Genomic DNA, 132,882 nt, shown 5'->3' with positions numbered 1-132,882 from the left:
AGCAAGTGATATTTTAACTGATTAAAACGCACATGACTAAGAAAAGTTAGAGGTGCGGTACGATGACGCGTAAAATGGCTACGTAGGAGTACGAGTTTAATGCCCCCCGACAAACCCTTTAGGCCTCCCACCAGACCAGACCAGAGAAAACCCAAATACCACCTGCCGAGGATCTGTGCCTAGAGACCTACTTTAAAGGAGTAATAGACTTGCATAGTAAGGTTATTTAATGGAGAGGGGAAGTTTAGACGTTCCACCATGCAAAAAAAAAGAAAAAAAAAGGCGTTTAGGTGTAATATAACTGCCATAACTGCTAACATTAGGTAAGCCCGTTTCCATATTAGACTGCCTCTTTACTTACCGCCAAGTAAAATTGCTGTCGATGGTTAACTTGTAGCGGAAAAAATAAACATCAATCGTGGCCATACTGTTAAAAAAACAACCAAGTTGTAAGAAGAATAATTCAACTCCCAAGCTTTTTACATTCATTATATCCATAATATTAATGTCTAAATATTTTACTTTAATCTGGAGTTTGATAAAAACTTTTAACTTATCGAGGATGTAATTAGGTATTATTGCACAAAAAGGAACGTACCATATTACACGTCAAAAGAAGAACATATTTTATTCCACTACAAGTTAGCCCTAGACTGCAATCACTCCTGCTGATCATTGATGACATGGTAACGGGCTAACCTATTAGGGGTATGGCAGTTATGTTAAACCTTTACGCCATATAACCTTACTATGCAAGTCTCCTTTAAAGTATGTCTTTTGACAACCACCTTGGCACAGATCCCCGGCACGGGAAATTTGGGAGTTTTCTCTGGTCTGGTCTGGAGGCAGGCTTCGGCCGTGGCTAGTTACCCCGCGATTTCTGACGTCATCCGGACGTGGATCCTTACCACGGTCACGGGGGCGATCGGACTAAACAATGATTAGTCCAAAAGTCCACCAACAGTCAGATTAACGTCGAACCGAGCCGAGGTCCGAGTCCTCGCAGGAGGCACCCTCGGGTCGACGTCTCCCACTCTCCCCCCCGATGTCGTCGAGCCCTGGGGCTCTTCTCATGGCGAGCTTTCGCGCTCGCCCCACTCCCCCGGTGACGCCGTAGCAACCCCTCAGGTGGTTATCGGCAAGTGTCCTTCCGAAAAATGAAAAATGATACGCACGCCCCACTGACTCGTGCGCTACGCTTGCTCAATGACCTAACTCATAGTAATTCGGAACTGGACATATTTCACACCCCACCGCTTCAGCTCCAAAAGCAAATTACAATGTTATTAGAGAGTAGGTAATCTAATATATTAATAATATGTTTGAATATATTGTTTTTATTATTATTTTGAATTTGAATTCTTGGTTATTTTTTTTTTTAATTCTTAATGTTATATAGCTTATTTTTATGTTTTAATTTATTTCATACATTCTTTTAATAGCCCCGGGGAGACGAATTGGGCAAATGTAACGTCTTCACGGGGTGCGTTGCTAAATAAATAAATAACGAGATTGCAGTCTATCATTTCAAAAAGCCAAACAAGGGCTATATAAAAAAATATGAAAATCAGCTTTCCCCACTACAACGAAATAATGTACTGTAGGTAGACATCAAAAGTGCCTTCTAAAGGTCTATTTGAATAAAGCTTTGACTTTGACTTCCGGGCCTTGACCTCCCCCGCCGTCTCCTACCGGGTTATTATACTCCACCCGATGATGTATTATAAACTAGCGGTCTCAGGCGGTCTCAGGTCTAAGTCAACCTTAAAAGATAAATAAATAAAATAAATAAATATACTTCGACTACGATACACACATCGCCATCTAGCCCCAAAGTAAGCGTAGCTTGTTTTATGGGTACAAAGATGAATGATATATATTTTTATGAATAACTAGCTGTCCCGGCGAACTTCGTACCGCGGATATTTTTTTTTTATTAATGTTATATTTTAATACTTATTATCCTATTCCAGTATAAGAGGAATCAAAAAAACAACTTTCTTTTATACATATAGATATACATAAATACTTATAAAATACAGATATACACCCAGACACTGGATAACATTCATGTTCATCACACAAACATTTTCCAGTCGTGGACATCGAACCCACGGTCTTGGACTCAGAAAGCACTGCGCCAATCGGCCGTCAAAAGATAGACATATATCGCGGTTTTTTTTAGAACTTTTAAAGGGGAACAACTTTGTGATGTACATGATTTTATCGAAAGCTCTCGAAAGGAGAAAAAAACCCCATTTTGAAGCATTCATGAGTGCTCTGCTCCTTTTAGTCTTAGCGTGATAATATGTAGCCTTGCTCGATAAATGGGCTATCCAACACTGAAAGAATTTTTCAAATCGGACCAGTAGTTCTAGATCTTCGCGTTCAAGTAAACAAACCAAAAAACAAACTATACAACTTTATATATTAGTATAAGACAAGATAACCATTAATAACCATTGTTATGATATTTTATTTATTTATTTTGACGTGACAACGTCTTATAAATTGGTTTGCCGGGTGACACTTCAAGAAACTGCGTTACGCTCCGCTCACGTTATGCGCTCACAATGAGAGCGAGTGAGAGGCACGCGTCCCTTCCACTCGGGCATGGTTAGCCCGCCTAAGAGCGAGAGAGACAGACATAAAAAGTGAAAGGCACGCGTCCCTTTGTAGTAAACGCTGTTTCATTGTACGCAAATGTATTGCAAGTTATTGTATGTATATTTGTATATAAATACGTATGTATGTGTAAAGGTAAAAATAAAATTTTGTTAATATGAAATTCAGTGCGAGATTCTTTGTATAAATTAATGTTTTAAATATAATTCTTTGTATAAATAAATGTTTTAAATTGTTACTATTATTTCATCCTTCTTCCTACTATACGAATGAATATTCACATTAAAATTATTTTACCACTCAAAGTCGTTGTCACGTAAAACTTTCGCCCGTATACCGACTTTACAGGCAACCAATTTTTTTTTTATTCCACTGCAAGTTGACTGCAATCTCACTTTGTTGGTAAGTGACGATGTAGTCTAAGATGGTAGCGGGCCAACCTGTTAGGCAGTATGGCAGTTATGTTAAGCCCATTCTTCGTGACAACCCATCGGTTTCTACGTGTCATCGTACCGGAACGCTTAATCCCTCCAGCGGCACGTGTTTGAAGGTAAGGTAGCCACAGCCGAAGCCTCCCACCAGACCAGACCAAGAAGATTCCGAAATAATAAATTCCTAAATTGTCCCGGCGGGGAATCGAACCCGAGCCCTGCGACTTAAAGCTAAGCTAGCTACCGGAGGTCGTCAAACAACAGATTTTTTATAATGTATGTAAGGAAGGATTCCATTCTAAGCGAATTGTAAAGAATGCAATAGAATACTTACTCTTCACAAAGAATATCGTCTTGTTCTCAGGTCACGTGTGACGTCACAGCTTTGTAAAAAAATGATCTAAAGCCATTGACAAAAGTTCGCGAGAATTAACAGTGCTTTTTAGTATGCCTTTTATCGTTTTGTTATGCCGATGACCTCAGAGAACAAAAACAAAGAAACAGAATCAATGTGATTGAAAAAAAAACTTTACTTTATAAGCCTTATTTCATACTCAAATACTAGTACAAATATTTTGGAATTAGACAGGCACACAACGTACAACGTACAACCTGTGTAAGAAAATACTAAATTCTGGTTTTTAATTTCGTGGATTTTTCACGTTTCTCGGTGATACCAGAAATAAAAATTATCTCACAAAATAAGGTGACATATTTAAATAAAATAAAGAATTAGTCATGAGTTTTAAGAACTAAATTCATATATGCGTCATAACTAATATAACATCATTTAATTTTAAATGAAATCCCTATCCCTATCCCTACTAATACATACATATTGTTGGAAGTGTTAGAAGTAATTAGGATACTTTTTATCCCGACATTAAGCTCGGTTCCTTTGGGAGAGGGGATGAGTGTTTGACGATTTTACACCATAACTCCGACAAATTATAACAGATGTAAATAATTATTTTTGTACTATTTATATATAGGTTATAATATGTATTTCATTTGGCCAAAGCTTTGTGTAGATCTGATGAATGTGGTTGGAGATAGAGGACAGAACTCCTCAGCGGACAGCAGCAAACCCCTCATTTAATTTAAGGCTTAGCGATACTGAATACTTTAATTTTTTTTAGATCTACAATTAAATTTAATGACACATAAAAAACAAAATAAAACGCAGGCGAAGTCGCGGGCAACAGCTAGTATTTAATAAAATATGAATTTCAAAACTATTCATGTGGGTAGAAAAAAAATTAACAGGTCAGACCAGGGCAAAACGCATATTTAACAAAACCTTTGGTCTAAAAGTTGAATATCTATTTATCTATAATAAAACTGTATCGGGATATTTATAATGAGAGAAGTTAAAATATAGGTATGACTTCAAAATAAGAGTACGAACAACATTTTTTAATTTAATTTTAGTAATAGGTTGGGCTTTTTGTTACAGAACTCGTCCGGGGGGGACTACCGCCATGCTTATTTCTGCCGCTAAACAGCATTTCTGTTCCAGTCTAAGGCTGCCAGTCCACCGGAGTGGAGCCGAGAAACGGAGAAATATTAACCAATAGGATTGCACAAAATCTCCGCTACTCTCACTCGTAAGTGAACCAGACAAAGTACGCAACTGCGCTTCGCATTAGTCCGTTTCTCGGCTCCGCTGCCTCGCTCCGTTCCGGTGGACTGGCAGCCTAAAGGGCGTGCTTGCCAGTGTAATAACGTGCACATGAGATATTAGATAGAAGCAGGCGTTACTTTGCGAAAATCCATAATATATTATGAAAATTAATCTTAATTTGCTATGCTCCGGGAACAGCAGGAGAATCTGTATGGTGTAATTTAAAATTACTTTATAATCACCCGAGGATCTGTTTGGTGTGGAGTATACGGATTGAAGTAATTATAAATTACACCATACAGATTCTCCTGCTGTTCGCGGAGTATAGCAAATTAAGCTTAATTTTCATAAGTGCACGGGAGAGTTGACCTTGTGAATGAATTAATGAGGGATGCCGTATCTGTGACTTGGCTTGGTGTTGTTGCTCAAAAAAGATCCCGAAGGGTTCATCTGCCATATTTGCGGCCGTAAATGACGCTCGCGTGTCGGCTTTTTCTTACGACCCGGCCCGGCCCGACCCGGCCATACAAAGAAGTGTCGCTTCGACCGTGTTTGAACCGTCTCTCAAGACAGGCCGTTGATTGAGAGGTCACTACTACGTTTCAGGTTGATGGACACAGGCTGGCATTTTATGGGATGTGTTCCTTAGATGCTTTGTGAAGTATTGCTCTCTTAATAAAATGGTTTTCCCTTTAGGTTATATTATAATGATATATTTTCCCCATAATGTTGACCATTTGCTTAATCCGTCAATTATAAATATTAAAAAAGACATCCTGTGTGTCGAAGTTATCAATATCGACCCATTAGCGGCACACGCACAGGTGTACGGTTAACTTTTCTCTTGCTTAATAGTACCTATATACGTGTATTTTGCCTTAAAAGTCATGAGAGTTATGCATGCCGTTCTCAACGGCTTGTAAAGTCTATTAATCCGCACTGGGCTAGCGTATTGGATTACGTCCTTATCTCATCTCACTGTGAGGGGAGACCCGTGCCCTGTGGGCCGATGATATTGATATGATGATATTTATATGACGTCATGGTATAATACGATCGACCCCGCACTGGTGAACGCAGCGTTGGTCGGTTCCTAACGAGGTGGACAGACGACATCAAACGAGTCGCTGGGAGCCGCTGGAAACAAGCGGCCCAGAACCGTGGATTTTGGAACTCCTTATCCAGCAGTGGACTTTAATTGGTTGAAGTGATTATGATGATGATACGATAGATAAATTGGTATTTTAAAATTGTCCTAATCTTGCGATTACCCCCCGGAAGGGGTAATGTTTATTAAATTCATACCCCTGATCGTTTTTGTAGCGCTTGGCGGCACGTCATCAACAACCGTACAGTTAATATACCAAAACATATTATTGTCATCAACTGAACTCGAGCGAATTCACGCAAAAAGTTGCGCCGACGGACGCTCAGATAAACAGAACCTAATGACAGGTGGGGAAAAAAAGTGCCCAAATCGCATTGCGTCAATTCAGTCATTCAGAAGAAGTCTTGGAATAAGTACATTACGTCTAGATGGGTTAAGGGGCAGCTCTCAATTAGAATTAAGAATTTACTTGTAGTGTCTACATAAAACACCAGGGCTAAGTTTGTTTTGGGCTCTTCTTAGACCTTTTTCTTAGAATTTTAAGCATCTCAAGATTCTTCTGCAAGAATTCGAACATCCTTCTTCAAACACTAACATTAATTCTTAGCACCCTACATATATAACAAGATCAATATAAAAATAAATATCATTATATATATCTTTGTGTTTCTTGTGTGTGTGTGTATGTCACTGAGCTCCTAAACGGCTGGACCGATTTGAATGAATTTATTGGTATGCGTTTGGGTGGATAGTTTAGATTCACAAATCAGCCCGACAGATTGCGCTGAGGTCCGCTAATATTTAAATATATATCCCTACTAATATTATAAATGTCAATGTAAGTCTGTTTGTTACGCTTTAACACAAAAACTACTCTACTGATCCTCATGAAACTTTGTACACATATTCTTGGAAGTGTTAGGAGTAATATAGGTTACTTTTTATCCCGGCTTTAAGCTCGGTTCCTTTGGGAGAGGGGATGAGTGTTTGACGATTTTACAACATAACTCCGACCAATTATAACCGATTTAAATAATTTTTTTTGTACTATAGAGGTTATAATATGTGTTTAATTTTGCCCAAATGCTTTAAATTTTTTAGATCTACAACTAAATTTAATGCCACATCAAAAAACAAAATCAAACGCAGAATAAGTCGCGGGCAACAGCTAGTATAATATAAATGTAACCATAACCACACACACACACACACACACACACACACACACTCCCACACACACACACTCCCACACACACACACTCCCACACACACACACGCGTGCGCACAACATATAAAATACACGAAATCTTCAGTGCCATTGTAACTGTTCCATATAAAGATTTATTATTATTTATTTATTTTTATACAGGCACGGACATGTTGGTGTTTTAAATTTATCAAAATAGGGCTTACATGAGTCTATCGGTTTCAAGGTTTAATTTGAATGCGGCTGTTGTTCGGTTGCCCCTTAAGAGAAGTCTTTGTCATTAGAACATGGAAAACAACAGAAATTCATCTTTTACTTTTTTGCAGCGACAAATAAGTTTTTTGGCCTTAATGTTTATTTCATAAACAGCCATTTAAACACAAAAGGCTTTCGGTTCGGTCGGGCGAATCGACGCGTAGGTTCGGAATATTTTGTGTAGAATAGCAGATAAAAGTTTGTAGGGGAAAAAATTGTTAGAAAGAAAAGAAGGAGAAATGGCTGGGAACCACTGATCCTTACTTCCTTATTAATATTACAAATACGAATGTCGGTGTGTTCTTTTATTATGCTTAGGGGAGACTGGGTACGGTTGAAACATTTTGACGTTTAACTTCTAATTGAAGATCTGTTACTAATTGAAGATGTTATTAAATATCTGTGTGTTGTACTTTATGAGTAAAATCAAATTTAAAAAGATAAAGGAATTCGTTTCAACTGTCCCCATAAACAGGGTCGAACCCGGGACCTCCTATTTAAATTCACAGCGCTTTCTTAACCGACTTCAAAAAGGAGGAGGTTCTCAATTCGTCGGAATCGTTTTTTTCATGTATGTTACCCGATTACTCGAAGACGCTTAAGCATCTGTAGCAGTAAAATTATTTATATAGTATTATAGTAAGCAGAAAAAATATTTTTTTTTTTTAAAGGTGGTCCCATTTAAGTTTTATCGAAATCGGTCGAGCTATTTAATTAAACAATCAACAAAAATGTAACCCAAAGTAGCAATTTTTTTTTGCTTTTTAGTTCCTAGGTGTAGTGAAGAAAATGTAGTAGGTTTTTTAATTTAAGAATAATTTATTAATTGTAATTCAGTATACGCAAGCGCTGATGGAATAGTGGTAAGGACTTCAGCTTAACTTCCGGGGTGCCGAGTTCGATGCATGCACCTCAAATTTTCAAGTTATGTGTTAACTAATTAAAATATCACTTGCTTTGACGGTGAAGGAAAACATCGTGAGGTTTCCTGCATGCCTTAGAGTTCCCATAGGCGTGTGGAGTCCACAGAACCGTACGAGGTCAGCGTGGACTTCCGCCTAGACCCTCCTCATTGTGGGAGGAGACCCGTGCCATATAGTGGGTTGATGTAAACTAGTATACAAACTTATTCAACCGGTAACAAGTGGGCGCAGCTAGTTCAAAATAGATATCAGCTAAGAACGTGGAGACTTAGTTTTTTTTGAAGTTATACTTCTTTTGGTGCGTTAGGAAAAATGATGATAGTAAATTTTTACGCGCCCACACCGTCACAAAAACCGACACTCTGAAGTTAGCTATAAGGTTTGACAGTGAAGCTACGAGTCGAAGTCGGCGGGCGCATTGCGGTGATTCAATTGTTTCAATTGTACATAAACCTCAAATTTTATTGTTGGTTAATGAGTCTAATTATATTCCAAATTTAACTATGTTTATTATGGCCTTTAATTATATAGAAATGTTTTTTTTGTGATATTTAAATAAACTTTATTTAACTACCTGATATTGCGTTATATACTTTCAATGTTTTAAATAACAACAAACATAGAATAAGGCGAAAGATGAAATTTTTGAAAAGATTTTAAATTTTTATCTCGTTACGGCAAATGAGTATAACTTCTTACACGTATACATAAGTACACAGACGTTTTTTTTAAAGTTATTTAGCTCATTGACATTGGCGTTATGATCAATGTGATTGGTGCCATTAGCTTATTACATGGAGTAATTATTGTCGTTACGGTTAAGCAACGAGTCATTGGATATATTGCTAAGACATTTCATATAATCACTACCGCACCGAGGCAGTGTATCGGTTTTTTTTTCCTTGTTATAGTGAAGCGGTGGTAGCTCTGTGGGTAGGAGCTCGGCTCCACTTTCGGGGGCTGAGTTCGAATCCCAGCATGCTGTAACTTTTCAAAGTTATGTGCGTTTTATGTAATTAAAATATCACACGCTTACACAACGCTGGTCCAGTGCGGATTGGTGGACTCCACACACCTTTGAGAACATTATGCAGAACTCTCAGACATGTAGGTTTCCTCACGGTGTTTTCCTTCACCGTTGAAGCAAGTGATATTTTGATTACTTACTACGAACAGTTACAGATGTACTGGGATTCGAACTCGGCGCCCCGAAAGTGAAGTCGAGCTCCTACCCACTGTGCTATCACCTCTCACGACTTATCTTAGGTCTTCTTAATACTGGAAATAGATAGCCAATCAGAATCACCGGATTGGTGACTAACCGATTGTATGTCATTCTATAACATAGGTAAAATTTGTTAGTCTCTCAACAGAGTTCCTGAATGAGTTTTTGACGACCTCTTTGGCGCAACGGTGACTACTGTGGTTTAAGTTGGGGGCAATTTAGGATTACACAATTTCAAATTCTTTGGTATTAACAAAAAAAATTTAGTAGTTCTATACTAATCAGTTGGTATGCGGTTAGCCTGGCAATAGAGTTCCTGAAAACGGATGCAGTGTTTTTAGCCTGTAAGGTTGCTAAATCATGGACTTCTAGAGGTCATTGACATTACATTTGACGGCTCATTGCTGCAGTTTGCAGCGACCCTGCTTTCTGAGTCAAAGGACGTGGGTTCGATTCCTACGACTGGAAAATGTTTGTGTGATGAACATGAATGTTTTTCAGTGTCTGGGTGTTTATATGTATATTATAAGTATTTTATGTATATTATTCATAAAAATATTCATCACTCATCGTAGTACGCATAACACAAGCTACGCTTACTTTGGGGTTAGATGGCGATGTGTGTATTGTCGTAGTAAATTTATTTATTTATTTATTATTTATTTATTGATATTCTATAACAGTCCAGAGCTGGACTACAGGCGTCTTCCAAGGTGAAGGTTTGTCCACAGTCACCACGCTGGGCTGACAGGCGTAATGGATGGTAATAGTAGCTCAAAGAACGCCGCTGCCCCGTCTCCGTTATATTCCCTTAGTCTCCTCGTACGACACCCGCGGTAAGAGGAGGAATGGTGCCGATTGTTTTCTTTTTTATCCACTATTTTCCACTATTATTATGTAATTGAGTGTTATGTAAGTTTATAATAGCATAAATATATATCATATATGTATATCTATTATAGTATATATAAATTTATATCGGTATTTGTGTAGTTAATATGTGAATGTAGTATGTTCATGTAAGTTTTTTTTTTTTGTAACATACTTTATGCACCATCCACTTTCCACTTTTTTATCGGCTTCGTACGCTCAGGTTGCCTTTAAAAGATATTACTTATAAGGCCGTATTTGCACCCTAGCACTAAGTAGTATTACTGTTGTGTCTTTGTATTCTTCCTATTGTGTTGTGTTGCAATAAAGTTTTTCTATTCTATTCTATTAATTTGCCCTTGACTGTACTCTCACCTGATAATAAGTGAATGATGCAGTCCAAGATGGTAGCGCGCTAATCTGCTAAGGGTCACCGTCATCATACAACACCTAGCTCACCATCACTAGCTCACTATAGGGCACGGGTCTACTTCCACAATGAGAAGGGGTTGAGGCCGTAGTCCACCACGCTGGCCCAGTGCGGAATGGTTGACTGGCGGTGGAAGGGTATAGCAGTTAATTTTAAACCCTACTGGGCTTCTACGCGACATCGAACCGGAACCGGGATTTGTAAACCAGCAGAACTTCAAAAATTATAAAATCCTAAAATCCCCCTGCTGATTGAACCCGGCCCGGCTTCCACTTAAAACAGCGCTTACCGCTGCGCCAGTAAGGTTGTCTTTGGTTCTGATTTGCCGTCATCGCGGCTAGAGGTCATCAAAGCGCAATATTAAAGGTCAGACCACCAAGAAGGTAACTCCTGTTGAGGTCACGTCAACGCAGTCATGCAGGCTTCTGTAACTGATCATAAGATAAACTTCGCGATTGCGAACGGCGACAAAACTACTCATGTGGAATTCCAGCTGTCAGCCGCAATGTTGTTGTTTGTAAACCTGCAGCGGTCTCCACAATACCAAACTAGATGGCGCCTACAATGATACTGCATCGCGCTAACGAAGTGTTCACAAAAATTTACCTTATATACAGCTTCCAAAGATGAATGGTTGGACCTCGGTCCCCGAGCACAAACACCCGCTCCGAGGAAGAGTAACGGTTGCCAGTGACTTTGTACGTGTAAAAGTCAGACGGTTTTGACGACCTCCCTGGAGCATCGGCGAGCGTTGTGGTATCAAGTGGGAGGTTCCGGTTTCGATCCCCAGCAGGAGAAATTCGGGAATTTATAAATTTCTGAATTTTCTATGATCTGGTCTGGCAGGAGGCTTCGGCGGTGGCTGATTACCAACCTACTGTGCCACATGTGATTTAGCGTTCCGGTACGGAACCGACAAAGAAAACCTAAGCAGGTTAGCTCGTTACCATCTAGGACTGTATAATTACTTACCTTTAGAAGTTTAGGTGACATTGCAGTCAAGAGCTAACTTATGTGGATAAAAGAGAACATTTGGCACTACCCATGTACTAAGCGACTAATTGAATACCCTACCGACGAAGACGTGGCGCTAAGCAATTTAGCGTTCCGGTACGATGTCGCGTAGAAACCCATTAGGGGAATGTTTTCCTTTATCGTTGAAGCAAGTGATATTTTAATTGCTTAATACGCACATAAGTCAGAAAAGTTAAAGTGAAGTTGAACTGCTACTCAGTGGGCTATCCCTGCTTCATAAACAACTATACATACCACAATAATAAATAAAATTCGAATCATAAATCAATAAAATACAATTAATCAAAACAACTGGAAAAAATATGCCATCCATCCATAAATTAATAGATTGCATTATTACCAATTAAATTGATATTATGTTTTTTGAACTGACTTCAAAATAGAAGGAGGTTATTAGATGCATTTTTTTATGTTTGTGACCTCAGAACTTTGTCATTTATAGACCGACTAGCTGTTGCCCGCTTTTTTGTCCTCATTTAATACAGTCCGTATGTAAAAATATGTAAAAATATCCCGTGGGAACTTTTTGGGTTCCTGGGACAAAAAGTAGCCAATGTTACTATCCGTTTTCAACTAACTTTATGCAAAAAATCAAGTTAATTGATTGATTAGCTAGGGCTTGAAGTAAAAACATACAAATAAACACACTTTCATATTTATAATATTCCTAACAAATGATTCCGAGATTCCAATATAAATGAATCCTAGCTTGATCAATTTATCGCCCCCGAAACCCCTTGTATACTAATTGCATGAAAATCGTTGGAGCCGATTCCGAGATTCTAATTATATATATATATTTCCGAGATTCCACTTATACATATATATATATATATATATATATAAGTGGAATCGGCTATATATATATATATATATATATATTTATCGATAAAACACGAATCAAATGACATTTTCTAAAAATTAATCCTAGCTAGATAGATTTATCGTTTAATACTAAATTTCATGAAAATCGTTGGAGCCGATTCCGAGATTCCATTTATAAATTATACAAGAATTGATCGTTTAAAGATATAAGATAAGGATTTGAAAAATAAATGTTATTTAAAACGGTTTCGTTTGTACTTTCTAAGTGGTCCAATTTTCTTTAGGTCAAAATCTATTGGAGGGATCCTGGAGAAATCTTGGGAACGCAAAAAAAATCACGCTTTTTAGTGGCTAGGTTAGCAATTATATCTTAGTTATAATAGTTAAATGTCAACTGCTCATAACCTTCTACAAAATATAATTTTCCTAAAGCTACTTAAGTTAATGGTTGAGGAGTTCTCCTGGTACTTCACCATCAGCTCCTTTATTGTCAATAGCATCAATTTCTTACCGGAAAGTACTGTACAACGTGTTAATGAAAACCGAAATAATACTTCACAGGCTTTAGAGGTACTTTATGTTTTGTCTGTGAGACTTATCTGTAAAACCGAAAACCTAATAGTTTTTGAGTAAAACAATGCCATAGTTTTTACTAAAATAAATCAGATACAGCCCTAGCATCACATGCAAAATAAAATTCACGTGACTCCTGTCACTTTATTAGGTACGCGTCGCGTAGCGTAGGTACTATGTGCGTGTCGGACGTCGGTCTGTTATCTGCAATAGGGTTGTCATAACTAACTTAGAAAGTTTTGAATTCGTTTGTATGGAAAAATAAATATGCTTCTTTTGATTTAATATTTTAACAGGGCGATTCCTTATGCAATATACTTATGATTTCTTCAACATTATTTCGTAATTATGTAACACGTTGTATGCCTAAATCGCAAGCGCAACTAGTGTATTACTTAGCATTGTATAGTTTCGGTGGCCATCCACCATCTTGTCTTCATCATCAGTTTGACGCGACTAAATGGTACCTTCGAAAGAAGTGCAAGTTACATTAAAAATACTAAATCGCTACAGGCGTCCAGGATCATTCCAATAAATCTTCACCAAACTAAAATTGGACCACAGCTGAGGTATGACATACAAAACAAAAAAAAATCATTAAAATCGGTGTATAATTAGCGGAGTAATCTCGTAACAAATACATAAACAAAACTCACAGTCAAATTCAGAACCTCCTCTTTCCAATTAAGTCGGTTTAATGTCATTATCAAAAAAACATTTTTAGGTACTATTAATTTTATAACTATCAAAAGGCGTGCTTGTAACTTTGTTCTTCTTTCACGCAGCAACATTCACATATATAACACGCGAATATTAAATGCAGGTGAACTGAGAACAGAACTAGCTATGAATGAATGAATGAATGAATACACTTTTATTGTACACCAAAGAAACAAAAGGTAGTTACAAAGATATAAATACAAATCAAGAGAGTACAATTTGGTGGCCTTATCGCTACATAGCGATTTCTTCCAGGCAACCAATGGCGTAAAAGGAAAAAACATAGAAAAGAGGTAGGTGGTGCAATAAATAAGATTTAAAAATTATACAAATATATAATTATATATATATATATATATATAAATATATTACATATAAATACAAATAAAACATATAACATATAGCTATCTAAAATTCTAGGGCACATTGTGTAAGTCCGCCTCTCCGCGCTGTGATTGCGTGGCATTTGTAATCTCCATATCCTTTCCAACAAGAGCGAACGTTATTAACAGGTTCCTAATTTACTTTTTATATTTGGTAAGTATTAGTAAATACTCTTTCGTAAACACCTAGGCATTATAAGATTATCGTGAGTGAGGACGTAGACACAAGGCACCTATTTTAACCCCCGCGAAACAAAAACTACTGAGTATGTGTGTGTGTGTGTGTGTGTGTGTGTGTGTGTGTGTGTGTGTGTGTGTGTGTGTGTGTGTGTGTGTGTGTGTGTGTTTGCTCATTTTCTCGCTCATTAAAGACGACTATTATTTATCTACCCCAACTCATATTTAAGTATTTATGGTATGTTAAAGTATGTATTAGTTTATTTATTTGTTATATTTATCAATAGTATTGTTGTATTTGTGTAGTCTGGTTTATGTATTAGTATGAAGTTATTCGTTTGTATATGTTTTAAACAGTGTCTTTTCGTTTTTCTTTTTAGTTTTCCTAATCCTAAGGTTGCCTGGCAGAGATCGCTACTTAGCGATAAAGCCGCCATTTGTATCCTACTACATTCTTTCAATGTTTTTCTTTTTTTTTCTGAATGATGTGGTGTAGAAATAAAGAGTATAAATAAAATAAAAATTAAAAATATGTGGCATCGTTCCGTCAATTGGTTAGATACTTTGAGAATATTGAAGGGCTTTTCTTCAATATCAGCAGAGTATCACTATAGTACACTATATTAATATAATATATTTTAAATATTTATTGTCATCTTTCATTCATTTGTCTTATACTTATCCACATATTATGTAGCTCAATCTAGTTAGTGTGCTAACAAGGCGTAAAATTAAACAAAAAAAATCGTATCTCACGAATGGATGAACTGATTTTGATTTAGCTTTCTTGTTTCGAAAGTGAATTAGTCGGGAGTGTTTGATGAAAATTGTTCCAATATGGCCGCCGCCACAAAAGGCGGATCATATATTTTTCACAACTCCCTCAATATAGGTACCAAATAAAAGGACTTGACTAGTAGAATTCTATACACTATGATAAATTTTAAATCCAAGATGGCTTCTACCACAAAATGGCGAATTGCATTTTTTTTTACAACTCTCTCAATATGGGTATCAAATTAAAGGCTCGACTACTAGAACAATTTATCACACTACAAAGAAAGGAAATAAATGATTTTGATTCGGGGGTTTTTATTTTGTTTTTATTAATTTTTCTGTAGAATATCTATCTTATCATATACTAATAATAACTACTATAATTACTTTGTTATTTTTATATTTATTTTTTGTGTATTTTTTGTTTGTTTTCGTATGTAGTTATTTGAATGTAGATTTATGATAATTTTACACCAACAATTTGTTCTCGCTCTTGTTTTCTTAATCCTAAGGTTGCCTGACAGATTTCACTACTAAGCGATAAGGCCGCCTTTTGTATTCTACTCCAGTCTTTGTGTTTCTCTCTACTCGTTTTTATATTTCTAACTGTGTTGTTGTGTACAAAATATAAAGAGTTGAAATAAATATTTATTTATTTAGCGATTCCTGCCTGGCAAACTTAGTAATAGGAGAAAAATTCGGTGTAAAATAAACCTAATAATAAATAATAAACCTTTATTCAAATAACTACATACGAATAAATATAAGATAGAAGCAGGCGTTGCTTTGCGGAGCTCCATGATATATGGTGAAAATTAAGCTAAATTTGCTATAGTCCGTGAATTAATTTATCTTATAAAATTCATTGTAAAGACAACATCTCCTGAGGATGCTCCGGTTTCTGAGCGAAACGTGCGTAGAGGGTACATTGCCAAAGATCTGTTTTGTGTGGAATATAAAGATTCAAGACATTATATATTACACCATACAGTCTTACAGATTCTGCTTTACGCGGACCTGTAGCAAATTAAGCTTAATTTTTATAATAAGTACATATGAATTTATAAACACTCTCTTGGATGGTCGGTAGCCTCACCGCCGCACCAAACCCATCGTTCGCTATAAAATAGTTCTACAGGGTACCTAATTGTTTACCAAGTGTTAAGAGTGATATCTCTGTTAATCGCTGTGCATTCATAATTCATTTATTGTTAACTGTGTAGGTATATGTAATGGTCTTATGAGCTAAAAAGCTAAAAGGCTTACAGTTTGCCATTTCATGCGTGCAATATTATTCAAACAGTGAGCTTACAAATAGTTGCAGTTGCAAAAAATAGTTTTAAAGCATATCGCACATGTCATATTTTAACTATGATAAAAAAAAAAACAAAAATTATATAATTTAAATAATGATGTCAATTGTTATAATAAATGTAAATTTAAACATTTATTTTCATTTTCATTTTAAAATGCTTTAAAATGAAATAAATTTTGTTAGTTATTGTGAAATACAAACTGTAACTGTTTCTGTGAAATAGAAACTAGAAGCATCTAGTGCAATAAGTTAGTAGTAATAAGTCAGTTTCTCCTGTTTTATTTGCCCGAGTACCCGCATCCATATCATCAGCTCATGATGAAGAAAATGCCCACAATATTGAGGCACCTCGGCCTCCGACATATTTATGTATGGTAGAACTCTTGAAACAATAAATAAATATAGTACGCCAATACACACATCGCCATCTAGCCACAAAGTAAGCGTAGCTTGTGTTATGGGTACTAAGATAACACAGATGAATAACTTTATGAATAATATACATAATAACTTATAATATAAATATGAACGCCCAGACACTGAAAAACATTCATGTTCATCACACAAACATTTTCCAGTTGTGGGTATCTAACCCACGGCCTTGGACTCAGAAACTAAGGACTTCTCTGACTAAGTTATACGATTGTTAATAAAAAAATCAAGAATTAACACGTTCATGAACTAGTTAACTAGCTTAAAAGAACCCAGACGAAGACGCGAAGGACGCGCTAATAAATAAATATATCTAAACACATTGAATTAAGAATATACAGAATCCGCATTAAGCCATTATTGTATAGTGTCCAAAAACAGTGAAAACGCCCCGCGCACGTTTCACTCTACAACCACCGAATGTTGCTAGCTCAAAAACTGTTTCCCATATTCCCATTTAATGGTGAACGTTTAGAAAGTTAGAGGTAAAATAATTACTATCAACGGCTAAATGGTATGAAGTGTCTGACCGTTTGTTCAGGAAACCATACTAAAGAGGAATGGTTTTTGATGCTTCAATACTGATATTAAAGCATCAAAAACCATTCCTCTTGTACCGTTGTCTTCCGTGTACACGACTGATCGTGTACACGGTTTCTGTGTGTTATTAATTCTGGGTCTTAACACAATAATTGTGCATTGCTTAACACAAATGTCCCATTATTTGTTTTACAGATGCCCATTTTAGTAGCTGCCGCGCATGTTAGGTTATTTTGCGGGCAGGTGTTAACAACCCATCGCTGTCGTAACTGGCTCGCAGGTTACAACTAACAACGACTATAAAAAAAAAACTTCAACAGCCTACTACAGTCCACTGCTGGGCTAAAGGTGGAGGATTTGCCCATAATCACCACGCTGGGCAGGCGGGTTGGTGATCGCAGTACATGGTAGTAGTAGCATAGAGGACGCTGCTGCCCGCTCTCCGTTATATTCCCTTAGTCGCCTCGTACGACACCCGCGGGAAGAAGAGAGGTGGTGACAACTGTATTCTGATCTGCCCTCACAACAACTGGAAAATGTTTGTGTGTCCGGGTGTTTATATGTATATTATAAGTATTTATGTATATGTGTATTCATCAGTCGTCTTAGTACCCATAACACAAGCTACGCTTACTTTGAGGCTAGATGGCGGTGTGTGTATTATCGTAGTATATTTATTTATTTATTAAATACACGGATTAAATCTGTATATAAAATAAAATAACTAAATACACTCATACATATCGATGTATACCGGCAAACCCTGCGTTTAACCCTTACATATGGACGTTATGCCTTAATTAACTCGTTGGCAATGAATGTGATACATTCGTAACATAATATCACGTTTAATACGTATCTTAAGGAATTTAGATTGGTTTTTAGGGTTCCGTTCTTAAAGGGCAAAAGATGGGCAAAACAATTGCAAGAATTTCATATTTAACGGCCGATTGGCGCAGTGGGCAGCGACCCTGCTTTCTGAGTCCAAGGCCTTGGGTTCGATTCCCACAACTGGACAATATTTGTGTGATGAACATAATTGTTTTTCAGTGTCTGGGTGTTTATCTATATATTATAAGTATTTATGTATATTATTCATAAAAATGATTCATCAGTTATCTTAGTACCCATAACACAAGCTACGCTTACTTTGGGTCTAGATGGCGATGTGTGTATTGTCGTAGTATATTTATTTATTTTATTATTTATTTATATTTCACTGGGAGGTTATTTTTACTCGACTTCAAAAAAGGAGGAAGTAATTAATTAGGATGTTCTTTTTTATGTAAGTTCAGGCATAACTCCATCATAATTTATAAAGATAGATTTTCAATATTCTTTTTTTTTCAAAAGGTGTTTGTTGTTGTGGTCTGATTGTCTGTCAGTTTCTTCACGGATTTTCAGGTTTCTGGCAATTCATTTTATCCTTCTATCCTATTAAAATAAGAACGGTGAATTCAATATATTATTTATATACATACTAGATGTGCCCTGCGGCTTCGCCCGCGTAATTTTGGGAGGCAGCGTACATAGTCACACCTATATTTTTATCTTACGTATTTTTTTAAAATTGAATGTTACTATATTATTTCTAATACCTACAACAATATGTGTACAAAGTTTCATGAAGATCGGTTCAGTAGTTTTCGCGTGAAAGCGTAACAAACAAACTTACATTCATATTTATAATATTAGTAGGGATATATATCCCTACTAATATTATAAATGTGTATACTGTATATATAGATATATATATATATCTATATATATATATACACATTTATAATATTAATATAGATAAATAAATATCTAAATATATATATATATAAATATATATATATATATTTATATATATTTCTTGGATATATATGTATATAAATACTTTGATTGCTCACCAAGAAATATGAATAGAGCCATTTAAATAAAGGTATAGGTCAATGACCTTATCGCAACATGGCGATTTGATCCAGGCAACTTAAGGCGTAAACGGAAATAGCTATATTAGGTGGTGCAACTTACATCTTAAATATCTCACATGCCTTGCATGTATACACATTTAATTAATTAATAATGTATATGCATATTTACATGCAATATAGAAGTGGAAAGCGTACATGCAATCCTTACTTCTTTAATAATATAACATTAGTTCTAGAGTGGTTTCTGCAGGCAAATTTCCTAGTCTCACTGCATAGCACAAACTTTACGCATACGAAATTGGTGGCGTCCGCTAGTATAAGAACTGTAGTAGGATAGCGATGAGGCAAATAAACGTATCATAAAAATATCACTTTATTAATCAACGACATCATCCGACGATCTCTTGCTACCGCTCACGTACCAGCTGTATTAGAACCTATTGGTTTGGCGCGGAGCGATGGAAAGAGACCTGATGGTATGACGCTAATACCTTGGAGGCTGGGAAGGTCACTTGTGTGGGATGCAACTTGTGTTGATACCCTAGCTGCATCACAACTCCAGGCCACCTCGTCAATGGTGGGTGCGGCTGCTACCAGTGCCGAGCAAGCCAAGAGGCGTAAATATGAAAACCTGGATAGCAGCTTCATTTATGTGCATTTTGGAGTAGAGACTTTGGGACCGTGGGGTCCGGAGGCAAGAGCTCTTTTCAAAGAATTATCGAAAAGGGTTATCGAGTCTACCGGTGATCCTAGAGCGGGCAGTTGCCTTGGCCAACGAATTAGTTTGGCCATACAAAGGGGCAATGCTCAAATGAATCTTAGGAACTTTGCCTCGCTGCGGTGGTTATGAGGACGTTTTAGATTTTATTTAGTTTTAAATAGTTTATTTTAGGTTATATTTATAAAACAATTATTTTAAAGAATAAATAAATGGTTTCCTTTATTAATTTACTTTATATACTAGGACAATATGAACTTATTCTTCAAAACCAGGCATTTCACTCCTTGACCCTTCCGCCACGCAAAAAAAAACCAAAGTCCCCCGCCAAAATTCACAGCCGTCCAGGTAGGATCCAAACAATTTGATTGGTTCCCGCTGTTATGCGTCTACCAGCGTTAACCAATCGGAGAATCACAACCGATGGTCTCGTTAAAAATAAGATTAAATTAAAAAAAAACAAAGAAGTTGAAATTACTTCGTTAGTTAAATTAAAATCCTAACACTAGTTAGTGTAAAATAAAATAACTGTTGCATTGATGCACCCGAAAGACGCTTGACCGATAGATAAAAAATCAGCAGATGGTGCGTTCAAGATAAATGCCAAGGTTTTCTACACTGTCATTTTTAGATGTAAGTTTTCAAATGGTTTATAATTTTAACTATATATTTGCTATACTTCGCAAAATCAGGAGAATCAGTATGGTGTAATTTATAATTTCTTCAGTCTTTAATACCCCTCACCAAACAGATATTCGGCAATCTACCTCTACGCATATTTCGCTCCGACACCGGAGTATCCTCAGAAGCTGTTGTTTGACTTTACAATGAATAACTGTTAATAAAAATAAAATAAAATTAATAAATATCCTACGCCAAAACACTAATACGCCATCTAGCCCCAAAGTAAGCGTAGCTTGTGTTATGGGTACTAAGATAAGTGATGAATATTTTTTTTTATGAATATTATACATATATACTTATAATATACAGATAAACACCCAGATACTAAAAAACATTCATGTTCATCACATAAACATTTTCCAGTTGTGGGATTCGAAACCACGGCCTTGACTCAGAAAGCAGGGTCGCTGCCCACTGCGCCAATCGGCCGTCAAATGTAACACCGTACAGCTCCTGCTCTTCGCGGAGTAATGGCAAATTGAGCTTAATTTTTATTTTTAATCATGGAATTCCAGAAAGTTACTACTTTTCCTATCCAATACATAAATGATTATGCGTTATTTGCACGGAACCCTCAGTAATCACTGCTGCATCTCACTTGGGTGGTTTTCTTTTTAACGAATATTGGTTTAACCTCTTGATTTTGGTGCCACAACACCACTAACTTATAACGTTTGATTTAATTATTTTTATTAGAGCAAAATTAATCGGTGACCCATTCACCATTAAACTTGTTTATAAAAAATAAATTGGCTAAAAAAATTAAAATTAACATCGTTTCCGCCTTATCTACTTAAGGTAGATGAAAACTATAATAACAAAAATCGTATTTTGCAAATTGAAAAATAGAATTATCTTATCAATATATCTACGAACGAAATCAGACCGTTTGGTTCAAAATCCAGTCCAAAGGAGATGGTTACAAATATACAATCAACATACAGATCACTACTAAGCTATAAGGCCGCCTTTTGTATTCTACTTCTGTCTTTGTATTTCTATTGTTTTTTTTTCCTAACTTCATAGTGGTGTACAAAAGAGTTAAATAAATAAAAAAAAAATACAGGTGAAGCTAATACCTATGCATAAAAGCGTGTAAAACCGGCTTAATTTGTTGAGGGCTTATACCAGGGAACATTTGTTAACCTCGTTACATTATAGTTGTTTAATGTCAATTATAAAAATAAATTTTATAAAAGCTTCATAAAGTGCCTGTGATAGGTCTAGGTACATGATTTTTGAATTTTTGGATTTGAATTTAAATTTATTTATATTATTAAGAATAACTTGAACTGATTTGATCTGGTTTTGGGAGGTCAACAGCCTTTTTTCCTCATTCAGTAAAAATGTGATCCGACTACTAAATACCTACCTACTTAGGTACATAATTCGTTAAATCTGACTAGGTGGTTGTGTGATTTTGCTGCGACACTGCCCATTACGGATTAAATTGGTTAAACAACGTTGACCCAAGTCGGTAACTGAATGGGACACTCGCTTATTCCTGGTACCTGTGCTTCGAAAGTCAACATTCCATATTCAAAAGTTGAAAAGTACAAAACTTTATTTTAAACTGACGTCCCATTTTACCCTGCGTGTGTGAAGTGGTGATAGCGCAGTGGGTAGGAGCTCGACTTCACTTTCGGGGACCACGTTCAAATCCTCAATTATATTATATTGGACTCAAATAGAAATAAGGTTTAGCATCTCTGACTACCACCATTTAGTTTGTGGCCTTGAACTGTGCAGCTAGACAGGGCGATCAAAATTCCTCGCCTAGCAAATTCTTAATCGGAAGTCGTAACACGTCAATGTCAATGTGAGACGTATTTTTTACCAAAAAAACATCCTAAAAGCCTTCATCGTTAAGATAAAGTTTCGTGAATAATTAAAATTATAAGATTTATTCATGATAAAAATCTGGTGTATGCGAGAACACTTATACGAATCGATCTAAATGAAAACATATTTTCCCGCGAACAAACATTTTACACTAATTATATGAATAAATAAATAAAAAAGGTTACAAAAATTAATCAGCGCCATCTCTTGGAATACTCATGAACTAAGTACGTCGAATTTTGTCAATTGATATAACCTTGTAAGAACGTCTATTTTTACGAAAATATGTACTTAAAAACTGGTTGGCTTGCTGTATTCATTAAATCTGATAAAACATGGTGCCAACGCTTTAAAAAAGGTTATCTGGAGGAGAGCGTAGCTTTAAACGATAAAAGTTGCCTTTTCACCCACTTTTATTGCAGCGAAATACTTACTAGCTTGCTTGGAAGCATTCGGCTCTTCTCACAACTCCCATAAAATAGTAAAACGATACTTAAATTGCAGGTGATGGAAAAGAGGAACTGCTGAGTTTCTTACGGCTTCTTCTCAGTCAAAAGCAATACCGAACCGACAAACTTGACATTGCAAAAGTGATTATAAAGATGGCCTAATTACTTAAAATAAATAAATTTCAAATTGAATTTGATATTACTTATACTCCATTCCATTTCTCCATTTCCAGGAAAACTCGTCCAGGTCCATTCCCTAATTTTGCAACCTTGAGAATAATGTACTAACTATTTGTTTGTACTCTTGCGAACGTTGCTCCTTAAAAAAGTAAGCGCGTCATGGATGCACATTTAGACAATACCTACTTGGCGAAGTAATACTGGCAGTTGACAGCAAGTTTTTTACATCTCAGCAACTTTTGAGTACCTTAGGCGTATCGCCTGTTCATGTGTTTAAAAAACCAGACGTCATCGAGTGTTTGAATGACGTCATGACATTCTAAACTGTCGCGTTTTTTTACCGCTCGGATTTGTTCGGATAAGGTTTAAAACTAAAACCCAAAAATGTTACATTTCCCTGGTTAGATATGTGACTGGCGGGTGGCTTTTACCTGGAACGTCGAATAGCTGTGCGGTCTTTATCAATTGATTGATTGTTATTATGCCTCTACCTATATAAGGTTAGCACGTAACAATCTTAGACTGCGTCGTGACGTACCATGAGATTAAAGTCAAGGGCTAACTTTTTTTAACTCTTTATTGCACATTCAAAAACAGTTTACAGAAGGCGGACTAATGCTATGCATTTTCTACCAGCCAACCTTCGGATGAAGACAAACGAGTGGGCGTGTGACAAAACAAAACCTATCCTTAAATGTCAATGTAAGTTTGTTGGTTACGCTTTCACGCAAAAACTACTTAACCGATCCTCATGAAACTTTGTTCACATATTCTTGGAAGTGTTACAAGTAATATAGGATACTTTTTATCCCGACATTAAGCTCGGTTCCTTTGGGAGAGGGGATGAAAATGTTGACGATTTTACACCATAACTCCGACAAATTATAACCGATTTAAATAATTATTTTTGGGCTATAGAGGTTGAAATATGTGTTTAATTTTGCCCAAACTTTGTGTAGATCTGATGAATGTGGTAGGAGATAGAGGACAGAACTCCTACGCGGACAGCAGCAAACCCATCATTAAAGACTTAGCGATATTGAATATTTTAAATTATGTTAGAACTACAACTAAATTGAATGCCACATCAAAAAACAAAATCAAACGCAGACGTAGTCGCGGGCAACAGCTAGTGATATTATAAAGTATAACATGATATATATCACCAGAAGCGGTGATAGTTGGAAACCTAGCACGCACCTCTAACTTTTCCAAGTTTTATGCGTATTAAGCAATGATATCACTTGCTTCAACGGTAAAAAAAAACATCTTGAGGAAACCTGCTTACCTGAGATTTCTCCATAATGTTTTCAAAGGTGTGTGAAGTCCACCAATCCGCACTGGGTCAGCTTGGTGGACTACGAGCGCTTCCCAATGTAATGGGTTGATATGATGATGATGATGATCACATGATACATATAGAGATATTGTTTTAAGATACATAATACAAATATATACATATATATATATGTTAAAAATAAAAAATATATGTGTATAACATACTCACCAATAAAGTACGCATTTGGTTGTATCTTATATCTTTAAACGAACAATTCTTGTATATATATAATACTAGCTGTTGCCCGCGACTTCGTCTGCGTTTGATTTTGTTTTTAAAGTATTCAGTATCGCTAAGCCTTAAATGAGTATAGTTGTATATACATATAACATGTGACTGTCAATTAATTATAGACAAATAATTTACAATAAAATAAAATTGTGACTTTACTTAAAGATCTAAGCTACCCTATCTCTTAAGTCGGCCCAGACTGCTAACGGTGTGCCAATTTAATTTAAAATCGGTTCAGTAGTTTAGGAGTCCATCGCGGACAAACATCGTGACAGGAGATTTATATATATTAAGATATATATGTATATATATATATATATATAATTGGAATCTCGGAATCGGCTCCAACGATTTTCATGAAATTTAGTATACAGGGGGTTTCGGGGGCGATACATCGATCTAGCTAGGATTAATTTATATTGGAATCTAGGAATCATTTATATTGGACATGCGACTACTTTCTTTAAGTCGACTCTTTTGCGGACGAAGTCGCGCGAGTCCGGTAGTATGATGACCTATGATAAATAAATAAACAGTTTTATTTTTATTTTTATATACAAATGATATGTACTCTTGTAAACTTGTAGTATAAAAAAGCTTCAAATATGTTAATTAATGGTTCAGCAAATACCTACGCTCGCTTCTGTGCAATAGGTATGTAACGGTAGTCCTCGGGAGTTAGTAGCGATTAATATTTATTTCCCTTTAAATACACGTGTATTATTTATTGTTAATGGTACGTAAACACAACCTTATTAGGGTTCCGACACCAAATGATAAAAGCAAACGCTTATGGTGCGACTCTGTTAAATATTTCTTTGAAAAATACTATTATAATGTTAAGGATTACTTAAACTATAAAAAAGCTTGGGTGTGTATTGCTCTAACTTCATAGCTTAATATTATTTTACTGTGAGATGGTGATAACAAAAAAAATACCCGGCTAAGTTTGTTGTGGGCTCTTCTTAGACCAGGGCGCATTTGGAACCCGCGTAGCTTTAGGTTTAAGTTGGCGAACTAAATTTTCACCATGCCCTTGAAATTATGTTAACAAATATATATGAACGCGTCATAAGTGCCTCTGATAGGCCTACATGAATAAAGAAAATTTGAATTTAGAATTACAATTCGAATTTTACACACAACACAAGTTACCTCATTGCGAGTTTTTAAGTACTCGTTTGTGCACAAATCCATAGTATCACTGTGTCTAGTCCATAAGGAGAATCCTGCTGTACACCGTACACTGCTGTCACTGTTTTTGTTCTATATGAAACAAAAAAAAAATACTATTACTAAAAAGAAAAAAAAATTACATCTTTTAGTTACTAGTAACGAGTACGAAAAATCTTGATTTATTAGAATAGTAATAAAAAACAAATATACAGTTTTGAGGCGGTGATAAATAAAGTAATTTTTGAGTGCCGTTTAGCGAATTAGCGTTCTTACTTGTTATATTATGTATAACAAGAAAAAAAAAATTTTGCTAAAATAAAAAAAAAACAAATGATACAATGAGAGATTATGTCTGTTAAAAATTTTAATAAAACATAGTTATATATGCTCATAAATCCTAATACTACACAAATGTTATACATAATATATGTAAATTAATTAAAGTTATCTTAAGCTACATTATATTTGTAATATAAACATAACAAAGGTATGTTATGTTATAGTATGGTTTAACAAAACCTATTACTAATGGGTCTAGCATTTTAGGATGCTAAACTACGGCAGTGAAGGCAAAAAAAAACTTCTTTAATATATTAAAACATCCTGTAAAAAAAAAATAACAGTAGGTACCACTCAGGAGGGAGGAAATAAAATCGATAGGTTTTATTCAGACCGAAAAAGGTCAGTCAGCCCTGGCGTTAGGAAAATAAATGATATTTAGGTACAGATTGTTTTACAAGAGCTACAAGAGTATTTTGGTTAGAACGGACAATTACTAGGTACTTATGTTAGAGATCGACCCCAGTCCCCAAGACATCACAGGGGATTCCCCCGGTCTCTAAACATTGAAATCTGTATCTTGTTCCCACTAGTTAAGTTTGAATTTTGATTGGGTAAATAATAAAGCCAGGCGCCTCCGGTGTGCTTAAACCCTAAGAGGTCGTTTACACCATTCCAGTAACGTTTGGTACGTTACTGGAGTTGTGTAATTACTTACTAATATTATAAATGCGAAAATATGTTTGTTTGACAGTCCTTTCTTGCCAGAGAAAAACATAGGGTACCTTTTATCAAGCTGTTTAGGAAATAAAAGTTTCCTACGGGATTTGTGTAAACCGTAATAAACTCGGACGGAGAACGCAAGCAACAGGTTATAAAAATATAAAAGTGGATTAAAGTTGTGCTCGACTAGAACTTTCGATCAATTATTTTTTAATAATTCATCCTTCCTCGATTTATGACATCGGAAGTTACGGTTTAAATTATACCTATATCAGTTTATAATCATTTTCACTTTCTTCCTGAACAGGTTACTGCATAAGGGCTAGTGTAATTAACATAATGTCAACCACATAACGGCCAGACCTCACTTAAGTGTAACCACTATAATTAGGACTTCAGTGCTAGGACTAAATAAAAATATTAGGAATTTTCTTAGTTAAACTTTACCAACTAACAATGCGATTTCGATTCTTAAACGACAACTATTCTTTGTTAGTAATAGCAGCTAAGATGTATACCAAAATATCTTCCAAACTTCCAATGATGGTCTCCCATCTATTTACTGACTTGGGTCAACGTTGCTTACCCAGCGCTATCTATATATCACACATTATTTATGCAGTTTATTGTTTACAAGGAATTAAAAGTATTTTAATTAAGGCAAACCGTATTTTAAGAGCCGGGCATTTGCGATTGGCAATGTTTACGTGATTAAAGAACTTTCGACTCATTGGCAATCGAGGTCTGAGCGATTTCCCTACTAAGCTACGGCTCTCCTACCGTCGATGCCGAAATTATTATATGGCTTTTACAGCAGTTTTATAGCACACATATATTATTCGCCCATACTTCAGTCATTTGTTTGAGTATTTTGAAATTATTATTTGTTCATATTTGGCACTACCAGTAAGATTGAAAAAAACTTTACGTTTGGTATGTGATTATTAAGGTCGGAGTAGACTATCTAGCAGTACGCTACATCCCGTAATTTACGCGGAAAAAACCGTAGGGCATATCTAGTTATAACTATTTAAAATTAAACAGAGAGAAGGCAATTCAAAAAGCCTCTGTGCTATTCTGTCTAGGTATAATTAAAAATCATTATCATAATTTTCCAAATTATAATCGACCGGAACAGCCGTTAATAATAAAAATCGAAGGATATTGTCTACATATTACAGCCATAAAGTTATTAATGACATTCATAATTACAATTTATTTATTAATGTATTCAAAACTCTCCTGTTAATCGAATAACATGTTAGTCTATACCTGTCTGGTACTGAAGAGGTATATCTTTCTAACTTTGCACCAATCTCAACGTCTAGGACTAACTTGTAGTGAATTAAAAAAAAAGTTATCAACGCAAAAATGGCGGGGCGGCGGCAGTGTGCCCTTCGCTTTACATGCAGCGGAATGTCAAGTAAAAAAGTTGTCGCATTCAAACAGACATCGCGAATAAAAGGTATGTTTGTTTCGACAAAGTGTCTATGATGGAGCCAATATTTTTTTTTCAATTCCAATAAGTAATTTTTTTGACTTAAGCCTTTGTCTGCAATCTAACCTGTTAGGGTAGTAGGCAGTTATATTCATATTTCTTATATGCTAAGATCTTGCGTATCATTCAACAAACTAAGTAATAAAAATGATAAAATGGATCTTTATTGTACCAATGCAACCTCTGCGCGTAAAATTATGGCTAATGGATTTTTATTAATTATAAAAATATATTTTATTAATTATAAATATATAATTTTTATTAATTATAAATATATATTTAATCTTTTAACTTGAGTTAGTAAATCTGCTGTTCAGGACTTAATTTAAAGTACTTTCACAATATTTTAAGTAGCTTTAACTTCTCAGTGTTGGACATTCCTATTTTTACACATTCACTATTAATAAATCTTTTAACTATGTACTATACCGTGTGAGCATTTTCCTTTCTTACTATGTAAATTCTATCTGTGAAAACTTGTAATTGGCTAAACTTACTTGATTACTTCACTTTCATTTTTTATTTTCTGTTATTAGCTGTAAGTTTTCCTGTACAATTAAATAAATAAAATAAATATATTAAACCCCTAATATAGTTTGGCTAAGATTAGTTTAGGAGTTGGTTTATGATTATTTTTTTTTCCGCGTTTACGATACAAGGATCTCGTACCGCTAAAACCTACTGACATCAATCTGCCAATAAAGAATTGTGTGCGCGATCTTGAAAAAAAATTCCATAGAACACGGGAAATACTTGGGCATAATACAAAATCGCAGAGGTCATTTTGTGCATATCTTTATTAATTAGTTTGTTAGAAGCGCAGAAAACTATGTGAGGAAGGAATTTAAATTATTTTATGATTTACAAATAAATTATTAAAAAAATAAATTATTAAATTATTTGTTGAATGTATATATTTTTTTAAATTTATTGAAATTATTATTACGTATTTTATTACCTATTTATATTTACGTAATTTTTTTTTATATTTTTTTACTGGGCAAACAAATAATAAAATCCAACAAAGAAATTTTCTGAACGGGGGCTTTCATACTTTCTAGATGAATCGTAAAGTGTCTCAATTTCCCACATAACTGTTTAGTTCATTGACATTCATGTCAGCTTTTTCTCAAGGATGAAGTCAGATTATGTTTTTTCCCACTTACAAATCCTATTGCAAGTATGCGTAATTACACCTTTTATGATATGTAAACTGCATCTAATTATGAATGTAACATCTATAAATATACAAATACACTTCCGGGGGGCTGAGTTTGAATCCTAACACGCCTTTTACTTTTCTAAGTTATGTCCGTTTTAAGCAATTAAAATATCACTTGCTTCAACGGGGAAGAAAACAGCGTGAGGAAACCTGCATGCTCCTGAGTACTCCGTAATGTTATCAAAGGCATGTTGAGTCCACCAATCAGCGCTGGACCAGCGTGGTGGACTACGGCGTTAGCCCCTTCTCATTGTGGGAGGAGACCCGTGCCCTGTAGTGGGACGGTGATGGGTAGAAGATATGATGATTATGCCAGTACTGCGTTGTGACATCAGATCAGAATACAGTTGTCACCCCACCTCTTCCCGCGGTTTTCATACGAGGCGACTAAGGAACTATACCGGAGAACGGGCAGCACACTCTACTATGCTACTACTACAATTTACTGCTATCACCTGTCTGCCCAGCTTAGCTGCCCTCCACTCGGAGAGGCCTTTAGCCCAGCAGTGGACTATAATATAGACCCGCGACTTCGTCTGCGTGGACTTAGGAATTGGGTCTAAAGCTTTGCTCGTTAACACTTTTTAATCTGCCCACGGAAACTATTTGAGAGATTTATATAGAAAGTACATTTCCTTTTCATAGCATAGGTGAAATGCATACCAAATTTCAAAGCTGTCCGCGGCTTAGCTCGTAAACAATTATCAAATTTCCCTCGGAAACTACTTAAGGAATCGGGATTAAAGGTAGCCTATGTTCTTTTCCATGTCAAAGGACATGCATACATGCATGCCAAATTTTAACCAAATCAGTTCAGCCTTTTTTGCGTGATTGAGTAACAAACATTCACACTTTCACGTTTATAATATTAATAGAAAGGATATTAGTGATATCTGCATATCGTCTGAGAAAAGTACAGGAATCCTTTGTGGGGATGGGTATATGCTTTTATAACATGATACCGAAGGTAATATTAGATCTACCTTTAACTAAGTTTAAACAATATTAAAACTATATTATATTAAAACACAGTGATGAATTCCTTAATGACAAGGCTGCTTGGAAGCAGGCCACTCTGCTCTCATCTCTCAGAAAACAGAAAAAATCTAAAGATTGTTAAACTTTAAAATGATGTTGGAAAAGAGCAATCTGATGAGTTTCTTGCCGGCTTTTCTAAATGGAATCTGCCTTGCGAACCGGTGGTAGATTCACTACAAACAGACTGACTGCATTTTTTTTTTGTAGGATTGACGGTTGGTGATGCACTTACAACTTGGATAATCTCATAAAGCCATCAAGTCACCTACGCTTGTTATTTATACGTCCAAGGTAATCGTCTGATGATATTTACCTGCTATTTTTACATAACCTATCGAATTAGCACATCGTATTGTGTTTAATTATAAACCTGCGAATTTTAGACCATAACATCGTGTTTAAGCAACGGGACATGCGAAGTGCTAATAAGACTTTAAATAACCTATTCATGAACTAACTATAGGCTAAACAAAAGCTAGCTGTAACTTAAAACTAGTAAACACGTAATTGGAACTCAATAACGGTTGCCCGGGATTTCGTCTGCTTTATATATATAATAACGTTTATGAAATTCCCTTCAATGGGGAGCTGAAATAAAGACGAAATTGCGTTTCTGTGAAAATACAATTAAAGCCCATTTAAAACCCTTACTTCAGGTCATTAAAAATCAAATAATTTCTTCTTAAAATAAACTCTTAAATATCTTTTCAAAGGTCACTAATCACTGTAGAAAACATTGGTGACTTTAAAAAAAGGTTCGATATATGAACTCGAGAAATGAGTTCTTTACATCTTCGGAGAATAACAATTTCATTTGACGATGTATGTTATTGTTCATTCATTGATTAAGACTGGATATAGTTGTGTTATGTGGTTGAAATTGGATTCCGTTTTGCTGCGTCCGGTATCATCTTCATAAATTGAGTTAGAAATCTTCTACAGAATTTTCAACAGGTTCTAGAACTGGATTCATGCTTAAACAGTCTGCTTCTGGATTTGATTTTCCAGGATTATATTTTATTTTAATATTGTATTGAGATAAATAATATGTCAAATCGCCTAGTTCTTCATCAGTTCTAGCCTTAATGTTCATATTTTCTGATAGATTTTGATATATGAACTCGAGAAGAGAGTTCTTTACATACTCGTATATTTGTGCCCAAATATAGGTTGCAAGCTGTACAGTGTACTTTACAAAACCCAGAGAGAGAAATGTTGAATCACATAAGACTGAATACTAAATACGTGACAAAGAGACATAGGTACATAATATACAAACGTACAACTTACAAGTCTTCTTTCATACTTTCAGCTAACACACTTACAAACATTCGACGGCCGATTGACGCAGTTTGCAGCGACCCTGTGTGTGGATTCGAAATGTTAGTAGCTGTGAACCTTACGGGTTTCAACAGCGTCACCGGTGGGTCGGGGCGAGCGCGTAGCGTCGCCTGATGAAGGGTTTTGAGCCCTAGGGCTCGAGGAAAATCGGGGTGACGTCTACCTAGGGGCGTCTCCTGCGAGACTCGGACCTCGGCTTAGGCGGACGTCGGAATTTGGTGGACTGATCGGACGGTGATTAGTCCGTACGTCCCCGTGGCCGTGGGTTGAGTCCACGTCCGGGTGACGTAAGAAATCGGGGACCTCGTCTTCGCCGGCGAAGACGCTGTGTCGTGGTAACTATGTCGTCGGTGTGTAGCCCTAAAGCCCTAGCATAGGGAGCGTTGTCCGTCGTTATGTCGTCGTCGGGGTCGTCAAGGACGTGTCTCGGTCGCCTCCTATTAGGATCGACGTTTGGATTGGGCGTGTATGAACACGCCTTCACCACTAACGGGTTGGGATGAGACTCGGTTCTCTTAAAGTAACTTTTAGAGAGCCGTTTAAAATAACTAGCTATCGTAGGGAGGTCTAGGTCCCTATGAAGGTCAGAGTTGCGCACGAACCACGGGCAGTTGGTGGCCATGCGCATGAATTTGTTTTGCAGCTTTTGCAAGCTGCTAAACGATCTGTGCGGGAGATGTGCAAACACGGGACTCGCGTAGGTCATTATAGGGCGAATACAGATTTTATACAAGGTGACCTTGTGTCTGAGGGACATTTTACTTTTGCCGCTAATCATGGGGTAGAGACGACTTAGCACAAACGCGGCCTTTTTACGGACCCTGCGAATGTGCGCTGCGAAGCTCATACGCTTATCGAAGGTGACTCCTAGGTACTTGACTTTATCTTGCCAAGGGACGGGGCGCCCGTAGAGGGTTAACTGTTTGCGATTCCATCGGGGATACCTTCTGAAACCAGAGAAGAGCACCGCTGCGCTCTTCTCCGGGTTCACCTCGATCCTCCAACGCTGGAACCAATCGCCTAGGCGGTCGACCGCGTTCTGGAGGCGAGCCCTAATGGTGTTGGGATTAATGTCGGTGGCGTAGACGGCGGTGTCATCCGCGAATTGAGCGATGTGGACTTTATGAAAGTCCTGTGGGATGTCGCTAGTGAAGAGCGCATAGAGCAAAGGGGAGAGCGAGGAGCCCTGAGGGACTCCCGCTCTTATCGGCCTGGCAGTGGATAGCGTACCGTCTATACGGTAACGGAAAGTGCGGTTCGTGAGATAGTTCCTCAACAGGTGCACTAACCTGTTGGGAACTCCTAAATGGTGGAGCTTGTAAAGCAAGCCTTCGTGCCATACTCTGTCGAACGCTTTAGCCACGTCGAAGAATATAGCGCCGGTCGGAATGTAGCTCGTTAGGCTATGGAACCCGTGTAGGACGTGTTCCGTGAATCGGTGCGCCTGATGGACGCAAGAGTGTTTGGCTCTGAAGCCGAATTGCTGGTCGTTGAGGAGCTTTCGCTCCTCTACGACTGCCTTTAATCTATTCAGAATTACCCGCTCAAACACCTTTGCCAGTGAGTTGAGTAGGCTTATGGGGCGATAGCTAGTGGGAAGATTGCGGGGTTTGCCCGGCTTCGGGATACCTATTACGTTTGCTTCTTTCCACGAGTCGGGAAAGTAGCAGTGTGCCAGGAATGTGTTGAAAATAACAACCAGTAGGTTTATTATTTCACCGGGGAGTAATTTGAGCGTTTTGTTGTTGATGGAATCGGGACCGGGGGCTTTTTTACTGTGAAAGCCCTTGATAATCGTATGAACCTCCTCGCAGGTCGTGGGTGGAAGAGGGTCACCATCGGGGGGCAGGGAGAAGAGTGTTTCGAGTTCGCTTTCGACTTTCAACACTTGGGTCCTATCTATTGATATTGTGCTAGGGGAGCATTGTGCTTCTAAACTATCGGCCAAGCACTCGGCCTTATCGATATCGTCAAAGGCGGGCGGTTGGTCGGGTCTAAGTAACGGTGGGGTTGCTGCGACTCTATTACTTCGTGAGAGAGAACGGGCCAGCTTGTAGTACTCTACATGCGATGGCCTGAGCTCTCCCAAAAAGCGGTCCCATTTATCGTCGCGTAGTAACTTGAGGTTATCCAAAAGTTCCCTTTGGGCCTTCCAGAGAAGTCTCCGGTTACGTCTGTTTGGACATTTGTCATGGGCTCTTTGAAGGCGGTTCTTATTAGTGATCAACTGTCTAGCTTCGTCCGGGAGAGGCCTACGGACGGGTCCGATCGGCATTACCCGGGAGGAGATGCTGACAGAGTGACCGATGTGGTTAACCAGGTGCTGTGAGGCAACACGGGCGTCTTCTAATGAATCTATGGTGTCAGGGATTCGAGAGAGATGCTCCGATTCTTTCGACTTTAGATGCTCTGCGAGCGTCTTGTAGTCGATGATCGTTCGGGACGGGGGCGCCTCTGTAGGCAGGGGACCTAGCTGGAGCTGAACGGGACGGTGGTCTGAACATAGTTCGGATAACACTTCCAAAGAGTATACTTCCAGAGCGATATTCTTGAGAAGTGCTATGTCTAGTATGTCCGGTCGGTCGTTGAGTCTGTCGCTGTTAGGGAAGCGGGTCGGACTGTCAGGGGCGACTATAACGAAATTGAATTCGGGTCGCATGAACAGTTTGTCGAGTTTGATACCTCGATTGTTATTTACACTACTGTTCCAGTTAGTGTGTTTGGCATTGAAGTCTCCGGCCAAAATGACCGAGTCTCCTAGGGAGAGGAGTGCGCTAAGATCGCTCTCTAAGAGCGTCTTTGTCGGGGGGTGATACACTGATGCTAGTATGATCGGCGGATGGCCGGTCATACCCACCTGACATACTGAGACTTCCATGTTGGTAAGACTGGGAGGATCGAGGGGAGTGCAGTGAAGAGCCCTTCTGTAGTAAATGGCAGTACCACCAAGCCTACTGGTGGTTCTGTCATTTCGGACTAGATTATAATTAGCGATTCGCGGATCGTTATTGCACGGTTTTAAAAAGGTCTCTTGCACTAAGAGGATATCGGGTTGGTGTCTAACTACAAAATCGCGGACAAGCGCCATTTGATCGATAAGGCCGTTTGCGTTAAAGAAAGTAACGGCCAGGGAATGGGGTTTGAGTCTACCGTTAATTGTACTAGGCATTGTTGATGATTTCTTGGACTCGCCTTATGGTACTAAGTAAGCCTTGATATTTTTCATAGGCTCCTAATAGGTTAATCTTAGCCTCCGCATAGCAGGCTTTGATTTGTTCACCGTCGATTGAGTCGACGATGAACTGAGTTCCCTGCATTGCCGAGGCTCCGACAGGGAGAGAGTTCTGGGGACCGGCGGCGCACTTGGCCGCCGACGTCTGGGAGAGCAGTGAGGCTGCAGACGGAGGGGCTGACGAGGCCCCGGATGCCTGGGTGGCGGTGGTGAGGGGAGCGTTGTTCGCTCTGTAAAGAGGTCTGTTCCATGCACTGGTAGCTGGTACCGGTGCCGGAACGAAAACCTGTTCGGGCTGAGGCCGAGCTGCGGCGGGTCTACGACCGTTCGAGTGACCCCTTCGCCTGGTCGTCCGAGGTGCCTTCGGGCAGCCGCGATAATTCGCGGGGTGCCCTTGGGTCCTGCAGAGTACGCAGCTAGGGGGCTCTTCGACGGTCCTATCCCGCCGGGAGCAGTCGGAGGTGCCGTGGTCGTCCAGGCACTTTACGCAGCGGGGGCGGGCGAAGCAGTTCCTTGCGGAATGCCCGTAGAGCTGGCAACGATGGCATTGGCCGATCTTGCCGCGGTTGTTTGGCCGTTCGACATTAATGCCGGATAGCCTGCAGACTGTAGACAAGTTGTAAACTTGTTTACCTTCCGGTGTCAATTCGATTATGGCCAGCACCATATCGTAGGGAGCCCTGTTGCGGGCGTTGTACAGCCTGTGTACTTCAAGGATGGGGATTTTCTGGGACAGAAGGTCCTCTTTGATGTGTTCCGTGTTAATCTCCTTGGGAATTCCACGGATGATAACACGGAGAAGTCTCTCCTCTTGGAGAGCGTAGGTGTGATAACCTACTGCTTGCTCTCTGAGGAGAGTGGTTAGCTTCCGATGGTCGTCGGAAGACGGGCATTGCACCTTGATGCCAATGGCCGTGGAGCGGGCGGAGGAGAAACTAATTTCTCGCTCAGTGAGTTTCGGGAGGAGGTTAATCCACGCGAGTTTTTCCCTAATGAAGAGAGGTGGGACTTTTTCCCTAGCGGGTTCCTCCATGGGGGAGTCTTCGGACTCCTCCTCGGGGGTTGCCTGGGAGTTCGTGTCGGGGTTGCGCGCACGTTTGTTCGGTACGGGTGTCGGGACGGGGTCGATGGTGACCTTCTTCGCGGGGTTACCTTTAGATTTAGAGGGTTTTAGTTTCCTCTTCTTGTGGGAGACGGTGGTGAAGCCATCGTCTACCTCAGAAGAGGCTGGGGAGGTCGAATCAAAGGTGGTTAGTTTTGGAGTTTCCTCCACATGCATTAGTTGCCCTGAAGGGGCTGGGGCCGCGGTTAAAACGGGTCGGGCTAGTCGGGGATCCCGGGGGGACTCCTGCGAGCTAATCAGACTGGGCGTCTGATCGAGGGGGTTAGGGGCGATCTGGAACCCACGCATGTAGTCTGCGTGGTTCCTCTCTAGGTCGGCTAGTAGGGCTGCCAGGTTCAGGTTGAGGATCCTTGCGGGATCCACAACTGCCCCGGGCAGTAAATAGGGTGGCCTCCCCGCCATTGCAGGGAGGTGAGTACCTAAGGTGTGGCCCTAGGGGCCCTCACCCTTCGGGGGTGAGGGTTGAGTACCTAACGACTTACAACCTTCACTGCACAGCACTGACACAAACACAACCGAAAGTGAACCAACAAAAAGGCCACCAAAACACTGCACTGAAGTGAGAGTCTCAAGCCGCATGTGTGTTGAACAAGTCGATTGGAGCATCGACTGCGTACTCAAAAGTACGCGAGTTCAGGCAACCGTCTGCAACGGATGCCAGAAGCGAAGTGGGCAGCGACCCTGCTTTCTGAGTCCAAGGCCGTATGTTTGATTCCCACAACTGGAAAATGTTTGATGAGCATTTATATTTTCAGTGTCTGGGTGTTTTTATGTTTATTCTAAGTATTTATGTATATTATTCTTAAAAATATTCATCAGTCATCTTAGTACCCATATCACAAGCTACGCTTACTTCGGGGCTAGATGGCGATGTGTGTTCTTATATTTATCACACAAGCATAGCTATCCCAATTAAATAATGTGGAATAGTAATAACTAGTCGCAATGAAACCTAGAGAAAGTGCAGACGTATTTTTTTTTTAATTATCCACAACCTACAAGATAAAAACAACCTTATTACAAGCAACAGAAAGTATTTCTGAAGATGGACATAGGCTTGTTTATATCATAATCATTACCTTAACAATCTTCTTAAGTTCATGTACTTTGGTAGGTTGCCTGGTAGAGATTGCTTTTAAGCGATAAAGCAGCCTATACACAGGCATCGCTAAACGCCCTACGAGTTCAGTATAATAGTGGTTTCAGAATGCTGTTGGGCTTACCACGTTATTGTAGTGCAATGTTCGCGAGGGCTCATACTGATGTCTTTTTTGCCATCGGAAGAAAACGAATAGCATCCTCGATGAAAAGAACGTGGTAAAGCAGAAGGTAACGGCAATCTAAAAGCATTAATAAATAGATACGACTCTCCAATTTACAAGCTATATATTAAACTCCATGTAAAACTCCAGAAATTGTAATTTGTAACTTATTATATTATTACTATCATCTCATATAAGTTTTTTTTTTATTTAGTTTAGTTTTAATTATTCTATTATATAATAATGTAGATGGGTCATAGTTACCTACTTAAAATAAATTGTACCTTTTTTTTCTTTCTTTCGATTGTTTTGTCAAAAGTACAATAAAGTGTATTTGATTTGATAACTTAATATCAACTGATCGAGATTATCTATCTTAGATAGATTAGCTATCCATACAAGTTTCCTCACGATGAACCAAGTTATATTTTATTTGCATAAAACGCACATAACTTAGAAAAGTTAGAAGTGCTGTGCTGGGATTCGAACTCCGCCCCTTTAAAGAGCAGCCGAACCACTAGGTTATCACCGCTGTCAAATATATCCTAGCCATTTTTCAAATATATTTCTGTGAGCCTAACCCAATATTTCAACAACATATTTACATACTTCATGAGGTATGTTCATACCCAAAACTAAGGTTTGTATTTAAAAGTTTTCTATTATTACTTTCACCAAGGGTTGTCTGTAAGAGATTGCTTTTGCAATAAGACCGTCTTTGCACACAACTGCATTTAACTTTTTTCTTTTTTTTTCTGCTCTTGTGTTCTTTTGTGTTTCTTGTATTGTTTCTAAGTGTGCAATAAAGTATTTATTAATAATATAAGGCAACTGCTTATACCAAGAAATGTAATATATCAGATAAATGTGTATGCGGATATGAAATCCTTTGCACCTCCGCGTTCAATAACTAGTGATAAGTTCATCACCTTATGAACTTGAACTGGAACGAGAACATGATATTGTTTTATTAATAAAACAATACGCTGTGATAAATAGGTAACTAAGTTTGGAGTAAGCACAATTTACATTTACTTAAACAACTTTATTGCATAACTAGCTGACCCACGCAACTTCGTCTGCACCAAATCGGTTATCATTTAACATCTTTAAAAAGCATAGAAACTAATTGCAGCGCCGCCAGGTCCAGTTTTATTTCCAAATAAAACTGATAAAATATTGTTTGTCGGAATAAAAAGTATCCTATATGTTGACCCGGAATATCAGCTTCCACTATACCAAATTTTATTTGGTATGATGCCCGGACAGACAAACATACAGACAGACAGACAGACGAAAATTAAATAAAAATCGGTGAAAAAACTGCTGGTGGAACAAATTTTAAAATACATCCATGCAAATAACTACATACTAATACATAAACTAGTGTACACAAGTAGATTAAAAGTACATAATATAATAAATAAATAAATATAATAATAGACTAATATATAATAACAACACTTACATATTTAAATACAGCTCATATTGGCATACAATTCTTTAGTTCGGGCTTTTGAAAAAACTTTTGTAAAGCAAAACTCAGAAATAGAGGATTTGCGTCTCTAAAAAATGTCTCATTAAGTTAATTCAAAATTGAAGATACAGGATGAAACTGTGATAGTTCAGTGGGTAGGACTTCGACTGCACTTTCGGGGGGTGGAGTTCGAATCCCAGCACGCATCTTTAACTTTTCTAAGTTATGTGCGTTTTAAGTAATTAAAATATCACTTGCTACAACGGTGAAGGAAAACATCGTGAGGAAACCTGCATGCCTGAGCGTTCTCCATAATGTTCTCAGAGGTGTGTAGAGTCCACCAATCCGCACTGGGCCAACGTCGTGGCCTTAACGCCTTCTCATTGTGGGAGAAGAACCGTGCCTCGGCGCCTATGGTATATGGGTTATGGGTATGCATACACCAGAAAAATTGCATAAAACGGCACAAACTTTCCTCCTATTAGAGCTATATATCAATGTTTGGGGTATGCAGTGCTTTTGTGCAAGCCACTGGGTTATTGGCTGATGATACAGGGTTGGATAAGCGAAGACGTCTCTTGCTCACTATTTATTTATAAAAAAAATATGCCATAATCGTTATATTAGTGTGATTAATTGACTGTTGACAAAATCTCTTGCGGTAAACGTTCCGAAACCCGAACTGGTCTTCGAGATAAAAAAGTTAGTAGCGATTTCTTCTTATTCTGAATCATCACTTACCATCATGTGAGATCATAGGTTAGTGCGTCAACAACAAAACTTAATTATTAGGTAAATATAATCTGCGAGTTTAATATTCCACTCAAATTGTTTGTTTCACTTGTATGTTAAATGAACCTGCATAAATTTTTTTGATTTTTATGCGACTTTTTTCTGATGTCATGAAGTTTTTTTAGATATTAACACCTTTAACACCCATGTTTAAAAACACGTGTGTAGGATATGTATATTATGATTAATTATATTTTTATTAACAATTTAACGTATTAAACTTTATATTTTTCTAAGGCATTATCCTTATACAAAGGGATATATATCCCCGATATGTTTTGGCGTAAACGCCCCTAGGGCATCTATCCCTCCATTACTATAAATATATATTACAATATTATAAATATTTATGTATATTAATCATAAAAATATTCATCAGTTATCTTAGTACCCGTAACACGGATACGCTTACTTTGAGGCTAGATGGCGATGTGTGTACTGTCAAAGTATATTTTATTGTAAATATTTACTTGGATATACTCCGGTTTAAGGCCCGTCTATTCCTTGACGAATGTTAATATAAATTTGATTCGTTTAGAATTCTATAGCAAATTTACACGGAATACCATGTCAAACCTTTCATCACTGTTTTGTATACCTACTTACAAAAATATGTTGATTATGTATCATTTTCAAAAATATATGTCTGGGTCACATATACCACATGCGAGGCATCTATCCAGTTATATCTATCTTTCTATATATATAAAAGAGAAAATGTGTGGGTATGTTCCGTATAGGCTCCGAAACGGCTGGACCGATTTCAATGAAACTTTCAGGGAATCTCCGGATTGACCTGGCGAATAATCCTGTAAAGTTTGGTGACGATCAGAGCACTCCTATTTTCGATGTCAAACTGTCAAATACAGCTTTTATTTACTATGATGATATTCTATTGTTGTGTGTACATGGGTTTAGATAATGATCTTCATCCGCTCGAGACGAGAATAGAAGAGGATGAATACGGAGAGAAATAAATGATTTAATAAATTATGAGACTTAAATTAAAAATTTAATAATGTAAGTTTATTGTTTAAATAAAATAAAGCAAAATCTAGCCCGCCGAAGCGGGCTGGGTACGCTAGTAAAATATATAATTTATTTAACAACTCGTCTCCCACTCTAAAAGCAGAAAGAAGTGAATGAATAAACGGCGAAAGTTTACGCACCTAAGATAATCATGTACGTATTAAATGTATGTTAATGAGTCAATTAAAAAAGTTTAGGCATATGACCCGGATTTACGAATTATTTATAAATGGAGTAACATTTTGCAGGGCGTTCAAGGACCCTCCTACAAAGTGCCGCCTTGTGTCCATCAACCTCAGGTAGGTGTTAAGCCTCGTGTGCTAATAATCCGAACCAATTGCCGGCACATTTCACTAATGCAGATGCTATAAATGCACATTTTCTTAATGTCCCAGGATCGTATCACGTCTCTTTCTCTCAATTAACTTTTTATGAGTTCAATAAACTATATGAGGACACTTTTTCTCTTAACTCAGTCTCTGATACCGTAACCTTTAAAATACTTAAGCCATTCACTTACCACTTACTTACATTCTTATGCTGAGGGTATAGATAAAATAACATTATATATGATTTTTATGTCACTACCTCAAAGCTTAGACAGCATTCGATCCATTGTTAACGCGTCTATAACTACTTCTGTTTTTCCGAATGAATGATGTATTTTGCCTTGCTTATCAAAGGTATTAGAAAAAGTTGTGTGTTCTCAGGTGTCGGCTTATATTGAGAAGCATGAAATTTTGCCAGATTATCAATCAGGTTTTAGGGCTGGTCGTGGTACTGTTACGGCGCTGTTGGATGTGACTGACAACTTTCTTAGGGCACAGGATTTGAGTATGTGCACACTGTTGGTGCTTCTTGATTTCTCTCGGGCATTTGACAGTATCAATACAGCACTTTTATTATCAAAGTTATCGCATTATGGCTTTACTGTTAATACTGTAAAGTGGTTTGAGAGTTATCTTAGCAAAGGAGCACAAATTGTGGAAATTGTACTCGAGGATGGTAAGGTGCATCGTTCGGCGCCTGTGCCAGTCAATAGAGGCGTGCTACAGGGCTCAGTCCTTGGTCCTCTTGTTTTAATATTGTATTCTGCTGAAGTTGCTAAGCAGATAATACACTGTGAATATCATATGTATGCAGATGATTTGCAACTCTACAACCATTTCAAGGCAGAAAACCTCGATGACGCTGTTCGCTTTGTTAATGCAGACTTGGGCCGAATAGGGGCTTGGTCAGACCGTAACTCTCTTGTACTTAATCCATCAAAGTCGAAGTATATACTGTTCGGTTCTGCAAAGCAACTATATAAGCTTCGTTCCAGTGTTAGTATAGATATTGAGGGCTGCGCCATAGAGAGAGTCTACAAAGCTCGGAATTTGGGATTGCTCATGGATGCAGATTTGAGGTTCGAGGAACACTTAGCAGAAGTAGTTCGCAATTGTTTCTACAGACTAAAGATCCTCTACAAGGTCCGTCAGTATCTTTCAGTAGAAGTGCGCTTACAGCTAGTAGAGGCTTTGGTGCTGTCTACACTAAACTACACGGATGTTGTGTTCGGTCCTCGGTTGCTGTGCCGTACGATACGTCTCATCCAGAGAGTGCAAAATGCATGTGCGAGGTTTTGTTTCAACATACATCCTAGAACCCATGTAACTCCTTTCTTAAACAATCATCACTTGTTAAAAATGGGTTCTAGAAGGAAGTTGCATCTTGCAGGTCTTCTCTATGGCAATAAAGCAAGGTAAGCCTTTGTATTTAATTAATAAACTGAATTGGGTTAGTGACGATGAAAGGAAGCTTCGGAGCAGTCGAAACCAGCTTCGCATCCCACTTCATCGTACTGCTGCGTTTAGGGGCTCGTTCACGTACTCCGCCACGAAGTGTTGGAATAATATTCCTCCGCCAATCAAAAACTTTAGAAGTAAGTTTGGGTTTAAGAACCAAATTAAACAATATTTATTGGCCAAACAGGTGGAATTCCAAGAACATGTGGCGGAGTCATCTTTTCTCTAGAGACAGTCTGTAAACTTTACGATACTTTACTTCACCACTTACTAATTTTATTATAATATATACCTAGCTGTAGTACGTTTAAATTATGTAACCACATTTTACATTGTGTATCTTAATTAGTTATTGATATATGTACGTTTAATTATATATGTTAGTTTAATTTATTATTATTAAAGTTGTGGATTTATTTAGTTAGTTTAGTAGTATTCGTTTTATTGTTGTATTTTTTTTTCGACTGATTTTTGTAAAACTAAGCATTTAAATTAAAATATTAAAATGTGGTCAGTGGATGGCTTCGTATTTCCGTGGTGTTACCTGGTACAAGGTGCCAACTGAAAATCAGCGCTGTATGCTCACTGGCGCATGCAGCACAATGCTGAGCTGGCACCTTTTTCTAGGTTGTGCCACACATAACATGTTTGTATTGTAATGTGTGGCGCAATGTAAAAAATATTTTTTTCTTTCTTTGATTTCTTTCTTCAATGGGCGTCCACTGGTGGACATAGGTCTTAAGGGAGTTCCACAATCCACGCTCCTGAGCCGCTTGCCTCCAGCGGTTCCCAGCGACTCGCCTGATGTCATCTGTCGCGTTGGGGCCAACCTACGCTGCGTTTACCGGTGCGGGGTCGCCATTCCAGCACCTTAGGCTGCCAGTCCACCAGAGCGGAGCGAGGCAGCGGAGCCGAGAAATGCGGAGCGCAGTTGCGTACTGTGTCTGGTTCACTTAAGAGCAGAGGAGATTTTGTGCAACCCTATTGGTTAATATTTCTCCGTTTCTCGGCTCCGTTGCCTCGCTCCGCTCCGGTGGACTGGCAGCCTTAAGACCCCAACGTCCATCGGTTCTCCGAGCTATGTGCCGTGCACATTGCCACTTCAGCTTCGCGACTCGCTGAACTATGTCGGTAACGCTGGTTCTACTACGGATCTCCTCATTTATTCGCGTAGAGATACTTCTAGCATAGCTCTCTCCATCGCCCGCTGAGTTGGCTTCTTATGAGGCCCATGTGCCAATAATTACACCGGAAACCACGCCATTCGAACCGGAATGCTGCAACAATCCTGCTTAGCGGCAGAAATAAGCAAGGCGGTAGTAGGTACTTCTCTCCAGGTGTCACAAAAAGCTGTAGTACAGCCCAAATAACACGTTCGTTTTATTATATAACACATTTAAGAAATACATACGTGATCTGAAGTCTCAAGAATACTTAGACAGGCTGCTAAGGTCTCCACTAACAATAATTTTAATTATTAACTTGTTGAATATATTTAAGGTCAGAAAAAAAAAACATTTAAACATTAATAAGTGTCGAGAGATTCATTTGCGATAGCTTTATCAAGATCTTTGAATGTGACTGTGGAGAACAAATTACGTCATAAAAAGGTTAAAGATTAAGGGTAATAAATCCTTAAGTTAGAAACACACAATATAATAGGTACGCGTCGGGTCAAATCGTACTTATTCTAAAGGAATAGCGCAACAGTTTAGTTAACAGTATAATGTTAACCATTAGTAGAAGTTATAGCATAAATTAATCGTTTTTAATTTATTTTAATCTTGTGACATATAAACAGAATCCTTTTGACTTTTTTGATAATTAGCACGATCGCACTAAATTAAACTAAATTTAGATAAAGCGATAATAATTTATACTGTACTATAAATAAAATTTGCATTAGTTATAGTGTCATTTAGGCGTAGATGTCACTTTTGGTCTATATTTTTAACTTTACGCGTTTTTTTTTCGAACACGCAACTTGATTCGTCGTGCATTGTGCGTGTAAGTTGCGTGTTAACAGTATGCCTCTACCCTTACTTCCGCCTTAAACGGAAGTGAATAATATTTTTAACTTCCCACAAAATTATTAAAATTAACTAAGCTTTAGGATTTTAGTTAATTCTGTGCAAATCTTCCACTGGTTACGTTCCTACGCAATTTTTTATTCGTCTTCCAAGAAGGTGAAGGTTGCAGATTCGGTAAGTTTTTTTTGTTGTTTATAGGATAAGATTTTTACGCAATTTCTTATATTAGTGGTCACCTACTGGTCTTAATTCGACCATAATTAATTTAAATTATAAGTTTGAACATTATATTAAGGTTTTATTGTCAAAAACCATCTTTGCTTTGCTAAACCTAATTTTACTTTTTTTCAGACAAAATCCAAGTAAATATAAAGAAATAGCATACAGTATATATGTATATATCCGTGTATGTGTACCTACATGTTAGTGTGAGTAGTATTTTTTTATTAATGTTTGATGCATAATTATAAAAAAATATTAGCATTCTGCACTCCTTCTCTATTCAACGTGTAACCGAATTAAGAAATAATGTTGAAGGATGCATAATAATAGTTCATAAGGAAATCACCCTGTCAAATTATTAAATCAAATGAAGCAAATTTATTATTCCATACAAACGAATACAGAACATTCTATGACAATCCTATTGAAGACAAAGACCGACACGAGCACAGTACCTAAGCTACGCGACGCACAACTAATAAAGTGACAGAAGTCATGATTTTAATTTTGCATGTGATATAAGGGCTGTATCTGATTCCATTTAGTAAAAACTGTGGCGGTGGTTTACAAATAAACTAATAGGTTTTCGGTTACACAGATTAAAGTCTCAGAGACAGTACTTAATGTCCCTCTAAAGCATGTGAAGTATTATTTCGGTTTTGATTTACACGTTGTATAATATATACACGTAAAAAATAAGTGTATAAACTGCTTCATGTCGTACCACCAGTTGATTTTGCAGCCAAGGGCTAAGTTATAGTGGAATTTAAAAAAAAATACAGAACGTGTTATATGGGTTTACCAGTACCATTCATTATTTAAGCCGTATTAAACGGCTTTAAAAATTCTACTAACTGTTGCCCGCGTTCTTAAGAGTTCTAAGAGTTTTTACAAACAGTTTGTTTGTCTGGTATAAAAAGTAGCTTATGTTACTTTCCGTCCTTTTAAATAACTCTATACCAAAAATCAAGTTGGTTGGTTACTTACTAAGGGCATGAAAGAAGGACAAACAAACAAACAAACACACTTTCTATATTTAAGTAAGAATTTTAAAGAAGTTTCTCTGCATTAAATAAAGAGTAGAATCTATTTTATTAAAAGTTAAAGTTGTACACGCCTGCTTGTTATCTATCTGCAATATAAAATTTTTACGTTTCTGCAATTTTAATTCTAAAATCTACAACATCATAAAAACCCGTTGCCGGCCCACTACAGGGCACGGGTCTCCCATCCATAAAGAGAAGGGATAAAGGCAGAAGTCCGCCACGCTGACCCAGTGCGGATTGGTGGACTCAGTCCTTTAAAAACATAATCGAGAACTCTCAGGCATGCCGATTTCCTCACGAAGTTTTCCTTCACCGTTGAAGCAAGTGATATTTTAATTACTTAAAACGCACATAACTTACAAAATTTGGAGGTGGCCCGGTTGTGGTTTTTTATTCCGGATCAAAATATTTACTAATTTTTTTTTTTTTTTTAAGCTGTGTGTTTAAATCTACTTATATATATTATGTTTATTATATATTTATATATATTATGTATATATTCTATTTATATATTATGTATATTTTATATTTATATATTACGTATATTTATTTAAATTATATATGTATTTGTATCTTTACATTTTGGTATTTATATATATCTATCAACATTCTTGGCACTATACCGTTCTCTTGCTGTAAGTCCTGTCTACAAAGGTTGCCTATAAGAGATTAATTGCAGCAATAAGGCCGCCTTTGCATGTCTACATTGTGTACTGTATACTCCTTACTGTTTCTTTTCCTGTATATTATACGTGCAATAAAGTGTTTCTTCTTCTTCTTCTTCTAATTCTTCAATTTATTATAAGGCACGTTGTCAACGTTCTTGGTCAGCGTTTGTTACGATTATTAACAAATCACGAGGGATCCGTTGTTTTCTCTCCGTCTTATGAAATAAATATATGCCAAAAATCTATTTGATTTCTTACTGAGTTAGGGCGTGAAGGAAGGAAAACGAACACAAAAGCTTTCACATCGATATTGTAAAAGGCAAAGGTGACTTACTGACTGACTGATTAACTGGCTGACTTACTGACTGATCTATCAACGCACAGCTCTAACCACTCAGGACCAGGCTGAAATTTTGCACACAGATAGTTATTACAACGTAGGCATCCGCTAAGAAAGGATTTCTGAAAATTCCAACCCTAAGAAGGTAAAACGGGATATGAAAGTTTTTATAAAACCCTTCATTTATCAATTTATTTTTCAAGTTACATCCATGAAACTTTGATTTTAGGTATTTGATTAAAAATAAAAAAATACGTGTTAAAAATTGCTGACTGCCCGCCTGCCTGCCCGCCTGTCTACCCGCCTGTCTACCCGCCTGACTGCCCGCCTGAATGCCCGTCTGTCTTCCCGCCTGCCTGCCCACTGGTCTACCCGTCTGCCTACCCGCCCGTCTACCCACCTGCCTGCCCACCTGTCTAGCCGCCTGCCTACCCGCCCGTCTACCCGCCTGCCTACCCGCCCGTCTACCCGCCTGCCTACCCGCCTGCCTGCCCGCCCATCTACCTACCTGCCTGCCCGCCTGTCTAGCCACCTGTCTACCCGCCCGTCTATCCACCTGCCTGCCCGCCTGTCTACCCGCCTGACTGCCTGCCCGTCTACCCACCTGCCTGCCCGCCGGTCTAATTGGTAATTATATACTCTTCTTAATATAAATATACACAAAAATTTGGTTTTCAGCAAAAAACTGATGAACTCAGAAATCCTGCAGCTGGATCTTGGACTGTAATACGGATGTTTTATTTAGATTTTCTATCTATATGTTTTAACTAGCTAAATTAGGGCGCAGCCGTGTCGAATTTCATTACAAGTAAGTGCACTGTCTTAAAAAGTTTTTTTTTGTAATCAATTTATTTAAGGGATTTTTATAGGTTACCGATATGTCAGCCCCATCGTTACACACAATGTGAATCCTAATCACATCCGAACACACGCCATTGGTATGTGAAAAACATCTACCTCACCAAATACCTACATCACATTTGGGAGAATCGACTGCGATTTGCTTTTTGCGTTTTGCTTAATAAAGTTTGGAACTGCAGCACTAGTTTATCACCGCTTTTTAAACCTTACATTAAAACGAACTTTAAAATATTTAACTAAGTAAGCCTCTCACATATCTTAAATATTTCGACACCAATTAACATACAAAACGTGTTTGCATTGTCCATTATACTACTAGAACAATAGCGATACAATCGATAGTTGATTGTTTTCAAAATACGAGCCCATTTAGACTATACATACCGATTTTATTTCATAATAATAATGTACGGAGGCAGATGGCCCAAATAAAAAAATACACTTTATTGTTCACCAAAAACAAAGCAAAAGGGCAAAAAAAACACGATTAAAATAAAAATGAAAAGGTAAAATAGGCGGCCTTATCGCTTAAAAGTGATAAGGCCGAAAACTATCGCCATAATATTATTTACCAATTCTTTCACTCTTCAATACACGTCGCACACAGACATTATGATTGTCAAAAGCCCGTATTCATTAAAGGTACGAATCGCCTTAATCGAAAGCCTAATGATTTAGATGGTGTCTATAGAACAATACGTTTCACTATCACTTAGGTGATAACTATTTGCGAAAAGTTATATAAATAAATAAATATACTACGACAATATACACATCGCCATCTAGCCCCAAAGTAAGCGTAGCTTGTGTTATGAGTACTAAGATGACTGATGAATATTATTATGAATACATAAATAAATATACTACGACAATAAACACATCGCCATCTAGCCCCAAAGTAAGCTTGTGTTATGGGTACATAAATACCTATATTACGACAATACACACATCGTCATCTAGCCCCAAAGTAAGCGTAGCTTGTGTTATGGGTACTAAGATGACTGATGAATATTATTATGAATACATAAATAAATAAATAAATATACTACGACAATACACACATCGCCATCTAGCCCCAAAGTAAGCGTAGCTTGTGTTATGGGTACTAAGATGACTGATGAATATTATTATGAATTCATAAATAAATAAATAAATATACTACGACAATACACACATCGCCATCCAGCCCCAAAGTAGGCGTAGCTTGTGTTATGGGTACATAAATACCTATATTACGACAATACACACATCGCCATCTAGCTCCAAAGCAAGCTTAGCTTGTGTTATGAATGATGAATATTAATATGAATAATATACATAACTACTTATAATATACAGATATATGCAAGTTGATGGATATCAAGGAATCTCTTTAGATTAGGCGTTACTTATAAAGGTATTAATTTTTACGTCGTTAATGAAAGCTGGCATAAGTCCCATTGAGGTTTTACTAATTTAATTTAATTCAATTCCTTTGATCAGGATTGGGCATATCCTAGAACTTGTGTCAGTGGTCACGTCTTATTGCTTACAACACGCTTAGAACTGGCTGTCAGTTCCGGCGTGCCTTGGCCTAATGGCGGGGAAACCTGCATAGGTTATTGGCACTGGTAGGCGCCTATGTACCTATCTGCCATACTAATAATAAAGCTAAGATGTTCGTTTTTTTATTTGAAAGCGAGTTATACATAGTCAGCGATACAAAACCAAAATTGTCTAAAACTATTATTGTAACATTACAATAAAACGCATTACTGACCCGCTAACACTAGATGGCGTTAGTTGTAGTTGCGTGAAATGTAAATCGCGCTAAATAGATTTTTTCCCACTAGTACAAGACGGTGCCACGGCCAACCATTGTGAATTTTCCCCGATTTCTTACGTCACCCGGACGTGGACACAATCCACGGCCACGGGGACGTACGGACTAATCACCGTCCGATCAGTCCTCCAAATTCCGACGTCCGCCTAAGCCGAGGTCCGAGTCTCGCAGGAGACGTCACCCCGATATTCATCGAGCCCTGGGGCTCAAAACCCTTCATCAGGCGACGCTACGCGCTCGCCCCGACCCACCGGTGACGCTGTTGAAACCCGTAAGGTTCACAGCTACTAACATTTCGAATCCACACACACACACACACCATTGTGAATCACTCCGCCATTGTCAATCATGGTTGATGTGATGATGATGATTTTTGTTTGTTTATATTATCTTTCTTTCGTAATAGTTGCACTGACTGCAAAACGGACAGACTTCTTGCAATCCCAAAAAAGAACCTGGGGACAGATCTCGCAGTACAAAAAGAATATGACCTGTATACGGCAGGATTCGTTTACAACCAAAATAACAGCATGGTAGAATCAACCACAAAAAAAAATAAACAGGTTCTGTCCTAAGTACCTATTAATAAGTAAACACGTTATTATATGCGATTAGTATTGAATTAATAATACTATTTATTTGTACAGTTTTGGATTACAAGCTTTTCGCTGCGACGATGTCCGCGTTACTTTCTGTTTCCATTTTCTCGGGTTAAGCGCTAGTTCAGACATGCAAGAACCGCGCGGTTACGAATCGCGCGGTTTGAACCCGCAAAATTGTGATGGTTGTTATGCAATTTTCTTGCGGGCATAACGTCAGTTTGAAATGGAGGTAGACGAAGAAGTGTGTGTTCCTGTGGTTGCTCCTTAAAAAAAAAAAGATAAAGGCGGTATTGGGTGCATCCAATATTAAGTGTCCGACTAGTACATGGTCAGTTCGTACAGCTATATCCCAATTTAAGAATGTACTATAAAAAATAAAAAAGCTCGGTTCTTTATAATTTTATTTGACTAATTTTCACACTGAAGATCCCATATTACAGGTCTCTTCTTCACTTCATCAATAAATAGTTCAGTGTCGAAACGATCCTTGGCGAACTCACGAGCTGTGACGGGACGGGCGGGAGCTGTGCGATTCTATTTTCTGGCGTTTTGGTTGCGGTAACCACGCGGCTTGATTACCACCGCGGTTATGTCTGAAGGATTACTTATAACTCATATAAATAAGACCCGCGCGATTTCCATGCGATTCTTTAATCGCGCGATTCCCGCAGTGTCTGAACCAGCGCTAAGAGTATCCTTCGTCCATCTCCAGAATGCAAGCAGGTAATTTTTCATGCAGGTAGCATGAAAAATTTCGATCGAGTTAGCTGTGCAGTTTGTAGCGCACAAAGGCTTGTAGTGGAATAAAAGGCATAGTTAATAAATAATAAAACTAACTAACGAAACATTCACTTTCACATTAATAATTTTAGTAGCGTCATCTACATTATTATTATCATTAATAACTCATTACCAGTGATGGAGCTCGTTCGGGGAAGTACTATCACTATGTTTATTTCTGCCGCTAAGCAGCATTAATAATAAACTTAAAAAAAAAATACTAGGACAATGCACACATCGCCATCTAGCCCCAAAGTAAGCGTAGCTTGTGTTATGGGTACTAAGATGACTGATCAATATTTTTATGAATAACTAGCGTACCCAGCTCGCTTCGCCGGGCTAGATTTTGCTTTATTTTATTGAAACAATAAACTTACATCATAAAATTTTTAATAAAAGCTGTATAAGACAGATCTCTCCGATCGTCACCAAACTTTACAGGATTACTCGCCAGGTCAATTCAGAGATTTCCTGAAAGTTTCATTGAAATCGGTCCAACCGTTTCGTAGCCTATACGGAACATACCCACACACTTTCTCTTTTATATATATATAGATTTTATATACATAAATACTTAGAGTATACATATAAACACCCAGACACTGAAAAATATTCATGTTCATCACACAAGCATTTTCCAGTTGTAGGAATCGAACCGACGTCGCTGCCCACTGCGCCAATCGGCCGTCATTGTTGCAATGCTGTGTTCCAGTATGAAGAGCGTCGGTGCCAGCGTTATTACAGAAAAAAGTCCACTAACAGTCATGGGTCTCATCTCATAGATTGGACGGTTATAGGCAGGACTCTACCACGCTGGCCCAGTGCGGATTATTACACTTCACACGCATTTGAGAACGTTATAGAGAACTCAAGCATGCAGTTTTCCTCACGATGTTTTTCTTACCAGTTTAAGTAAATGATATTTTAATTGCATAAATTAAGAACGGAAATGATTTCCAAAGGTTCGGGCTATCGCCGAATGTTACGATTGATTATTAATAAAAATAGGAAGTCGTTCAGAGTTTTGCTTATAAGTATATAAAACTAAATAAGTACTCAAAATGTCTCTATCACGTAGGGTGATTAGACTTTATAAAACGGTCATACATATTTTATTACGGACTTCCTTTAAAGAATATAAATACAAATAAAAAAACCCCAATTTCAATATGGTTAACACAAGACAAGCCCATTCATTTGATACCCATTTGAAGGGAGTGTTGAAAAAAAAGAAAAATGTAATTCGCCATCTTGTGTAGGCGGCCATCTTGGACCGAATGTCATCAAACATGGATAAGAACACTTCCAACTTTCAAATCAAACAAAACGTATCTAGCCCAAAGGTGGCCTTAGCATGTGTTATAGGTACTGAGAAAGCTGTTTATTGTACCTATACCAATTTTTTTTGGTTGTGCAATAAAGTGAATACAAAATTTAAAAAAATATACAGATAAACACTCAGACACTGACAAATATTCATGTTCATCATATTTTCCAAACGGATGAACCGTTTTTGACAGCCGATTAGCGCAGTGCGCAGCAACCCTGCTTTCTGAGTCCAAGGCCGTGGGTTCGATTCCCACAACTGGAAAATTCATGTCTTTCAGTGTCTGGGTGGTTATATGTATATTATAAGTATATATGTTATTGATGAATAATGAATTAAAATAAATAATATTTCATTAAATTCAATCAGTCATCTTAGCACCTACCCATAACACAAGTGTCGTAGCATAATTATTTAATATATTTACTTGTGGTAGTAGTCGTCAAAGCCCACCAACCCGCATTGGAGCAGTAGGGTGGGTCTATGCTCTAAAACCATATCTTGTATGAGAGGTGAGGCTTGTGTTTAGCAGTGGGAATAGGCTGCGGATAATGATAATAATGACGATATGAAATTATGTCATTGCTTTTGCAATACACTAAAGATATCCGACTCATATTTCGATTGCAAAGTAAGCGATAACTTATCAGCGTATTTTTATTACTAGTTTTTATTCACAATACAATTTAGAATATCTACTTATCGATAGAGATAGTAATACTTATCTATCGATAGTCGATACTCAACTCTTGGTAGGGCAACTACTTACTGTTAAAGCCCCACAGAGCCTTACGGCCCCGCGGAATTCGCACTTCCTTTTTTACGTCTGCAACGTAAGTCAAGGTCGTTCATACATGCATCCTTCGATAGCACATGATTTACCAACCTTTGTTTCATTCTAGAAAATGAATTTCACATTTACCGCAACTTAAGACCTTGTGATAAAGCACATTTTCCGATGAGACAGTGCATAATGACCGCAAATTGAATTGTAATAAAGAATTTATTTATGACAACAAACTAGTTGGTCGCGTGCGTTGGGAGTCGATGCCTGTGTTTCTAATTAGAAATTAAAAAGATACGCGCGAGTGATAATATAATTAAAAAAAAACCATGAATGTGATTTCGTTAACTGTACAGATTCTGGAAAGCAATTGTTTCATCGTTTATAGTATGATGATAATTTTATTCGTTGCGTTTACGATGTTCCACAAGAATAGATTGGAGGCAACTCAAAATAGAATTGGCGCTAAGAAGAAATTCGCAATCCATGATGGCGGAAGAGGTTGGTAGCTTTTTTAAGCTTAATGTGCAAATTATGTGGAAAGAAAGAAAGATAAAACATTTATTCATGTTAAGTGTTACAAACAGTACATCTTATAATAATACAGTAACAACATAGTATACAACATACAATGTCTGTGTGTAACACCAGACGGAAAGGGTGTACAGCTCAGCATTTGCCATGCATTGTACCTAAGAACATGCATGCCGCTGATTTTCAGCTGAGACCCGAGTGACGATACGGCAAACTAAATAGATAAATAAAAATAATGAAATAAATAAAGTGAAACACAGGTTCCCATTAAACTAGGTTATAAAAGTGATATAGAGCAAAATTATGATTATACTAAAAAATTATAAAAAATCAGAAATACTGTTAATTACATAATAAATAAATAAAATGTTGCAATTATATAATTAGTGTTAATATAGTTATAGTAAATCGAGCCTCATGGTCACCTATGGTTGGGTGATAATGGCAAGATCGTGATCGTGACATGACTTTTTAAAGCATTTTTTTATTCTAAACATTTTAATGAAAGCGTTTTGCACTTAGCATATCTATCCCTTATCAAATTATCTCCCCGGGAAAAGGATAAAAATGTATCTATGGTTCTAGTATTCTAATATGTTAGTTACATCCCTTGTCAGGGGATATAATCGGGGGACATAATTTGTGAGTCCCCCCCCCTGTGCTAGCCTTGCAGGGGAAGGATAAAAAATTATCTTCTCCCACAACTTTATCAGCTCATAGAGCACTGGCGCACAAGTGGAAATAATATCCGAATAATATATGTGTAATAATAAACGGGGGTAAACTTCTCCTATTCTATGTTCCCATGCTTTAACAGGTAGACTCGTTAATTAGGGATATCGATTATATAAATAATAAATAAATATACTACGACAATACACACACCGCCATCTAGTCCCAAATTAAGCGTAGCTTGTGTCATGGGTACTAAGATGACTGATGAATATTTTTATGAATAATATACATAAAAACTTATAATATACATATAAACACCCAGACACTGAAAAACATTCATGTTCTTCACACAAACATTTTCCAGTTGTGGGAATCGGACCCACGGCCTTGGACTCAGAAAGCAGGGTCGCTGCGAAAAAATATTTTTTAACGCAGTAGATTTATAATAAAATAATAATCATCCATTTAAAAGTAAAATATTATGTATCCTAATTAAATATTTAACTACTTGAATGTTTGCGGGACCGGAAACATGCTAAGCAAACGGACAATGCAACAATATATAATACTCAGTGTGTCATTTAATTTAAGATCATATTGTAAATACAATAAGTGCTATAACAGTGAACTATAAAATAACACATAAGTAAACTCGTCAACTTTGATCCTACCCACTTATCGAACTAGATAAAGTTTAAAAGCCGGCCAAGTATGAGTCGGACTAGCCCACGAAGGTTTTCGTACAATCTTAATAGAAACGGTAAAAAAATCATCTATGTTTGATGTGACGGCGGATTGACGAAAATGTTTGTGTGATGAGCATGAATGTTTTTCAGTGTCTGGGTGTTTATATGTATATTCTAAGTATTTATGTATATTATTCATAAAAATATTCATCAGTCGTCTTAGTACCCATAACACAAGCTACGCTTACTTTGGGGCTAGATGGCGGTGTGTTTATTGTCGTAGTATATTAAATAAATAATAATGATTTGATGATGAATTATTGTAAAAATATTAAAAAGTTCAGAAATCATTTTTAATGCACTCGCTATTTAAGTTTGGGTATCTATGCGGAAAAAACAGGTTTGTTTCCATTTATATGATTTCATAATATAATATATATATATAAGTTATATAATTTCATAAATTAATGTATTTATATTAAAAAGCTTACGTAAAAGCCTCTAGTAGGTAAATCATCGATCAACATATTAAATGTTGATAAATAAAATAAAATAAAAAAATTATAAAAGATCAACTAAATTATGTTTAAATAAATTAGATGGTGGCGGACCCACCAGTTAGGGGTATAGAAGCTATGTTAAGCCCATAACGGCCCATGATTGGCGCAGTGGGCAGCGACCCTGCTTTCTGAGTCCAAGGCCGTGGGTTCGATTCGCACAACTGGAAAAATGTTTGAGTGTTGAACATTAATGTTTTTCAGTGTCTGGGTGCTTATATGTATATTATTTATAAAAATATTCATCAGTCATCTTAGTACCTACCCATAACAAAAGCTACGCTTACTTTGGGGCTTATATTTATTTATATATATATATATATATATATCAGTCAAAGTCAAAAATATCTTTATTCAAGTAGGCCCATAGGTGGCACTTTTGATGCGTACATAAGAATTACACGGTAGTGAGATGATGGCGATAACCACATTCGTAAACTTAAAACTAAAGCTACGAGGGTTCCAAACGCGTCCTGGTCTAAGAAGAAGCCCACAACAAACTTAGCCGGGTGTTTTTTTTGTTATCACCATCTCACAATGTTATTTAAAATTATTAGAAGAGCAACCTGGTTAGAGCAATAATTTACACCCAAGCATTTTTATCGTTGACGTAGTCCTTAATACTAGACTAGATTAAAAATATTCATCAGTCATCTTAGTACCTAACATAACACAAGCTACGCTTACTTTGGGGCTTATATTTATTTTTATATATATATAATATATGCCCCCAAGTTTGGTTACGCGGCATCGTAACGTAACGCAAAATCGCTGGTGAACAAGTCTGTGTCGGTAAGCAAGGTAACTAGCCAAGGTGGAATCCTCCTGCCAAACCAGACCAGAGAAATACAGAAATTCCCGAATTGCCCCTGCCTGAAATCAAACCGAAGTCGCCACTGCGCCATGGAGACGTACTGGATATTATATGAGCGGATGAACTACCTGCCTAGTTGTAAAATAAGTATTATTAGGTAATGTGTTTGAACTTCCTGGTGTAATCATGTCACCAATTTGGCATGCGTGTATGAAATGCTTTGTTCTCTACGTTTTACCTACCTATACATTTATTTTACCAGAAGTTATAAAAAATTTGGAAAATCCAAAAGTGCACGCCTCATAATCTCATTTTTTTCACAATAAAAATGAATTTTTTTTAACTGAAACTTTCAATGCTCATTACAATTTTTTTTTTCATATTAATTATTATTCATTTTTTGTAAACAAGACACGGGAATGTCATAATGATTGCACATTGAGAATTACAATTAATATTAGCTAGAATAATTACATGGCGTGTATGAAATGCTTTGTTCTCTACGTTTTACCTACCTATACATTTATTTTACCAGAAGTTATAAAAAATTTGGAAAATCCAAAAGTGCACGCCTCATAATCTCATTTTTTTCACAATAAAAATGAATTTTTTTTAACTGAAACTTTCAATGCTCATTACAATTTTTTTTTTCATATTAATTATTATTTTTTTTTGTAAACAAGACACGGGAATGTCATAATGATTGCACATTGAGAATTACAATTAATATTAGCTAGAATAATTACATGGAAATTTAACGACAGTGAATTGAACGCTAATATTAACTAAGAAATTATGTCGTGTGTTACTTTAGATAATTAAAAAAAAAATATTCCGATACGATCATTTTTTCGACCAATTTTGATGCCACATACACCCGTCCATACACGGACGTCCAGAAAAGATTATGTTTAATGTTATTATTTACTATGTTAAACAAAAAAATTGTTATTGAAATGTATTTTATGTGCCTGACAAATTATTTGACTTGATATTAGTGTACTCAAATTAACCTGTAAGTGCAATATAAATAACAAAAAATCAATTTCAGTTTCGAGAAAACTGCTTTTTTTGAAATGTCGAGAGCAGAGCACAACCTCAACGCTTCGCTTATGAGGCGTGCAAAATATTATATTAATCCATTGTTTCTCAATGGCAGAAAACTGGCTATAACTACACAAAAACCGAAATATTTCTTCACAGGCTTAAGAGGTACATTATTTTCTGTCTCTGAGGGTTATCTGTGAAACCCGAAACGCTAATAGTTTTTGCCATCACTGCCATAGTTTTTACTACAAGAAATTGTCTGTCTTCCTCGTTGGGGTTCGACCAACGCTGCGCTTACCAGTTCGGGGCTGCCATTTCAGCACCTTGGGACCCCAACGTCCATCCTTTCTCCGAACAAAGTGCCCGGCCCATTACCACTTCAGCTTCGCGACTCGTTGAGCCATGTCGGTAACTCTGGTTCTTTTACGATCTCCACATTTCTGATCGCGTAAAGATACTACGAGCATAGCTTTCTCCATCGCCCGCTGAGTGAGCCCATAGTTAACGACCATGTTTTTGAACCATAGGTCATCACCTACCCTAATAGTTAATATAATTGGTAACGAAGAAGTATTTAGCTATTTTATGCCATTTTACTTCTACTACCCTGGTCCGAATTCCTTTGCCCGCCACTGGTTTCTATGAAGTAATAAAGATTTAAAATATATTTTTTTAAATATATTATTTTATTAATTTCTAAGATGTGAATGTCAAAGCGGGACAAAAAACCTGCGGGCGTTACCCACATTACGACCTTTTTCTTACCTATCACAGAAATATATAGAAAAAAAACATTCCCAGTTAATAGTTCAGTCGTTGAGCAACTTGAAATAAACGCTGGTTGTAGTAAAATAAAAACATAATGTTGTAATTTTGTATTATCAAATCGAATAAAACCAAGGATTCGTATTAAACAAGTCAGAACATACTGGTTGTACCTACGTAATGTATGAAAACCGCGAGACCTTGGATATTATCTATACCTAAAACTGAAGTTTATTTTTTTGTTTATACAACTCTCTAGTCTCTGGAACTTCTAGTGGGATGTGAAAAATCTTTTTCGCATTTGTTAGCCCCATTCATTTATTCGCGGCTTAGCCCTTAAACCCTTCAATTATATCTAAGGACATGCTCTGAGGTAATGCCAATGCAATACAAAAATTCTCCCAGTGCCTCAGCAACTCACGAAACAATGCTGTGCACCAGTCATGGAATTGATCCTATTGTCCATGGAATGATTCTTATACCCTAACGAAGGACAAGTAAGTAATGTCTATTACCTTTCACCAATTAAGGCGATTCCTAGGTTTAGTGTAAAAGGGGTAATCTTACGTATGTGTGGGGTATGTGTGTGTAATTTTGTCCCTTATGTAGCGATAAGGCCGGTAAATTGTACTCTAACTTGCTCTATGTATTGTTTCTTTTATATATTACTAGCGTACCCGCGCGACTTCGTACGCGAATGAGTCAACTTCAAAAAGTAGCCGTATGTTCACACGCTCTCAAAAAAGATATTTAATGCAGTTTTTGCAACATTTCTCATAAAAAAATTTATTAATTTATTAGGAATCCAACGTCTATACAACCTATCTTAATATATGGACACATTTAACAATTGTTTTATAATGCTGTACACACCACTTAAAGGCTAACTCAGCAAGCATAACACAAAAGACAATCTTTGTTTACCACCAAATTTTGTGATATTTTGCCGCTAAACAAAAGCAATTTAAAATGAAATAAACCCTAAAATAGATACTTACATAACCAAGAAAAAAAAATAACATAACTTGATGTTATGTTATTTTTTTTTTTCTTGATAAATTATGATATTTAATCCTAATTTATTAAGATAAAAAATTTAATTTTTGATTTTAAATTAAGTACAAAGTTCTAGTTTTCGTATATAACGGATATAGTCATGGAAGAGCAGAGTGTTCTGATACAGGTGTAGTACTACTACATCTAAAAGAAGGTCCAAACTTACAAACGGTAAAAATATTTAAGAATAAACTATTTTTCATTTTGGGAGGACGCTGCTGCCCGTTTTCCTTTATATTACTTCAGTTGTTGCAGAAAATTCAAATAACTTCCAATAATTGACTCAAACCGTAAAATTGAAATAAGGACCTCCTGATCCGTATCTAAACATGCGGACCACTAGACCGCCGAGCCAGTGTTTCAAAACTGCTTACAAAACTGTATTAATTATACTAAAAATAAATTCGACATTTCAACTGACTTTAATCTATTCACCGATTGAGTATTATATTTCCTGCTTTTCTGTTATCAAAATAGGACATAATAACAACTTTTGCACACTCGTGTGTTTTATTATGACTATCATTTTACAATGACATTTGACACTATTGTTCAAAGTAACTTTGAACTCTTGGTAAATGATTGTTAATCAAATTGCGTATGTACATTGTAAAGGTTAACTCGTTACAATCTTATTGGGTCAGTGCCACTTCACCAAACACTGTCATTTACTAATTAGTTACTATTTAATCTCCAGGGTATACCAGAGTCCTTTGTTGTTTTATTGTTTTATTGGGAGGCTTTGGCCGTGGCTAGTTACCGACAAAGACGTGCCGCTAAGCGATTTAGTGTTCCGGTGCGAACCGATTAGGGGTATGACTACCATACTCCCCAATAGGTTAGCCCGCTAACATCTTAGACTGCATCATCACTTACCACCAGGTGAGATTGCAGTCAAGAGCTAACATGTAGTGGAATAGAAAAAAAGTTGATTTGTATGTAATTGAATGAGTGCCATCTAGTGACAATACTGGAAAGACAAAGTGAAGGTATCAAAAGAAACTCAAGCATCACTACACAATATTTGAATCATAATTATTATATCAGAAGAGAAACTAATGTGGCTAGAATGGCAATCGGGATATCAAAAACCGTTCAGATAAAACAGTTTATGTATAAAATCTTCTTAACGACTTATCTTTTACATAATGGCGAGAAGAACTCTATGCGAATTTCAATAAATTTTTCAACATAATAAGTGTACCTTATTTGAAATTGTTTATGCTGAAGGACATCACAAAGTTTTGTCTTCAGTCCATAGCTAACTTATAACTGACAAAAAGAAGCGTTAAATATATAAAAAAAATATTTTCAGAAAAAGAACATCCCGATGACGAAGACGATCCCGATTGGTTGGTGCCTGCCATTCCAGAAGATACACCTCACATACCCTACAAGCCAATTAAACGCCCGATGGAAGAAATTCTCCAGAGGTCCATAGACTACTATGAGCTGATGGCCAAGAGGCGGACAGTGAGGAGTTTTAGCACCGAGCCTATACCCCAGGAAGTGCTGGATAACATTGTAAAGACTGCAGGTATGTTACAGAATTTTAAGTAGTTTCCGTATTTTTTAGCTGTCAGGGAGCGATTTGATGTTCTCAGTTTCATTCGTCATATTCTACTTCGTAACTAATCGGTTATAATTTTTTTTTTTTTCATTTTATTACAGTAATAATTGACGGACCAACAACACTTATATAAATAACACTTGGCAGGGCATGCAAGGAAGACATCTTGCAACGTAACGCTCTGTGTCCATCAACAACCCTCATATGCATGTAACCCTACACCGGCAACCACGCCCTTCAGACCGAAACACAGCAATGCTGCTTAGATGCATGATGCTATTTACCAAAGATATAATAATTATCGTTTTTTAGAGTCCTTACTTATATCCGTACTAAAATTATAAATGTGAAATTTAGGAATTTATAATTTCTGAATTTTCTCTTGGCCGGGGCTAGTTACCACCCTACCGACAAAGACTTTAGTGATCGTGGAAACCGATCAGGGGTATGACTACCATACTCCCTAACAGTTTAGCCCGCTACCATCTTAGACTGCATCATCACTAACCACCAGGTGAGACTGCAGTCAAAGCTAACTTGTAGTGGAATAAAAAAAATCAATCAATAGATTTTTGGCGTTAAGTTAATTGAAAGGGAGGGAAGTAGCAACACAAACGTATCCCACGTGATTTGCAAAAAAGCGTAATAAACGCAGACAAATATAGTAATTCTATATATGCATTATACATTACATATGTTATTCAGAAACTAATGTAATCAAGGTCTGCTATTATTTAAATCTAATTGAAGTAAATATATTATGACCTTCGCCATAATGATAAAATTAACTACAACATATTCAGAACAATAGCTGAAATTGATTATCGTCATTGATGGAAACAAGAACTGTACACGGATATTCTATTTATTCTTTCAATTCTTTTAAATAAGAATTACTGTAATAAAGGTAAAGCTCTTGATCTCTTGCGTCATGCCATTCTCCGTTAGGCCCCATAATCTCCTGATCTCTTGTCTCCCTTATAACTATGTTCTGCGGGTAGAGCCCTCTACCAATCATTTTGACGACGCCTTCGACTCAACTTTTTCCACCATATGGCAACTAGTTCTATTTCTTGGACACTCGTTAAAACGAAAAACTCTTGCACTGTCTATTGACAATAAAAGAAAACCGCTTGGAATAGAATTTCTTGATAAATTGATAACAGAGTTGATCCACCTACTATCACTGTAGCGACAGTAATGTTCGGATAAAGAACTCATCGTGTTCAGGTCGTTTCTATTAAATGCAACTCCTATATAATCAGATGGTCCCCATGGTTTCAAGGTTATTGTTACATGTTTCATATTATACGCTGAAAATGTACGATTGTTTCTACCTAAGCCTATTATATCACAATTTGGATAGCTCACTGAAAGTAACCTTTCCAAAACTTTTACAATATAGAAGAAATCCTTAGTCACATATTGATCCTCTTCGAGAAAAAGCAACGAACCGTTATAATTTTGCAGGATACGAATCTCGTCAAACACAAAGACGGGTTTCCACCACCAATGATGTTTTGGTTGCATAAATATTGGGTTTCGGTTTCCTTTATAACAGTTAATAAGGTCATCACAAATTTTGTAATCGTTCACTGGGAATTCGATAGGATGCAGTTGTACAGTAAAAGATTTGCATCACTTGTGCAAATGATATTTTTCTAACTAGTGAGTTGATATCATCGTCGCAATAACTGTGGGAAAATATCAGCAAACTTTTGCTTATACCGGTTGCTTGTTTTAGAGAGTTGATAAGCTGTTCTAGGTAGTATGTTTTATCATGAACCTGAACTATAATTACAAGAGCTATTTCACTACCATAATTGTTAATATTCTAAACTCTCTGATTCTTATTTATTGTGGTAATTTGTCGCATTAAGCTTTGGAACCTCTATTAAATTTTCATCTATTTCCAACGGTAAAAATATTTCCGGATCAGAATGCGTAGATATCTCTAAATAAATGTAAATTAATATCGCGATAACTATTAAAGGGTATAGAACAGTTTTCCTAAAAATATAATTCCAAAGTTCCATCATCCTGAGTCTCATAATTTAATAGGTGACAACATAAAAATAATTGAAAAATACAATAATAAAAATTTAAATATTGCACTTGTCAACATTGTGAAAATGACTGACTCGGTACCAGAGACTTTATTGGTAGAGTTTTGATTATATTCTTTGGGACTTACAAAACTTCTTTATTGTTCTACAAAGGGAGTTTTATAATAATTACTTTCGTGCTTTTTAAATATACTTTCTGCGTCAGCTATATTTTTATTATTCATGGTTGTTAGGATTGAACATGCATTGGATCAAAATAAATAATAATATCTGCGCGGTGTTAATACAAATGAAACAAATAAATGAAAAAGTAGGTTATACATGAATAGGGATAATCTATATATATAAAAGGAAGTTGTGTTAGTTACACCATTTATAACTCAAGAACGGCTGGACCAATTTTTATATTTGATTGTTTGGATTTCTCTTCGTCCGGAATAGGATAATGAATCATCCAAAAAAAAGATCCGCGGTACGAAGTTCGCCGGGGATAGGTAGTAATTATATAAACCCAATCTTTGGTTTCTCAAAGTTTATCATATTCGCACTAAAGCACTATAAATGTTTGATCACACTTGTGTCTTTTATTCCTTTGCAATTAATTTATTATTTATTGCTTATTGTTAATTCTTCTCAACTATAAGTAGGTACTAAATGTATTGACTTCATTGTACTGTATATTGACTTGATATTTAATATTATAACTAACTATAGTAAAACAAAATGTGATCTCACTTCGTGCAATCGCAAGTACTTTTGAAATAATATTACGATGTTTCATATGCATGAATGTATTAATATTTTGCATATAACTATTGCAAAACTGAATTATAAAACGTATGTTTACGACCTATTGTTTTAAAGTTAGTAGCTTAAAAAAATCTACGTGCCTTTATGCTTTCATAAAAAAGCCCAAATGAACAATTATGGTTACAGAATCACTTTGATGGCCCATAAGCGTTAATGTTTTCGCATGCCAAAGACCATATTCATAAATAAAAGTATTCTAAGAGCCTTGCAAATAAACGTGGCATACAGTCGGAATAGTTATTCCACCTGACAGCACCTTTCAAATGTCAAAGCGCAAAAAACGCCTTGTATCCGATTAGGATCCAGGTTACTAGCGAGATCAAATCAAATTCTTTGATATTTTTCTCTATTTTCTCTATTATTCATGTAGGTAGATCTATTGCAGTCACTTATGAAGCGTTCTTATATATATGTTACCATTATTGTATGGTGATGGCTAAAGCTGGTTGCTGGAGGGTTTCAAACCCGTCCTGTTTCAGGAAGAGCGCACAAACAAGCTTTGCCTTTTATTTTTGTTATCACCATCTCACAGTATATTAATATTTAGCTATAAAGAGAGCAATACATACTCAAGTTTTTTATAATACGGCAGTTCCAATTACACTAACTGGAAAGAACTACATAATTTATGGATAAGACAATGAATTAAAGATGACATTATAAAAGACGATATATTGACGTAGTTTACTATAGTGATACTCTGCGTATATTGAAGTAAAAGTCATTCTATATTCTCAGAGTATCTCAACAATTCACGGAGCAATGCTGTCTACCCGTCATGGAATAGATTCCATGTAATCATTAATTTTAGTAGGATTTTTTATTTATATCTCGAAGATTTCATCCGAAAATCCCTACTAATATTATAAATGTGAATGTAAGTTTGTTTGTTAAGCTTTCATGCAAAAACTACTAAATCGATTTGTACACATATTCCTGAAGGTATTAGAAGTAATATAGGAATCCCGAAATTTTGCTCAGTTCTCTTGGGAGAGGGGACGAAAGTGTTTGACGATTTAACACCAGGCTTAGCTACCCTAAATACATAAACTGCTGCAACATTTATGAGGCACATGTTTTTCGAAAAACAAAACAAAAGCGGACGAAGTCGCGGGGACAGCTAGCTTGTAATAAAGTTCCCAGATTATCTGATTTGTTTTAAATTCCAGGAACCGCTCCATCCGGTGCTCACACTGAACCCTGGACGTACGTAGTCGTCCAAGACGCCAACATGAAAGAAGCTATAAGGAACATAGTAGAAGAAGAGGAGGAACTGAACTACAGACGAAGAATGTCAAGGCAATGGGTGACCGACCTCAAGCCATTTGCAACTTCGTATAAGAAACCATATCTTTCTGATGCACCAGCTCTCATACTGGTATTTCGGCAGACATACTCATGGAGAGAAGATGGAAAGAAGAGGATGCATTATTACAACGAGATTAGCATTGCGATTGCAGCTGGTTTCCTTTTGGCCGCTATTCAGGTATCTATCTTTTACCATTGATATTTTGGGCGAGTTTCTTAATTTCCTCTTAGACTTACTTACAGTTCAAATCAGTCAGACCACGAGGCAACTGCCAAATAATTCTAGTCTTTGCTTTAATTCTTTTATAAAACGTTATTTAAAAAGGATACAATAATCTCTCTATTTATACAAATATCAGCATCGGCTAGGTACCATAATTTGAGAGATTAGTTGTTACAAAATAAGCTCTAGGCCCCGTACTTCTATGGGATAGTTATCTCAAAGATGGTTTAAAGCCTTTTTGAAACGTCAAAAGACTCCGTTAAACAAGTGATGAAATGTGAAATCTAGTGACTTCGGTTGAAACTTGACTACCATTTTGTACAACGATAAATCTGCGACATAAATCTGCGACATGAGGTTTTATTCCAAATCCTCTAACTCTAGCACGTAATATCTATGTCTGTTTCCAGTACTGCGGCCTGGTGGCCCTGACATCTACTCCCCTGAACTGCAACGCTCGCCTACGTGATCTCTTATCCAGACCTTCCAACGAGCGTCTGGAACTTCTGCTACCGGTTGGACGTCCGCACGAAGAAGCAACAGTGCCCCACATAAGCAGGAAGACCCTCGAACAAATTATGATTAACGCCTGAAATTTCCAATTATTTGTAGTCATTTTAGCTTTACTGAATATTGCTCACTCTCTAAGATTAGGATTAAACTTTTTTTTATGTAGCACATGTTATTACAAAGAAAGATCAATACCTTTCTTGTCAACCAATGAACTGGACGTCCATTGCTCGGGGCATTCTGTAAGGAGTTACAAATATACATTCTATTGCCGCTTGGGTCTAGCGGCTCCTAGAGACTCGTTGGTAAGCACCGCAAACGCTAACGCCAACGCTGCAATAATCGGGGTCGCGATTCAAGTCCCTAGGGACCCCAAAAGTCCATCAGCCTACGGATCTCCTCAATCCTGATCTGACATCGTAAATCTACTCTGAGCATAGATGACTCCATCGCCGGCCGAGTGAATTTGAGCCATCTTATGACCCAGAGTCAGCGATCACGTTTCGGTACCATAATTACTGGCAACACGCACTGTTCGAAGGAGATCCGTCTCCGTAGTGGGCCGGTAATGGGTTCATGTGATGAAACAATATACAATTCTACAATAAACTACCAATTGACATCTTGGAGATGTCTCTTTAAAAGTTCAAAGTTTGTATTAAACGTAAGCTTATAGAAAAGTCCTATTATAGTATAAAGGTATACTTAAACGATAAAAAAGCTTGGGTGTAAATTATTGCTCTAACCAGGTTGCTCTTGCACCCGGCTAAGTTTGTTGTGGGCTTCTTAGACCGGGACGTGTTTGGAACCCTGGTAGCTTTAGTTTTAAGTTTACGAATGTGGTTATCGCCATCATCTCACTACCGTGTAATTCTTATGTACGCATCAAAAGTGCCACCTATGGTCCTACTTGAATAAAGATATTTTTTGACTTTGACTTTGACTTTGACTTTGACTTTGAAATTAAAGAACAGGTAAATTTGCAATAAACGCATTTTATTGAAAAAAATAATACTATACAAACGTCAAAACCAAAATAGGACTCCCAAAAAATTTGCTGATTGATAGTTGATAGACAGCGTGCGGGGTGGTTTTAAAAAATCTCGCGCATCCATAATACTTTTCCAACCAACAGAAATGATTCCCAGAATTCCGCGGGACTTATGGCATGATTTTTAGAAATCTTCTCCGCACGTCCAATTAATTTCCTACCAACCACTGGAATTGCGTTAATAAATATACCTATCGAGGATACAAAGTCAATTTTCTTACTTCACTTGTAATGTAAGCAATCTTTTTGTGATGTAAAGTTTAGTTTCAAAGAGATGAAAACACACAAAGAAAATCGCTTTTTTTGTGTTCGTTTTTATTTATTTTAGCCCACTAAAAAAAACATTTAAAAGTACCTATTGAAAAGATTGTTCACATTGTGAGATAAGTTAGAAAAAACTGAGTGTAGCAATATGATTTTTTACGTCCAAAGCGAGCTCCACAAGGCCAACAACCTGCGATCTCAAGCTTTTTAGTTTGTGTTTAGCGTGCATCCAATCACAATATGGTAATTGACGCAATTTCAATGGTTTCGCTGCCTTTAACATCCGCAACGGCGGCGCCTGCGGCGACGTTGACAGCTTCGGCGACGACGACGACGGCTGCAACTGCGGCGACGTCTACGACGGCTGCTACGGCGGCGACGGCGGCAACGACTGCGACGGCGACGGCTACGACGACGCCGGCGGCGGTAGGGACGCTGAAATAAAAAAAACGTCATCATATCCTATCCAACCCCCAAGTGGGTGAACGGGTTATAATTTTTTTTTTATTGGTGTTTATCTGTATGTAATAAGTATTTATGTGTATTATATTCATTAAAATATTCATCAGCTATCTTAGTACCCATAACACAAGCTACGCTTACTTTGGGGCTAGATGGCGATGTGTGTATTTTCCTAGTATATTTATATTCATTTATATAAATATTTATTCATTCCACAACGAGCCTCATCAATGGACTTTCACTGCTGGATATAGATCTTTTATAGGGAGTTCCAAAAACCATGGTCCTGTGCCGCATGGGTCCAGCGGCTCCCTGCGACTCACTTTGATATCATCCGTCCACCTCGTCCGGGGTCTACCAACGCTGGGTTTACGGGTGCGAGGTCGACATTCCATAACCTTGGGACCCGAACACCCATCGGTTCTCCGTTGTCTATGTGCTCCATCAGCTATGTGCCCCTCTCATTGCCTCTTCAGCTTCGCGACTCGTTGAGCTATATCGGTAACTCTGGTTCTTCTACGGATCTCCTCATTTCACGGATTCGATCCCGTAGTGTTTATTGGAGTACGCTTTTCAAGTCTGGTGTCCCTTTTTTGTTAAGGATTTAGAAATGCTTAAAAAATTCAGAGACGAGCCACTAAACTGCCAAGAGAATTGAGAAACCTTTCATATGAGGCAAAGGCTTGCAAACCTGGGACTCAGCACCCTCAAAAGTAGGCGAGAAAGAGGCGATCTCATTGATACTGATAAAATATTACATTAGAATTATAACACTCCAAATTTTGAGGATATATTTTCAGAATCAGTTTAAGTATAGACTGGATAAACATCAAAAAGACAGAGCACAAGAATAGATTTAGACGCGTCAGCGAAAGCTGGCTTAGTCTATAATAATTATAAGTATATGTATATTATTCATAAAGAAATTCATCAGTCATCTTAGTACCTTCAACATAAGCTACGCCTACTTTGGGGCTAGATGGCGATGAGTGCGTTGTTGTAGTATGTTTATTTATTTATTATTCATTAAAGTGAAGATTAGTATTTCATGTCATTGATCGACCACTGACACAAAATTTTAAGAGAAGACTTGGGGCCCACGTGGTATTGAAGCAAACATACCCGTCGTGAGCGGCGGCGTCGACCGACGCGTCGCCTCATGGGACAACGGTCCGCAGGCTCATTAGAGTGCGAAGCCGACCGGGGGCCGTGGAAGCCTTTGTCAACAGGTCCCCCACGCTTTTTGTTCACCCGATCATCTTCACCGCGTTGCTCGCTAAAAACGTGCAAAAGCTTTCAAAATAAGACCTTGGCGTTGCTTTCTATAAGAAATGGGGGAAAAAACCATTCTAAAGTAGAATGGTTTTTGATGCTTCAATATTAATCGTGTACACGGTTTCTGTATGTTCTTAATTCTGTGGCCCTTAGGATGTTAACATGCAGCACGGCTACCTACCTACTAATGCCGTCAATGAAATTGAAATATCTTCCAGAATTGATTCCACTGAAGCCAACCAAACGCGCGCGCTGTTGTGAAAAGAAGCTCATGGAGAAATAAGCATAGCTTCTCTCTCTACGTCGTGTTCCTCATTGCTGAGGGTCGTGACCCCTTCCACTTACAACTTCTTAGACGATTTTGTGCCATTTGACTCGGCTTTGAGCAACGTTTAAAGCCATCCTTCTAGAGATTCACCCTACAGGTGCCCCTGGGTGGTGCTAAACGCGCAGCAATGTCGAATATCGGGCGGCAGCTAAATATCCCGAAATCAAAGGTGGTTTCCAGTGGCCACGTGGAATTTAATTCACTTAAAAGACTAATGCGGAAGGATCTGGGAGCCCACCGTATTATCTTCCCAAGAAAACCCCTCACTATGTTAAACATAGCTTAGAACCTACGTAAATCAAATTGAGCCTTATTCGATACACAAATTTTTAGTAATACTAACTGTCCAATCAGCCATGTTGAATTTAATATGATGTTATATGACACGAGAAACACTATCCGGTGGTTATGCAGCATCATGTTATCTTATAGTTTTTAAGCCTTTAGGAGTTAATATCATCATCAATAGCCTCTGAACAGTCCACTGCTGGACCAAAGGCCAGTCCCAACTGGAGGATTGGCCCAACCACTACTGCAATAATCAACCAAGCTAGGCTTAGCCGCCTCGAACGACAAGGATTCCCGTACGAGGATCGTTAGGCGGCACGTCTTTATCAATTGAGTGGTGACAACTGTACTCTTATCTGACGTCACCGCACGGCATGGAAGGTTAATAAAATACGTACGAATTGTCACCAGACTTGTCCCTTTGATCAATTTCGTTAGTCTTCTTCGCCGACGTCCTTCTGCCGCATTGCATATGCTCAGAGTTGCGGCGTGCAGCCGCCGCCCTTCGGCGCCTGGGAAAAGTATAATAGCAATTATGGGGCCACACAACTAAACTATAATTATTGACTACCTTCTTAACGCAGCACTGTGGTTTAACTTAATTGGGAGGTCCGTGAAATGAATATCTCTGGTCTGAAGTCATAGGGGAGGCTTTAGCAGTGGCTCGTTATCAGTCTACCGACAAAGATGGCCGCTAAGCGACTAAGCGTTCCGGTACGATGTCGCGTAGAAAACCATTAGGGGAGGGGTATGGGTATAATATAAGTGTCATACCCTTACAGCGTTTACCGTCGCAGGTTATAAACACTGTTAGTGGAATATAAAAACAAATTGGAAGGAAAAAATTATGTGGCCGCAGTACGATGCGTTCTGACCAAATTCGCTGCACTCTTGATACCTACCATCGTGTATGATACTCTCCAAGCAGCTGGAGGTAGCAGAGATGAGATATACCATCGTAAAGATGTAGTCACAATCCTCAGACATGAGAAGTACGACTGAAGGATCAATTAAATGCTAGAAACAATCGAGCTTACTTTCGCGTTGTTACAAATATGGTTTATTTATTTATTTATTATTTATGTACCATAAATTGTGATTGTGAACATAAGATACATGAAGTGTACAAAGGAAAGCTTATCTCTATAAGAGATCTCTTCCAGCTACCCCAGGATGTGAGTAAGATGATTTAGTTGTGGTATAGGTCAAATAAAGGTACAATATACTTCATAATAACTACTAAGGATAATCATGTGACAACCATATTTGTCAGATGACAGCCGTTGTAAATTTAAAAATAAATGGAGGGCTCACTTCTGCTGGAAGTCGACATAGGTCTTTAGCTTGGCAGTGTATCGCGGCGCGTCCGTTTCGCTGCGCTTACGCAGAAACACCACCATGTCGTCGCTCAGCTTCTTCTGCTCCTCCTCGGGCTCCATGGCGCTGCCGCAGCCCCCCGTGTTTACCTTCCAAATCTAATTCATTACTCACTTGCATCAAACTCGAGATCATAGAGTATCTTCCGTGCTAAAAATAAGCTCATGTCAAGGCCACTGCGGGACTTAAAGTCGCTTCGCTAGTTGTAGGCAGTTATAGCAGTGGCGTGCGTAGAGGGTATGCTAATGTAAGGTTATCCCCTGATGCCTGTATGGGGCGATACACGGCGTCAGGATGGACGAATGTAAGGTTACTTACATTTACGTCAAAGTAAAATGCCATTCTATGCTACATTATCGATACTAAATAATGTACAATAAAATGTATCTCTAAATTAAAAAAGACCTTAGTCTGATGACTAAGGTCTTTTTTAATTTGGAATCATGGAAGGATTGATATCCTTCCATGTTCGATAAAAATTTGATGAGTATTATTATTTGATAAGACGTACTGCCACGAAAGTTGAAAGGACTGGCGACTACAGCGACGCGGGGAAAGAAAAAGAAAAAAAAGTGAGAGAAGGAAGAAAAGACGGCGATCGGGCGTTTGGGTTATTTTTGGGGATATTTTAAAAAGAGGAAAAGGAAAAAGAGTTAAGATATATAATAGTAAAAGAGAGATTTTATGAGTTTAATGTGGAGAATATAAGAAGTACTTATGTTGTAACTGTTCATGATATAAAATCAAGAAAATCTCCCGTACGAGTTATAAAAACCAAAGGGTAGGCTTCTCTTACAATGCCTAACCTGAAGGTTTTTAGGACTGTTTTTTTTTTTTTTTACACTTTTATTGTACACCAAAGAAACAAAAACTAGTTACAAAGATATAAATACAAATCAAGAGAGTACAATTTGGTGGCCTTATCGCTACATAGCGATTTTTTCCAGGCAACCAATGGCGTAAAAGGAAAAAACATAGAAAAGAGGTAGGTGGTGCAATAAATAACATTTAAAAATTATACAAATATACTGTTTTTAAAGATTGACTGTTATTAAAGATTTTTTGCATGTGTCATCTGCCCGCTTTGTGCATACTGTGTGCATACCCTATATGCACGCCACTGAGTAGAGGGCTCTTGCTTGTTCACCATGCTATAAGTCCATACAACTTTATTGCTTTCGATATTTAAAGTACACAAACTTTGTCTTTCACACGAAGTTATTTGAACATTTAGTTTCAAAGTTCTCGATGATGATCTTTCGCTAAAACGTGCCCGTAACAGAGTACGCGCAGGGTGGCAGGGCAGGGTACGACGCGATAAAAACAATTAGTCACAAGAAATCAGAATTCCAATGCAGACAGAGTCGCGGGCATCCGCTAGACAAATATTGAACCCTATTCAGTAAAAATAATGTTACTAATTAGGGCTAAAATGGAATTTTACTCCCTCTTTGATAACTACGGATCCCAAGGTTCCTGGATCGATTACAGAGTCAGACTAATTTGTACCCATTGTTAAGTTTTTCTGTAAAAAATCTTAGTAGGCCCCATGCCCCGGAGAGCAAGTTAAGCCATTCGTTCTGGTTTTTATAACTAACATGCATTAATAATCGTTATCGCCAAGCCTGCATTGGAGCAGCGTGATTTATCTATGCTCTGGGACCATCTCTTTTTTAAGAAAAGACAAATTAGTACAAATTATAAGAAAGCTTCACCCCACTAGGTCCACAATGCCCCAATTTTCAAAACATTCGATTTTTCTTTCAACCCTCAAAAATCCCCTTAAAAACTCTGAAATCGAAAATCTCCGAAATATTAATTCAATTCAAATTTACTTACCATACTACGAGTACGATCCAGTTTTCATTACGTTCATTATTGAGAATTTTGAAAAAAAAATGGGAATAAAAAAGTTAAAAAAGACGTCCGTCCTGCACGTCAATAATTTCTGATTACTATAGGCAGATTGAAAAACATTCTAAGAATTTTCAAATTTCAAATTTTATTTGTAGTAAGAAGAATTCTTTACTGCCAGCGTTTTCATTCCTCTATTATAACCTTTTTAGACCATGACTCTTATTTATAAAAATTTTGAAAAAAAATAAAATAAATTCTTGAAATACTAAATATTGAGCTATAAGGGTCCAAACGCGACCTTCTCTTTTTCGAGTTATTTTCGCATGCAGTTCTGGAGTTCCTGATGCTTTTTGCGAATAGTTCTGGCATTTTGTACCTAAACAAAATAGATGTCAAAAAATTATCTTTTTTAAAGGTATTAGTGTACTATGGATTGTTTACCAATATTTTTTTTAATTTAATTTCTTTGAGTAAAAACGACAGAACTATTATTAAAAAGTATCAGAATCTAAGCTGCATGCGTCTAGAACAAGCATTAAATTTTGATTTATGCTATCGGAAGTTAGTAGACCATTTTTTGACACCCTATTTTTAGGTAGAAACGCCAGAAATATTCGTTAACAGCATTAGGAGCTCTGGAACTTAGCTGCATGCTTAGAGCGTTCCCTTCTTTCTTGATCTGATCTCTGGTGTCTTCTTGTGATCTGCTGGCATTTGCCAGCTTCACCAGCACGAAGAAACCCACAACAAACTTCGACGGGTGTCATTTTTTTTCACCATCACCTTGTAATCACAATCTCACATCAATTAAAATTATTATAAAAGCGACCTGGTTGGAGCAATAATTCACTCACAAGCTTTTTTTAGCCCTGAGTCTGAGTCCTGTCTTAGAAACACCACCAAATAATTGCAAATTAGAAAGTATGAAAGTTGGTAAGACCCTTTTGGCTGCTAGTTAAACACCCAAGCAGATCTGAATGAAATCTTTGAGATGTATCTCGATAAGTTCATAAATACAAAGACTGCAAAAGTTGATCTCAGACCGACGCAGAACTAACCCCAAAACGCAAGTCACTCAACCGCATCAGACAAACCATGGAATTGCGAATGACCTCCTTCTTTTTCTTAATTAGGAATCATTAAAACGAGAGCTAATTTCGACGAGCTTTCTTTTGGTAATTTCTAATTTCTGCCGTTTCCCGGATCTGCTGTCAACGGACACTACTTACCACCCTACCGACAAAGACGCGTCTTTGTCGCGACATGCAAGCGATTTAGCGTTCCGGTACGCTATCGCGTAGAACCCGAACCCCTAACAGGATAGCCATATACCATCTTAGATCTCAAGCAGCGCAAGACGCAAGCGCGTTTCACCGTAGTCTGCATCATTAACCATTATCTATGCAAACCATAGCAATTATGAGGTCTAGGTTGGAGCACGCTTGCCTCGAAGAAGCCTATTCACTCTAGCCTTGAAGGTACCCATATTATACGTGGCAGGAAACACAGTTGCCGGAAGGGCGTTCCACATCTTAGCGGTGCGTATCAGAAACGTGGAAAAAAAACGTTTCGTGCGTGTTGATGGAATATCAACCACATAAGGATGCCACCGCTCAAGGTATCTCGCTGGTCTGTGGTAGAACGGGGAATGAGGAACTTCACAATCAAACCGATAACCGTAAAAAACCGATAAACAGGCAACATCACGTAATTTTATTTTGGTTCCCTTGGTAATGATTACGTTTATCTAACAGTGCAAGGCGATAGCAGAAGATGTTCTCAGACTCTACCTCTTGGCATCTCCATACATCTGCACCCCAGAGCTTAACATTAAATATGAGCTAATTGAATCCACAATTTCGCATTATAAATATAAGAACTGGAATAAAATAAATAACTCTATCACATGTTTTGGTTATGACGAATAATAACTTCAATTATTTAAATAACCTAAAACCTACGAGTACATAGATTCAACCGGTGTTTTTCTTTTATCAATGTAAACCTAATATATGTAAAGTTGACTTGCGGATATTGCGGTAGTCTACAATAAACCAAATTTATGAGTAAAAGAAATAAATTAGATTTTATACAAGGTGACACAGTTCTCAATCATTCACATTTAGCTTCCTTTTGACCATGCAAAAAGTAGTAACATAAAACGTTCATTTATTTCCATTAAAAATATAGGTTAATGGGATTCCAGCCCCAAACATCAAGAAAGTAGGTATTAATAATACTAATCCAATGGTACTTAGAAACCCCTTTGACTATATGAATACGGGTTATAATGCCTTAGCACGCCGTGAAGAAAGTTTCAAGTTAAAAATACGCCCTCGTATATATTCGTGACTCTCCGAGGCAGTCCGTGGCCGCCCGCCCAACGTGATGCGCCGGCGCAATGGGCGGGAAATGAAAATAGCCAATACTTGTGTTTCATTCATCGGCTTGATATAACTTTAACATTCAATATGTTTTAAATAATAGTTGTATAATAAAAAAAATAGCGAATTATCGATACAATAAAGAGCAGTAAAATAAACACCAACCCGTCAACAGCAGTGCTACAATGTAAAGTGTTTCTCAGTTATTTGTGTGTTGCTAGAATGTGAACGGGTCTAGGAATAAATCGATGTCTACTGATATCAAGTGATTTTGATGCGATACCATTTGGATATATGCCATTACAGCGTTATCGGTTTACATTCAAACATTTAAAATGTTATTAACTATACCAGGTAGTCGCGTATTATAAAATGCATTCCTTTAAAGTACTTCCAATCGGCGAGTGAGACTACACGTGCGTTTATTTTCATCTAAATATAGAGTACACTTAAACCGACATCTGCAATTTTACGATGACTTCCCAGAGAGAAAACAATGACGTCATTGAGGTCAGCCGAGTGGATGATGAGAAAAACGATATACAGACACGGAAGGAGCAAAAAGAAATAACCGATCTCCCTCCAAGTGGTACTTCTCTACACAAAAGACGGAGAGGAGAACCACCGGCTTCCTTATCTGTGAGATCTCTTCAGACACCGTCAGATGCCGAGGGCTCATCTCCGTGCACGGCAGGTCTATCGCCAGAGGAATCTTGGGGCGTAGACGGTGATATAACAGATCCCGAAGCCTTATGTGATAGTATGCTTCAAAGATTAAAAGACCGTGACGACCCTCTATCCAAACGTGCAACAGAATTAGCCTCAAGAACCAAGGATACTTTAGAATCTTTAGACCAGCTAGAGAAACTATTAGAGCTTCTAGACCAATTCGTTGCGTTGAAAGAGAAGAATAATAAAATCTTGAAAAGATTAAAAGATGTTAACCATTTAAAACGTCTTCATAGCATGTATAAGAAGATAGAGATGGAGAACGAAATGTTAAAAGATGAAAGCAAAGAAATTGAGCTCATAAATGAGGCCTTGGATGCAGAACTAGAATGTGAGTATGGACAAGCACTATTTGACTCTGTGATGTCAGGGAGTCGGAGTATGAAAAGATCTGGGTCCAGATGGAAGACTCATTCCAGGTTCGGCGGATCGTTGTTAAGGAAACAAAGGTCCAGATCGGCCGGTGGAGATGACAGTGATGCGTCACCAGGCACTCTTATAAGAAGGAGGTCTGACGGAGTATTTTCCAAGGAAGTTGATAAGTCAAAAGTTTCCAACTGGACAAGAGTCAAAGCTGCTTTCAAGTAAGTTTTCTTATGTTATCAAAGTATATATATAACGGTTGACGGCCAATTGGCGCAGCGGGCAGTAATCCTACTTTCTGTGACCAAGGCTGTAGGTTCGATTCCCACAACTGGAAAGTATTTGTGTGATGAGCATGAATGTTTTTCAGTGTCTGGGTGTTTATGTGTATTTTCCAACTATTTATGTATATAATTCATAAAAATATTTATCAGGCATCTTAGTACCCATAACACAAGCTACGCTTACTTTGGGGCTAGATGGCGGGGTGTATATTATCGTAGTATATTTGTTTATTTATATGGAAATAAATAGTACAACAGCATAACATCCGATCAATAATTTGGGTACTTGATATGCTCAGTGCTGCAATTCGTCCAAGTATCCTAGAATACATGTATCCTAGAATATTCTCAGTAATGAATTTGCAAATGCCATTTTTTTAAGATTTTGTCCTGAATAACTGAAAGACACCCTGACGCCAAATTGGCTAAAACGGCGGAACATAGAAATTTGAAATCTAAAGAAAATATTGCTTAATAGATATTTTTGTTACTAGTGGTCCCTTGCGACTTCGTTTGCGTATAAGTCAACTTTAAAAGATAGTCTTATCCTGTGCTGACTTTTTTAAAGAACTTTTGAAAGGGAACAACTTTGTCAAACATGGTTTTAACGAAACTTTAACCATTTGCGCAGTGCAGGCAGCGGAAGCTCTCAAAAGGAAATAATTAACCCCGATTTTAACACATTATTTATTAGTGCTATGCTACTATTGGTCTTAGCGTCATGATGTATAGCCTTCTTCGATATATGGACTATCCAACACTAAAATATTGTTTTACATCAGACCAGTAGTTCCTGAGATCATCGCGTTCAAGTAAACCAACAAACAAACAAACTATTAGTACTTATGAAATTTCAAAGCGTGTTAAAAAGGGGAAGAATATTTCTCTGAAAGTCTGTAATTTTTCAAGTTTTTACATTAGGAGTATGTAAAAACGGAAACAACATTTCCGAATAATATCTTATATTTTGACTCCGATTTAATTATAATTTCGCTTGCAGCTTAGGGTAGTTAGGGTTAGGTATCGTGCAATTTCAACGCATACTTACTATTAATCACGTAGCGCATAAGACACAATACCCGTTTACACTAACGACGGACTAGGCAATGCCTAAGTAAGTAACGCCTAATCAAAGAAGTTTCCTAAGCATACATTTTCCTTTCATCAATCGATTTTCACTAGGCAGCGTATATAGCCTAACCTGTCTATGCTATGGTTCTTGTCAAGCAATATGGTTATGGTGAGCATTATTATTATTTTTTTGAATCTTTATTTATTTGGGACTTTTATCCAACACAGATATGCCAGCCCCATCATCCCTTAAGTAACTCGGTAACAAAAAACTTAATTATTATATTAATTCCAACTATCAGAGAAATGTAACATATGCAATCTTTTATTGCTGCCTACGCAAAAATATCTCAACAACAGACCTGAAACCTTCTGTGGTCGGTTGAGAGAGAAGGCTCGTTAGAGCACCTACGTCAAATCTGTTGATGCATTATTAATTTATTTATTTATTAGCTTCCCAAGGGAAACAAACGGTACTATTACACATAAGAGTTATGCCGTTTATTTATATCGCATAAACCAATGAAGTTTCCACAACTCAGTTATACATAAACGATGACATTAACCACAATTGCATAGGGATTAAGTTAAAAACGAAAATTAGCATATGTTTAATTTTGAATTTACTCGTATATTAGGGTATTAAAAAAACTGAATTTATATTTTTTTTGATTCGAACACAGGATCCGTAGTAAACTGCTAACCACTAGACCAATGAGGCAGATAGACCAATATTTATTATTATTTTAATTCCAGATGGGAGAAAGCCCACTGGCCATCTGCGACCATCGGCGGTGCAGCGGCCGTGGCGGCGGGCGCCATGGCCACCGTTGCCTTGGTGGGCTCCACACCCGGAACACCAGGCCCGCTAGCCCAGGGACCAGGGGCCCTGCCCAACCCTGAGCCAAGGGACTCCGCCAGCTTAACACCAGGCAGCATGCACTCACTATCTTCTAACTCATCTTGTGAGGAATTGCGGATTGAATCTGGTTAGTCTTCTCAGTTTATTTAGATTAAGCTTTTTCTGATTCTCAGATTTTATACAACATGTAAATGAAAACGGAAATAATACTTCACGGGCTTTGAACATTATGTGCTGTCTCTGAGACTTATCTGTGAAACCGAAAACCTAAAAGATTTTGATTAAACCACTGCTATCGTTTTTGCTGAAAGAAATCAGATAGAGCTCTAAAATCACATGCACAATTAAAATCATGTGACTTCTGTCACTTAATTAGGCACGCGTCGCGTAACGTAGGTACTATGCGCGTTCGGGCTTTTATCTTCAATAGGGTTGTCATAATTAAACACTTAGAATTTTAGAAAATAAATATGTTTCTTTTGATTTCATATTTTCACAGGTGATTCCTTATGAAATATACGTATGCATCCTTCAATATTATTTCGTATTTCTAGAAAACTTTGTATAACGTAACGAGTGAATTTACCCGCATATAATCCCGCGTAGATTCACCGCCGGAACTCATTATTGTATTGATTTTTACACACTAATCGCGACAACGATAAAATCAGCATAAGTACCTACGCGTTGCGTAGCGTAGGTACTATGCACGTGTCGGTCTTTTATCTTTAAAAGTCTGGTCTAGTCGGGCGGAAGGCTTTAGCCGTTGCTAGCTACCACCCTGCCGACAAAGACGTGCCGCTAATCAATTTCCGGTGCGATGTCGCGTGGACCGAGTAGTGTGACTACCATACTCCCTAACAGGTTAGCCTGTTACCATCTTAGACTGCATCTTCACTTACTACCAGGTGGGATTGCAGTCAAGGGCTAACTTGTAGTGGAATAATAAATAAATAAAGAAGTAACTAAAGGAAGTACTTATAGAAAAGTTAACGGTATTCAGTAAAGCAGAGCTGAAATGCTGAGTTTGTCGCCACAGTCCTCATATTAAACAGACATCATATTTTAATGCCACATCGTGATATCAAATATATTTTGAACCGATTTTTAGGGATTTTTTATACCTTGCAAAACGTCTTTTATTTCAGGGATGTGCCGAAGAAGTGGCATGCGTAGTGATGATCAAGATACTTGTTTCCTACAAGCTCCAATGCAGGTCAGTCAAAACATATTTGAAAAATTAATGATGTTGATAAAAAAAATTCTTAATTTAAGAAAAAAATTGTGATAACGTTGAGACTGCGTGCTGGGCATGTTCCTCTAAACAAATTTGGATATCTTATGAGAAGGGTCAGTTCACCTGAGTGTGAAATTTGTAATATTGACGAAGATGTCTTGCATTTGTTGGGGGAGTGTGTTCGGAATAGGCCAATGAGGGACCAATTAATATGTAAATTTAAAATAAATCTTCATGATGTGGGGATTTGGCAAAGTAACCTGGCGGCACCTTATTCAGAGGTAGCCAGAATGCTATTAGATTTTAAGTTAAGATAAGAGAAAGGAAGTATCAATTTTTGTAAAGGGAACGATAGGGCTGACATTGTTATTGTTAAGAAAAGTCCCGAATAAATAAAGAATAAAAAAAAAAAAAAAAGAAAAAATTTACCTGCAATAATTTAAACGTTGGAATTAAGAATAAACTTGCAGTGCAATATACTAAGGTTACATACAATTAATAATTCGTTTAAAAGAATTGCAAACAATTTTACAATAAACTACCCGTTGACTTATCGTATCCAGCGGCTACCTGCGACGCGCTTAATGTCGTCCGTCCACCTCGTTGGGGATCGACCAACGCTGCGCTTACCAGTTCGGGGATGCCATTCCAGCACCTTGGGAGCCCAACGTCCATCCTTTCTCCGAACTATGATACCAACTTCGATATATAGCTTATTCCTGAAACCTACCTACCTGGTACCTCCTACCTAGTACCTAGCTACGAGGTACATGGTAGGTACTTCTCCGAACGAGCTCTGTCACAAAAAGCTTTGCTTAGTACTACTTGAAAGGTAGTAGGCTCAATTCTTTCGTGGCCAATTAAGTTTGCATAAAATCCCCCCTTTTCCCAGGATGATAGCTCAACTTCACCATCACCGAACAAGCTCCACAAAAGCCCGTGGGTCAAGATGCGTGACATTATCCAAACCCACCGAGAGTCAGTCAAGAAGAAGACAAGGCCCCCCAAGGGGTCTCCAGATGCTATACCAGCTAGGAGGAGATCCTTGAGCGACGGGGGTGACAGTGACGCTCCGCCGGCGCTGACGCTGACAATACCCTCGTCGGAGGAGCTGGGTATGAATGAACGAATACGCTTTTATGATGTTTGGCAAATGACTCATAGTTCAAAACAACTTTCCTAATATTTTCAAAACTTTTATTTTCTTATTCGTTTTAACAATATTTTCTTTAATTATCACTATTCGCTCAGAACTTAACACTTCTAAAAGTATATCCATTCAAAGTACGTTGAGTTGATGATATATACACCATAGAAAAACGCTAAACGATGTTTGTCCATTGCTGGAAATTACATTTGTAATTGGAATTTTTAAATTCCATGCTCCTCTGCCGCTTTATTTTAAGGAGTTTTTTGCTTTCTAAGTATCTCTGGCTAAAGAAAAGGTGAGGCAACGGTAGAAAAATAGATAGAAATAAAGTAGATGATATGAAATATTCGAATTATTCATGGAAAGTTATGATCTGATTGTCAGGTGAATGTCTACTCTCAATCAGTCCACAGATCAAGTTAGAATCAGAATGGAAACCAAACATTACACATCGTCACTGTATTGTGAGATAGTTATATTTGCCAACTTAAAAACTTAAGTTACATTTAGAAAAGCGTGAAACTGGATAAAGTTGTTTTCACTAACGTCGAACAAGGCACTGAATAATTTAACTTACTTATTAACCTAAACTAAGATGATTCCTAGGCCTACATTTCACCAATCGATTCGATTTTGACTAAGCAACTGATAACCTTGTCTATGATTCTTGATACAAGTTGTCGTATTTTCTGTTTGTATTCTCATATTTTTAATTATTCATATGAATTTAAGGTAAATAAAAAAAGTTAAGTGTAGGAACTTTTTTAACAAACTCGTAAATCATTACGCACCGCTGAATCGGTGTCGTCACTTAGGATGGCCCTTTACGCGAATTATCGGTATGGGTTAATATAACTGCCATACCCCAAGCAGGATAGCTCGTTACCATCTTAGACTGCATCAAGAATACAGTAAAAAGTCATAATACTCCTAATTACTTCTAGAATCCGAGGGATCACACCCAGTTCTTCGCAAGCAACGTTCCTTGGAGCTTGGAGCCAGGCCGCCTCAGCATCGCCAGCCGCGTGACTCAAAGTGGTCGAGGGTGAAACGAGCTTTCCTAACCTCAGCGTCCGCGTCTGTTCCATCCAGCCCCAACCGGCACTCGGCCTTCTTTACTGATGCAGGTAAGATCACTTTATTACAGCTATTGTCTTGTTACTTAGAAACTGCGACTTCACTTTCGGGGGAGAGTTCGAATCCCAGCACGCAACTATAAGTTTTCTAAGTTATGTGCGTTTTAAGCAATAAAAATATCACTTGCTTCAACGGTGAAGGAAAACATCGTGAGGAAACCTGCATGCCTGCGAGTTCTCCATAATGTTCTCGTAGGAGTGCGGAGTGCACCGATCCGCACTGGGCCAACGTGGTTGACTATTGCCAATATATAATACTGGTGGCCTATATGTTGGCGCTTTTTTTTCTGTCAAGATGGCGTCATGTTTTCAGTTATGGTGTGTTTACATTTTTAAGTTATATCAAGTATTTATAAGAATTCGTAAAAGTTGACTTGCATTATAAATACGCATTGCATATCATTTAATTTGTTAAAAAATATTTTAGCTTAATTGAAATAGAAAGAAACTTTAAGAAGGCTAACCTAAAGTTGGTATCCTCTTTGGCAAATGATTTGGTTCTAAAACATTCAATTGCGTCTTAGATAAATTCTATTTATCCAAGCTATGTATTATAATGTAAACAGTTACACATTATGTTTACACACAGACATTATCCAGAACGATATCTCTTATAACGCCTCATCAACGGAGCTAGAACAAAGCTTCGATTAAATCTTTACATCTAAAATTAACAAATCCCGATATATATTTTCGTCTCACAAAAGAGCGTAGAAACGGAATATTATTTGATTGCTAATATCGAAGCCAAGGTCCCTTATGACGCGGGCTTAGGGGCAAATTAGACTGTCAATCTGACATTCTTTCAATCCGTGGCCTCGGATTGATGTTTGTTATTACGGATTCCGAATTTCAATTTCACTAAAATGTGATGTAATCAGTGATTCAAACTACTGAGACTTCAATTAATTTCGGGCAATTCACATATTTACAAGATAGCCTGTCCAATCTTGCTTGGTATTCAATAAACTTTTGTTTATTTGCTGATACAAGTGAAAATGTGTTACAAAAATATGATAATCTTAAGTGATAGAGTAGAGTGAATCTTAAATTATATAATTAAGGAAATTTTAAATTATATACTAACATGAATGCCACTCAGTGGCGTGCACTGGGTACATATAAAATAAAAATTGCATAAAACGGCACTAATTCTCCTGCTATACGAGTTATATATCAATTTTAGGGTAGGCAGTGCTTTTGTGCATATATGAAGTGCACACCACTGTCGCCAACTAGCCCTAAAGTAAGCGTAGCTTGTGTTTTATTTTTTCGCTCTCAGTTATCCTCTGACCTTCTTTATGCGACTTTTGCTCTAAACAAGTGCCAGCTCACGATTGTCGTGATATAGTTGATGCTATTTTTTTACTGCCTTTTAAATTCACCTTCTACTTATGCGTGAGTGGCGCTGTCTTCTGTAGCCCTCAGTGCTCCGTCGAAGGTTATATAATATGTGTTAATAATGTAAAATGATTAATTGAATTCAAAAAGGTATCAATTATAAATAAACAAAAAAATAAAAGAATTACATTTCATTCGACGGCCGAGTGGCGCAGTGGGCAGCGACCCTGCTTTCTAAGTCCAAGGTCGTGGGTTCGATTCCCACAACTGGAAAATGTTTGTGTGATGAACATGAATGTTTTTCAGTGTCTGGGTGTTTATCTGTATATTATAAGTATTTATGTGTATTATATTCATAAAAAAATATTCATCAGCTATCTTAGTACCCATAACACAAGCTACGATTACTTTGGGGCTAGATGGCGATGTGTGTATTGTCGTAGTATATTTATTTATTTATTCAAATTAAAGTGCAATATAATTAGTAGCGTAGCTTGTGTTATAAGTACTAAGATGACTGTTATGGGTACCAAACTAAAACTAAATGAAGTCTAAAACGTCTTTGAAACAGCTGCAGCGAGTCATAATGCCTAAGAGGCTGGCAGCGTTGCCCATTTGAATGGCCAAACTAATTCTTTGGCTAAGGTGCAATTGCCCGCTCTAGGATCACTGGTAGACTCGTTCAACCATTTTGACAATTCTTTAAGGGAGCTCTCAGTTTCCGCGGTCCCAAAGACTTTTCCTTATAAAGTAGGTATCGATGCATCCAGAGGCGTACAAAGAGGGTATGCAATGCCACAATACACAATGCCTCATCGTAATGTCTTTATCTGGATCAACGATTTGGATTGCGGAATTATATAAACAGAAATTACTTATCCACTGGACGGTCAATAAATATTACGAAATTATATTAGTATTCATCATAGCTACGCAAATTTCATTCAAATCAAGCGTAAAATTATTTCATCCTACTTAAGCAAATGTACAAATGGCAATTCAAGAAAATCCATTTTAATATTATAAATGCAAAACTGTTTGTTTCTTCTTGATGAAATTTGCCATAAATGTAGGTAACATGCATCCTAAAGATGGGCATAAGATAGTATATGAATATTATCCTATGCCGGTAAAGCTGCTGGTAAAAGTTAACCGTGGGATAAAAAAATTTACATTTTTACCTGTATGTCCTGGAGAAAGCCTAGGATACATTTTATCCCGGGAAAATAATTTACATACTCTGTGCAGGTGATATAAAATGAAGAAAATCATCAGTAAGAGTTATAAAAAGCCTACCCTCAAGTATTTATAAAGCACACTGGAGATTTTTCATTTTATATCATATGCATACCCTGTTCATACCCTGTGCATAACCTGTATGCACGCCATTCGATGCATCTAGACTTGTTAAAAAACAATGCAAAACATGAATATTTTGACCAAGGTAGCAGCTGATCGACCGTCTATTGGCCGCCTTATAAATCTCTCACCTATACTTCTAGTATTAATATTGTCACCGTAATTTGGAAATGTGGAACCAGGCCAAAAGTGCTTTAATTAGTTAAAAGCAATAAAATCTGTTATTTACAATAGAAATCAATTTAGCATTGCTAAATACGTTTTAACTCTTTTTAACCGCCTTTTACCTTTTTAAAATTAATTTTTATTCTTTTTTTTTATTTTCTTTTTTGGCACACAAAAAAAATACAGAAACAGAAAAATAAAAAAAACACAGACAGAAGCAGTAGTACACAAAAGGCGGTCTTATCGCTTCGTAGCGATCTCTTCCAGGCAACCTTAGGATAAGGAAAACAAAAGGATAACAGACTGCAGGTTGTGCATATAAAAAAAAAATCCATACTAATAACTACATATTAATACTTGAAATAGATTACACAAATAAAACAATACATAATATTATATACATAATAATCAGTAGTTTACATTAATTATGGGTAATTTCATGTATTTTTATATTTTATTTGTATTTATATGTTTTATATTTATATATATATATTTTATTTATATATATTTGTATAATTTTAAATCTTATTTATTGCACCACCTACCTCTTTTCTATGTTTTTTCCTTTTACGCCATTGTTTGCCAGGAAGAAATCGCTATGTAGCGATAAGGCCACCAAATTGTACTCTCTTGATATGTATTTATATCTCTGTAACTACTTTTTTTCTTTGGTGTACAATAAAAGTGTATTCATTCATTCATTCATAATATAATAAATATTTCAATAAAAAATAATAATAAACTAATATATACTTTAACATATCATAAATACATTAATAACACATTATAAAAAGTCTTCTAACAGTAAATACTGTTAGAAGTCCTTTTATAATGTGGGTTTTTTTTTACTCAATTACAAGTTATCCCTTGATTGCAATCTCACCTGCTGCTAAGTGTTGATGATGAGTCTAAGATAGTAACAGGCTAACCGGTTAGGGGTATGGCAGTTATTTCAAACCCATACCTCTAATCGATTTCTACGCTCTGTCGGTAGGGTGGTAACTAACCACGGCGGAAGCCTCCCACAAGATCAGACTAGAAATAATCAGAAATAATAGGTGCCTCTGCCGGGAGTCGAACCCGGGACCTCCAACTTAAACCGCAGCACTGACCGCGGCGCCAGGGAGGTCGTCAAAACAAATGACATTTGAAAAATGGCATTTTCCTCCTAGGTAGCCCTGCGAGGAAAATGTACCATGTATATATTGAAATGTTATCTTTCTACGAGAACTGATACGAAGTGAGCGATAGATGAGAGAAACCATGCTCCAAACTTCAGCGAGTATAGCAGAGTATATAAAAACTTATCCCAACAACCTTCCAGATCTAATCTTAGCTTATCCATGAAAATGGTTTCTTATTGATCGGTTTGCTAGCTTGTCTGTCTTTCGGTGTATTACGATATACCTACTATAGATAAAATGTTTCTCAGAACAGTTTTTAGAAACACTTCGATGTTTATCTATGCTTATGTTTTTTTTGAAGAAATTGTTTTATTTCCATGCAGTTTTTAAAAAAATAAATTAATGAACTGATTTTAGTAAAACTTCACCCACAGCTTTCCTGCGTAAACAAATAGGAAGCTTGATTTTCAGAGAGTAGGACAGGCTATATTTCATAAAAAAAAAAGTTATCTTGTTTTTTCAACTGAATTAGAAAAACAGGAGGTTCTCAATTCGAATGCGTTCTTTTTTGTATATTTGTTTACTCGATTACTCCGCCAATTACAAACTAATTTTGGATAATTATTTTTTTGTTTGTTTACGTTATATTTCAGAGGTGGTCCCATTTAATTTAGTAAAGGTTTATCGAAGGGATCCTAGAGAACTCAAGAGTACTCTACAATTTTTTTTTTTTTTTGTGAATGTCATGGTCACTTGTTATCGATATACCTAAGTGAATGTGTAGAATATTGTACCAGTTTATTACTATATGTGATATATTGTTAGTGTCATTAATATATAAATAAATATTATAGGCACACCACAATATACACCAGTATTTTTTATGTATGGCGTATGGCGGTAGTTTAAGTATCTCTCTCTTTTAGGCTATAAAATTATTCAAAACACACTTCATTTTTCAAATAGGAACATGGATGGCCTTACGAACTGTCACGCACCTCGACACATCAAAACAAAATTCCACAAATGTTGAAGAATGCAAGATTTTTCCCAACATAATGAGAGCAAACAGCATTTTATTGGTTCACTGAATATAATCACATACCGGAAACAGTCCTTGCCAAAATTTCGTAGCTACGTTGGCCAAACATTTCGTGATTCCGGGATTATCTCCGATACCCGGTGTCACGATTCTCCTAGTAGTCGAAATATAAAAAAAAACGACAACGAGAACTTTTATTATATATAACACTTGCTATAGTACCTATTCAATTTAATTTATTTCTTTATACAAATATCCAAAAACTTCCCATTTTGCGTGGCTGTCAAATAAGTGGTTGGAGTTGACGAGTTGATCGAGTTGACCCTGCTTTCTGAGTCCAAAGCCCTGAGTTCGATTCCCACAACTGGAAAATGTTTGTGTTATGAACATTCTTTTCAGTGGCTGGGTGTTTATCTGTATATTATAAAAGTATTTATGAATAATGCATATTATTCCTAAAAATACTCATCAGTGATCTAAGTACCCATAACACAAGCTACGCTTACTTTGGGGCTAGATGGCGACGTGTGTATTGTCGTAGTATATTTATTTCTATCTACTTATTTAAAGTTTTTTGTGATGCAGCTCGCCCAGGGAAGTACTATTATTGCTCTAACCAGGTTTCTTCTTTAAAAGTTTACGTTTAAGTTTTTAGTTTGTTTAGTTAACAACCGGCTAAGTTTGTTGTGGGCTTCTTCTTAGAACTGGGCGCATTTGGAACCCTCGTATCTTTAGTTTTAAGTTGACGAATTTAGTTGTCGCCTTCAACTCACGTCTATGTCATATTTTACATGACTTTTAACGCTAGGGCCATGCTTATTTCTGCTGTCAAGCAGCAATGTCACAATGCTATGTTCCGGGCTAGATAACGTGGTTGCTGGTATAATAACAGGCACAAGGCTTAACAATTACGCTTCCGGCTGGACACAGGAGTTCCTTGCATGCTTTGCGAAGTATTGCTGTGTTCATAGCCGATGGTCTTGAAAATTGAAAATTAATTTATTGAAAGTAGGCCTAATATTAGTACTTTAGAAACGTCAACTCCGTCTGTTTGTAGTGACTCTACCACCGGTTCGGAAGGCAGATTCTACCGAGAAGAAGCCGGAAAGAAACTTAGCAGTTGCTCTTTTTCAACATCAACTATATACATTTTTACATTCAATTTTGTATCTTGTGAGAGATGAAAGCGGAGCCGGATGTTTCCAAGCAACCTTGTCATTAAGTAATCTATATATATATATATATATATATATATATATATATATATATATATATTATATTATATATATATATATATATAGATTATATATATATAAAAGGCAATGGTGAATGACTGACTGACTGATTTATCAAAGTCCAGCTGTAACCACTTGACGGATCGGGCTGAAATTTTGCACACACACAGTTGGAATCCGCTAAGAAAGGATTTTTGAAAATTCCAACCCTAAGAGTGTGAAATGAGGCATAAAAGTTTGTATAAAATCCTTCATTTATCAACTCATTTTTCAACTTAATTCCATGAAACTTTGATTTATGTTTCACATATTTTAAAAATTCAAACTCCAAAGGCCATCAAATAGGGGATGAAAATTTATATGAAATTTTCTGATTTTTTAAGTAATTTACGTTCATATATACTATTAGCAGCAATAAATTTCTTGAAACTTTAAAAAAAAAACTTTTTTTTTAAATTTACCAAATGAAAAATTGAACTTAGCGTAAGCGTAGCTGCGGGCAAAAGCTAGTATATAGCTAGTAGCTAAATATATCCCGACACATTTAATAATGTTGACACTAACAATGTATGTACATGCTTTCTTACAACACAAATCCTGCCAAACATGACCTCATAAATCCAAAACATTTAATTATTATTACAATACACGCGAACACTTTGATAAATTAAACATCACTGCAAGCATGTTGTCGCGATTTAAAAGCTCTTTAGTTGTATTAGCAGTTTGGAGTAAAGTCACGAAATATCCGGCGCTGCAATCGCGGTTTCCTGTTTGGAGAGCCAAGTTCGATCAAACCGGATGTGTCGAATTGCAAACATTCACTATTTTGAATGCAGTAACATAAATAATCGGGATATGTTGTTTTAACATTTATTGTTTAATTTGTGCGTTACTTTGAAGCTATATTTTAACATTGAGAGAAAATGTGCTATACCTTAAAACGTAAGGGGGGTCGATTTATTTACTATCTCAGTCAATTTATTATAATTCGAATCCAGAATGGGATGGGTTTTAAACCTGTACGTGAGGCAGTCTCCTGCAGCCAAATCGACGACCTTCGTGGCGCAACGGTGAGCGCTATGAGCTTAAGAAGGAGGTCCCGTGTTCGATTCCCGGCAGGGCCATTTGGGAATTTAATATTTCTTAATTTTCTCTGGTCTGGTCTGGTGAGAAGTTTTGGCCGTGGCTAGTTACCACCTTACCGACAAAGACGTCCCACTAAGCGATTTAGTGTTCCGGTACGATGTCGCGTAGAAACAAATGCATCATCACTTCCCATCTGGTGAGATTACAGCCAAGGGCACTTGTAGTAAAACAAAAAAATAAAAAGCCGACCCGCTACCGTGTTTTACCGTTTTAATTTGGAAGGATATTCTATTTTGTTTTAGATTATAGATTAAGTTAAAAAAAAGGTTCTTAGTACCCGGGAACTGAACCCAGAACCTAGTGGTCCAACTAACCATTATACAGTTACTTATCAACGCGTAACATCCTTCTGCCGACATAAAACTATCAAAGGTGAATGTCCTATGCGACTTGCAGCCTATATAATTCATCTCTGACATTTGGATGTATGCCAAGTCTCGATGCCGGACACGTTTGCGGAATCTTTTTGGGTTTTCGGGTTTCTGGAGAATCTGTATAGTATGCTAAACGGGCAACGTAAATTTTGTCGTAAATGGTTTTCGTATTAAACAACAGATCACAAGATCTTAGGTTCGATTCCCGGATTAGCAAATATCAAGAATTATAAGCATAGTAAGAAGTAGTATAGTAAGAAGCGGTGATAGCCTAGTGGGTAAGGCTTCGGCTTTCCTATCGTGGTGACAGAGTTCAAGTCGCGGCACGCACCATTAACTTATTGGAGTAATGTGCGTTTTTAATTTAAGCCATTTTAATATCACTTGCTTTAAACGGTGAAGGAAAACATCGTGAGGAATCCTGCATACCTGAGAGACAGTGGCGTGCACTGGGTTTCTTACCAGGGTATGCATACAGCAGGAAAATTGCATAAATCGGCGAAAATTCCCCTCCTATACGAGTATATATAAATTAGGTAGGCAGTGCTTATGTGCATGTATGAAGTGCACGCCACAGCTGAGAGATCTCCATAACGTGCTCAACGGCGTGTGAAATCTACCAATCCGCACTTGGCCAGCGTGGTAGACCCGTGCCCGGTAATGGGTTGATGATGATGATAATAAGCCGTGATAGCCTAGTGGTTAGTACATCAGTCTTCCTTTCGGAGGGACCGAGTTTAAACCCCAGCGCGTACCTCTTTCCTGTCTAGTATGTAGCAAAATATCTATGTATTTTATGTGTATGTTTAAATAGTAATAGGTATTTTAGTTTATATATTGATGTATATATTGATATTTATATACATATATATGTATAAATATGTTTTTACTATATACTAGCTGTTGCCCGCGACTTCGTCTGCGTTTGATTTTGTTTTTAAAGTATTCAGTATCCCTAAGCCTTAAATGAGTATATGTAGTAGTATATATTTATATAACGTGTGACTGTCAATTAATTATAAACAAATAATTGGCAATTAAATAAAATTGCGACTATAATTAAGGATCTAAGCGATCCTATCTCTTAAGTTGGATCAGACTGCTCACGGTGTGCCAATTTAATTTAAAATCGGTTAAGTAGTTTAGGTGTCCATCGCGGACAAACATCGTGACAGGAGATTTATATATGTTAAGAAATGTAGTATTAGTATGTATTGTATATGTAATGTTTATAATTAGCACAATTTAAGTATTGCACTATCCCGTTTCTCTAGTATGTTTCTTCAACCAAAGGTTGTCTGGAGGAGATCGCTTCAAGCAATAAGGCCGCCTTTGTGCATATGTATATTATCGTTTTTTTTTTGTTAACCTGGTTTTATATTTGTATGTGCAATAAAGACTTTTCTTCTTCTCTTTTTTTCGACGTTTTGTGCGTTGTAAGCAATCATATTACTTGCCTTACGGTGAAGGAAAACATCGCGAGGAAACCTGCATGCAATGCCAAGTCAAAGGCGTGAAGTCTATCGATCCGTACTTGACCAGCGTGGTACGGTCTAAACCCTTCTCATTCTGCGAGCAGAACCGTGTCCTGTAGTGGCCGGAAATAAAAATTAAAAAAAAAACAGTTTGCCATCGGTCGACAGTAGAGGCCCAAATAACTCTACGTTAACCGAAGCAGAAAGTGTAATGTAAACAGAAGTAGATGTTACGCTCTCCGATGCGCAATAATAAACAGGCCGCGAGTTTCGTAACTGACCTCTTTTTATTGGATCTGAGATAAACCCCGTTGCAACTGAAGAGTGACGCACGGACATCAGTACTGACGGCAAGGCCGACTGTAAAACTAGTATTTGACGGCCGATTGGCGCAGTTTGCAGCGACACTTTTTTCTGAGCCCAAGGCCATGGGATTCCCACTACTGGAAAATGTTTGTGTGATGAGCATGAAAGTTTTTCAGTGTCTGGGTGTTTATATGTACGAGTATATTCTAAGTATTTATGTATATAATTCATAAAAAATATTCATCAGGCATCTCAGTACCCATAACACAAGCTACGCTTACTTTGGGGCTAGATGGCGATGTGTGAATTTTCGTAGTATATTTATTTATTAATTGGTCAAAGGATCCAAACTTAATAGGCAGGTCGATCATACCAACTTTTTGCAATTGAGACGTACATTTTTCACGTCAAATAAGGCACGGAAAATAATTATGGTAAAATAAATAAATAAATATACAACGACAATACACACATCGCCATCTAGCCCCAAAGTAAGCGTGGCTTGTGTTATAGATACTAAGATGACTGATGAATATTTTTATGAATCTATATATATAAAGGAGAAAGTGTGTTGTGTTGTGTGTTGTGTGTTCCGTATAGGCTCCGAAACGGCTGGACGGATTTCAATGAAAATTTTAGGGAATCTCCGGATTGACCTGGCGAGTAATCCTGTAAAGTTTGGTGACGATCGGAGCACTCCTATTTTTGAACTGCAATACAGCTGTTATTTACTATGATGATATTCTATTGTTGGGTGTACATGGGTGTAGATAATGATCTTCACCCGCTCGAGAAGAGAATAGAAGAGAATGAATACGGAGAGAAATAAATGATTTAATATATTATGAGACTTAAATTAAAAATGTAATGATGTAAGTTTATTGTTTAAATAAAATAAAGCAAAATCTAGGCCGGCGAAGCGGGCTGGGTACGCTAGTAATATATATAAATAAAGATTAACACACAGACACTGAAAAAAATTCATGTTCATCACACACACACATGTTCGAACCCACACGGACTCAGAAAGCAGGATCGCTGCACACTGCGCCAGTCGGCCGTCAAAAAAAAAGGTTTTATTTTTTTAATTTTAAATTTGTTGTGTTATCTTTGCTTGGTAATCCCTTAGCAATTTGTGGTTAAAGTTTTCGTTTTTGTATGACTAAGTTGTGGAAACTTAATAGGCTTATGTGATAAAATAATACGGCGATACTCTTGTGTTTAATAGGACGGTTTGGTTTTTCTTAAAAGGCTAAATAACATCTATAATTTTAATAATATATCATGCAATTCCGCAACGCCTGCTTCTATCCAAATTACATAGCATTTATTAAAGATCTTTTACCAAATCATTTGAAATAGCGTTTAAATTAAGATTACCAGCATCCAAATCGTTTTGAAGTTTTTTCAGTTTATCTTTAAATCTATCATCCAATTGCTCACCGCCTTTTTCCTCCATCATCCTATTTAGTATATTTTTTACATTTGTTAGATTACCACTATCTTTGACACTCGCTTCGTTTGGTACATCAAGAACTGTTGCATTATTATCAGCAATGTATTTGTCTAAATAAGCAAAGTTTTCGTTTCCAAAAGCGCAGGTCTTTACTGCTTTTACTAACCCAGCAGCTTCGTCTTCTATGGACTTTATGACTTCTATAAGACAAGCTTCATGCATCGCTCCATGGGCCATTAGTTTTGTTAAATCGACAACGCCGCTTATAAGTTTTTCTGATATTTCCATCATCACTGATTTTAATAGCGGCGACTGTGAAAGAAATATTATAATATTAATACAACATACAACATGTGATAAGTAAAATTATTGTTCCAAATTTATTATCATTTTTACAACACGCTATCCAACACCTTAGGGTTGTGAAGGGATGGTACTTAATGACTCTATAACCTGTTAGGGAGTATGGTATGGTTATGAAACCCTAATTGGTTTCTACGCTACATCGCAACGGAACACTAAATCGCTTAGCGGTACGTCTTTGTCGGTAGGGTGGTAACTAGCCACGGCCAAAGCCAGACCAGACCAGAGCAAATTCAGAAATTATAAATTCCCAAATTGCCCCCGCCGGAAATCGAACCCGACCCGGGTTCCTACTTCAATTCATAGGGCTCACCGTTGAACTCGGGAGGTCGTCAAAACCTTTATATTTTATAGAGACACCAGAGGATTTACTTTAATCGCTAAAATCAGTATTATTAACGATTTGCCAGTGTATTTGACGTCAAAAATGTGAAATTAATACTGCTTTAATCGATGGTAGTAAGCCCCTGATTTATAATTAAAATATAATTCTGGTATGTTTTTAAATAGTGACTTATATAATCCCTTGAGGCTACCACGAAAATAATACGCTTGATTTTGTAGGACAATAAATATTTTTGCGTTTTGGCTAAATAAAAGCGTTTCTAAATTGTTATGTAAATTCGAATGCATTAATAGAGGTGGTAAAACTTTATTGACAAAACAAATGGCTCCTAGCAATCACTTTAATAGACGGCCTTCGTGGAAACACTCAAACGCCAAAATGTGTGTGCAAAGGCAAGGACAAACCACAGCGTCAAACCTGCGTCCAATATTGCGTCCTGTGTGACACCATAAAACCACCCCCCACCAACCGCCCCTTTAAGCAATATTCTTATGATTAGTGTCCTGTGTCTGGACACAGGTTGAAAGTTGCTTTGTAGCTTTCGTTTAAGTTTCTTTTAATTCCACTACAATTTAGCCCTTGACTGCAATCTCACCCGATGGTAAATGATTATGTAGCCTAAGATGGTAGGGGGCTAACTTATTGTAACTAATACCCGGGTATTATATACAAAATATCCGTTTTCACTAAACGTAGGAAACGCCTAAATCGAATGTTCAATGATTAAGACGATGTATACAGAAAAAAAATGCACCAACTCTTAGGTGATAGCTAATGCTCTGTGCTCAAAGGTAAATCCTTAGATAAGGAGCTACTTATTTAGGCATCGCCTTGTTTGTCGTTAGTGAAAACAGGTATAATAGTTATAAGCCATACGCATAACCGGTTTCGACAAGACATCGTGCTAGAATCTTAAATCGCTTGGTTAAATAACGAAAATCTTGCTTAGACTCGCGCTTCTTCTCAGACGATGTTGACTGGTCCATTGAAGAAGCAAACTAAACACCACGGTTTGGCCTCGCCTTAAATTTTGTACAGCGGAAAACCATTTAGTAAGATGGTCAATTATCTTTTTCTTGCTGTGAAGAACTGTGATTTGAAAATAGAACATGTTGTTTAACCAAATGAATACTCAGCACCTTAAGAATTTTCTAAGAAACCTGCAACCCAGTAAGACCAGCGCAGGCGGTCTAACGCTGTACCTATATCCGTGTGTCTTAAGAGAAAAGAGGTCTGGCACTTGTTGAATCTGTTCAATTTATGGGTAGTTGGCATTATAATCTAAAAGAGTAACATTATTATAACTTTAACAATCAAGATTTTTAGCTAAGATTTTGGTGGCTAATAAATATTTCTTAAATATAGTTCAACGGGTACATTCAACTATAATTTTTTTGGATGTGTCAATATTTCGACCCAGTTGCATGGATCGTGGTCACGACGGGACTCAATGTTATCGTGTTATGTACCCGTTGAACTATATTTAAGAAGAGTAACATTCATCCGCGTGTTTAAAGATATTCACAATTTTTCAAATTCTTCAGGTTCTTACTAAAGACTTATGTATAAAGTCCTTCATTCGCTTAGATACGGTCGCTTTTGTGCCGTGCCGTCATGGCACGTGCCGCATTTTGTCAAAGGTGCCGCTGCGCTATCAAATGACAAGGAATAAAATTTTCGCCTTATTCTACGTTTGTAGAAAAAAACGACACTTATTGTTAGTAAAAAAGGGATTGTTTGATTTATTGAAAGTCAACTGTCAAACTTTTTCTTAGAAACACTAAAATGTTGACTATAGCTAACTTCATGGTGTCAGTTTTTTGTGACGGTGTGCGCGTGCATCGTAAAAATTTACTTTCACCATTTTTCCCTAGCGCACCAAAAGAAGTATAACGTCAAAAACATAAATGTAAAATGCCAAATTCTCCTGACGGTGTACCAACACTACGAAATTGAACAGACTATACCTACATACTTAGGTGTGAAGTTTTTTTTTCTTTTTGTTTATTCAATATCCAAATCACTTGTGTAAATATAGTAGGTACACTTGAATTTTATATCATTGTTCTTAGATTAATAGTTTTAAATTTGAGTACTGTGTCAACAGCTGAGGTGTCCGAGTGGTTAAGGAGTTGGACTTGAAATCCAATGGGTTATACCCGCGCAGGTTCGAATCCTGTCCTCAGCGGACTTTTTTTCTTCTTTCCTTTTCGTTTTTCTTCTTAGTTTCCTAATCCTAAGGTTGCCTGGCAGAGATCGCTATTTAGCGATAAGGCCACCTGATGTATCCGACATTCTTGAAGTGTTTGTTATTTTTATTGTTTTTCTGAACTTGATTTGGTGTACAAATAAAGAGCATAAATATATAAATAAATAAAATTACAAACAAAAACACTGAATACACCTCAATCTCAATACTCTATAAACTTTTTTTCCCTTCTGTTTATTATTGCATATTAAACTAAAGAAATACATTGATATGTGTGAACAGTTGTTTACTAGATTTTTGTGGATACCTTAATAGTAATTGTCGATAAAGGGCCAGGCTAATAAAAAACAAAACCCCTTTATAATATTATTTTCAATTTTGATGAAAGAAATAAACGATATTAATATTATTATAATGTATTTTTTCTATTCGAAAGTATATGTACATACATGATACATACATAAATACGGATATATTTTTTTATTTGAGTAACAATCATAGTTAGCATAACTATATAGCGTTAAGGCCGCCAAATTGTACCTTCTACTTTCTTTTCTCCTTCTTCTAAAACTCTGTTGTATTTGTATATCTGTGAATTTTTTCTGTGGATTTATTTGTATCTCTGTGAATTTACAGTGTCAAACCTTTTTTTTGAAAAACTAAAATGTCGACTATAGCTAACTTCAGGGTGTCGGTTTTTTGTGACGGTGTGCGCGCGCATCGTAAGAAGTGAGCTGGCGGACGATGTATTCCCCTCTCACTCGTTTACGCACCTACCTTCATCGTGTTAAAATCGTGTACCTAATTATGTGCGCGCGCATTTTGTTACATCGTATAATTTCACTTGAAGAAGTATAACGCCAATAAAAGTGTATCAATTCGTTCAATAATATTATAGAGAGCTTCACAAAACTTACTACATAATTTTGCTTCTTACAAAAGACTAAGCTCGGTTCGCTTAATAGCGAAACTCGGTCGTCATTCTCCAATAGAACGAGTGATGGTCGGAATATCTTTACGTGATATCATATCAGAAATAACGAGATGTATAGACGAACCATAATTAGCGACATAGCTCATTAAGGCCAAAGAAGTGGAAAGGGCTAGTCCGCACTGTGGAAAAATACACGCGATTTTTAATCTCATAACTTACTCGTATTATCCGCGTACGGTGTTCTACTCGTACCAATGTGAATAAATTGCCTCGTAATTTTTGTCAGTTTTTATGGAGTTCACGGTATAGACGCACGTCTTAAATTAACAGCAAAATATTTGCACAAATCTAATCCGCACCGCACCACGTGAAAGATTTTCTCCCGCGCAAATTTGCGATTTGCGTTTAGATTAGATTGTGGATAGCGGGTGCTGCAATACAGAATTTAGAAAAACAATGCGCGAATTTTATTGCGTACATAAGTAGATATCCACGCGTGAGTTTTTATTTGTCATTTTGTTTGTTCAATATTCATTTCACTTGTGTAAATGAAGTAGGTAGGTGCACTGTCGAATATTATTTTATGCTAAGAGGTTTAATTAATGGTTTATATTTGAGTACATTGTCAACAGCTGAGGTGTCCGAGTGGTTAAGGAGTTGGACTTGAAATCCAATGGGTTATACCCGCGCAGGTTCGAATCCTGTCCTCAGCGGACTTTTTAAACAATTTTATTTTGCAGGTTTATATTCTACAGCGTAGCTATGAAACTTTCGATTCCAAGTTCAATAATAATCGATAATAATAGATACCAAGGGGTGAGTCAGAGTTAAAATCCGAATGGACAAATAATGAGTTATCTAATGTCACAGCAGCGCTGGTGGAAACCTTGTTTATTATGGACGGCGAAAAAACTCTGTTTGGCATCTCCAAACAAACTTTACCAGTACCTTTAGCAATGTGAATTGGCAGCATCCAAATCTCAAACTAAAACTAATGCTCGAAGTGTTTGAACGCTTCAACCTTTAACTTAAGATTTTGATGCTTCAAGTTTTGGATAATTTCTAATTTAAGTAACAGTTACTTAGCGATCTCCACCGTTTTCGTCAGTCTAACGTTCTTGCGTGGATATACGAGTAAGTAAAATAGGTATACACACGAGAGTTTTTGTTTGTCGTTTTGTAGCACTTGTGTAAATAAAGAAGCTAAGTTACTTGTCTAATATAGTTTTAATGCTATGAAGTTAAATAAATGGTTTTAAATTTGAATATTATTGTCAACAGCTGAGGTGTCCGAGTGGTTAAGGAGTTGGACTTGAAATCCAATGGGTTATACCCGCGCAGGTTCGAATCCTGTCCTCAGCGGACTTTTTAAAGAATTTAATTTTTGAGAAATCATTTCACACGCGAAATAGTTGCATAATTTCAATTGCCAAGAACGGGTTTAACCCCTGTCACACAATTTGAACTTCTTGGAGCTAATAATAGCTTAAAATGCTCATCATTTTAAGCTAATACTTACTTATTACTTTGGTGAAGGGAAACATTGTGAGGAAGCCAGTCTGCGTCAGCTATAGCCCTTCTCATTATAAGATAAACCCCATGCTCTTTAGTAGGCTGGCAAAGGTTTGATATCGATAAATGATTTTTGAGATTTGAATACAAACATACACAATGAGCGAATACTACTTACTGATACCAGCCTCTTATATTAGTGTTTCTTCAACAGTAATAATAAACTCCCAAGAGTAATAGGTGCATTCACCAAGAAGAAAAATAATTAATACGCCCTAACCACTCGTGTTCAAATAAATAATTACAGTTCCCACGTAAATCTTTCGTTATGTTAGAACAAGATTGATTCACCTACTCACTGATTATACCGATTCTACCGCAGTTACATAAACTGTGTGCCAAGTATGTATTTTGTACCTGCTTTTACTTAATTGATCGCGTTTTGTTTTATTCTACTGTAGTGGTATACAATACAAGTAATACAAGTAATAGTTAGCCCTTGACTGGAAAGTCACCTGGGGGTAAGTAGTGTTAAAGGGCCCTAACACGGTGCTTTTAAGAACCATAAGTCTCTGACAGATACTGACTTCCAGCGATGGACTCACCTCATCATTGCTTTCGGGCATGATTTTCGCCAAGCGCTGGCCTATATTTTACAAAAAAAAAAAAATTAAGGATATTTACCACATATTATTGATACTACTACTACTACTACAACTACTAGGACTTCGGCTTCACTTTCGGCAGCTGAGTTCGAATCCCAGCGCGCAATTCTAACTTTTCGTTATCATTTTAAGCAATTAAAATATCACTTGCTTAAACGGTGATTGCTTGATCGTGAGAAAACCTGCATGCCTGAGAGTTCTCCATAATGTTATCAATGGCGTTTGGAGTTCACCCGCACTGAGCCCTACTGGTCTGGACTTCATCATAGTGTTGGCTAACCGCAACATGTTATTCATTTTGGGAATCCAAACAGTGTTTTTAATGGTACCTGTTTGTGTGAATAAAGTATAAACAAGACGTATGTAATTTATCGAGCCTCTACGGCCGGTTAGCGCAGTTTGCAGCGACCCTGCTCTGAGTCCAAGGCCGTGGGTTCGATTCCCACAACTGGAAAATGCTTGTGTGACGTGCATGAATGTTTTTCAGTGTCTGGGTGTTTATATGTATATTCCAAGTATTTGTGTATATTATTCATAAGTTTATATTCATAAGTCATCTTAGTACCCATAACACAAGTTACGCTTACTTTGGGGCTAGATGACGATGTGGGTATTGTCATAGTATATTGGATGAATGAATGAATACACTTTTATTGTACACCAAAGAAAAAAATAGTTACAGAGATATAAATATATATAAAGAAAGTACAATTTGGTGGCCTTATCGCTACATAGCGATTTCTTCCAGGCAACCAATGGCGTAAAAGGAAAAAACATAGAAAAGAGGTAGGTGGTGCAATAAATAACATTTAAAATTATACAAATATATAAATAACATATATATATATATATATATATATATTTATTTTTATATGAATTATTATTCATTATTATTATAAAATATTTACTTTATATGTACTTTTATTTAAATACTAGGTTTGCCTGCGGATTCGCCCGCGTAAATTACCGGACTCAGCGTACTGTTAAATAGTCCACACCTACCTCAATCAATCAGATACTAAAAGTAAAGTTTTTCCAATCGTACAGGTTGTGTATACCAAATATACAAAAATGGTATTTCAACATATTTAAACAAACGACTGAGGTGTGGGCGAATATAGATCTGTTCTTGCTCTTGGAGCTTTTATAATCTACTATTTGAAAACTTCAATCACGTTAATATTGCAAATCGCAAATGACCGTCCCGGGGACCTACTCCCATAAGACAGATAATTGTTTGGCCTTGAGTTATTAATTCGTGGAGCTTTTAGTATCAGTCCACGTTAGCAAAATGTCGTGGATCTGAGGCCCAGTTTATTATCACCTCCGTGGATTGAATTAACGTAGAGAAAGCTTTGAAGCCCGTCAAAGCTTCCCCACACTTAAATTTCATACAAATTTCTTCCCTTTTTCAGCTTTTTAAATTAGGGGATACATTATTTTTACAGGGGACCATTGATCGTAGATGTACGTCGATATCGGTTAGTTTCTCAACTTTTCCTTTTATATAAACAAGATGTGCAAAATATTTCGCCATTCTCTATCTCAATCTGATGTTAAAGACTTTATAGTTCGCACTTTTAACAAAGCATAATATATATTCTTAAAAAACAATCTATCGAGAGCTGTAAAATATTAATTTTACGCGATCGAAAAACTCATATATTCCCCGCCTGACAACGGGCGGATATGAGTAATTCGGTACGTAAGAAGTTTTCAAACAATTTTACTTTGGTTATTTAGTTTTTATATGTTGTTCTGGCTATCGTCAGAGTTTGTGGAAAATGTTTCACTTGTACTTATTTTAAAGCTTTTCCGCGAACATTGTATACTTTATGGAGTAAATCGTTTTTATAGATCATCTATGAGGTTTACGCGAATAATTTAGGAATTATCATTAAACTCTTGTGTGATAGTAAAGTGTAAAAAATCTTTCCTCAGACAATATTTGTATTTCTCTAAAAAATTGATAACTCCAAAAAAATAATAATCAAAAATTGAAAATTTATGCGAAAATAAAAATTACGCAATTTTCAAACTTTTGTGGTAACTTCACGATACCGCGTCGCAAGAACATAGTCGTGCATGCTATCAGTGGCGTGCATAGAGAATATGCACAGGGTATGCAAATTATATAAAATTAAGTAAATCTCCAGTACGAGCTATAAATACTTAAGGGTAAGCTTTTTATAACTTTAACAAAGCCTATACTTAAGTTTTTTATAACTCGTACTGGAAATTTTCTTCATTTTATGTCATCTGCATACCCTGTGCATACCCTCTATGCTCGCCACTGCATGCTATATTATATATTCATAGGTGGTAAAAAAAAATTTTTCTTTGAGTTACATTCGGAAAAATTCAGTGACTTGATTTGATTTGAAAAGGAGTAAACTTCTTTAAAATTTAATACGTTTGACTTTTATTAATTTCGATTTCGTAAACGATTTTTTGAAGACGCTGGATATAGTGAACAAGAACCGCACCTCGATTCGCGTTGATCAATGTTTTGATGTGTGCTAAAAATGTAAGTTTTATCAAGATTTTGTGTAGAAGATACGGTCTGGTTCGCTACTTTACACTGCATTTTACTATCCTCATAAGTGAACGGTTGTTAATGTTAATTTTTAACACCTCTACGATCTGTAGCGAGTAGAGCAGTAAGGTGGTTTTTTTTAATGCATTCAAAATAACCCCTTACTGTTCCATTCGTCTACCTGAAGAGAGTAAAACTTCTGTACTTACCTATCTATTCTGAGAAATAGGAACTTATTTATCTGAATAGATAGGTAAGTCATTGAGTATATAGTTAACTATACTTACTTAATTATTTATTTCGGAACATAACTAAATATTGTGGAATCCTCACCCTCCGCGTCCGACTCGCCTTTGACTTAGTTTTGGTTTTCTAATGTGTCGCAGAAAATCAAAAAGCACACAAATAACGAATATCTCTACGCTACGGCCACGGCTATATTATAAGAAGATTCGCTACGTCCCGATAAGACTAAAGCCAAAAACTTTGTTTTATCGGTAGTAATTCCTGCTCTCTGTAATGTACATCGTGCAACGCGAGACGGTCGCGAAGCTGCACACATCAAATGTAATTTGGAACCCAAAAATTGCGTTGAGCAATTTTTAGTGAACAAAAATCATGGCATTTGCGTCACTGTCGCTGAACGCTTTCTATGAGCTATATACAGGTTTAAATAAAAAATACCAGAACGCTCTCAGTCTGTAATTGTATACATTAAAGCCAACAAATGTTGTTCTACGACTTTCAAAATTCAGTATTATTTTATTTCATACAAAAAAACAAATGTTATTTCTGTAAAATGACATTACACTGTGAAACCAAATACATGTGATTGGACAACGTCGCATAGTCGGTTTATGTCTATTTTCAATCTATCCGTAATCTATAGATTTATTACTTAGTAACTTTGTCATTGCCTAAAATATCCATACAATTTTTACTTATAACAATTTGGCTAAGCAACTTATCGACAGATTACGGATAGATTGAAAACTTATAGAAAGCGGACTTTAGAGTCCGCACGATAGATACGAGGTTCGCAAGCTGTTGCCAATGTTACACAGAGTACTTAACAACAAGTAGAGCATCTGTGTAAAATATTTCACAAACTATCGAGCTAAAAAAAGTCGAAGAACAAAAGTTGTTAGTTTTAATGTAAACAACTACAGGCTGATAGCTTTCTGGTAATTTTTATTCCACCCTGTTTATATATTGTGAACTTATGGGTTTAGTTTTTTACTAAATTGTCCTTAAATAGTACGCATGTTTTTTTTTTTATCGCAATGAAGTTCGTGAGGTTGGCCACACTCAGCGGGCAAAACTGAACTCTGTTCACAGGAAAACATCAAACGGTGTGAACGTATTTTGTCTTTCAATTCTATTACACTTTGTATAACGCAATATGGAGTGAATTTAACCGCGTAAATTCACCGCCTGAACTCATTATTGTATTGATTTTTACTTCGAATTAGGTAAGTTGCGAAGTGTGGCCATCACACTAATCGCTACAACGCGACATAATCTGTGCGGTATAATGTGGCCGTAGCGTAGTCCCACCTCACCTTCGAAATGACGCATTTGACGACCTTCTTCAAAGAGTCGTGATCGTGCCCGCAGACTTTTAGCAGCCCATAAATCTCCTTCTTTTGTTCGTACAGCTGGAAATTTATATTTTATTGGTCTACACTCCGTGCATTAAACCTATTTCAAATCACATGGAGATGTCATACTTAATTTCGGTTTGTTACTAAATACTTGCTTCCTCGTTGAGTAACGCCCGAAGATCAATCAATTTAATCAATTTTAATTTAAAATCAGCAGATGGTGGTTCGAACCAAGAATTGAATTGAGAGATCTTATCAGATCTTATCAGATCTGACTAACCGTTTGTTCGAGAAACCCTAAAGTGGAGTGGTTTTTGATGATTAAATATTTATCATATAAACGGTTTCTGTACGTTCTTAGTTCTGTGATATACTCATTAGTCGTTATACATACTCCTGGGCTGATAATGATGAAGAATTTGCGATACATAAAACTTACTGGTTTAACACTCAGTTTGATCATATTTTTCAGCGTGACAACTTTATGGACAGCTTGCGCTGGGTCCTGCCCTATCAGGGCGTAGCCACATATAACCATCTGGTGTAACGCCTTTTCTGCTAGTGTTGAGGTTTCGTTTTGCTTCTTTGTTAAGCATGCGTCCACCTGAAAGATAAAAAATCTTATTTCAAACTGTTTAAATCGTCAACGTGAGTTACCAAAATCCTCTTTGGGAATTTTAAAAACCTTCAGTTCAGCAGAATCTCTTGAACTAACTTATTAGTTTATTTAACCCTAAATCCTCCTAACATTTACTCCTATTATTGGAGTATTATGTACTATAATTTGAGTTATGCCAGATATTTTATTAAATTGATTAGCATTTTAACAAATGTGCTGATAATTCTTATTTAATTGATAAATAGAATTGAAGAAATAATTTTGACCATTTTCACAGCCAATGCTCATGGCATTGCGCCGGTGGGTATTTTATAGAAATACGGGTCCATTTTCGATACAATTTTGTCGAGGGCCTCGATTTTGGACGTCATTCGGACGAGGACCCTCACCACGGTCACGGAGGCGTTTGGACTATACTAAAAAGTCAAATTAACGTCCAACTGAGACGAGGTACGAGGTACCTATTTCATGTTCCCCAGGAAGACACGTTAATTATATCCCCTGTCATTTTTGTCTCCTGCCTATTCAAGCCGCGCAGGTGGTAATCGGCAAGTGTCCTACCGAAGAAGAAAACACTTCAGTACTGTATGGACTCGATACCTCCCGGTGTATTATTCTTTATCACATTATTACTGTATTAAGCAAATCATCAGTACCTCTTTCTCACCATGGCTCTTCATGGAGTCCAAGGTCCCTTGTATATCGAGTAACTTATCTTGAATATGCTGCGTGCCATTTTGCAGAAGCAGTTTAATCTTTATAAGCACCATCTCCACTGACCTTGAATTCAACGGATTCATACAAAAATCTTTATAGAGTACTTTTTTTTTGTTTACGGGGGGAGAATCTTTAAAGATACCCTACCTCTGGGAAGGTCGGGTTATGTGGGATTTTTACCCACTAAAACTCCCTTGGTATGTAGAGCTCGTCCTGGGAGAAAATATTCCCCCGACCTCATGTGCCTCTTCGCATGGAGCTAAGCTCTAGAGTTCCTGATGCTTTTTACGAATAGTTCTGGTGTTTTTTCCAAAACAAAAGGGTGTCGAAAAATGATTTGCTTAACTCCGATAGCAGATCGTTTTTGAGTGATATATACATATTCAACTGCATCATCACTTCCACCCAGGTGAGATTTTAGTCAAGGGCCTAACTTGTAGAGGAATAAAAAATAAACTATTAGAAAGATCTACAAAAACTAAACGTCTGTTTCGAAATTTTATGTTTTCTTCTTTCGTATGTCAAATTACTGATGACAGAAAGAGAAAAACTTTGCCTATTTTTCCTTGAAAAAATTCCGGATAAATGTCCGTTTATCGTACTTAGTAGGTAAATGCTACATAATACAACGCTAAGAAGTGGATTATTACTTATTAATGTGGTTTTAATGAACTAGTCTTCACCGTCTATGTTTATGACAAAGGAAAGCGTTTACCTTTCTAGATCCACCTGGAACTTCCTCTCTACACTCTGAAGCAGGTCTTCGCCAAGCTTTTCTGTTATTTCGTCCTCCAGTACCTTGTCGACGTCATCTTTAACCACGTGTTGAGCATCCACCCACTTTTTACATATGTTATTTAATTTTAAAACAAGACAAATTTAATTTACTTTTATATTGTGTGCATTTGGCGTTACTAAATACTTTGGTGTTAAAAAGCTCTTATAATTTAGTAGTTAGGATTGCTTCCTGACCGCCTCCCTTTGGGGGGTTATCCGCAGCACGCACTTCTCAACCACTGGCCTCAAACTCTACACCGATCTTTAGATGAAATCTAACACTTAAATAGCTTCCGTGGAGACAAGGATACTTTCTATCCTGGGCAAACACAAGCGTTTCTGCGGTAGTTTAAAAAAAAACTCTTATGCCGTGCTCAGGTAAAAACCTAAAGACGTAGAATTTTAGCATAAGAAATAGCTTGCATTGTGGATACGACAATAGAATATTTTTGAAGTGAGACTTCTTTATCGTCGTATGGGAGGAATTTTATAGCAATGTAAAATTACGTATTCTGTTACGCACCATCTTGTAACGTTTTTCTGTTACGCGCCATATTCATTTCAAGTCACATTTTCCGTTACGCGCCATATTTATTTCTAATACATGCAAAACGTGGGTGTTGTTATGGTGTTTTTTTTTAATACGACTGTTAATCTTCTGTTAACATCAATTAATTGTAATAATAAAATAAAATAAAAATGATGACATAAAGAAGTTTCACTTCTTATGTGGGTACACTAATACACGCATTTTTTTATACCGTAAACAAGCGATACTGATTATTTTTCTGGGATCAAAAGTATCCTGTATATCCATCTTCAGGATGAGAGCAATATATTATGAAAAAAAAAACAAACGCATATGAAGTCGTGGGTAACAAGGAGGTAACAGCCAGTTCGTTAAATTTTACTAATCGGTCTTGTTATTCTAATGTCATTCAATGAAAGAATAAAATAAAACTTTGAAATTGTGTTATTAGTGCCACACTCGCTGGCACAAACACCACCAATTAGTGAAACTAATGTCACTGTCGACCGAAAGGTTTTCTTTGTAAATTATAAAGGTCAATGTAAGATTGTTTGTTACACTTTCACGCAAAAACTACTTAACCGATCCTCATGAAACTTTGCACACATATTCTTGGAAGTGTTAGCAGTAATATAGGATACTTTTTATCCCGACATTAGGCTCGGTTCCTTTGGTAGAGGCGATGAGTGTTTGACGATTTTACACCATAACCGACAAATTATAACCGATTTAAATAATTATTTTTGTACTATAGAGGTTATAATATGTGTTTAATTTAGCCCAAACTGTGGTTGGAGATAGAGGACAGAACTCCTCAGCGGACAGCAGGAAACCCCTCATTTAAGGCTTAGCGATACTGAATACTTTAATTTTTTTTAGATCTACAACTAAATTTAATGCTACATTAAATGACAAAATCAAACGCAGACGAAGTCGCGGACAATAGCTAGTAAATTTATGAAAATCCATAATAAAATTATAAATACATAGTAAACTCATATCTGACGTGTATGAACATTTGATATGTTTAATAGGTTTTATTTAAATTTCGAAGTGGCTTTAAAATAGAAAGCTGTTTATTGCAAAAAAAAGTACAAATGAACAATGGAATGGTCGTACGTTGTAATTGATTTTGGAAACTAATTGTACTTTTTGGACAAAACGAGTTGAAGTGAAATGTTTAAGAAAATCACTATTAGGTTATAGGTACGTACTTATATTTGCCAAAACAAAAGTCAAACATCCAATCTACCTTTCAGTGACAAGAAAAATTATAGGAAACTATCAAAAATAGTTACTCGCCAATAAAAAAGTGATAAAACACAGTGGATTCCTGACGCGCCAGAATCTCATCTCAGAACTCCGATCGAAGTCGCACAAATTTCTCAATATCAAAGGATATAAATAACTACTCCTAGCCCGAAATAGCGGCGCGCTTAACCCGTATCGAATGATAGGCAACTGTTTACGATATTACACGCTGTAAAATCATATTTTATGTGTATTGAAGTGATTTTGTACGAACACAGAATTCTTATCGTTTTTGAATTGAGGAATTACGAAGTTGTATTGAAACTTTGTTGTATTTTGCGTCGAAAGATTATTACGTTCTTAAACAATCGTTATGGCGGAATGCGAAGAAACATTTGCCTTAATATCCTCAATCCCGAGATTCCCTGACCGGGGTCAGTGAGTACAAGCTCTAGGCAGACCTCTCTTATGCAAGATGGGTCAGGTATCATAGAATATTAAGAAACCTTCCCCTGAATAGACTTACCTGATTAGGTTACACGCGATAACGATTGAAGTAACCATTATAATGACACTATTACTTCAATATTTATGGGGTATTTATGATTACGCATCTCACGACAGACTTGCGACAGGTTTCGCGATCTCTGCTGTCAAACGTCACTTTTGCATACAATAAAAATACAAAAGTAAAGTTTGAGCAAAATTTAAAATAAGGTAATTTAAATGATGTAACAGGTAGATAGATAGATAGGTAAAGTCTTTATTGCACAAATTAAAAGTGAAAACAAGAAATAACAAAACATAAAAAAATATATACAAGATGGGCAAAAGCGGTCTTATCGCTTTAAGCGATCTCCTCCAGACAACCCTTTATGGTAGAGAATTAGGTTAGGGAAAACGGGATAGTGCAACCAGTGATACAATTAAGTTAAATATAATTATAATATATACATACATATAAATATATAATATATAAATATATATATATATAAAAGAACATACATACACTATATCATATTAGATAAATAAAATTCTTTTAGTCGATTTTTAAATATGTTTACTGTCTGTGACTATCTTATATCTCTCGGCAATTCATTCCACAGATTTACCACTTTTACAGTAAATGAATTACCATAAGCCATCGAACGACTGGCAGAAACGTGCAACCTGTTATCATCTTTAGCCCGTAAAAAGCTCTGAACGTTGCTACCAAGAAAGTTGAATCGCTCTTTTAAATACGGTGTAGTTTGAGGATAATATAAAATAATGAATAAGGTAATGCAGTAAGTGGATGTATGTGCGTACGTATATTGATTCATAGCCGTCTAATGTTTAAATCCCTACCTATTCCCTACTAATATTATAAATGCGAAAGTGTTGTCTTTGCTTAACGCTAACTAAGCCACCAATCTACTTTATTTTTGGCATAGAGTTAGATGAAAGGACGGAGAGTAGCATAGACAAGAACAAGAAACTCGCACGAAGCGATTTGCATTTTCTGTTCTTATACGCATGGCTGGGGTTTGAAACGCCCTTTCGAGTTCTGTGTTTCCTAATTCTTACAACCTGGGTTTCATTAAAACAAGAGTGAATAGGCATCTTCTAAGCAAGCGGGTCCTATATAAGTTGCTATAATTCGCCACATGTACACTTTCCATCAGGCGAGATTAAGGTCAAGCGATAGTCTATTAAAGATAAATAAAAAAAAAAAAGTGGTTGACAGCAAGTTGTTTATACTTAATCTAACTACAGGGTTCAGGGTTTAGTTATAATATCAAAAGCCTTCATAACTTCGAACTTCATCGTCGGACTTTAATATTTTTCACAGTTCAACACATAATCTTCAACTCTATTAACATTTTTTTAACTATACATTGATCCGAATACCCTTTATTGCTAAATTAAATTAAAACATAACAGCACATTTTGACAAACGCGATAAAATCACGCGGCGATCTGTTTCACTCATTCTTGCTCGTCAACTTGGCGCATCTTTTTGAGCACTTGCACGATCGGCGACCCACCTTCTTCTCCGTGTCACCTCGGGACATCTGCGAACAAATCAATTCTATGAAAAAGAATACACTTCAACAAACAACAATTATAAACATTTCAATAATTATTACTAAGTATTCTGTCAAGCACGGACAAAACGCACATCTCTATGGAAAGGTCAAAAGGGCATTAGAAAACGGGGTCGACCAAAGGTACGATGGGCAGATGAATTAGAGAGTGTGGCTGGCGAGAACTGGCTTGAAAGAGAGCTAAACAGAGCTGAGTGGCAGACAATGGAGGAGGCCTTTACCCACAAGGGGTCCTTGGTTTCATAACTCAATTTGTCAAAAAAAAAATTTTTTTATTAACGTAACAAATTTGCAAAAGCTTATATTCTTATCTATTTTTATATTTATTTTTGTTTATATTTTAAATCAAGGAATAATAAAAGGCTTTTTTTATTTTATTTCATTTATTATTCTGTCACGTACGATGTTTCAATCTAGTGCTCGCTACCGCAACAGTCGCGCGAGGACAGCTTCTAAGCAAGACGTAATCGATAAGAAAGCTTGGGTGTAAATTATAATTTTAAATGACATTGTGAGATGTTGCTAACAAAAAAAAACATCCGGCTAAGTTTGTTGTGGGCTTCTTCTTAGACCAGGACGCGTTTGGAACCCTCGTAGCTTTAGTTTTAAGTTTACGAATGTGGTTATCGCCATCATCTCACTACCGTGTAATTCTTATGTACGCATCAAAAGTGCCACCTATAAATAAATAAATAAATATACTACGACAATACACACATCGCCACCTAGCCCCAAAGTAAGCGTAGCTTGTGTTATGGGTACTAAGACGACTGATGAATATTTTTATGAATTATATATACATAAATACTTAGAAAATACATATAAACACCCAGACACTGAAAAACACTTAAAAAACTCATCACACAAACATTTTCCAGTTGTGGGAATCGAACCCACGGCCTTGGACTCAGAAAGCAGGGTCGTGCACGAAGCTTTCCGTACCATCATAGAAAGGATAAAAATGTATCTTCTCCCACAGCTGTATCAACTCACAGAGCACTGGCGCATGAGCAGTGGCGGAAATAATATCCAAACAACATAGGTGTAAAAATGAACGGGGGTAAACTTCTCCTATTCCATGTTCGTTACTGTGGACACGTTAATTATAGCTCCTGTCAGGGGATATAATCGGAGAATATAATTTTTGTCTCCTAGCCCTGCTTATAGCGACTGATTTGCTTTTGCCTTTTGAGGAGAACTTAGCTTCTTCATCATAATCTCTTAAGGTGTGTCATTGGTGTAAAAGACAAACCCTTCAGCATTCCAACGATCTACCATTCGTTGCCATTCCATCTTGTTACAGAGGGAGAATTCTCGGTACAACTTTCTCGGAAGCGTAAAAAAATCGTCAAACAGCGAACATTCTGGAAATCGGTTTCTAAAAGAGAAGCTAAGTCTTTTTTTAAGTCAGGTTAAAAGACTATTTCACTTACCGTACTGACTTGGCAGCAAATAGTACGACAAAGGTCATCCCTGTCGATTTTGTCGAGAAGAGTGTAGAACTGAAAAGAAGAAACAATCATTAACACTTCAAGCATGCAGCAATAACTAGTATGAAGGCATACAAAAGCAATAAATACTTAAGTATTTAGTACCCACCCCTAAAACCGTAGGCCTTTAGTTGAGCTGTGGTCCGTATTACTATTACGACAATACACACATCGCCATGTAGTCCCAAAGTAAGCGTAGCTTGTGTTATGGGTACTAAGATAACTGATAAATATTTTTATGAATAATATACATAAATACTTATAATATATAGATAAACACCCAGACACTGAATAACATTCATGTTCGTCAAATATTGTCTAGTTGTGGGAATGGAACCCACGGCCTTGGACTCAGAAAGCAGGGTCGCTGCCCACTGCGCCAATCGGCCGTCAAAACAATAAGCAATAAAGAGTCAAAAGATATATAATCTTCATCATCACAACTCTAACCGATTGACGTACACTGCTGGACATAGGTCTTTTGTAGGGAGTTACGAAATTCAAATTCTAGGCCGCTGGTTTCCAACGGCTCCTCGCGACTCTTCGTCGTCTGTCCACTTGGTTGAGTGTCGACCAACGCTGCGTTTACCGATGCGTGGTTGCCATTCCGGCACCTGGGAAACCCAACTTGAGCTATCAAGATTAGGAAATCATATTTACCTTTAGCTTTAAATCATAGAGTATCTCAACAATGATTTTTAACATTAACTCTGTAAATGCTACAGTTTTTTGGATCGCTCTGAAAGTAAACGTTGCTTCTTATAATTACTGATACTATGTCTACTTACCTACTTATTTATAATACCTCTTAATCCATAATTGTTAATCTTTTAAACTTTCCCAGTAAAACTAACGTTAGAATTCTTAAAAACGTTTGCAAGTAAATGTACATCCCACACAACAGCAATTTGACTTTGAGGGTGAAAAGGAAATATTTTATCGGTCTGCTATCTTTAAAAGGCCGCCATATTTGATTGAACTGATTTCTGTTAGCTACCATAGAACTTCTGGGAATAAACGGCATTGTCGTCATAACCAAACGCGTAATCAAAATTTTCTCTTTATCTTTTGGGAACAACTTCAAACAAAGTCCAAAATTCAAAAATTATCTATTTACTACATATTCAATGGCAAGATTCGACGCACTCATAACTAAGTGTCCCTTTACACGGGCCAATGGCCACAACCTCTAAACGGTAAGGTAAAGAAAACGTTGCAATTAGTGAAATGAACTTACTCGGCAGACACTAAATATAAATCGCATAAGCAACACATTGCCAGTTTTTTACCCTGCATCGCTTTCGTTTCATGGCATTGGTTTTGTGGGTCACCTAGGGGAAGATACTGAAAAAACGTAATAAATAAACACTTATTCACTAAGGAGAACAGCAGTATTATCCCAACTAATATTAAAAATGTGAATGTAAGTTTGTTTGTTACACTTTCACGCGAAATCTACAGAACAGATCTTCATGAAACTTTTTATACATATTCTTGGGAGGTATTAGAAATAACATAGTATACTTTTATTGAAAAACTAAGAAAAGATAAAAACATGTTCGTGAAAAAATCTCAAAATCTCATATATATGACTATAGGTGTAGACTATGTAGCAGTTCGCTGCCTCCCAAAACGCGGGCGACTACTCCATCTTTTATAACTCATCATGTTATCATGTAAGCAACAATGTTTTCTTTACATTTCAGTTAAATGTATGTTTTAAAATGAAAGAAAAACAAATGTAAAAAATAAAAAATATTGATTGGTATATTTTGAGATTGCAGTCTGCGTCTTACCACTAACTCCACTAGTAATTAAATAAAAAAAAAATCTTATTTATGTCCCTTGGTAAAACTAATAAAAGAGTATTAAAATATTCACATACCAACACAAACGTAGCAATCACCAGAAATATACTTGCCTTAATTAAGCAGTAAATTGGACAAAATGGTTCTGTGAAAGAGGGCTTTGTTAACTACTATAATTTATTAATCTTTTGATTAAAAAAACACGTATATGCTAGAAAGATTAATTCGACCTCAGGAAACTTCAAAACATCGTTACTCAAATACTCATTTCATCATTCTTCTTCTTTGTCGTTACACTCTTGACAGAGTGGTCGTGGTCATCATGAAGCGTCTTTGAGGGCAGATGTCACACATTTCATCATTATCATCCGACTATTATCACATTCAAATGATATTAACCGGGACTTATCGCTTATCGTGTTCTTAGAGGGGTGGAAGTACCTTGACATCATCAATTTCCTAAACACAGTGTGACATGTAAGCCAAGAGTTATGAATGTCAACTATTGACATTTTATTTCTATGAAATAAGTCGAATAAATTGGTAAAGACGATCTCCGGGGCTAGCATGCGCGCCACAAGATTATTTATCATCTATACCCGTTTCTCGTATTTTCTATATAAATAGGCGAGATAATGGAGATAAATCTCTCGTGGCGCGCATTTCACTCTACAGGTCATGCAAAATTATTTGTGAGTTATGACAAACAAGTTCAATAAGAACATCGCAACTTCTGTCTCAATCGAACATAACCTCGCGATCCACAGTTAGGTTTAAAGACATTTATTCTCAAAAGAAACAGTTTCACTTAATGAGAAATTAAAAATTAACATAAAGAAGTGGTAATATATTATCTAGTTTAGTGTGATACAAAAACAAAACAAGCACAAAAATACAAAAGGTGGCGCGTTTAAAATACAATGCTTTCTTAACTTGTTTTTAAATGATTTAAAAGATTTCTCGCAAAAAATCTCTTTGGGTAGACTATTGTATAGTAGTGCTCCCTCAACCTGTATAGTTTTACTGCCATACTTAGTTCTAGTCTTGGGTAATCTTTATTTATGCCTATTTCGTGTATTTAGATGTTGACCGTATAAATCACTACACCAACGAGTAATATAAGATACTAGCGGACCCCAGCGCCATCTTTCGGGCTGATTTGTGAATCTAAACCATCCAGGGTACCAATACCCAAACGCATACCAAAAAATTAATTCAAATCGGTCCAGCCGTTTAGGAGGAGTTCAGTGACATACACACGCACACAAGAAATATATATATATAAAGATGTACACTAAATTGTGAATTTTCATTTATAAAGTAACTTATACAACTACTGTAACTAGCACTGAAAAGGGCAGCGGGCGGCGCGGTTGTCAGTTCAGTTGGATGCTGAAGCAAACTGAAAATCAGCGCTAAGCATTGTAGAAATCTACAGCATAATAATAAATAATAATAAATAAATAAATATACTACGACAATACACACATCGCCATCTAGCCCCAAAGTAAGCGTAGCTTCTGTTATGGGTACTAAGATAGCTGTTGAATATTTTTATGAATATAATACATATAAATACTTATAATATACAGATAAATACCCAGACACTGAAAAACAATCATGTTCATCACACAAACATTTTCCAGTTGTGGGAATCGAACCCACGGCCTAGAACTCTCCCTAGGACGTAGGTCGCTGCCCACTGCGCCAGTAGGCCGTCAAATATGTCCGTCCGTCCGCCCGTCAATAATGCTGAGTTTGCGGCCAATTCATATATTAGGACCTACCAATGCATTAGTTTAAACAGTGTGTTAAAACACATTTAAAAATCGTGGTTACAATACGATTGATGAATTTCTTAACGGCAAGGTTGCTTGGAAGCAGGCTCCGCTCTCATCTCTCACAAGATAGAAAATATAAAATATTGTAAACTGTAAAATTATGTTGAAAAAGAGCTGAGAGAGAGATCTGCTGAGTTTTTTGCCGGCTCTTCTCGGTGGTATCCGCCTCCCAAACCGGTGCAGTACTACAGAGTCACTACAGACTGACATGACGTTTCAAAAGTGCTTATAAACTGGGCCTACTTGAAATAAATGAATTTTGAATACCCATATTGTTATGTCACCTATTACTGTATTGTTGTTTTTTGTAACTTTATTTAACATTAAAATTAAGCACGGCTATAAAGTGATTTTAATATTACAATAATTACAATACCTTTGGACCGTGGCGGTGAGAATATGGAACGAGCTGACTTCTGACTGCAGCCATTGGAGGAAAGTACCGGTCCACTCCAGATCTTACAAAACGCTGAAGCGAAAGGAAAAAGAATAAATCTTCGTCTCCCTTAACATAAATAATATATGTGCATTAAGAATAGAACCCGGGGTGAAAGCAGGACCAGGGGACTTACTATTTATGCTTATCACCATCATCACATTAAACCATTACTGACACACTGCAGAGCACGAGTCACCCACACATGGGAGGTGTTAATGCCGTAGTCCACCACGCTGGCCCAGTGGGGATTGGTTGACTTCACACTCCTTTGAGAACGTGTTCGAGAACTCTTGGGCATGGCGATTTCCTCACGGTGTTTTCCTTTACCGTTTAAACAATTGATATTTTAATTGCATAAAATACACATAACTTAGAAAAGTTAGTTAGCTGAAAAAGCTGGGATCCAAACTCGGCCCTCCGAAAGTGAGGCTGAGACTGTCACCGATTAATTCTTATACCAGTATTATATATATACTGTTGATGCTCTTTGATAAGAATTATATACTACTAGGTACTTTAATCAGGAACGTCAAGATCATAGAAAATTGTCTTTTAAATAATACAGCCTTATGCGATATATATCTGCACTCTCTCTCGTCCCATTCTAGGCCTCTGGATGAACTGAGGCCTTGAATGGGACGGGAGACACACTAATAAACGGGATAATCCCGTATAAATTCTCTTTTATTCGGAATTCGGAATTATTTCCTGTATTGTCATAACTTACGATGTCACTTCCACAAACGCCCTTCACACATGCGTTTTTGAGAGTTTCTTAGTCTAACCAATAGGATCACTTCGTCATAATGGACTAGCTGTTGAATGCAACTTCGTCCGCGATTAGTTTTTTATGAGAAATCCCACGGAAACCATACCTTTTGCTTAGCTGGGAAGTACCCTAAATATCATCCACGGTGCAAGCTATCTCAGTGTCAAAATTCGGTCAAGATCGGTTCAGTCTTTCAGCCGAACAAATAAACTAGCAAACAAACATAACAAAATTTCGCATTTATAATATTACATTACTTACGTACGTGAGCACCGATTTGCTAATACACTTTTTTAATTGTTGAGGCTGTATGCAGGGGTGCTTGGTCACATCTGTCAAATAAACCTCACTCCACTACTGCATACATTAGCTACCTCGCGATTTTTTCTCGCACAGCTATCTAGTGCATCTCAGCCAACCATATCCATTAATATTAAATATCAACAAAAAAATGTCCTTTATTTAATTTTACTCAACCTTTTCGTAGGCCAACTGCCATTGAATCCATATTATCTTATTCAAATATTTTCAATTTACTAAACATAAGACATTGGAAATAAGTTTAAGCCACTTTGACTATTATATTTACTGTATATTTATAAATAGTCACAGTTAAGTATTATTTTAAAGGCATTTCTTAATTATTTATTGTACACGTGAATTTTGCTCACAAATATAGCATTTGACATAATTGAGAAATGAGTGTCAATTAATTCGACCAGGAAAAGTGTTTGTGTCTTCTTTGGAAAATGACATTATTATATATATAACTGAAACTAGTGTTAGTATATTCATTTCATAAAAAAGGACGAATGAATGTAACGTAATGGATTTCCGACTTTTCTTCAAACTAATATATTTCAATAAAGTAGTTAATCGCCAATGACTTCGTTCAAATAGGAACCACAACGGACTTCCTATTTATTTTTATTTATTAGGCGTTTGATGTTAGTTAAACTATTACAAATATCTGGAGCTTTATAGCCGTAAAGGTAACGGCAGATCAGAATACAGTTGTCACCACCCCTTCTCTTCCCGCGGGTGTCGTACGAGGCGACGAAATAGCGAGAACTACAGCGATCACAAACCCGTCTGTCTGCCCAACGCGTTGGTTATAAGCAAACTCTCCCGTTGGGAGAGGTCCAGCAGTTGTTATAGGCTTTTGATGATTTATGTTTATAGTAGCTCCTTTATCAGACTTAGTGGCTTACCCTATTGTAGCTTAGAGAATATAAACACTGTATTATTTTTTACTTGCTGGTCATTGTGATGTCGATGTTTACGGCGATGGTTAAGTGTCTCAAATGACGTCAATTTTCAATACTAGACTGAGCTTCTATTCATGTTGTCGCTGCGAAGAATATACCTGAGTAGAACCTTTCACTTTCAACGTTTATCCGTATTTTTTTTAAATATTTTATATCAGGAAATGTTAAGCTGTTTTTTTGTGATAAATAAATGTTTTCTTCAGGAGACTGATCTAAACAATCTTTATTTAATGTTACCTGAAATTAGAGATTCCTAAGCGAAGAAAAAAAAAATTGCGGGTAACAGCTATTCAAAAAATAAGGCACCACAGTTACTATAATTTATTTTTATTGTCTTTACTATTCGCTTTTGGACAACTGCCGATACATATTTTACCCTTTTCAATGCATTTAGAGCAACTTTTTCGTTCGCTCGCCGCTTCTACCGATGATTCCGAGTCTGTGTCATATTTTGTTGCCTCAGATTGCCTTATATTTATTTCGTGAGACACAGCAACAGTTTTAGGCAGCTGATTGATAACAGTTGCATCGGAATCATTTAGAAAAGCAATTTCTTTTTTTTGGCTAGATTTACCTGCTTGGCTTTGATTCAACTCTAGTTCCTTTTTTTGACTAGGCTCTATTTCTATTTTGAGACCTTCAATCTTCGAGCCAGTAGGCTTGTTAGCTTTAATATCATCTGCAGATACCAATGGCTTCGTTTCTTTTCGTTCTTCGAGTACTACGTTATGTTTTTGACCCGTTGCTTCTGGTCTTTGAGCAATCTCCAGTTGCCTTTCTTGGCTTGCCACTGCTACCTTTCCATGACCAAGTCCTTTTTCTTTCCTACGACTGAATTCTGGTTCTTTAGATTGAATTAAGTCTGATTCTTTTATTTCCCCTTCAGCTTTGACGGCAGTTTTATTTATGAAATTAATGTTATCTGCCGATCCAAATTGTTTTATAGACAGTATCTAAAATAAAATATTAATAGTACTATAACACAAACTATATATATATATATCTTTGGATAGATACTTTTTATCAACACTGATAACATTGCACTGATGCTATAAACTTAAAATATACTTCCAAGAGTACTCTGGGGGTTTTTGTGGTACACCGCTTACAGGTTAAATTGGTTTTTGCAGATTACAAGCAATCAAGGTGCCTTAACTTTCTTGCTTATGGGAGTAAATTCAAGAATATATACACGTACATTGGAATTACCTCAGCTTCTCTGTGGGATGACACTCCTCCATCCGTCCCTCGTCCAGTAGTAGTACAGGCATCAGATAACTGGAATATTGTGTGTAAACATTAGTGAACAACAGGGAATGAGGTTTGACCTAGCAGCACTTGCATTGAAGATTAGGATAAAGATTTTGGAGTTCGTAATAGGGCCCAAAGACCACGTCAATCAGTGTATTCTGATCATTATAATGAACATTTCTATACAAATTCTTACTGTGATATCAGATTTATATCCCTTGTACGTATTTTACAATTTATGATTTTTCGCCCTACGCAAATTCAAACTCACTCAAAGTTTTATATCCTCTTAAGCTTCCGAGCTCTAGACGAACATTACAAAAGTCAAAATTAGTAGTACAGTTCATGCGACTATATCATTTTGATATTCGCAAACGACAATACTAAAAATATGATATTAAAGGGTACAGATGTGGTCTGGTAAGCGTTGCTTTTCTGGTAAGTGATTAACACCAAATATACCAGTAATTTCTAATACATTTTGAGCACTATCTATTCTATATTGGCTGAGATGGTAAATTAGGAGGACCTATATAGCAACTGCTGAGTCTTTTGCCGGTTTCTTTACGGTGGAATCTATCTTCCCACCCAGTAGTAAAGTCAGACAATCAGGCAGACTTTAGGTTTCAAAAGTGCTTGTATAAGGCCTCCTTGAAATAAATGCTTTACTTTTTATTTTATTACATTTTTTGGTTTGTGTTTAAAGTTATGAAACATTACTTACCGCTCTCAATACATTACAGTAGCCCCTTGAAATAACCTCGATGGACTGTGAATACAAACTGGTAGCGGGTCTGCATGTTCTGGAAAATCAAATTATTATTCATTTGAAATATTAATAGACCTCATAAGGCTGTCCGTCCGCCCATTGACCATTTTTCTGTGGCGGTCTTTTATAACTGTAGAAAAGTAATTTTGGAGAAAACAAAACAGGAATAATATATTAAAGTTACTAGATTTAAAACTATTAATTAAAAGAAAAGAAGGTGTCCAGTAAAATAAATCTCACAAATCCACCAATAATTCTAATCGGAAGAAATAGATTAATAAAATAAAGCATAAAATAAAGAATTATGGCTTGCAAGATAAAAGTACTAAATGCTGGTTTGATTGATATATATATATCATAGGTACCTGTAAACATCTTCAATTAAGGTACATGGGCAAGTGCCACAGATGCAGTCACTACGCCCGGTATTCGATTGATTCTGATTGCTCCAGCAGAAATTAGACTCGGTTCCTTGACGTAGGCTTTTGTCAAGGCCACTATTGTCACTCAAGCCACTTTGTTGATCCTGCCTACACGATAGTCGGCAACTGCCCGACCAGATCTCACGGATGGCTGAAGTCGTTGCCTCCAACTCACGGTTGTGATTTTTCTGAAACAAAACACACAGAAACGAGTTCCTGAACTCTACTAGGAATTTGTCGGTTGAAATTAAAATCACGACAGACAATGATTAGTTTTATAATGGCCTTTACGCTGCACTTTAAAATATTAAATGTAAATAATCTAGTTCCATACTGCCATATCCCTAATTGATAAGCCTGCTACCATTTTAGACTGCATCATAACTTCCCAAGATAGATTGCAGTCAAGGGAAGGGTAGCTTTTATTGAAATTAAAAAAACAGTTCACACATTTGTGTACACTTGTGTGCACGTGTAAGGTTAATTATTTCACAACTTACATACGCATACAAAACTAAAACGAGGAGGAACAATACGCCTAGAACAACCATTTGTTTGGAAGCTTGCCGAACCGTTTTTAACCTGCAAACACACAAAACATAGACGCTAAAAGAATATATAGAAATATAGTATAAGTAGAATAGAAACAGCAAAGGACTCGGTAAGCCTCCTTGTGTAACACCACTAAACTGCCTCCAATATGAGCTATCAGAAGTATTAATAAGATCCTTACCAACATTATTTCTTGTCATTATTCGTATAATATTTAACCATATTTAAGTTAAAATATTTTTTATAAATATTAAATAGTTCTTGTTAATTACTAGTTACATTTAGGATATTCAATTCAATTCTTGTATATGGTTTTTGTCTGTGCATTTAGGATATTATATTATTTATTAAATTTATGAAATATTAGATTTATGTAAAGGAGGACATATTCAAACTGGACGTGATAATGACATAATGTTACGAAATCAAATTCACAGAACATGTTTAATTGACAGATTAATAAGTAAATATTAGATATAGATTTCAATATATAACAACTTTTTAAGCTTGACTTTTAATCATACCTTTAATAAACGTCATTAACATTCCCTTCGCACTGGTATGCTGCAAGTGAGTAGTGAATCCTTTTTCTATCAACTATGCGTACATATACAAGCGGCTATAGCCTAGTAATTAGCTTCGGCCTTATTTTCAGAACGGCAGAGTTCAATCCCTTACACGCATCAATGCTCGTTCTAAGCAATTAAAAAATATCAAAATTCGAAATTCATAGTTATCAGAGTTCCCTATAATATTTGAGCCAGCGTGGTGGACTACGAGAGACATGCTGGAAATGGACTGATAATGTTGGTGATGATAATGATGTATATATATCATAAGAAACTGATACTATAATTATGTGGTTATAACATACTAAGCTTTCAAATTTTATTTTGGATTAACAAATAATTTCAGACACAGAAGGCGTAAGCAGTGGCTGCGAAGCCAGTGCGGTCAGAGAAGAAATAGCAAGAGACTATGCGGCACTACAAACCCGCCTGGGTAGGGAGATCTCAGATAGGAGGGGTAAACTTGGCTATGCGGGTGAGTTTGATTACTGATTAAACTTAAAGACAGTACTCAGAGAATATGTTCCATGTGATGATAGTGTTAAATGTAAAAACTGGTGATCAATTGGCTTTTAAATAGCTCAGGAAGCTACTACCGCTATGCTTATTTCTGGCGCCAAGCATAGTGCTGTGTTACGGTTTGTAGGACGTGGTTTCTTGTGTTATGATACGTACATGAGGCTTAACACTAACACCTCGGGTTGATGGACACAGGGTGGCATACTGTCGTGTACTGACGTGTTCCTTGAATGCCCTACGAAGTGTTATTCTGTTTGTTAGCGATGGTTCTCCACTATCCATCATGTCGGCCATATGGTGAGCCCAGCAATTATTATTTAAAAAATATAACAATAACTTGTACCTAACAAGCATAAACTGTTAGTTCTCTATCTGTAATATTTAAATTCGCACCCCAGATTGTCGATATTCTATTTCTAAAATTTTGGTAGACAATCAATTTAGTTTATAATTATCATCCCTCAGCATCTCGCCCTGTAGCAACGGAAGAACAACTGTCAGCAGACTTTAGAAAAAAGCTTACAGAATGGCAAAGAATGAAGGGTGTGAAACAGCCACCGCCAGTACCTGCGAGGAAAGACCTCAGCGATGACTTCCTTAAGAAATGGGGTAAGCTAAATTATTCAGAAATCATTTCCTAAATTTCAATAAATTTCTAAAGTCACTACTATTTTGTCTATTAATAAAAAAAAATATATAACATAAATGTTCAATTATTTTCTTATTTTAGATGAATGGAAACGAATGAAAGAAACGAATTCAGTTCCAGCTTGGGAAGAGGAGGCAAAACCAGATGAAGTATTAGTACGAACATCAACTGGGCTTTTCAAATTCCATGGTAAAGATGTTATAATGAAAGGAAACCTCATATAATATGGCTTTAAATATATATCTTTTAAGCTAATATAGTGCTAGACTGGATAGGAAAGCATTTTTATAAAATCCTTATTAGTTCCTCCATAACCCTGTGTAAAATCTTAAAAACCTACTAAAGTAAACAATAAATGCTTTGATCTCTTGATCAGTGGACGCAAGCGACACAATACCGTGGTATTTAGACAACAGACCTATGTCCAGAAGTGAACGTTCTTTGACATAAAGATGATGTGATCATCTTCATCATCATTCATGTCATGGTCAGATAATCAAATCTGCCAATGTATTTTCAAGGTATATCCCGCTCCTTCACCCGCAAGCTCCACGAATGGGAAAAGTCCAGAGGCATAGCCCCTGAAGCCTCTACATCTGCCCTCCTGAACGCTGCTAGGGCGAAGGTCAAGACACCGTCTTCCCAACTTACGCGTACGCAGTCTGATGGTAGTGTGGCCCCATCTGCAGGCTCCGGCCGCAGACATGCTTCGAGTCTAAGTGTCAATGATGTGGATGATTTTGAATCTGAGTACGAGAGAGAGCATTCGGTGAGTTTGAAATAGGTTAAACTTTGTGTTTAACACTAAACCAAACTACCTCGTGTGCCACGATTTGGTTATAGTCTGATCAATGCCATGCAATTGATGACTGCTACCTGGTACCTACCTAATATTATTCTAGCTTTTAGTTTATACATAATCCGTATAAATATTATAAATACGATAGTGTGTAGGTGTGTTTATTTGCCCTTGATTCACACCTTAACTAAGCAACCAATTGACTTGATGTTTTACAAAGAATTAGACCATAGAACGGAGAGTAACAGAGTCTACTTTTTTTTCTCTTTGTGATCCTGGAAAACTATAAAATTCACAAGGGTGGTTTACAAACCCATTCTTATTTTTACACAAAATATAATCCTTTCTTCACGTCCTAACAAAGCAGCAAGCAAGCAAAAAAGCTCAATTTTTTCTATAAAATATAGATGTTCTTTTCAGATTTTAAAAGTCAACCTATTCTAAAATTAAAAAAATTACTTACTTTTTAATATAAATACACGCAAATGTGCCCTATTAATTAGCATTAACTTTATTAAAAACAAGATACATAAACATTGAAATTGACTTTAACTTTTTGATGTCCTAGTTGGATGGCGCTGATGAATGTGATACCAGGAACAACCGCGCGGCTGTTCTCGTAGAAGTCGAAGCAGAAGAGATCTGCACAGCAGCTCCACTTGTAGCAGTTTCACCTCGACATACACCTCAGAAGCCAGTCTATACATATGGGCAAGCTGAAGCGAGGCATTTGTGTGAGACCACCTCTGCGATTACTGGAACTGCTGTTTTGCAGCCGAATGGTGCAGGTGATTGTTTTATTTTATAGGCCTAATCACACAGGTCGAAACCCGAGAAAAAATAAAAACATATTTGAAGTTCAATACCAATCAAAACCAGATACATAATGTGCAATATTCCAATATGATCTAAAGGCACCGGTAGTCTTTTAAGTGCTGATTTTTCCATCGTTGAATAATTAACTTAAGGGATATTCCTTAAGTCAGATATACAATAAAACTAAAAAAACTGTTCAAACAAAACCCTTATTCCCCTTGTTTATTCCTTAGTTAACGATTATCTGATAATTAATTCAACATTCAATACATTCAAATTGAACTTATTCAGTCACTTTTGTTTACAGTCATTCTATCGGATTCCCGAAGCGTGATGTCCAAAGAACAAACAACAATCAAAACAATGATGTCTCGTAAACAGGTAGCACAGTGCGTTTTTTTCTTCATTTAATTTTAGATTTTATAATTTTATTTATTTAATTTATTTTTATTATTAAGGTTAACAACAATTTACAAACAATGACAGAAGTCCAAGGCAGAAGTTCTAGATCTAAAATGAGTAGACAGGCAAGCATAGAAGAAGATGCTAAGTTTATCAGAAAAACTATCGAAGAAATCGAAAGAGGAAGTTCCAGTCGTTTTAAAGAAGACAACAGCTTAGATTTTCAAATGCAAGAAGTCGTACATGAAAATCCAGCCCCTTCAACTAGCAAAAGCTCCAGTTTGAAAAGTTTAAGACAAATTGATAATTTGAAAGATACAAAAAATGGCAAAGACAGTTATGATGATCCAAAAGAAGATAAACGCAAAGACTTCGATAAAAATAACTGTAAAAAGAAGTCTAAATCTCGAGCTAGGCTAGAAAGGGAGCAATCCAAACCATCTGAGAGCGATAGTGACCCAGATGTTGATACAGTAACAGTTGAAATACCGAGAAGACGTAAGCGACCACGTAGGCCTTCGGAGAGGCCTAGAACTCCTCCCACATCACTACATTCGGATTCTGATGGAGAAGTAAGCTTACTTATTTAATTTATTTAAACTGTAGCTACCTACATCTACAAATAGCTTACTACCCTCGATTACGGCAGTATTGGTTTAATATTGTTGACGCTATTATGACACAATAATACAAGGAGTATTATTGTGTCACAATAGCGATTTTAGGGAACTCAAGGTATATTATACGACTTTGCTCCATTTTTAGATTTAATAGTGGTTCATTTATTTAAAAGATATCAATGTTGACTATTTCAATTTAATCTATTAGTTATTTCCTGCAGGTATTTGTTCTTAGACTTAAAGCACCTCATCAAAGAGATGTTTCTCCTGAAGTAATAGTAAAAACGACTAGAAAAATCTTCTCACCTGTGGTACGAAGCGGAGAATCCATCCCTAGAGCTGTGATACCAGTTAACGTCGAAGATCTGGATGACGTCAGACCAGTCCCACTCAGTCGCAAATCCGAGAGCAGACTAATAGAAGCGCAACCAAAACAAGAATTGGACAAGTCTAAGAGTGCAGGAGATATTCTGGAAGATAGCCTAAAGTCTAGGAGGCCCCCATTGCCATTATCACCACCATCACAAAGAAAACCTCCGCTAAAAGAAGCATCACCATCAATTCGTATTATGATACAGCGATACAACCAGAAGATTAATGAAGAAGGTAAAATTATTCCTTGACAATTATTTAAAGACAAACTGATGAAGAGCATGTTATTATTGTGTGTGTTCCACGTTGCCTTGTTCTCACTTCTTTGAAACCCGCGATTCTTTGAGTTACGTTCTGCTTGCTATCAGTAAACTGGTAAGTATATTTCAAGGACTTGGACACATCACCATGGTATTTCATATATTGGCGGCGAATGATTAATTAATTCATCATAAATAGTTAGCAAAAGCAAAATATACTGTGTGTCCCCTGTACAAGAAAAACCTCTTCCAGCAGCAAAAATGTATGCTACTTCTGCTTCGCCATAACTCTGGTCAAAACAGTCGCTATCGTCATGTTGTGGTAATTTTAGGGGCAAATTTTAGTCGCATGTCTCTAAACATGTAAATAAGCTAGCAGTTAGCTTTTCGTGGCAATGCTTTACTTATTTCTCCCGAAAAGCAGCTGTTTTCTGGTCTGACACATAACACCATAGAGTGGCACGTTGCAGAACGTATTCCTTGCATCCCCTGCGCAATTTAGCTCTTTTTTTAGACGATCTTTTCCCGCTCACCATCAGATAGGCCATCTGCCTGGTCGGTCAATGTCTATAAGAAAATCTCAGCCTCTTCTTCCTGCTTACAGCTTGGTACACTCATGCTCAAGAGACTACTTACTACTAGCTGAATTAGAATTCAATGGGTATATATGTTACCTGCCTGAAAAATTGCTTAATGAGAAATGTTATTAAATAAATAAATAATACCATCCAAGAATATTTAACAGACACAATATTATAGTTTCACAGTTTCAGTGATATTATAATTTGACATAAATAATAAAACATTATATATTTGTAATATTGATGTCAGTCTTAAATTTGTTTGTTTGTTCCTTATTTTAATAATTTCTATTATTATAGTAAGTAGGAATTAGTGTAAGAACATATTATATATTTTTTGCATGCCATCTAAGGGGAATTATTTGTCCTTATATTTTATCTACCAACAATGTAAAACCAATCAGCAAATAAACGAATTGAATTGGCGCCATATTAATACTTATTAATTTAAATTATAGGTCCAGGATCTGGAGGCAGTAGTGGTGCTTCTTCACCAGCGTGGCGATCGCCCAAATCGGAACGGAGGCGACCGGCCGACATGCCTGTTAGTGTTAATATTAGGTAACATCTAAAAAATACATATTATGTTGTAATATTCGCACTTATCATTGATTTAATATGCTACTATCTGGTAGAAGCGGTATTAGCCTAGTGGGTAAGGCTTCGGCTTTCCTTCGTAGAGACCTAGTTCGAGCCCCAGCTCGCACCATTGACTTTTCGGAGTTACGTGCGTTTTGAATTTAAGCATTTTAAATATCGCTTGTTTTAAAAAAACGGTGAAGGGAAACATCTTGAGGAAACCTGCATACCTGAGAGTTCTCCATAATGTTCTCAAAGGCGTGTAAAGTTTACCAATCCGCACTTGGCCAGCGTGGTAAACTACGGCCTAAGCCCTTCCCATTCTGAATGGGACCCGTGCTTTGTAGTACCGGTAATGAGTTGGGGATGATGGTGATGATCTGGTACTCATACTATTATTAATCACTTCAAATGAGTGTCGAGTAAACCTTTTTTTAATTTGGTATTTAGTATAATAATATATTGAAGATTTTACAGACATTTCTTGAATCAGTTTCCAGAACCTGATTTTGGCAAATAGATGATAGAATCAGTTTCAACTGAGGCTTGATTTTTTTTGTTCGCTTGTCAGTGATCAATTGTCACGCATTATCAAAGTAATCATCATAATTACATTCTCGGATATAAACTAAACAACTAAACTCACGTGATTATGTGTGGAAAACTGGCTTCTACCTCGTTGAGGGATCCTATCATGTGCTAGTTACGGTAATGGTGAAAAGCGCAGCAGTTGTAACTGCACATTTGTTCGTTTATAGAAGGAAACGTTTGTAGAAGGAAATATTAACTAATATGATTATACTTTTCTTCCCTCTGTAACTAATCGTATAGTGAATAGTGATAGCATGAACGTGAACTTCAGATTTCACAAAAAAGCCTACACCATCGTTTGATTAGAAGTAACTTCAGTGTAACTTTGTGTAATCCTGTTGTAGAAACAACCCGTTCCTGGAGAGGGAAGTTCAGAAATCAGCAAGTGCTTGTCAGCTTTCCCGTCGAGATCAGACATCTGTTGAAAAGCACCTTGTGCCAACACCAGTAGCATACGACGGTGTTTTGAAGTCCCATAGCGCTAACGCTTTGCACCCTGAACAAAATGCTGAACCGATACCACCGCAGATTGAGGATAGCCAGGAAACAATTCGGACTATCACAGCAAGCACGGATACCATTGTACCAAATATACCAAAAGATTTACCAGATAAGGAAAGGGAGAAATCACCCGTCTTATTACCAGTATTGAGGCAACAATCTGAGATATTAATACCTACTGTATCCAGGTTTATGCCACAGAACCCTGGTAATTTTGATAGGTCAATGTCCTCAGTTGAAAGCCCAACTTTGTTTAAAGAGGCAGAAGCTATGACCACTAGGCTTTCAGAGAGAGCCGCCCGGATAAGAGCGGCTAGAGATAAGTTTCTATCGTCATCAGCAGCTGTTCCTATGAGACGTGAGGGGACAAGTTCCGCCAGCGATCTGAGACCAGCAGATCGGTAAGAACCTAATATTTAGTCACTGAATACAGTACAAAATTTATATATTCCTAACAATCTATACTAATATTATTAATAAGAATTATTGGATGGATTGATGTTTTTTATTTTGTTATTTGCCAGAACGGCTTAATGGAACTGGATGTAGCGTAGGAAACGTTGCACATAGGCTACTTTTTATCCCAGATAAATATACGGTTTCTGTGGGAAAGATATGTTTTTTTTTTTTCTCACAGCAAGAAATCGACATCTTTTTTTGTATAGTGGTAGTTCAGGGGTCACAGAAATTTACACGCAAACGAAGTCTCTGGCAACAACTGGTTGGTACTAAATAGCACCAACTTGTATCTACTATTTTCATTTAAATTCACAATTTATTCATGTAGACCTTGGCACTTATGAAGCGTTCATACATTTAACATGTTACACTAATGTTAGTGATGGGATGGGTAAGAAGAGCCCACAACAAACTTAGCCAGGTTTTTTTTATCACCATCTCACAGTCTAGTAAATGTTGAGCTATGAAGTTAGAGCAATTCATAAGCCAAGTCAAGCCAATAATTCCAAGCTTTTTTATCATACATGTAATCCTTAACATTATAATAGGATTTTTCTATAAGCTTATTATATAAACTTTGAACTTATTGATATCTCAAGGATTTCATCTGGTAATTTGTTATAAAAAGATACACAATTACCCTTAAATGAATTACTAATTTTATGCAGCCTAGTAAACACCACTACAAGTTTTTTTTTTACTTCTAAAATTAAAGCTGTTACAGTAGACTTTCGCTAGGTGGCGATGTGTGTAGTGTCGTAGTATACTAATATTAATAATTTTTAGATCGACGTAAAAAGAATATACTTCGATGAGTTAATATTCCGTACCGGCTCGCTGCTTCGTCCACGTGCTAGTGATAACCGGGCTCCAGGGCTGATTGTGGTTAGCACCGCAAATTTCCAACTCGGGTCGGCATACGGATGCAGAAAGCGATGGAGATAGGGTTTATCCTGTCTTCCTTAATATGTAGTGATTATGTTTACCTTTAGATCGAGCCGCATCAGCTGCGATAGCGACGTCATTGAAAATCAAGATGCGGCTCAAGAAGCGGTACTCGGAAGAAGCGCATCGACTGGCATGGTCAATGTGGACAGAGATGCTTGGCAGAGGGTCGCTGAAGGTTAGTTTACTTTTGCCAGACAAAAAGTTAGTTTCGTTAATATATTAAAAAACAATCAATTTGGCAAACGAACTCTAAAGCCTTACGAGGAAAATTTAAAACCTCACTTGCGGAAAAATTGAACTAGGATGGATAAACCAGTCTCAAAACCAATTTAGAACAGTTTTTAATTTTAAAATGTCGTTATATTAAATAGTTTCGTTGTTCACTACTGTTTTAATGTTTTTTTTTATTATTATTTATATAATTTAAGGTTATATACGACTAGTAAAACTTTTCATCCATTTCGGTTTATTTATTATTTCATATACAATACTTAAAATTGACTTATACCAGAGGTTGGCCAATTATTTTGATAGTGATTCTGTGGGCTAAACTAAAGACGATGGCGGCCGAAAGACGAGTAACACTGTCAAGCAGCAGCTGCAGTTAAAGCAGATAGTAGACTGTTTTTATTGTCACTTTCTTTTGGCAACTTGATTGGTTTATTTGTCTTAGTTGCAAAATATAACCAATATAAAAATAAATAGATAGTGGTTGAACTTAATAGATTTTAAACTTTTTAACAAGTGGTTTGAATTGCCATGTAATTGATACGCCCACTGAACAGATTTTTATTTTCCTGGTCGGGTTTTAAACGCGACGTCGTAACGTTCCCTACACGCCAAGAACGCCAATTTCTAAACTTATTGGGAATTTAGAATTTCATGCCAGGTATTGGGTATACCTTACAATTTTGATCCGCAATCGAACAAAATATTTTCCTTACCAGAGGCAATAATTAAATTATTTTAAATTACTGCAAGAAACGGAAAATCTATAACGGAAGACTTGGCTTTGGTATAGATATGTTTATTGTCTTTAAGTATCTGTTTTTTTTTTTGCGTGGCTTTGGAATTACTATTGCATTTTTCTTTGATTGAGTCGGGCCAAAAATTTCTACGGCGTCACCTGTCAGCAAATTGGAAATTTCTACAGGCATCTAATATTAAACCGAACTATATTAGATTGAAAGTTTATATCTTACTTCTGCACTAATTTGATACTTGGCATAAAACAGCACTCGGTTAGAATGGCACCATTACTTCACAGTTGCACTAATAGCTGTTTTATTATGGCAGGTTCTCATCGAGACCGACCTCGCTCCAGGTTCAGTTTGGCGCGGCTGGCTGCCAAGCTGCGGCGGAAGGAAGAGAGCGCGGTTTCCCGCCTTTGTAGACAGAGCCTTTTTGTGCAGTTGCGGAAACAGTGAATAAATGTAGTCAAATATTCTGTTTTATTTCATTAATATTCATTTCAACCTGCGGACATCCACTGCTGAACATATGCCTTAACAAAGAAGCGGCACCACACCCGGTTCTCTGCCTTCCTCATCTACCCACTGTCCGTCACTGTCTTTATCTATGTGGTCCATCGTGCTGGCGTCCAACTCAACGTTTGCTTGAGGTTTGCGGCAACGGCCATCGCACCTGCGTCAAGCATGTCACTTCAACTTGCTGATTGTTCGGGCAATGGGAATGTAGGATAAGTAAAATAAAAGGCACGGTAGCGTTTATTCTCAAATTTAATATCGTTTTCAATCTTGACAACACCACATGTAACACTCCATCGTCCGCTTTCAATACGATTGGTAACAATAGTTACCATATCAAAATGGTCAAGTTGGAACTAATAATAATTTTATTATCAAAAACACTACTATTGTTATTAATTAGTAATAATAATTATAAGACTCAAGAGAACACTTACAAACAACGTTAATGGGTAATTTGGTTGAGGTAGATTCAATTATACTTTAAAACTAATTTCAATAGTTTTTGGGAACATGAACATTAGACATTAGCAGACGTTTATTTTTTTTTTAAATTGAACTGTTTGGTTAATATCTTACATCCACATAAGCGTGATTCAATACAAGCAGAGCAAGTCAAATGCAGGGATGGTCCAATCAGATAATTGACAAATACCGTGATAAAACTATCACGTCATTTATAAACTGATTGGTCTATTACAGAAGGTTCCAGAACGTTACAGAATAACGCTGCAGCGTTGATTTATATTGTAAAAGTTCCTCAATCGATATTCGCGTCGGAGGAGCTGGTGTTTGATGAATCTAAACAGACAACTAGGCTTTACTATATTGCTTTATACGAGTAAACAAATCAATATGGTGCACCTCATAAAAGAAAGGATCTTCATCATGCAACCGCGAAGTCAAGGTCACCTTTTATCGTGGCGATGATGTTTTGGACAGTCCCATAACTTAGATACAGGTAACAACAAATGTGGACAGGATAACAAGATAACACGCTCTGTGCTCCAACTTTTTTATTTGTCTCCAAATATAAGTTAGCCGGATTTTATTTTATAAATTCCCTCGTTTTCTGTATATGCTCCGCGTTTTTGTTTCACAAAATCAACAGGTTTTATAGGTGTAATGACTACGTTTAGCATTTACGCCTATGACTTACGTATATGCGGTAGACGACACAAAATAAAAATAATAGTGATTGAGGGTAAGTATAAAAAATATTTTGTATGACTATTTCTTATGCCAAATTATCAATAAGTACTCGTATATGAGAGATTAATCCTGAAAATGCAATCCTCATGTCCCCAAAACCAATCTTCGCAAAAATCTTATCGTAACGATGCTCCCACGCAGATCTTAAAGATTGCTCTACAAAATTGCTGCAAAACATTACGTAACAATATTTACGACAACATACAACAACAAGATATGTATTTTAAAACAATGTCTATCTCTGCATGGGTGTCACCATTTAACTAACAAACCACTGGAATATTTCGTTTTTTTTTTATTGAGTTACTTAAGCTAGCGGAAATTTAAAATACCAATGTACTTCATCTTCTTCATCCTGTTAATCGTAATCCTCCAAAATTTACGGAAACTATTCCACTCTGGACTAGTGACATATGCATCATCGCAAGTTTGTTAAATTAAAAAATCAACGTTAAAATCACTGCCTAAAATCCATTTGTTTCTCATTAATCGATATATTCCAGCACCTCGTTTCGTTTAGGCAGAGCTCGTGACTTTTGTCTTAGAGCCACCAAATAGAATATAATTACATTACGTAAGTATAATAATTACACAACAACTTCTTATCTTACTCCTATGGTGATGGTGATTTGTGATTTACTGTTTTACGTATCATCTTGTAAAACTGTAACTTGTTTTTGTAAGAAGTATAAGCTGAATAAAACCGGCCCAATGTACAGCCTTGGTTGACACCTCAGAATTAGTGTTAAAATGGTAAATATTTAGAAAAAAAGCTGTTTTTCATGCCCGTTTATGATTTTCTTAATTGGTGCTTAGTAAAAGTTTTTATCAGTTCAAGTAGTTTACCAAAACCGTGGTTGAAATGCATATCATTAAAATTGATTTAAAATCTAAAAAATATCACTGTCATTTGATTTGTTAATGGGTTCCGTACCCGAAAGACGATTAAGAAAGGAGAAACCATATTACAAAGCCTCTGCTCTCTGTATGTCCGTCCGTCTGTTTGTTTGCGGGCTAAATCTCTTGAACCTTAATACATAGAGAGTTTAGCTTCTAACAAAAGGTGTAATATAATAGCCGCTATGACAAAAAATCTAAAATACTCATAATTATAAAGGTACGGTAGAAAAAACCGTGTTTTCTGGTGTTTGATCGATCTTAATAATATAAATATTATATACTGTTTCATATTGCACCCATCCATCCAATTTCATATTGTATCCATCTCGCACTTAGCCGGTTTTCTTCTTTTTAAGAAAGAAAAGCATTCGAGATCACAAACCACCATCTACTCCAAACTTTTCGCGTACCAAAACATAATAAGAACAAAAATATAAAATATTCAAGCGAAACTGAAAACACAAACACAATTGTAGAGAGTATTGCTCTCTCTATCAATAAACTCAAGTAAGAAAGAGACACGACAATAAATACATAAATTAGCCCTGAATTATGGTATACAACGTAAGCCTTATTGGACGCTTTATAATAAGTACTTCTACATCACCATCACTCCAAAAAGGATTTCATAGCGATCATAATATTATAATGGTTAAATCGCATGTATGTTATATAAAAACAAAACTGATGTATTGTAACACAAATATAAACTTTACAGACAATAATTAAAGATGCCATTGTAAAAATACTTGTAGTGCAACTACTTAATAATAAATTAATTATGTGTTAACAACCAA

The 132,882-nt window shown here is 36.8% G+C and overlaps 5 protein-coding genes and 3 non-coding genes across 10 annotated transcripts; 5 read left to right on the top strand and 3 right to left on the bottom strand.

Annotated features, from left to right (window-relative positions):
* Positions 1-53,556: 53,556 nt before the first annotated feature.
* On the top strand, positions 53,557-66,084 carry LOC120626835 (iodotyrosine deiodinase 1). The gene is made up of 4 exons (XM_039894602.1): positions 53,557-53,799; positions 60,748-60,969; positions 65,048-65,364; positions 65,820-66,084. Exons 1-4 carry the CDS (start codon positions 53,628-53,630, stop codon positions 66,000-66,002), a joined length of 894 nt encoding a protein of 297 aa, XP_039750536.1. The 5' UTR covers positions 53,557-53,627; the 3' UTR covers positions 66,003-66,084.
* Positions 66,085-66,894: 810 nt separating this feature from the next.
* On the bottom strand, positions 66,895-72,905 carry LOC120626919 (protamine-2-like). Of its 2 annotated transcripts, none has more exons than XM_039894720.1 (5): positions 72,804-72,905; positions 70,902-71,062; positions 69,986-70,099; positions 68,819-68,972; positions 66,895-67,669 (listed from the first exon to the last, which is right to left on the bottom strand). In XM_039894720.1, the coding sequence occupies exons 1-5, from the start codon at positions 72,804-72,806 to the stop codon at positions 67,511-67,513; spliced, it is 591 nt and encodes a 196-aa protein (XP_039750654.1). In that variant the 5' UTR covers positions 72,807-72,905; the 3' UTR covers positions 66,895-67,510. The 2 variants fall into 2 exon arrangements, with proteins under 2 accessions (XP_039750654.1, XP_039750655.1); XM_039894721.1 differs by having other exon boundaries at positions 70,902-71,053.
* Positions 72,906-75,201: 2,296 nt separating this feature from the next.
* Positions 75,202-129,940, top strand: LOC120626898. Its single transcript, XM_039894683.1, has 17 exons — positions 75,202-76,518; positions 78,409-78,641; positions 79,663-79,730; positions 80,644-80,866; positions 81,846-82,028; positions 120,737-120,865; positions 121,375-121,518; positions 121,640-121,747; positions 122,080-122,327; positions 122,926-123,145; positions 123,481-123,554; positions 123,632-124,147; positions 124,417-124,801; positions 125,867-125,969; positions 126,923-127,480; positions 128,531-128,661; positions 129,783-129,940. The coding sequence occupies exons 1-17, from the start codon at positions 75,680-75,682 to the stop codon at positions 129,911-129,913; spliced, it is 4,293 nt and encodes a 1,430-aa protein (XP_039750617.1). The 5' UTR covers positions 75,202-75,679; the 3' UTR covers positions 129,914-129,940.
* LOC120626900 lies at positions 92,833-107,309 on the bottom strand. The gene is made up of 6 exons (XM_039894688.1): positions 107,177-107,309; positions 105,284-105,408; positions 104,508-104,631; positions 103,672-103,836; positions 103,191-103,286; positions 92,833-93,375 (listed from the first exon to the last, which is right to left on the bottom strand). The coding sequence occupies exons 1-6, from the start codon at positions 107,225-107,227 to the stop codon at positions 92,938-92,940; spliced, it is 999 nt and encodes a 332-aa protein (XP_039750622.1). The 5' UTR covers positions 107,228-107,309; the 3' UTR covers positions 92,833-92,937.
* Positions 95,879-95,960, top strand: Trnas-uga. Its single transcript has one exon. It is a non-coding gene; the product is annotated as a tRNA-Ser (tRNA).
* Trnas-uga lies at positions 97,547-97,628 on the top strand. Its single transcript has one exon. It is a non-coding gene; the product is annotated as a tRNA-Ser (tRNA).
* Positions 98,196-98,277, top strand: Trnas-uga. Its single transcript has one exon. It is a non-coding gene; the product is annotated as a tRNA-Ser (tRNA).
* On the bottom strand, positions 117,138-120,061 carry LOC120626899. 2 transcript variants are annotated; one of them, XM_039894686.1, is made up of 6 exons: positions 120,003-120,061; positions 119,770-119,851; positions 119,213-119,457; positions 118,803-118,881; positions 118,037-118,105; positions 117,138-117,780 (listed from the first exon to the last, which is right to left on the bottom strand). In XM_039894686.1, exons 2-6 carry the CDS (start codon positions 119,818-119,820, stop codon positions 117,142-117,144), a joined length of 1,083 nt encoding a protein of 360 aa, XP_039750620.1. In that variant the 5' UTR covers positions 119,821-119,851; positions 120,003-120,061; the 3' UTR covers positions 117,138-117,141. The 2 variants fall into 2 exon arrangements, with proteins under 2 accessions (XP_039750620.1, XP_039750621.1); XM_039894687.1 differs by lacking the exon at positions 119,770-119,851 and having other exon boundaries at positions 120,003-120,029.
* Positions 129,941-132,882: the final 2,942 nt, after the last annotated feature.

Source organism: Pararge aegeria, chromosome 10, assembly GCF_905163445.1.
Source record: "Pararge aegeria chromosome 10, ilParAegt1.1, whole genome shotgun sequence".
Classification (NCBI taxonomy): domain Eukaryota; kingdom Metazoa; phylum Arthropoda; class Insecta; order Lepidoptera; family Nymphalidae; genus Pararge; species Pararge aegeria.
Note: the sequence above shows the minus strand (reverse complement) of the source record. Positions and strands in the feature narration are given on the sequence as shown.

What these genes read in the sequence shown, in the direction of transcription:
- LOC120626835 (XM_039894602.1), top strand. Translation starts at nt 53,628, where the DNA reads ATGAATGTGATTTCGTTAACTGTACAGATTCTGGAAAGCAATTGTTTC. An exon ending in TAACATTGTAAAGACTGCAG is followed by an intron (nt 60,970 to 65,047) that starts GTATGTTACAGA and finishes TTTAAATTCCAG; the next exon opens with GAACCGCTCCATCCGGTGCT. An exon ending in TCCTTTTGGCCGCTATTCAG is followed by an intron (nt 65,365 to 65,819) that starts GTATCTATCTTT and finishes GTCTGTTTCCAG; the next exon opens with TACTGCGGCCTGGTGGCCCT.
- LOC120626919 (XM_039894720.1), bottom strand. An exon ending in TATGTCGACTTCCAGCAGAA is followed by an intron (nt 70,100 to 70,901) that starts GTGAGCCCTCCA and finishes TACTTTTCCCAG; the next exon opens with GCGCCGAAGGGCGGCGGCTG. An exon ending in GACAAGTCTGGTGACAATTC is followed by an intron (nt 68,973 to 69,985) that starts GTACGTATTTTA and finishes GCACGTTTTTAG; the next exon opens with CGAGCAACGCGGTGAAGATG.
- LOC120626898 (XM_039894683.1), top strand. Translation starts at nt 75,680, where the DNA reads ATGACTTCCCAGAGAGAAAACAATGACGTCATTGAGGTCAGCCGAGTG. An exon ending in GGCCTTCTTTACTGATGCAG is followed by an intron (nt 82,029 to 120,736) that starts GTAAGATCACTT and finishes AAATAATTTCAG; the next exon opens with ACACAGAAGGCGTAAGCAGT. An exon ending in CCAGAAGATTAATGAAGAAG is followed by an intron (nt 124,802 to 125,866) that starts GTAAAATTATTC and finishes TTTAAATTATAG; the next exon opens with GTCCAGGATCTGGAGGCAGT.
- LOC120626900 (XM_039894688.1), bottom strand. Translation starts at nt 107,227, where the DNA reads ATGAGATTCTGGCGCGTCAGGAATCCACTGTGTTTTATCACTTTTTTA. An exon ending in AGAGCCATGGTGAGAAAGAG is followed by an intron (nt 103,837 to 104,507) that starts GTACTGATGATT and finishes TTTATCTTTCAG; the next exon opens with GTGGACGCATGCTTAACAAA. An exon ending in TCAAACTGAGTGTTAAACCA is followed by an intron (nt 103,287 to 103,671) that starts GTAAGTTTTATG and finishes ATAAATTTCCAG; the next exon opens with CTGTACGAACAAAAGAAGGA.
- LOC120626899 (XM_039894686.1), bottom strand. Translation starts at nt 119,820, where the DNA reads ATGGTTGTTCTAGGCGTATTGTTCCTCCTCGTTTTAGTTTTGTATGCG. An exon ending in TTAATTGAAGATGTTTACAG is followed by an intron (nt 118,882 to 119,212) that starts GTACCTATGATA and finishes TTGATTTTCCAG; the next exon opens with AACATGCAGACCCGCTACCA. An exon ending in CATCCCACAGAGAAGCTGAG is followed by an intron (nt 117,781 to 118,036) that starts GTAATTCCAATG and finishes ATTTTATTTTAG; the next exon opens with ATACTGTCTATAAAACAATT.